This window comes from Jaculus jaculus, chromosome 14, assembly GCF_020740685.1.
Source record: "Jaculus jaculus isolate mJacJac1 chromosome 14, mJacJac1.mat.Y.cur, whole genome shotgun sequence".
NCBI classification, from domain to species: domain Eukaryota; kingdom Metazoa; phylum Chordata; class Mammalia; order Rodentia; family Dipodidae; genus Jaculus; species Jaculus jaculus.
The window spans coordinates 57,064,787-57,208,965 of NC_059115.1; the positions used below are offsets into that span (position 1 = coordinate 57,064,787).

The 144,179-nt window shown below is 40.5% G+C and overlaps 2 protein-coding genes across 4 annotated transcripts; both read right to left on the reverse strand.

Moving 5' to 3' along the window:
• Positions 1–20,831: 20,831 nt before the first annotated feature.
• Tnpo1 (transportin 1) lies at positions 20,832–119,335 on the reverse strand. 3 transcript variants are annotated; one of them, XM_045133232.1, is made up of 25 exons: positions 119,174–119,335; positions 88,170–88,283; positions 85,308–85,383; positions 81,100–81,249; positions 73,542–73,648; positions 69,308–69,441; positions 62,883–62,964; positions 61,330–61,452; positions 57,978–58,096; positions 53,941–54,001; positions 51,422–51,590; positions 47,463–47,615; positions 46,364–46,589; positions 45,861–46,032; positions 43,597–43,683; positions 41,476–41,583; positions 41,205–41,363; positions 41,037–41,124; positions 37,866–37,964; positions 37,581–37,676; positions 34,842–34,917; positions 33,906–34,005; positions 29,490–29,564; positions 28,114–28,256; positions 20,832–26,373 (listed from the first exon to the last, which is right to left on the reverse strand). In XM_045133232.1, the coding sequence occupies exons 1-24, from the start codon at positions 119,186–119,188 to the stop codon at positions 28,149–28,151; spliced, it is 2,697 nt and encodes an 898-aa protein (XP_044989167.1). In that variant the 5' UTR covers positions 119,189–119,335; the 3' UTR covers positions 20,832–26,373; positions 28,114–28,148. The 3 variants fall into 3 exon arrangements, 2 of the variants coding, with proteins under 2 accessions (XP_044989167.1, XP_044989168.1); XM_045133233.1 differs by lacking the exon at positions 119,174–119,335 and adding an exon at positions 88,393–88,517; XR_006633406.1 differs by lacking the exons at positions 20,832–26,373; positions 28,114–28,256; positions 34,842–34,917.
• A 2,644-nt stretch (positions 119,336–121,979) lies between these two features.
• On the reverse strand, positions 121,980–122,333 carry LOC101601592 (60S ribosomal protein L34-like). The gene has a single exon (XM_045134362.1). It carries the CDS (start codon positions 122,331–122,333, stop codon positions 121,980–121,982), a length of 354 nt encoding a protein of 117 aa, XP_044990297.1.
• Between the last annotated feature and the right edge of the window lie 21,846 nt (positions 122,334–144,179).

Here is a 144,179-nt window from a genome sequence, read left to right on the forward strand (position 1 = left end):
GGGGATGGGGTTGGGGGGCTGGAGAGATGGCTGAACAGTTAAGGTGCGTGCCTGCAAAGCCTAAAGATCTGGGTTAAATTTCCCAGATGCACAAAATGGCGTAGGCATATAGAGTTCATTTGCAGTGGATGGAGGCCCTGGTGTGCCCATTCTTTCTCTCTCTCTCTTTCTCTGTTTGAAAATAAATAAATAAAAATTTTAAAAATTGTTTTTGGTTTTTATTTTTATTTATTTATTTGAGAGCGACAGACAGAGAAAGAGGCAGAGCGAGAGAGAGAATGAGCACGCCGGAGCCTCTAGCCACTGCAAATGAACTCCAAATGCATGTGCTCCTTTGTGCATCTGTCTTACGTGGGTACTGGGGAATTGAACCGGGGTCCTTAGGCTAGAACAATACCCTACCTTGATGACCCAAAAGAAAAAGAAAAGAAATTCTTCTTAGAACATTGTTTCATGTGTGTGAATCACTTCCTTTAAATTTTGTATCTCTGTAGCCTGTTTGAGGTTAGCACCAAAAGGATGTCACAATGCAGTTCTCCTCTTCTCTCCTCAACAACAAGCTGCTTCCTGAAAAATATGATTAATCTGTGAAATTCCTGGCTTAAATCTACTTTCTCAGCCTTTTGTGTGTACCAATTTGTCTAGAAAAGTCCATATCACTAGAGCCTCACTATCAGTGCAAAACCAAGATGACTAGTTTTTCATCCTTTTTTTTTTTTTTTTTTTTTTTTGAAGTAGGGTCTCATTCTAGCTCAGGTTGACCTGGAATTCACTATGTAGTCTCAGGGTGAACTTGAACTCACAGCGATCCTCCTCTCTCTGTCTCTTGAGTGCTGGGATTAAAGGCATGCACCACCACACCTGGCTCTGACCATTCATCTTTCTTTTTTTAAAAGATTTTTAAATTTTATTTATCCATTTTGAGAGAGCATGTGACAGATAGAGAGGCAGAGAGAGAGACAGAGAGAGAGAGAGAGAGAGAGAGAGAATGGGCACACCAGAGCCTCCATCCACTGCAAATAAACTCCAGGTGCATGTGCCCCCTTGTGCATCTAGCTTATGTGAGTACTGAAGAATCGATCCTGGGTCCTTAGGCTTTGCAGGCAAGCGCCTTAACCACTAAGCCATCTCTTCAGTCCCGATCATTCATCTTTGTCTCTGTAGTTTACTGTGGACTCTGGTTGCTTCTCCAACCTGAGGCTTTGGTCACTACATCTGTTTGACCTTTGCTGCTATTGGCGGCCCTTTATATTTCAGGCTTCGTCTTCAACTTTCTTTAGTTGGTGTTATGATTCCTCATTCTTGTTACTTTTAGGTAGCTTCTAAAAGGAAAGACAGGGTCTGGAGATATAACTCAATGATTAAGGCACCTGCCTGCAGAGTCTAACAACCTGGGTTCAATTCCCCAGTACCTACATACAGGCAGATGGACAAAGTGGCACATGCATCTAGAGTTTGTTTGCAGCAGTTGAAGGCACTCCTGTGCCCATTCTGTCTGTCTCTCTTCTCTCTATATCTCTGTACATGCAAATAAATAAAAATCTTTTAAAAGAGAGACAGAAAATGCCTTTTTTGTCTTCAGAAAATCATTTCACTCACTTTTTAATGTTTTATTTTTATTTATTTATTTGAGAGAGAGGCAGAGAAAGACAGAGAGAGAGAGAGAGAATATGAATATGGGAGCACCAGGGCCTCCAGCCACTGCAAATAAACTCCAGATGCATGTGCCATCTTGTGCATCTGGCTTACCTGGGTTCTGGGGAGTCGAACCTAGGTCCTTTGGCTTTGCAGGCTAACACCTTAACCACTAAGCAATCTCTCCAGCCCCATTGCACTCATTATTCTTTGCTTTTTTTTTTTTTTTTGTTTGTTTGTTTGGGTTTTTTTTTGTTTTTGTTTTTCGAGGTAGGGTCTCACTCTAACCCTGGCTGACCTGGAATTTCACTATGGAGTCTCAGGGTGGCATTGAACTCACAGCAATCCTCCTACCTCTGCCTCCTGAGTGCTGGGATTAAAGGCGTGTGCCACCATGCCTGGCTTTTCTTTGTTTTTTAAAAAAGGATTTTATTGGGCTGGAGAGATGGCTTAGTGGTTAAGCGCTTGCCTGTGAAGCCTAAGGACCCCAATTCAAGGCTCGATTCCTCTGGACCCACGTCCTGCACAAGGGGGCGCACGCGTCTGGAGTTTGTCTGCAGTGGCTGGAAGCCCTGGCATGCCCATTCTCTCTCTCTATCTCTGCCTCTTTCTCTCTGTCTGTCACTCTAAAATAAATAAAATTACAACAAAAATTAAAAAAAAAATTTTAAGTATTTTATTTATTTATTTTGAGAGATGCAGATAGATAAAGAGAGGGAGAGAGAATGGGCACACCAGGGCCTCTAGCCACTGCAAATTGACTCCAGACACATGCAGCACCTTGTGCATATGGCTTACATGGGTCCTGGGGAATTGAACCTGGGTCCTTTGGCTTTGCAGGCAAGTGCCTTAACCGCTAAGCCACCCCTCCAGCCCTCTTGACTTTTTATAATTACATTTCTAACTTACAGATCAATAGCTTTCCTTATGACATTTTCGCACATGTATCATTATACATTGTTCACATTTGCCCCTCACTATTTTCTCCACATCCCCTCATATGGTTCCCTTTCTGCTTTTATGCCACAGATATATGTATGTATATATGAATATCGTTAAGTATCATTCTTGCATACAAGAAAACACACACTATTTTGTCTTTTTTTCTGCCATTATCCTCTCATTTCCACCTGCCCTTCCTTCTTTAATAGTCCCTCTTCTCCTTTCATGTCTATATAAATGTTCCTCGTATGAGAGAAAACACGCAATACTTCTGAGTCTGGCTTATTTCAGTTAACATGATGATCTCTAGGTCCTTCCATTTTCCCATAAATGACATAATTTCATTCTCCATTGTGTCTATACACACACTTTCTTTATCCATTCTTCTGTTAACGGCCATTTAGTCCTGAGTTCCATATCTTGCTGCTGTGAAGAGGGCCTCAGTACAAGCGGATCTGCAAGTATCTCAGTGGTGTGGGCATTTAGTTCCTTCAGATATTTATCCAAGAGTAGTATAGCTAGAGCATAGAATAGCTCTACATTTAGGTTATTTTTTTTTTTTTCTTTTTCGAGGTTTTTTGAGGTAGGGTCTCACTCTAGCCCAGGGCGACCTGGAATTCACCATGGAGTCTCAGGCTGGCCTCGAACTCACTGTGACCCTCCCACCTCTGCCTCCTGAGTGCTGGGATCAAAGGAGTGTGCCACCACACCCAGCTAGTTTTAGTTTAGTTTTTTTTTTCCTGTTTTTAAAATATATTTCATTTATTTATTTGAGAGAGGGAAAGAGGGAGAGAGCAAAAGAGAGAATGGGCGCGCCAGGGCTTCCAGCCACTGCGAACGAACTCCAGATGCGTGTGCCCCCTTGTGCATCTGGCTAACGTGGGTCCTGGGGAATTGAGCCTCGAACCGGGGTCCTTAGGCTTCACAGGCGAGTGCTTAACCGCTAAGTCGTCTCTCCAGCCCAGTTTTAGTTTTTTTTGAGGAGGCTTCATGTTGATTTCTGTAGTGACTACAGTGTCTACACTTCCACCAGCAGTGTGTAACGGTCCCTCTTCCCCCAACCCTCGTCAGCATTTGTTATCATTGGTTTCTTGGCGATGATCGTTCTGAATAGGATGAGATGGATCTCACTGCAGTGGTTTTATCTCACTCTGGCCAGGCTCACTTGGATTCACTGTGTAGTCTCAGGGTGGCCTCGAAGCCCAGCGCTCCTCTTACCTCTGCCTCCATGCACCACCACACCTGGCAGTTGTTTTAATTTTTAACTCAGCATACAAATTGCCAGTTCTGCTCCTTGACTTTGGTGTGCTTTTGTGTGCTCTCACTTTCCTCAGAATATTGATTTGTGGGTTTCTGCCCCTATTTATAGGTCTATTTGCTCACTTTGCACGAGAACTGTCGTGAAGGCAAGTTTCAGTTACTGGGTTCTGCCTCATGGATTGGGTAGGAACAGGCAGACCATGTAGGTGACTTCTCTTAGCTTGGTTTCCCTTACCCTCCAGGGCATTGTCCTTTTCCTCTAACCTCAGATTACTCTGGAGCTGTGGAATGCAAGTAAATGTTTAACAACCAGCTTTGGAGGGAGCAAGTCCAGGTTTGAGGCACTTCCTAATTTCCGTGCAATGTAAGTTCTCGTTTATGAGCCATACAATATCACTGAACTGGGAACTGCACACAGTCCGCTCCCAAGAGCTTGGTGCCACTCTCCATCCAGCATTCCGGCTCTGCGGCAGTAAATGCTCTGACTCTTACCTCACCCAGACAGTGGAGCTGCTCTCCAGCAGCCCCAAGAGCTGATTCTTAAAGGACTGGCTCCTTTATTTATCACTTTCATTAGCTGACTCTGTACGTATTCCCTTTAATGGTTTTTGGTTCTTCCTGTTTGATTTTGTCATGGTTTGTATTCTTTCCAAAAAGTTTTTGGCCAGGCACGGTGGCTCACACCTTCAACCCCCAGCACTTAAGAGACCCAGGCAGGGCTGGAGAAATGGCTTAGCGGTCAAGTACTTGCCTGTTTAAACCTAATGACCCTGGTTCAAGGCTCGATTCCCCAGGACCCACGTTAGCCAGATGCACAAGGGGGCACACTCCTCTGGAGCTCGTTTGCAGTGGCTGGAGGCCCTGGTGCACCCATTCTCTCTCTCTCTCTCTCTGTGACTCTCAAATGAGTTGGAGATCAGCCTGGGCTAAAATGAGACCCTACCTTGAGAAAACCCCTCCCAGTTTTTTTATATTGTTATTTTTCTGTGTAATTTTGAATGTTTATTTCAATATTTTAAAAGATTTTATTTATTTATTTGAGACAAAGAGAGGAAGAAAGAGAGAGACAGACAGAATGGGTGCATCAGGGCCTCTAGCCACTGCAAATGAACTCCAGATGCATGTGACACCATGTACATCTGGCTAACATGGGACCTGGAGAATTGAACCTGGGTCCTTTGCAGGCATGCACCTTAACCACTAAGCCATCTCTCCAGCCCTGTTTCAATTGTTTTAGGCAAGCCCAACAGACTGGCTTTTTTTTTTTTTTAAATGAGAGAGAGGGAGAGGGAGAATTGGTGCACCAGGGCTTCCGGCCACTGTAATCCAATTCCAGATGTGTGTGCTTCCTTGTGTGCATGTGTGACTTTGCACATGTGTCATCTTATGCCACTTCACATGGTGAGCCATCTCTCTAGCCCCTGAATCTGTTTATTTCTTTGTGATTTCACAGGAGTTTGGAGAAGGAAAGGGAAAGAAAGCGGAAGTCATTCTATTTCATGCCTTAAGTTGTTTTCATCAGAATTCACTTCCTCCTGTCTCAGAGGCAGACTGTCTCCCTGTGACCAGTGGTTTTCCTCTGAGCTCTTTATCCTGAATGATGGTTTGAACAAGTGCCCCTCAAGGGCTATGGAAGGTTTCTGAGAAAACCTTGGTACCCTGATGAAGGCTACTTTTTCACCTGGGCTCCCATGTAGGAGCACATTAGTGTACTCATGAAGGCCATACACACTGGCCAGAAAGGGGCAGACTACAGGGGTCTGAGCTGGGGAACAAATGGGGTTCTGAGGAGCATGTGTTTTCTAGGTGGTCAGCAGCAAAAATATCCAAGTGAACATTTTCCATTCTTACAGATCCCATGAAGGGACTACTGGTCTCATTTAGAAGGTAATTCAAAATGTTCATCATGTGGTGATCTCTACTACATAACAGTGATTGAGCTACAAGCGCTTTATCCACTGAACCATCTTCTCCTTAGCCCTCTTCTCTTTCTTTTTGTTTTTTGGTTTTTGTTTTTCAAGGTAGAGTCTCACTTTAGCCCAGGCTGACCTGGAATTAACTCTGTAGTCTCAGGGTAGCCTTGAACTCATGGTGATCCTCCTACCTCTGCCTCCTGAGTGCTGGGATTAAAGATATGCATCCCACGCCCGGCTTTTCTTTCTTTAAACATATGAGACATATGTTTAAATATATTATGCTGCACTTTCAAATGTCAGTCCTCTGAATGTCTGATTTTAGTATCTTAAGGTGCTGTTTCTTCATGTTTTGTGATTTTGCTTTCAATGATCTCATGTTCCTTAAAATTTTATATTTTGCTTTTTTTTTTTTTTTTTTTTTTTTTTTTGAGGTAGGGTCTCACTCTGGCCCAGGCTGACCTGGAACTCACTACGTAGTCTCAGGGTGGCCTCAAATTTATGGCGATCCTCCTGCCTCTGCCTCCCAACTGCTGGGATTAAAGGCAAGCGCCACTACACCCTACTTTTATTTATTTATTTATTTTTGAGGTAGGGTCTCACTCCAGCTCCCCAGTGCTGCGATTAAAGGCATGCACAACCACACCTGGAAAAAAAAATAATTTAATGCAAGGTTTTGCTACATAGCCTGGGTGCTAGCCTTGAAGCTTTTTTGTTGTTTGTTTGTTTGGTATTGGAAGAGTCTCACACATGCTAGGCAAGCACTCCGCCACTGAGCTATAGCCCCAGTCTGTGCCCTGGACTCTTGATCCTCCTACTTCAACTTCCCAAATGCTAGGTCTATAGGTGCTCACCAATATGTCTAACTTACTTATGAACATACTTGAAGAATTATTGGCGTTTGATTTTGTTACTTATTTCACACCCAAATCATCTAGGATCACTGTATAATACATTCTGTGTTTGAGGTTTTGAGGGACTTTTGTAGTTTATTTTAATTTGAAGTAAGGCTACGTTCATTTTGTGATTATGGATCTTTAGCAGAGATGCCCAGCCCAATCTAATGTGAAAGTGAAAATTGGCAAGTTTCACTGGGCAAGGTGCCACATGCCTTTAATCCCAGTGCTGGGGAGGATCACTGTGAATTTGAGGCTAATCTGAGATTACAGATTGAGTTCCAAGTCAGCCTGGGCTCGAGTGAGACCCTACCTCACAAACAACAACTACAGCTGGATGTGGTGGTGCATGCCGGTAGGATATTGCTGAAGAGGCGGAGCAGGAAGATCAGGAGTTTGAGGCCAGCCTGGGCCACACATTTATGGAGGTGGTAGGAGGGAATTTTCATCAAGGAGGTTGTCAATAAAATGTTTAAAAAAACTACAAAACTTAGCAAGTTTCCTTGCTGTTCCATTCCATGTGGAAGATTTATTTAATACCTTTTTAAAAATATATATTTATTTGCAAGCAGAGAGATAGAGATAATGGGCATGCCTATAGCCGCTGCACATGAATCCCAAATGCATGTGCCACTTTGTGTATCTGGCTTTACGTGGGGACTGGAGAGTTGAATCTGGGTCCTTAGGCTTTTAAATCCAGCACCTTAACCACTGAGCCATCGTTCCAGCCCTCAGAGTCACCTTTCAAATAAAGCAGAGTAAACCTGGCATGGCGACCAAAGCTTTAATCCCAGCGCTCAGGAAGCAGAGGTAGGAGGGTCTCTGTGAGTTCAAGGCCAGTCTGGGACTACAGAGTTCTAGGTCAGAACCTAACTGGAAAGAAAAAAAAATAAACTAAAATAAAATAAAATAAAATAAATAAAATGCCAGGTGTGGTGGTACACACCTTTAATCCCAGCACTTAGGAGACACTTGGGAGAATTGCAGTGAGTTTGAGGCCACCCTGAGACTACAGAGTGAATTCCAGATCAGCCTGGGCTAGAGTGAAACCCTACCTTGAAAAACCAAAAAAATATATAAATAAAATAAAATATAAGACAAAGTGATCAAGAAAGACACCAAATGTCAACCTCTAACCTTTATAGGCATGCACCCACGCATACACACAAAGTTGTTCTTCACCCTGTCAAAGGATAAAGTGTATACACGTAATTGAATACTCCTTAGCAATAAAAAAAGAAAAAGCCATTGGTTTGAATTGTAAATGTATTTTGCTAAGGGAAATTGGCCACTCAAAAAGCTGTTATCTCGCCTGGGGGTAGGGGCGCACGCCTTTCCAGCACTCAGAAGGCAGAGGTTGGAGGATCGCTGTGAATTCAAGCCCAGCCTGAAACTACAGAGTGAGTTCTAGGTCAACCTGGGCTAGACTGACACCCTACCTCAACCCCCCAAAAGTCCCCAAAGCTGTATCTCATATGATTCTAATTACTTTATTGAAAAGGCAAAGCTACAGAGAGAGAGATCCATGGTTGCCAAAGATTGAGGGAAAGAAGAATAGTTGTATGGGGAATATTCTAAGATAAAAGAACTATTTTGTGAAGTTAGGTCAGTCAACATAGAACTTTTTAAAAATATATTTTTATTTATTTATTTGAGAGAGGGAAAGAGGGAGAGAGAGAGAGAATGGGCGCACCAGGGCCTCCAGCCACTGCAAACGAACTCCCTTGTGCATCTGGCAAACATGGGTCCTGGGGAATCGCGCCTCGAACCTGGGTCCTTAGGCTTCATAGGCAAGCGCTTAACATCTCTCCAGCCCCCAACATAGAACTTTTATTGTATACAGATATTAAAAAATCAGTCAGGGATCCAAGTATAAAATGCAAATTGAGACAAGTAAACTTAATTATATTACAAGGACATATCATAATCTGGAGTGCATAGAAAGGAACTAAATAGTGCTCTAGCTAGATGCTGAAAGGCTAGAGACAAGGAGCTATCTATCAATACTCTAATCTAGTTGCAAAGTAGTTTGAGTAAGGCTGAAGTCAGATGTTTTTAGGGTTGAACAAGTAAGTCAACACCTTGAAGATAATTCGAACTAGGCTTATTACATTCAGAGAAACATTGTCAATTGGGGAAAGGATAGTAGAAAGGGGAGATTAGAATAAACTGCCATTAAGACATCAACAATTGCTGGAAGTGGTGGAGCACGCCTTTAATTCCAGCATCTGGAAGCAGAGGTAGGAGGATCATTGTGAGTTCAAGGCCACCCTGAGACTACCTAGTGAATTCCAGGTCAGCCTGGGCTAGAGTGAGACCCTACCTTGAGAAATCACACACATAAGAGCCAGGCATGGTGGTGCACACCTTTAATACCAGCACGTGGGAGGCAGAGGTAGGAGGATCACGTGAGTTCAAGGCTAGTCAAGACTACATAGCAAATTCCAAGTCAGCCTGGGCTAGAGTGAAACTTTACCTTGAAAAACCAAAATAAATAAATAAATAAAAATAAAATAATTTATTTTGAGAGAAAGAGGCAAATAGAGAGTGGGCCAGGACCTCCAGTGACTGTAAATGAACTCCAGATGAGTGTGCCACCTTGTGCATCTGGCTTACATGGGTTCTGGGGAAACAAACCTGGGTTCTTAGGTTTCATAGGCAAGTGCCTTAACTGCTAAGCCATCTCTCCAGTCCAAAGCCATTATTATTATTATTTTTATTTTTCAAGGTAGGGTTTTGCTCTAACCCAGCTGACATTTTCACTATGTAGTTTCAGGGTTGCCTTGAACTCACAGAAATCCTCCTACCTGTGCCTTCAGAGTGCTGGGAATAAAGGTGTGCACCGCCTTATCTGGCTTGTCAATAAACCTTTTAATCTCTTACTTACTCCAGTGCTCTTTAAATTATATATTGACTTCTTTACAAGACTAGTAAAAGTAAGAACAACAAACCACTTAAAAATAACACGACAGGACTGGAGAGATGGCTTAGCAGTTAAGGAATTTGCCTGCAAAGCCAAAGGTCCCTTGTTCGATTCCCCAGGACCCATGTAAGCCAGATATACAAGGGAATGCATGCATCTGGAGTTCGTTTGCAGTGGCTAGAGGCCCTGGCAAGTCCGTTCTCTCTCTCCCTCTCAAATAAATAAATAAAAATTAAAAAACCTAAAAACTAAATAATAGGATAATGTAAGTGGGATGGCAAGTCTCAAAAGGAAGCCAACACAAAAAACCCCTGACACAACAAAGGATGAACAATGACTCCATTTGGCTGGCTGCCAAGGAACATTCCAGCCACTTGTGTCTTTATCCATCAGTCTTCACTAACTTGGGATCATGCCATTCATTCATTTAGCTGATGAAACTATAAGACTTAAATTATACAATGAAAAAGGACTAGCACCTTTTTGGGGGGGGGGGCTTGGGTTTCGTTTTTGAGGTAGGGTCTCACTCTAGCTCAGGGTGAGCTGGAATTCACTATGTAGTCTTGGGGTGGCCTTGAGTTTATGATGGTCCTCCTACCTCTGCCACCCCAATGCTGGGATCAAAGGCGTGTGCCACCATGCCAGGCTACCTTGTTCTTTCTTAAGTGCTGAGATGGTCGTTTTATTTGCCGACAGAGAGATAAAGAGAGAGAGAGGAGAGTGAGAAGGAGGAAGGGAGGCAGAGGAAGTGTATGGCTGGGCCAGGGCCTCCAGCCACTGCAAACGAACTCCAGATGCATGCTCCCCCTTGTGCATCTGGCTTACACGAGTTCCGAAGAGTTGAACCGGGATCCTTTGGCTTTGCAGGCAAACGTCTTAACCTCTAAGTCATCTCTCCAACCCCAAACAGTTTTTTTTTTGGGGGGGGGGGGTTCAAGGTAGGGTCTCACTGTAGCCCAGGCTGACCTGGAATTCACTCTGTAGTCTCAGGGTGGCCTTGAACTCAACAGCGATCCTCCTACCTCTGCCTCCCAAGTGCTATTTGACTGGATCTTTTAAACGTCTTGTTTCTTTCCTGCCCAACCTGTGAGCCAAACCAGAAGTGGAAAAACTGCTCTTTGCTGAGTGTTCAGTACTGTCTGCAATTGCTGTGGAAAATAAGCTCCATGTTCTGACAGCTAAAAGTGCTCAGAAATGGATATATCACCCCAGACCTTTGAACAGTAATTGCTGTTCTCAGTCTGAATTTTGACCTCTGTGGGTGACAAGTCACTTGAAAGCAAGAATCAGTATAATATTTTTGTCAGTGCCCTGGAGCCACACTGCCGAGTTCAAGTAGCTCGATTCAAATCCTGGTCCCACAACGTAAGACTTATTTGCTTTTCTGTGAAACAGGAATAGCAAAGCTTACCAAGGAGGCTGTCCAGACTAAATGACACCCACTTCCGCACTTACTGAAACTCTGCTGTCCCAGGGATTATTCAGGCCATTGCTGATATTGGAACAAACCAAACACACAAAGTCCTTGCTCTTTTGAAGATCTTACATGTTGACTATAGTCTCTCTCTCTCTTTTTCCAAGTAGGGTCTTGCTCTAGCCCAGGCTGGCCTCCTGGAATTAGTCTCAGGCTGGCCTCGAACTCTCAGTGATTCTCCTACCTCAGCATCCTGAGTAAAGGCGTGTGCTACCATGCCAGGCTATAGTCATTTTTGTTATGAGAGACCTTCAAATCCTTGCTAACTCCAAGTAAGGTCCATAAAATCAGTAGCTGGAGAGATTGCTCAGTGCTTAACGTGCTTGCCTGTGAAGCCAAAGGATCCAGGTAGTACCCACATAAAGTCAGATGCACTAGCTGGTACACATATCTGGAGTCTGTTTGCGATGGATAGAGGCCCTGGCATGCCCATTCTCTGTGTCTGCCTCTTTCTCTCTCTCTCAAATGAATTGCATATATATATCAGCAGCAAGGCATCACCTGAGAGAGCCTATTGGGACCCACTGAGTTCACATATCAGGAACTTAAAAAAAATTTTTTTTTGAAGCTGGGTATGGTGGTGCACACCTTTAATCCCAACACGCAGGAGGCAGAAGTAGGAGGATCACCATGAGTTCAAGGCCATCCTAAGACTACATAGTGAATTCTAGGTAAGCCTGGACCAGAGTGAGACCCTACCTCAAAAAAAAAAAAAAAAAAAAAAAAAAAAAAAAAAAAAAAACAATTGAGAGAAAGGCAGACAGAGAATGGGTGTGCCAGATCATCTAGCCACAACAAACCAACTCCAGATGGGTATGCCACCTTATCTGGTTTTATGTGGGTACTGGGGAATTGAATCTAGGTCCTTTGGCTTTGCAGGCAAGAATCTGAACTGCTAAACCACATCTCCAGCTCAGGATATCTATTTTAACAGAGCTTGTGGTGTCTTGTATAGATCATCCTGTATTTGGACTTAAACATCTGCAAAGTTCCTTGCATATTGAGGAAAATGGTATTGAAATTTACAGGTGAGCATGATGGCACATGTCTTTAATCCCAGCACTTGGAGGAAGAGGTAGGAGGATAGCCATGAGTTCAAAGCCAGCCTAGAACTACAGAGTGAGTGCCAGGTCAAGCTTGGGTTAGAGTGAGTCCCTACCTCAAAAAAAATTTTTTTTACCACCACCCTAAAGAAACAGTTTCAAGATTATTTTCTTCTTAAAAAGCCATGTTGAATTATTTTAAGGAGTGGAAATCTGCTCATTACAAGTATAGACCCTATGTTAACAAAATGTTGATGTATTTTACAGCTATTAGAAACATTATTGGCTTAATCTAGCCAAGTGGCACCCTCTAGTGGCAATGCTTTCACTTACATATCATTACATATAGTTCTGGCTGGTTATGCAAGGATCTTGAGAAAATTAAAGAGCCCTTTTTCTAAGGGAGGACTGAACAGGGTCTCATACAGCCTGACTGGCCTCAGACTTGCTCTTTAACCAAAGCCTACCTTGAACTGACTCTCCTACCTCCACGTCCCAAGGCAACTGGCTTTTTTTTTTTTTAAGATTTTATTTATTTATTTATTTGAGAACAACAGACAGAGAAAGAGGCAGATAGAGAGAGAGAGAATGGGCACGCCAGGGCCTCCAGCCACTGCAAACGAACTCCAGACACGTGCGCCCCCTTGTGCATCTGGCTAACGTGGGTCCTGGGGAATCGAGCCTCGAACCGGGATCCTTAGGCTTCACAGGCAAGCGCTTAACTGCTAAGCCATCTCTCCAGCCCGCAACTGGCTTTAAGGTACATTTTGTGACTCATAAAACATGCACATATACTTTGAAAAATAAAATAATGTGTAAAGAAACAAAGGTATGTGAAATACATAAGCATCTATCTCTATATTATGCATTATTACTTATTTTCTAAGTTTTGTGTTTTTGTTTATATAAATGGCTTCCTTGGGTATATTCTAGAGACTGGCTAAAGATTGTTTTCCAGAGATAGAATTATTCATGCAGGTGTTCAACTGCACTGGGTAATAGCAAGTTATTCTCAAAGTAGTTGTATTAAATCAGCTCTCTAGATGCTGGTTCTGCCACCAGGCACCTTTCACTAACAAATTTGTGTTTTCTGAATTTGCAGTTTCTGTTAATTTAGAGAATGTGGCTATTTAACACCATTCCACTTGTTTATTGGCCATCATTCACCTGGAAAAAGGCTGGAGAGATGGCTTAGCAGTTAAGGCACTTGCCTGCAAAGCAAAAGGATCCAGATTCAATTCCCCAGGACCCATGTAAAGCCAGATGCACAAGGTGGCACATGTGTCTGGAGTTCGTTTGCAGTGACTAGAGGCCCTGACGTGCCCATTCTCTATTTGCCTCCGCTAATAAATAGACAAAAAAGTTCCCAGGGAACAGTTCAGTTTTAAAGGATAGTCAGCACTGTGAGCCAGTCTCATTCGGTAATACAGAGCTGAATACGGTGTCTTTCTTGTTTACTTATCAGGTTGATTCTGTACAGTAACAAGTTGTCTAGGCTTATAGCCTAGGAGCAGTTGCCACATTATCTCGGTTTGTGTAAACTCTCTAAGCTCAGTAAATTTCCCACACCTGCGTTCCCAGAACAAATAACTGTAGTTTTGAGGGTTTCAAATTGCCCTCTATGCTGCATTAGTTTACTCCCATTAGCAATGGAGTACCATTCCTGTGGCGCTTAGTAGGGTTACCAAGGCCAGTACTTAAGGCCAGTTTGCTGTGAATTTCACCTATCTTTTCTGTGGGGTTATTTTCCTTACAGGGCTTTATAGTTTGAGGAAATCGACTATTTTTCTGTGAAAGGAGCTCCTCAGCTTCTTCCTTCCTTTCATTTTGTGGCTTATCAGGATAGGACCTTGTGTTCTAGCCCAGGCTGACCTGGAATTCACTATGTAGTCTCGGGATGACCTTGAGTGCTGGGATTAAAAGCATGCACCACTATGCCTAGCTTCTTCCTCTTTTTATGTCTGCCATTGTATCACCTTAACTTTTAGAGAAAACTACTTTTTACTTTTTTTTTAAATTTTTTTTTGTTCATTTTTATTTATTTGAGAGTGACAGAGAGAGAAAGAGGCAGGTAGATATAGAGAATGGACGCGCCAGGGCTTCCAGCCTCTGCAAACGAACTCCAGACGCGTGCATCCCCTTGTGCATCTGGCTAACGTGGGTCCTGGAGAATTGAGCCTCAAACCAGGGTCCTTAGGCTTCACAGGCAAGCACTTAGACACTAAGCCATCTCTCCAGCCCTACTCTTTACTTTTAAGGCTTGTCCTGATCCAGGAAATGTCCACACCATACTAAGATTCAATTATGAAAGAAACAAAAAAAAAAAAAAGCTGGGCATGGTGGTGCACGCCTTTAATCCCAGCACTAGGGAGGCAGATGTAGGAGGATTGCTGTGAGTTCGAGGCCACCCTGAGACTCCATAGTGAATTCCAGGTCAGCTTGAGCTACAGTGAGACCCTACTTTAAGAAACAAACAACTTAAGGTTTAATACTGTACTTTTGAGAGACCCACCTTTTTTTTTTTAATCTATTGTTTTAACCAACAGTTGCCAAAATCATTCATCTTATTCACTGATTTAAAGAAAACTAATTTCATGAGGGTTGAGGTTGTTTCTGGACCTTTTTGAAGATGCCTATTTATATAATTCCTTTGCGATGATTTAAAGAGTATCAGCTTGGGTTGCTCAATCCTGTTAGCTTGGTGTACATGTGTGGGTGCACACCACCTTAGCTGTAGTCATCTTTAGGAACCGTCCACCTCTTGGAGTTACTGACTAGACTGGCTGCAGAGAAGCTCTGATCCTACCACCATGCCTGGCATGGTTACACAAACTCAGGGTTCCAACCTAGGTCCTCATGCTTGTGAGGCAGGAGTTTTTCTCACTGAGCCACCTCCTCAGCCTCTATCCTCGTTACTTTTACAATTTTCTGGTTTCCTTCGTAAATTCTAAAGGAACATTGTCCAGTTACAAAAACTTGAAATCATCTTTTTGGGAATGGTGTTAATTTTAAATTTGGACTACTAGATGGACACCATTGAAAGTAGCAGTCTATCTCAGGCCTTTTGGTCTATTTTTAGACCACAAGCTTCTGAAACATATATATATATATATATATATATATATATATATGTATATATATATGTATATATAGTTATTTTATTTTTTAATAACTTATTTATTTTTGGTTTTTTTGAGGTAGGGTTTCACTGTAGTCCAGGCTGACCTGGAATTTACTCTGTATTTTCAGGGTGGCCTCGAACTCATGGTGATCCTCCTACCTCTGCCTCCCAAGTGCTGGGATTAAAGGCGTGCACCACAAAGCCTGGCTTGAATTATAATTTTTTTTTTTTTTTAGGAAATAAAGCAACTTAATTTGGCAACTTGGTTTTGAGAACAGAAAACTCTTGCAGGTAGGAAGTATCTTTTCTGACTGTTCTAGAGCTATTCAAAACCTGGCCAACGGCTGGAGAGATGGCTTAGCGGTTAAGGCACTTGCCTGCAAAGCCAAAGTACCCAGGTTCTCTTCCCCAGGACCCACATAAAGCTAGATGCACAAGGTGGCACATGCACCTAGTTTGTTTGCAGTGGCTAGAGGCCCTGGCATGCCCAATCTACTTCTTTCTCAAATAAACCAATAAAATATTTAAGAAAGCTGGCCAAAACCAATGACCTCCACGTTGAATGCTGAGTAAGTGCTCAGTCCTTTTAGCCACACACTTCACACCCCACGCTCCTCTGGCTCTCTTGACTCACCTTTGGATGTCAACACTGGAACGCTTCAAAGGTCAGTTAGTCCTTGCCATTGTTTTTTTCATTTCTCCTGCTGCCATCTTCAGGCGTTCTTCAGCTCATGATTTGAGTTGCCATTTATACAAATTTTCAGCCAGGTTCTCTTCTCAAGTCCAACTCCCTACTCCACATCTCATAGATACCTCAGACCCAATGTCCCACTCCAGGTAAGGCTTTCAGCTGCTCACGGCGCTAAAGGTTTCCAGGCCATTTGTGACTTCCCGCACAATTCATATTCAGTGTATTGGAAAATCCCCATTGCCTTTTAATAAACCCATATGTCCAAACATTTTTCACCTTCCCCACCACCAGCTCAATTCATCAAACCCTCTCACCTCATCTCCCACCGTCTCCTCTAGTGTTATGGGACATTCTCAAATTATATTTTCTACCCCAAACCCCCAAAGGGGTCCTTCTATTTTTGCCATTTAGATCTCTTCTCCCTTGCTTTGGTAGTCCATTTCATCTGTGATATCTATCATCTGTCAAGCTATGCCTAACAGTTTCAGAACATTTAACCTGTTCCTTTGCCTGAAATTACTAAGAATTGACAGCAATACTCTTAGAAATTTTTATTTTTGGTTTTTCTAAAGAGGGCCATGCTCTAGCCCAGAATGATCTGGAATTCATTATGTAGTCTCAGGCTGACCTTGAACTCACGGTGATCCTCCTACCTGTGCCTCCTAAATGCTGGGATTAGAGGCGTGTGCAGCCATTTGGCTCCTCTTGGAATTTTTTGTTCAAATGTTACCCTCAGACCCTCTTTGTCCACCCATTAGCACCTTACATCTCTTGCCTTTTGCCTAACAGCACTTGCTACCACATTATTTCACAGCTACAATGAACCGTATTTTTTGGGGGTGGAGGTGGGAGGAGAATATCACTCTAATCCAGGCTGACCTGGGACTATGTGGTCTCAGGGTGGCCTCGAACTCATGGCGATCCTCCTACCTCTGCTGGGATTAAAGGCATGAACCTCCACACTAAACCGCAATCTCAATAACACCAAAGATGCTGCCTGCTGTCTTACATGACCCAGAAAGTACCGGGCGTGGTGGCTCACGCCTTTAATCCCAGCGCTCGGGAAGCAGAGGTAGGAGGATCGCCATGAGTTCGAGGACACCCTGAGACTACGTAGTGAATTCCAGGTCAGCCTGGGCTACAGTGAGACCCTACCTCGTAAAACAAAAACAACCAACCCCCTCCTACAAAAAAAGGAAAAAACACTCAGAAAGTGTCAAATATGTACTATGAAAGCATACAGACTTTATACACAAAACTTCCTAAAGTTAGCAACCCATGCTATGACACCGTAATTTAAAGCATGTATGATAGCATCCACGGCAGCTGGATGAAAATCAATACAGCTTGGATTGAACGGTAATTTGGTTATAGCAACTTCCTTTTGACCTGATAATTCCACCACCACGTCAATGTCCTCGCCTCGCCTCTCCTCCCTGCATCCGTCCCTCCCCGGAGGGCCCCGCGTTCGTTCCATGCAGCGGCCGGGTACCGGAGACACGCCGGAGCTTGGACGGAGAAGACGGCTTCGGAGCCGAGCCACGGCCCCGCGCCCTGGCCTCGGGGCCCGCTCCTGACCCGCGGGGATCCGGGCGCAGGCCCCAACGTCAGAAAATGGATGCGGCGCCCGGAAAGACGGGCCGGGTGTCCGGCTCCCGTGTTTCCTGGAGAACTGGCTAGGCGGAGTGGTGGCCGGGGAGGGAGGGACAGGCGGAGGTAGCAGCCGGGAGGGGAGCGGCTTCTGGGGGCGTCTCGCCGGGAGGAGGGCCCGCTAAGCCGTCCCCGAGCGCCGCCGCGTTCGAGCGTTTTCCTTGTTTCCCGCGCGCCCAGAGCGCACTCTGGGGGAGGGAACGAAAAAATCCTGGCTAGTGTGTAAGAAAAAAAAAATGTAAATGTATGCAAGTGTGCTTATTTATGAGACAAGCTCCAAGGAAACTCTAGACATGTGCGCCACTTTGTGGCTATATGTGGGTTTGGGAAATCAAGCCATGGGCCGTCAGGCTTGGCAAGCGTCTTTAACTGAGCCATCTCTTCAACCCATATGCAAATATTTAAACATAGGGACACTCATCACTACCTACGTGAAAAAGTAGAAACAAGTTCTGAATACAAAACAATACTAAGAATTTTATAAATTGTTCACAGAATTATGATGTAGCCCTTCAATGGGACATCCAATAACTGACAAATCTGGCTATAACATACTCACTGGATACAATGCAAAAACTCCCTGTGTATTCCCATGTGTTCAGAAATGTTGGTAAGTTACATTACTCAGTTTTGCAAAAATTCACTTATAGCCATTATCGGACTAGGAGTGGCGGCGCATGCCTTTAATCCTGACACTCAGGAGGCAGAGGTAGGAGGACCTCTGAATTTAAGGCCACCCTGAGACTATGTAGTGAATAAGCCTGGGCCAGAGTGAGATCCTACCTCGAAAAACCAAACCAAACCAAACCAAAAAATTGTCTGCTTAATGAAGTTCTTCAAAAGCCAATTCATGGGTTGTGGAGATGGCTTAGTAGTTAAAAAGTGCTTGACCCAGGTTTATTTCCTCAGTACCCAGTTGCAAAAAAAGTGCCATATGCACCTGAAGTTCATTTGCAGCAACAAGAGGTCTTGGTGCACCCATTTTCCCCCTCTCTGTTCACAAATATAGTTATAAAAATTAAAAACCAATGTAAAGATTGAAAACACTTAAATTGTCACAGTAAGATTGTTATAGCATACAGAAATGATGTCATTATTAGTAAAAAATGTTCTTAGTATTAGCAATACTTCTGTTACTGCCAAAGGATTTATTTATATTTATTTATTTATTTTGGTTTTTCAAAGTAGGGTCTCACTCTAACTCAGGCTGACCTGGAATTCACTATGTAGTCTTAGGTGGCCATGAACTCATGGTGATCCTCCTACCTCTGCCTCCCAAGTGCTGGGATCAAAGGTATGCGACACCACGTCCGGTGTACCAATTGATTTCTAAATACATAAAATTTTCAAATTGTCTCCTAAAACTGCGATAAGGGAAATTTCTACAAGTTAACACAAGACTCAGATTAAGGACTATAAAATGACAGTTTAATTTTCATATTCAAATGAACAGTACAAAGAATATCCACACGTGGGACTTAAGAGTTCTGTTAGTTTTCTTAGTAATTCAGTCATGTGAAATGTAAATTGTTGGCATCAGATTTTGAACTCATTACAAAGATGACCACCAGTTAAAAATTGGATAAACCAGCTTTACTTATCAATAATGTGGTTGAGGACAATGCATCTGCATCTTTGTAGGCAAGCATGTTAACCACTGAGCCATCTCCTCAGCCCCTAAATACTTCTGAAGTTGTTTCTGGCCTACACTGACACAAACTCAAACATTTTACTAAGTGTCAAATAAAAGACCATATTTAGTTATGTTTTAAGTAGTTGTTGAAATGTATTAATATATTTAATTCTAATAAATAACATCCAACTATACTGAAGGGACAATAACATTTAGAAATACTAAGATTGTAAGCATTTTTTTTTTTTTTGAGGTAGGTAGCGTCTCACTCTAGCCCAGGCTGACCTGAAATTCACTAGTCTCAGGGTGGCCTCAAACTCACTGCCAGATTCCTACCTCTGCCTCCCAAATGCTGAGATTAAAGGCATGTGCCACCACACCTGTCAATTTATTATTATGTATGTGTGTGTGTGCATATATATATATATATATATATATATATATATATATATATATTTAGAGTAGTACAAAATCAAAAGATGGAAAATAAACACACCCACGTGGTCTGAGAGACCATGTAGGCCTAGGAGCATGCAGATTTAGAGAGAAAAGAGAAAAGAACACAGAGCTCCCACCAGTAATGTGGAGGGCAAGAGAGGGTAGAGCCCATGTGGGGATAAGGGGGAGGGAGGTCTTCTCTTGTCTCAGACCAAGGGAAGCTTACCAGAACCTCAAAGTTCAGGAGCCAGCCAAGAGATAAGCCTTAATTTTTGAAGGATAAACAGGAAGACTTAATGTAGCATTCATTCACACCCACAAATGCAGTCTGCTCTAGTAAAGATGTCTTACAGTCAGTCACAGCTTCACCTTTCCTTTAATTCCCTTTTGGCACAGCTGTAACTGTCCACCCCAGTCTTTTTTTTTTTTTTTTTGGTTTTTCGAGGTAGAGCCTCACTCTAGCTCAGGCTGACCTGGAGTTCACTATGGAGTCTCAGGGTGACCTCCAACTCACAGCGATCCTCCTACCTCTGCCTCCCGAGTGCTGGGATTAGAGACGTGCGCCACCACGCCCGGCCTTCCACCCGTCTTTTAACAGCTGAACCTAGAAACCAACTGTTTAGAAATTTAGTAAGAGAATGTAGGGAAGTTTTTTATTATTATTTTAAAAACTACTGGGCTGGAGAGATGGCTCAGCAGTTAAGGCACTTGCCTACAAAGCCTAATGACCAGAGTTCAATTCCCCAGTATCCATGTAAAAGCCAGATGTACAAAATGGTGCATGCATCTGGAGTCCATTTGCAATGGCTGGAGGCCCTGGTGCACCCTTTCTGTCTCTCTTCTCTCTGCTTGAAAATAAATAAAAATATTAAAATATATATACTCAGGTGTGGTGGCACATGCCTTTAATCCCAGCCCTTGGGAGGCAGAGGTAGGAGGGTGGCCATGATTATAATTTTGAGGCCACTCTGAGACTACCTAGTGAACTCAAGGTCAGCCTGGGCTAGAGTGAAACCCTATCTCAACTCCCCACCAAACAAAACAAATATGTATATATACACAAATAAGAAACATTCAAGAAGTAAAAAGAAAAACTCCAAAACACCAGGACCTTAACCTCCCCCTGCAGCACCAATCAGCTCTATTAGTAACCAAAATGGGAAAGGGGACAAAGGCTCATTTCCTTCCATTTAAAAATCAGAGTGCAACATCTATAGTTAAACAACTTTATTAACATAGTCAAGCAGTGATTAACATTCACATCTATTATGTCACATCATACAAATGTAAATACAAAATTACTACAGTACAATATATATTCTCTGCATGATCCAAAATATTTGGTGGCCCCAAAAAACTCTCTTTAAAATTCAGCAGCTTATCAAAAATTAAAACCGTATTCTATTTAAAATGAAGATCTGTTAGCACAGAGTTAGACATCAAGAAATATCAATTTAGTACAGTTTGAAGAAGTTGCAGGAGGATGTTTGAAGGACACATTCTAACAAAGTGTGGCAAGTACAGGAAACACCAGATTTAAAGCTTTTAAGCATTACTCATACAACCTAAGTTGTCAGCGAAAAGATCCAGTTATTTATAACTAAAGCTAAGACTACTAAATTATTGCACCCAATGTTAACATGAATATTAAGTGTAAAACTGTTTCATAACATGAAGTGATTTACCACATTTAAGCATCTCTTAAGATGATAACCTATTAAGTAAAATCACTAATATAGTATTGTCTAATTATCTTCATAAAAAAATCAATGAAACTCAATTTGGTTATAGATCCACAAAGGAAAATGACAACGAAATGATATGAGGAAAGTACAGTGGAATCCCTTTATGAGGCTGACATTAGGAGGGGACCAACACTGCCTTATAGGCTAACCATGTTATAGCAGGCTAAATTTAGCAAGGTGATTAGACCTGTAAAACAGATAGTTCTGTATAATACCAAGCCACAGTATATGGGTGGTCTATGGCAAACAAAAATTGTTGCTAAAACTACTGTTTTTTTGTAATTTAGTGACCTACTGCTTGGCAAATATATTTGGCTTGGTTTAAATGTACAAGAGATGGGAAAAAAAAAACCAGTTTTAACTTTCCCTCAAAATCATGCATACATTCAGTTTTATGCATCTTTTAATTTAAACGCAATACATTCTGGGATACAAACCACAATAAACAGTTGCTATAATTAAATGTATACCTTAATTTATAAGTATAATAATTAGGCATAGAGAATTATCTACATGTATATAATACCAACATGGGAAAGATCTGTATCGACTGAAAAAGCTAGTCACAAAGTCACCCAGAAGCTGCACAGGTGAATGGAACTAACTTTCAGGTGAAAACTTTAAAGAGACATTGGAAGCATCGCCATATTTCATACAGTACAAAATGCACGAAGTTGGTATGCAATGCTATTCCATGGTATTAATACTATTTAATATTAACAACACAGGTCACCACTAATCTGATTTTTCCATCTGAATTATCCCAGGATCTTAACCACAAGACCAGTTTCCTTACAGAGTCCAATGCCTGCATTTTATTAACAGTACTAGTAGCAAGTTAGTGTTTTCCCCCTTGTAGTACTTGCAAAGTAACTCCCTAAGCAAGCTGTGTGCACTCTGAGTACTACTAAAGGGAGGACTTGAACTGCAGTTACGCACAACACACTCTTCCTTGGAAAGAATGTTTTTGCACCGGTATCTGTTAATACATTCAATATGAATCATATAGATTAGCTATAGAAAGCAAAAACAAAACAAAACATGTTTTTTCCTCATGGCAAAGATGAAATTTAGACAAAAGTTTAAGACATAATTTAATTCTGGTATCTCAGATATATAGAATATCTTTATATAGGGATGAAGTTTCTTATTTTCCTATTTTGAGAGTTTTGGAAAGAACCAAACCTGACTCACTTTCAGGCAAATCTGTATGCCAAGGGTTTGTGACGAGGGTTCTATATCACTCCAGTCTGCTAGAATAACTGGAAAAAAAAAATCAGACTAACAGGGAAGATTTTCAATGAAATATACTAAAAAACCCTCCAAAGACTGTTATGTATGATGACCCTTTACAAGCATGTCACTAAAGCAAAAACGATACAAGGATATTCACCTGAGATAAAACTTGTATCTGAATATTTCGTAAGTGAGTAGACAAAGCATTTCAAGAGGAAAGTCAGCTGAAATTATTTTAAAATATACATCTGACTATTTTACAATATATGCAATTTAAGCAATTCAGATCAATGAAAAAGTCTTAACCAAAAAATCACAGTGTTTATCAATATGTTAATTACAAAATGTATGCTACTTGTTTTGTTTTTAAGATGTAATGGCTTAGTTAAGTGTTTTAAAATCTATTCTGAAATCAAACTTGCGTAACAAAACCAAGTAGCAATAATGTAAAGCATCAGAACTGGCTCTTAAAGATATTTACAAGTTGATTATTTTGGAAATAACCAACCAAAATATAAAAGTGATTTTTTTTACACAGTATGAAGTCATTAAAGAGATTAGACAATAAAAAAGCAAAATCATTTCCTGAATATGACTATCTGTGGCACTAAGTTCACTGGCTAATGGGCTGTAACATGGAACTGCCAAAATGCATTTGAATGATATTAAACACACTTCCTGTGTCCAACTTAGGTTGATCAGCAGCTTTTGTCTGTTAGAATCCTTCAAAGAGAAAAGCTCAAACAGGAAAAAGAAGGCATATATATAAAACAGTAAACACTGACCTCCTGAGGTTCCTACAACATAAAAATATTCAAGTAGAAAATCTACATCACTTAGCAGCGGCTGTTTCTGTAGTTGTGCACACTAACAGCATTTTAGTGTGTAAGGAGCAGATGAAATAAGCCGTGCTTTAAGCATGCCTAGAGGCAGAAACACTGGAATGTAACAATGACAAACTCACAATTTCATAGACATTCAGTCAACATTCAAAACTATTAAGACTAACACCACAAGAATTAAGTTGCTTTGTATATATCCCATGATGTATTAGGTTTTTATCAAACAAATGCCAAATCAGAGCTTATCTCAAAAGAAAACTTAAATGGCTTCTGCAAATTCCTGTCCTACACTATGCTATCTGAGACACAGATGAGGAGCAGACAATAGCCTCACTGGGGGAAAGGCAGACAAAACCCTTGCGCTCCTCTCAGGGTGTCAGTCATAGATACGGAATTCTCTATTTAAAATTTTCATTTAGAAACAAGCCTAGTTACAACAAAAAAGGGCATCTACAGACTTGGAAATCAATTTTTGATCATAGGTAACTACTGTTTTTGTCACATACAAACTTGTCAATCATAGGTCCAGATAACTTTATGGACGTTTTTCTATGTATTCATTTTACTGTTTAAGAATGTGGCCATTTATTTTAAAATATTTACTACCTATGTAAAAATATTAAAATATGGCCCATATTAAGCTCTAAAAATTATTGCAAACAGTAACTATTCCACTCATGCAATAAAGATTAACTAAGAAGCAAATTTTGAACTCCCAGTAAAGTAACTGTACTAGAAAGCAAAATGCCACAGACTTTTGAATCTAACTTATAATTAAAAAATTGGGCATAAAAATGATTTCATTACTGGATTAAAGACTGAAATTTGCAAAGCCAAAGTAGAAGAGAAAATAAAAGAATATGTCGAACATACACAGTGACAAAAACCATTTTGCATGCTATCATGCATTTGTAATTTTTTGAAACTACTTACATAAAGTCACACGCACACAGCTAAACTTCAGTGCGATGGCTGTATCATTCAACACTTAGAGAAAAGGACCATGCAAAGAGGAGCAACTGCTTATAAAAATGGTTATTCAGTATTTATTCTGCAATGCAAAGGTGACAAACTAAAATATAAAAAGGTTGTTATGGCTTAACATTTTGTTGCAGATTAAGTATGCAGCATTGAAAAATGGAAAGGTGTGGCTTTATCTCTGACCAGCAGAGTTAAAAAGAAAACTCTCCATTTTCCTTCATCATGGGATACACTGCTCAGGCAATCCAAATTAACAGACTTGCACTTTCATATGGACATAAGATCAAGTGTACCAGTTAGGTTTTCACATTCACAGTATATAAGAAAATACACATGGAAGGAAAAGTAAAGGGTTAACTTAACAAGGATTTATTCACAGGAATACATGTAAGTAGAGAAAAATAACAGAAAAGCTAAACAAATGAAATGAAGAGGATCCAAACCAACTTTCACTCTGTAGCTTGTAACTTGCACCCTGTGTGCATATATTTAGGGCACAAAGGGCCACCAACATGCGCCAATACAGTGTAGGAACCCTGCATTACATCCATTAACTTAAACATATCTTTAAGATCATGCTTTGAACATAAAAAAGGAAAGCGTAGAGGCAATATGTTGAGTGGGAATAAACATTGAAATATAGCAATCATGTTTCAACTTCTACAATTGTCTTTATGTGCCAACTAACATTTATGCAGCCTTTTACAGATCTTTTACCATGTAATTTGAAATTTTGATAAAAATCACTAATAGTATATAACCATGCAGAAAGCACACCACACTGACAGCACAGAGGCAAAGATTTTGCACAGGTATATCAGCTTTCCACATTGTGCAGGTTACACACAATACAATATCAATCTTATTCCTAACAGATCCTAAAAAGATATTTCAAGGCCTAGCTGTAAACTACAGTACTTTATATATCTATATTCTTAATAAAAATAAAATCCACGAATCTTAAAGGAATTTTAAATGCAGGGCTATATTGAATCGGTAAACTGCAACACAAACTGGCGCAACATGGGTAAATGAATACCAACCTCACTCTATGTGATGCAAGCATGCTACTTCCCCACTAATTTAAGTTACTTTCCATTACTATGAGCCAGAATGCATGCCTGAACCTTAAACTGCACTTTAAAATAAGGTGTTGGCCTAGAAATTAAATCTAATGAAGTACAACCATCAAATTATATTCACTAAAGTTTTAATGTAAAATTAAGATGTCACCTTTAGTTCGATATGCCCAACCCCATTTATTCCTCCCTCCCTGCCCAGCCCACAAAGGTAGAAGGAGTGACTCATTTGGCATTTCACAGGGTGCTTCATTGTCAAATTTGTTTTGCTTTTATTTCCAACATTTTCAGGGGGTACCTTTAAGTGTAACTTCCAAGAACCTGTTCTACCAAGGGAGGCAAGCTGATTTTAACTCTATTAGCTTTGGGTAGTTCTTCATCAGCATGCAAACAAAGCCCCTTAACATGGGAAATTTTATAGGAAAACTATTAAGTTAAAAAAAAAAAAAGCTTCTTTACTGCTCATAACTTCCATTCTTAGATTTCCCTTATTGTGCACTAAGCAATTTTTTTCTTTCTTATCCCTATGCATCATTTGTATGGTTCTTGTTTTGGTACAATTCCCCATAATATTCCAGAAAGTACTGTTTGGTGAGTAGACTGAATAGGTTTTTTGTTTGTTTTGTTTTTTTGCTTCTTCACATCCAGTGCAGAGTTGTAATTGGAGACAGATTTCCACCCACAAAGGCTCCAGGTGTTAAAACGTTTCTCAACATCGACTTAATACAGTTGACGGCAACACCTCCCTCCCGCCCCTCCCAGTAGGGTTGGGATTGTACTGTATTCCCTACTGGTTTACCCTTCCCCCCTGTAAAGGGTAACATTTTCCCTGGGTGCAGAGGCTCCCTCATAGTCTCCAAGACTGAAGGACCTACAAAAAGAAAAAGAAAAAGAAAAAAAAAAAAAAAGAAACAATTTTATCTTTAATACTTGATTCTCTTTCAAGGCCACTGGAACATAAAATTAGTCAAATAAAAACTTTATATTAAAAGAAATTGGGCAAACTGCTTAAGATCATGCTAGTCAGTCATGCTATGGCTTTGTACTGTCACCTGTGTCAGGTAAGAAAAAAAAAGCCACATGGGACACATACAGAAGAGGTTTGTAGCACGTTTTAGGTATGAAATTCACTTTGTATAATGCTATCAGTCTAAATCTCTATCCCTTTAAAAAAATGGACTCCAGTGGTAACCTTTCTCCCCCCCCCCCCCTTTTTCGAGGTAGGGTCTCACTCTAACCTAGATTGACCTGGAATTCACTATGTAGTCTCAGGGTGGTCTCGAACTCAAGTGCTGGGATAAAAGGTGGGCGCCACCATGTCTGGCCTTTCTCTCTTTTTAAAAAATACTTTATTCCAGCCACTGAAAATTAACTCCAGACACATGCAGCCCCTTGTGCATCTGGCTAACATGGTCCTGGGGAATTGAACCAGGATCCTTTGGCTTTGTAGGTAAATGCCTAAGCCTTCCCTCCAGCTCCTCTTTCTTTTTACCATTATTATTAACAACATATTTTGTATGGATACATCCTGTGTTGGTACCTTCTTTTCCCTTGTCCCTACCCCCATTCCGCTGTTTTGAGGTAGGGTCTGGCTCTAGCCATGTATACAGTCTCAAGGTGTCCTAAAGCTCACGACAATCCTCAAAACTCATTCTCTTCTCTCAAAACTTTTTTTCAAAAAAATATTTTATTGATTTATTAGAGAGAAGGAATATGGACGCACCAGGGCTCTTGTGCACCTGGCTTTACATGGGTACTGGGGAGTTGAACTTGGGCTCTTTGGCTTCACAGGCAAGTAAGTGACTTAACTGCTAAGCCATCTCTCCTCTCCAGCCTTCAAAACTTTTTATAGCCTTTTTTTTTTTTTTTGAGGTAAGGTTTCACTCTAGTCCAGGATCACCTGAATTCACTAGGTAGTCTCAGGGTGACCTCAAACTCATGATAATCCTCCTACCTTTGCCTCCCAAATGCTGGGAATAAAGGCAGGTGTTACCACATCCAGTTACTTTTATGCATTCTTTAAGGCTGACGACATACAAAGACCTTGCTCTTGCTACCCTATCAGACTATAAAAATTTCACGCTCCAAAACCAAATCATTTAATTTCATCATTGTGAATGCTGAGGATACAAAGAAAGGAGGGAAGGGTTAGGGAGTGTGTGTGTGTGGGGGGGGGAGGGGTGGATAAAGAAAAGGAAAAGCTGAAGAAAAGTTTAGAAATCTAACCAGGGTACCAACCAGGATTTTTTTTTAAATCAAGAATTCAAAGGGGGAGCCTTTTTTTTTTTTTTTAAATTTTTTAAGGGCTGGAGATGACTTAAGATGTTTGCCTGCAAAGCCAAAGGACCCAGGCTTGACTCCTCAGGACCCACATAAGCCAGATGCACAAGGGGGGGCGCAAGCATCTGGGGTTTGTTTGCAGTGGCTGGAGGCCCTGGCATACCCATTCTCTCTCTCTAATTAATAAATAAAAATAAAATATAAAATTAAAAAAATTTATTTAGCCTTCAACTTAAATAATCTTAAAATCTAGATTTTTATTCTATGTAACAGGTTTTGCAGTACTACCTATTGCTTCATCCTGAAAATTTCCAAACTTCTGATAACTTACCCCTAATTTTGGGACTGCAGCTTAAGTGCATTAGATTAAACACCATAAAAAGCTGCAAGACGCTCTTTTAAGGGAAGAGGAAACTGGTCAGAGAAACGCCTCCAATTTTCATCCCCAACTTGATTTTTAAATCCATGAAGGATCTGCAAAGAGTGAAAAACCATTCATTTATCAATAAAGAGAAAAGTCAGATCTGAACAGCTTCAGAAATCAAACATTATTGATCTTACCCTTGAATTTTATCTATTTGTAAGTAGTAATTTTTGAACTTTTTGAGCTGTACACACCATTCTGACTTGGCTAAAACTGTTGTAAGTATGTGCTTTGGGAATTTTAAAATTCAGAAAATGTCCTAGTAACAAATGTTCAGTAACAGATATACACTAAGAAATCTGTGACATAAAACAATGAAAGCCAAGACAAAACAAACATAAATACACAATAACCCTATACAAAACTTACCTAGTTGGTAAATTATGTTAAATGTTTTCAAATTATTTATTTGCACATGTGTGCATTCATGTGTGTGTGTATGGATGTGTAAAGTTTCTTGCTGCTTCAATCAAATGTCTGTCAGGTTTAAATCAGGTGGCTGGGAAATTGAATTTGAGCTGGCAGATTTAGCAAGTGAGCACCTTTAAGTGCTGAACCATCATCTCCCAGTCCCAAGTTTTCTCAAATTAGAAATATACATGCTTTGGTTTCATGACTGCAAATATAGCTCACTAATTTCAGTATTAAACAATTTAAATGTATAACTCTATTTTATTTCTTATTCTGTTATAGCTGATTATAATTAGTCAAAAGGGAGCACTAAAAAAGCAGGAACTATGGGCTCAATCCCCAAGGAGGGCACTTGAATTTACTCTGTTCAATGGTTTCAAGCTTGTATTACAAATCTGGAATCAGACAATATGAGTCAATGTTACTGATTGGGAAAATATTTTTAAAGTTATGGTATACTGATAAGGTCATTTGTATATCCTTTTTAAAAAAATTTTATTTATTTATTTATTTGAGAGCGACAGACACAGAGAGAAAGACAGGTAGAGGGAGAGAGAGAGAATGGGCGCGCCAGGGCTTCCAGCCTCTGCAAACGAACTCCAGATGCGTGCGCCCCCTTGTGCATCTGGCTAACGTGGGACCTGGGGAACTGAGCCTCGAACCGGGGTCCTTAGGCTTCACAGGCAAGCGCTTAACCGCTAAGCCATCTCTCCAGCCCTCATTTGTATATCTTAATGTCAAGACAAGTTTTTACTAAGGTTATATAGTCAATTGCTTTGAAGAGCCCAACTTTAAATTAAATGAGCAATAATTCAAACTTTTCAACTAAGATGTAAAGGCCTTAAGAGGTATCATAAATATTTATTCGTTACCTTACAGAACATGTCTCTGAGATCATCTTTTGGATTAATCCACGATGCAACAGCATCACAAAAAAATATAAAATCCTGTAACAAGTAAAAAATACATCTTAGATTGTTATTACATTTATTAAACTCATCAAAAGTCCATGCAAACCTCAGAAGTTGAGGTAAGACTCCAACCCAAAAAATGAAAAGCATTTAAAATGAATAAGGAATTGTAAGTTATTACCTGGGCTAGGGAAATAACCTCAGTTGGTGAAGTACCTGCCTCAAAAGTAAGAGGACCTGAGTTTGATCCCCAGAACCCATATAAACATACTAGGTGGTACATGCCTGTAATCCCAGGGCTGGAGAAGCAGAGACAGGAAGATCCGTGGGGTGTGTTGGACAGCCAGTCTAGCCTAACAAGTAAGCTCCAGGTGAATAAAGAGATTATCTCAAAAAAAAAAAAGGTAGACAGCATTCCTGAGGAATAATATCCCAGGTTCTCCTCTGCTCTGGCACAAGTGTGTGCACATACACACATGTTTTCAGTCACTCATTTAAAAAAGTGATTATAGTGCTGGAGAAATGGCTTAGCAAGTAAGGCCTGTGAAGCCAAATGACTAAAGTAAGCCAGATGCACAAGGGGCACATGCATCTGGAGTTTGTTTGCAGTGACTGGAGGCCCTGGTATGCCCATTCTCTCTGTCTGCCTCTCTCTGCTTGCAAGGAAGTAAATAAATAAAATTTAAAAAGTGATTACAGCCAGGCATGGTGTGCATGCTTTTAATCCCAGCACTTGGGAGGCTGAGGTAGAAGGATCACTGTGAATTTGAGGCTAGTCAAAGACTACAAAGTAATTTCCAAATCAGTCAGGGGCTAGAGCGAGACCGTACCTTTAAAAAAAAAAAGAAAAGTGGAAACAGGATCCTTAGGGACAGGTGACTAGCCAGCTAGACTAGCTGAAGTAGAAAACTCAAGGTTAAAAGCAAGAGACCTGCCTCAGTGAAATACAAAATGGACAGCAATCAAGGAAGATGTAGGAAAGCAACTCTAGCCTCTAAATGCTCATGCACACCACATACAAACATTTGAAGGTCAAGGAAAGGAGAAAGAAGAAGGAAAGGAGAAGGCGGCCCAGCTAAAAACACTTGATCCAAATAAGAATGAAAAACCCAACTTTCAGACAACTACTCAAATGATAATCATGTTATTTTGATTGTAGAATGAGGTGACAACATGCTTTACATCTTCTCAACCCGGGAGTGGTGGTGCAGAGGTAGGAGGATCACTGTGAATTCCATACCAGCCTGGGCAAGAATGAGACTTGTCTTGTTTCTTTTTTGGTTTTTGAGGTAGGGTTTCACTCTAAGTGCAGGATGACTTGAAATTCACTTGTCTCAGGGTGGCCTTGAACTCACAGTCATCCTCCTACTGCCTCCAGAGTGCTGGGATTAAAGGTATGAGCCACCACACCCAGCTTTTTTTTATTTTTGGTAATAATTTAACATACTGCTAATATTCTGACGTATCAACAACTTCAAATTTTACTGCTGAATAAAAAAATTTAAAAAGTGACTTTGATGGATGTATAATAATAAGTATACCTTTTTTTTTTTTTTAAATGAGAGGTATCAGAGAGAATTTGTATGCCAGGGCCTCTAAACCACTGCAATCGAGCTGCAGATGCATGTGCCTCCTTGTGCACATGTGCAACTGGCTTATGTAGAACATGAGTCCTGAGGCTTCCCAGGCAAGCGCCTTAACCATTAAGCCATCTCTCCAGCCCCTATGTCAATTATTTTTTTTTAAAATTATTTATTTATTTATTTATTTGAGAGCGACAGACACAGATAGAAAGACAGAGAGGGAGAGAGAGAGAATGGGCGCTCCAGGGCTTCCAGCCTCTGCAAACGAACTCCAGACGCGTGCGCCCCCTTGTGCATCTGGCTAACGTGGGACCTGGGGAACCGAGCCTCGAACCGGGGTCCTTAGGCTTCACAGGCAAGCGCTTAACCGCTAAGCCATCTCTCCAGCCCCCTATGTCAATTATTTAAGCAAATAAAATGCTATTTGCTTATGTTCTCTTTTTATTCAAATTAGAAATCATATTTTCCAAATATCTACACCTGATGCTAAAATTTTTCAATAAATAGAACATTTACATTTATGATTAAAATCATTTATGTGTATTATACATGGTGGTGCATACCTATCATCTCAGCTGGGACAGGAAGATCTCTAGAGATTGTGGCTTGCCTGGGCTATACAGTGAGATCTTGACTCTACGTAAATAAAACGTCAACTAAAGTAAAATTTAAAAATTATTTGCAAGCTGAGAGAGATAGAAGAGAGAGAGAAAAACAAAGAATATGGGTGTGCCAGGACCTCCATCTACTGCAAACCAACTCCAAAATGCATGACCCACTTTGTGCATCTGGGTCATTAAGACTTTGCAGGCAAGTGCCTTAACCACTGAGCCTTCTCTCCAGCCCAGCATTTTCTTTTAGCTACATCTAAACAAAAGATATGAATAAAAATTAAAAAAGAAAAAACAGATTTATACCAACTTTTACATTGGTTCTTTCAGTATCCTCAAAGATTAATTCAAAAAGGAATAAAATTTGGGTAAGTTGTCCTTAAAACATGTCATCAGATAACCTCTAAAACACATACAAATTGTGACATACAAGGTTTTTTAAGTATTCAGAAAACAAAAACTTGATAGGTTATTTTGAAAATAGAATCTTCTCAAGGTAGTATATGTTTTGTTTTTTGAGGTAGGGTCTCACTCTAGTCCAGGCTGACCTGGAACTCACGGTGATTCTCCTACTTCTGCCTCCCGAGTGCTGGGTGGGATTAAAGGCGTACACCACCACGCCTGTTCTACTATTATTTTATGAACATGAAATTAGACATAGGACTGCTTTCATTTCTAATTTGTATATTCTCCATGCCTATTCCCCACATTAATTTGAGTTCTATAGCTAATTCATGTTAGTCAACAAAAATTACAATACAATTATGAAAAATTTCAATTAAAAAAATATTCAGGGCTGAAGAGATGGCTTAGTGGTTAAGATCATTGCCTACAAAGCCAAAAGACCCAGGTTAGATTTCATAGGACTCATGTAAGCCAGATGCACAAAGTGAAACAAGCGATTGGAGTTTGTTTGTAGTGGTTGAAGGCCCTGGTATGCCCAATCTCTCCCTCTTCCAGCTTTAGACCATATAGTGAATTACAGGCCAGGTTGGGCTAGAGTGAGACTCTACCTTGAAAACAAAACAAATCAAAACAAAAACTTCAAAGCACCATCTCTGTCTTTCCTTTTTGTGCAACTGACTTCACATACTGGGTAATCGAACCCAGGTTGTTAGGCTTTGCAGGCAAGTACCTTAACCACTGAGCCATCTCTCCAGCCCCAATTTCTTGTCTGGGAAATTGGTAGTTGGATTTTATTACTCATTAAATCTGTTAAAATGTGTAAAGATCACATCAACTAAGCTGGGCATGGTGGTGCACACATTTTAATTCCAGTACTCAGGAGGCGGAGGCAGAAGGATCACTGTGAGTTCAAGGCCAGTCTGAGACAACACAGTGAAATCTAGGTCAGCCTGGACTAGAGTGAAACCTTACCTCAAAAAAAACAAAACAACAACTTAGAGCAATCCTCCTATCTTGGCCTCCAGAGTGCTGGGATACACCATCATGCCCATTAATTAAAGCAATTTTAATGATTAATTCAGAAGTCTATTTTATTTACTATATTCAAGAGAAGGATATAAATTAATTTTACTTTCTTAGTCTGTGATTACTATCTTATTTAATGACCAAAGATGTTTATTAAAAAAAAGATATTCTAGGGCTGGAGAGATGGCTTAGTGGTTAAGCACTTGCCTGTAAAGCCTAAGGACTCTGGTTCGAGGCTCGACTCCCCAGGACCCACGTTAGCCAGATGCACAAGGGGGTGCAAGTGTCTGAAGTTCGTTTGCAGCGGCTGGAGGCCCTGGAGCACCCCTTCTCTCTCCCTCTATCTGCCTCTTTCTGTCGCTCTCTCTCTCTCTCAAATAAATAAACAAAAATAACAACAAAAAAGATATTCGAACTATAATATTAAGAGATGAACATTTCAAGTGTATTTCTTTTCCTTTCTTTTCTTTTCTTTTCTTTTCTTTTCTTTTCTTTTCTTTTCTTTTCTTTTCTTTTCGAGGTAGGGTCTCACTTTAGCTCAGGCTGACCTGGAATTCACTATGTAGTTTCAGGGTGGCCTAGAACTCAAGAGTGATGCTCCCACTTCTGCCTCCCAAGTGCTGGGATTAAAGGTATGTGCCACCACACCCGGCTTGTTTTAGTATTTCTTTAAATAAAACCTTAAAATTCTTCCTTTAAAATTTTATTACTTAGTACATTATTATGTTAACAAATTTTTATGAACATCTTACTTGGATTACGCCACTGGGATTCACACTGATCATGGTACAAATCCCACGGAATGCTGAATCTTTTTCTTCATTGTCTCTTATGTTTCTCAGAGAGGTACACCTATTGAGTTATAGAACAGAACTTAGTATGTAAATAAAACAAAATTCAATTACAATACTAATAGACAGTATTTAATGGAATAGGCTGCATAGTAGAGATAATGGCTACATTAAGATTTAAGAAAACTTTTTTTCTCATACTGCCAACCGTGCAACTCAAATTTTCTTAATAGACTGCATCTATGAAAACAGACAACTGGTCTGACTTTCTCATTTACTCTTAATAAGCCTGAGCCAAGAAGAGTTAATTATCAAATTAATTTTAAAAATTTTATTATGACGTGTATTCCATTAAACACTACTAAAAATGACTTGAGTTGAAAGATTATCAGTTGAAAGAAGCAGAACATAGGATATACTGCCACAATATACACTATTACTTTACAACTTATGGTGTAGATGTTTAACTCTGACATTAACAAGCAAATAAGATTTTATACATAACAAATTTAAACATATATTTAATGCAATCCAAGTTTCCAAATTAATTCTAAAAAAAGAAACGTAATGCAAAAACCTAAAATTTATAGATTTTGCATGCATCTTAATTTTCTGGTGGAAATTTAAATGCTTTTATGTATAATCAAGCTTTTTAAACACAGCAAGCATGTGACAATCTTATCCCATGCATCAATTAGTCGTTAGCCACAACATAAAATAAATATACATGACGATGCTACTGAAAACCCTCACAAACCTGATAGGACAAGATTAGTCACATGGCTGGCAATGATTAAGGATTGTGATTTTTGTAACCAACTGAAAATATATCTAAAAGTGAGATAGAGAAAGAAAGAGTGAAAAATGAATTAAAAAAAAAGATTGAATAATACACACCAGGGTCTTATAAACTGCTGTAGCATGGGGGCCACCTCTTGAGGACAAACGTAACCAAGACGACCAATTGTTATTGCTAAGGTAACGCAATCACGGTTATACACCACCAAACGCCAACCAAGACATGAGCAAATGAGGGGGAAGGAGAAAAAATAAAGAAAAAACAACAAATAACTCAGAAACAGAAACCAACAGAATTTGTGTATGATAATAAACATAAGATTTCACCAGTGCTGTTTATTACCACCCCCTGATATAAGGGGCAGCAACATATATGGCATACTCTTGGAAAAAGAAAAACAAAAGGAATTAAAATAACTCCTAAAGATTGAGAGAACACCAAAAACCATGAATTGCTTTTCTCACTCAACCAAATGTCAAATATTGTTAAAAAGATGAGCAAATACAGTGAATGGATTTAGAGGAACTTCCTTTAAAGCCACACAAAATTTCAGAATTAAACATGAAATGTTTTTCCCTTAGGAATTCTCATTTATAAATACTTCATTTATACACCCGTCTCTGTAGCTGTAAATCTGTTACTCTCTCCATCTTTTAAAATAAATTATTTCATTCTTCACCAAATAATCCAAATTTTATTTTGATATCTTAAATTGAGTTACTTTCTCAAACAAACCAATGGATATTTGTTACCTGATATCAAAATCAATGGTCAGATTTTAAGTGTCATGGTACTCATGGAATGAATAGATTGAAAATTACTACCCAATGTCAGATTCCATTCTGACACATCTCTGATAGTTCAGGTAACAATCCACTAATTCCAAGCCATATGTGAGATAAAACTCTACTGAAGGAAATTTAGAGAGTCCACTACATAATGACATGCTATGTGGACCATAGGAACTAATTTCGTTTTTACTATAAAAGGCTAATACAAGACTGATGCTAGCACTTAATACTGACTGCATGCTATTTCTTTTATTAAAAATTTGAAGTGGGCAAACATTCACTATCCAAATTTAGGAATTCCTGAAATATACAAAGAGCTAAAACAACTGTAACTGAGAACTGCATTCTGCAATTCAAAGATACATACATATAAATACATTTATACACAACGGGTAAAAATACAAACAGAAAACAAACCATGAAGTGCTTTAATGGTGTTCTCTCAAAAACTTACAGGTTAACCTTTCATTAAAAAAAGGGTGGGGGTGGGGAGTAAAGAAAAATGTTTAAGGATTACTTGAAGCAAACTACACAGATAATACTAAAATTTAGCAGATTCATATGGAGCAAGAGAAAGAAAACCTATGTCAAAAGACACAAACTATGCAACATTCTCATTAACAGGCAAGTATGAACAATTCAATGAAACATGCGATAAAGCAGATGATGGACCATTGAAAAAGTTCAGTGTAGGATATACTAGTTGGAAAAAATAATGGTGTTCTAAGGAATTGACTTTACAGTGATTTTTAATAATTAAAAAACTGTTCTCTAAGAGAAAAGATAAAGAAAACAGTATTTTATATAGCCAATTGTGGGAAAAGTAATTTAGTTAATTCTAAATGAGTTTCTCTCAATCTGATTCAGTCCATCAACATGTACGATATTGTCAATTATTTTATTATTTACTTGGACAAAACCATTCTAGGATTATAATTTTATAAATAAAGTCAATTTAAGTGTAGCAAATTCACCAGCTGATATCCCACAAGAAACTTTAGTATACATTACACTCAACATTTATTTGCAGTTATGCATTCACATTTAAAAATAAATAGGAGGTTTTCTTTAGATTCAAAATAATTTTGAATAGCAAGAATTTCCAATCTGAATGTCATGTATAGGTACTGCATTATTCTATAGAGCTAGCAATCTGCCAAAATTTCAAAACTATCATACACACAAGACTTCTGTACTACTTAATTCACTCTGTGAAGTAAACAGTACCCATACTGCCAATCAGCCAGATAACTTTCATAATTAAAAGATTTCCTTCCATACCAATAAACATATTGAAAATAAACTGTTTAATTTTTAAAAAATACCAAATGAAAAGGCCTTGGTAAACAAATGTTCTTATTTGAAAAGCCTCGTTTAATCCCGGTCTAGTTATTTTTGTAAGACCCACCCGGAGTATGAGTACATCATTAGCTGACTGTAGCATATAAAGGGAAGGGTCAGAACCAAGGCAAAGCCCAGATCTTCATGATAAGCAACAACCAGAGAGGGTAGAAAGGACGGAATTGTAACTCACTTTGAGGTGTTCTATAGTATGGAAGGCTCTCTTTAACATAAACATGCTTACTATAAATGCAAGAGAAACAAGCCTACTAAACAAAAATCCCACCAGGAACTCCTTACTTTCCTGATTTAAGGAAATTTATAATGAAATATGCCATCGTTAGCCAATTAGTCACTGAATTACAATCTATTTTTGGCCATGTTTATGTAGATAAAAACATATTCACTTCTCATTTCCCAGTTATGCTCTGAATTTAAAAAGCAAAATTAATATGACTCAACAATTATCACAGGAATGTGTTTTAAGGAGTATTAAGTTTGGTAATAGGAAGTGTTTTACACATATTTTGGTAAAATGGTTACGGAATGTAGCTAAAATAAGACATTTTATTAGTGAAAATTCAAACATTAACAATAGGCAGCTGAGTTTAAAAGCTAGCTTTGCTTTGGTTTCTCTACGCATCTTAATTTAAAATTAAAAAGCAACTAATTTGTTCTTCACTGTAACATTTCATCATTTGGTACCTGTATTCTCTAACAACGTCTTTGGTGTGTTGGGTCTGTTTATGATTTCTACAAGCTGGTGCAACACCATAGGAATATAAGGCTGCATCTCTATACCTAGATCATCCCACAAAAAGAGAAAACAAGAAAAAACTGAATGTTAAAATATCAGCGTAAAGCATTTTGCTTTCTTTATTAACTGTGATATAATATATACACACAGAAATCTTAAAAAATTAAGTAGTAATAAAAATTATCAAAACACTTATTTATAAGTGTGTACATTTCTAAGGAAAATAATCTTACCCATTTGAATGGAGATTTCCCCAATTGCCCATGTGGCATTGTTGCAAACTGAAATGAACTCTGGATTTAGATTGGTTCCCAATATTGGCATGAAGTCAGCTAGAAAAAGAGAAAAAGATTATATACTCATCTTGTCAATGGTAGTCTATTCTATTCTATTTATTTATTTTTTTGGTTTATAAAGGTAGGGTATCACTCTAGTCCAGGCTGCCTGGAATTCACTATGTAATCTCACAGTGGCCTTGAACTCAGTAATCTTACTATCTCTGCCTCCCAGTGCTGGTACTAAAGATGTATGCTACCATGCCCAGATCTATTCCACCTCCACCCCATCCAGATTTCTGAGGTAGGATCTCACTGTATGTAGCCCAGGCTAACCTGAAATTCACTATGTAGTCTCAGGGTGGCCTTGAACTCTTGGCCATCCTCCTATCTCTGCCTCCCAGAGTGCTGGGATTAAAGGCATGTACCACCACGCCCAGCTCTATTCCACTTTTAAAGGAAATCTACTGGACATAAATTGAAATTTCAACTTGTTTTGGTATACTTTAGGTATCATTAAGAAAGAACTAGAGGGAGGGAATTATCATGGGATATATTTTATAATCATGGAAAATGTTAATAAAAATTAAAAAAAAAAAAAAAAAGAAAGAACTAGAGAGTTTCTATCACTAGACTAAAATATGCAAGCACATCAGCAATTCTGGATTCTGGCTTAAAAAAATACTTTTTAGGGGGAGGTGGTGGGAAAAGAATGGGTGCTTGCACCAGGGGTCTTTTAGCCTCTGTGAACAAACTGCAGGCACATGCGCCTCCCTGTGTGCATGTGTGACATTACACACTCAGTCACTGTGGGACCTGGAAATTCAAACATGCATTCTTAGGCTTCATAGGAAAGTGCCTTAACTGTTAAGCCACCTTTCCAGCACAGTAATTCTGTTTTTAAAGCAACATTCAACTGCATGCTCAGATTGTAGTCTCTAAATGACATTTTTCACTATAAGGAATGAGGGATTTCAGAGAAAAGGCCTTTTATAGGCCACACCTGGAAATGTGTAAAACAAGCCTGATCGTAACAGAGCCCAGGGGCCAACACCATCAACCTGCCAGTGCTAGAAGAATGAAGGCTCGACATGACTCAGCAACACTCAAAAACCAAAAAATAGAACCCCGAAGCACAAAATATAGCTTTGGAGGATGCTGTGAATTGTGTTATTTTGAAATTTGGTAAGTCAAGTAATTATCTGTATTTGTTTTTGTTATTGTTTTGTTTTTGGGGGCAGGGTTTCACTCTAGTCCAAGCTGACCTGAACTAACTCTGCAGTGATCCTTCTACCTCCCTGCCTTCCAAGTGCTAGGATTAAAAACGTGACACCATGCCTGGCTTACCTGTATTTCTTCCATGATTTTTTATTTTTAAATATTTTTATTTATTTATTTGAGAGAAAGAAGAGAAAGGGGGGGAGGGGCAGATAGAGAAAAGAAGCCCTAAGGCCTCCAGCTGCTGCAAATGAACTCCAGACATATGTGGCACCTTGTGCATCTGGCTTATGTGGGTCCTGGGGAATCAAACCAAGGTCCTCTGGCTTTGCAGGCAAGTGCCTTAAACACTAAGCCAGCTCTCCAGCCCAGATTTTTTATTTTCAATGCAAACCAAGTTTATTTGCTTTTAAAGTTGTATGCTTAAAGCACTATAGCTTAGTAACCAACATGTATTAGTAGAAGTCAAAAAAGGGCCAGTTTGGGGGCTGGAGAGATGGTTTAGCACTTAAGGTACTTGCTGACAAATCCAAAGGACCCAGGTTTGATTCCCTAGTACCCTTATAAAGGCAGATGCACAAGGTGGCACATGTGCCTGGAGTTTGTTTGCAGTGGCTAAAGGCCTTGCCATGCCCATTCCCCTTGCTACCTTCCTTCCATCTGCCTCTTTCTCTCTCAAATACATATTTATTTATTTTAGTCTTTCGAGGTAGGGTCTCACTTTAGCTCAGGTTGACCTGGAATTCACTGTGGAGTCTCAGGGTGGCCTCAAACTCATGGCAATCCTCCTACCTCTGCCTCCTGAGTGCTGGGATTAAAGGCGTGCACCACACGCCTGGCTCAAATACTTATTTTTTAAAAGGCCATTCATTTTGTTGCTTATAAGTTGTTATAAAGATGCAGCCTATTGATCATATCTGTGCTGAAGTGAGTACTTCTTATATGACCTGAACTTCAGAGTAACAACTTAATAAAATGGGAAATGTAAAAGGATGCAGTAGTTTGTGCCCACATTCCTAGCACTTGGGAGGCTAAGGTAGGAGGATTACCATGAGTTCAAGACAAACCTGGGATACAGCCTGAATTCCAGACCGCCAGTGTAAGCAACAAAAATAACAAAAGCCAGGTGTGGTGGTGTAAACCTTTTGGCACAGCACTTGGGAGGCTGAAGAAGGAGGACTGCCATCGGTGTCAGGCTACCTAAGACTAGAGTGAATTCCAGGTCAAAATTAAATAATGGATTTAACTGCACCACCCCTTCCCCTTGTAGGGTTTCACTTTAGCCCAGGCTGACCTGGAATTCAATATGTAGTCTGAGTGGCCTTGAATTCACAGCAATCCTCCTACCTCTGCCTCCCAAGTTGCTAGGTCTAAAGGCATGTGCTATCATGCCCAGCTAAGGATTTTATTGTTTAAAACATATTTTTTATTTTTATTTATTTATTTGAAAGAAAGAGGGAGAGAGAGAAGGGGGGCACCAGGGCCTCCAGCCACTGCAAACGAACTCCAGATGCATGCACCACCTTGTGCATCTGGCTAATGTGGGTCTTGGGGAGTCAAACCTGGGTCCTTTGGCTTTGCAGGCAAACACCTTAACCGCTAAGCCATCCCAATAGCCCCTGATATTTTTAAAATAAAGATTTATTTATTTATTTATTTACTAGAGACCCGGGGGAGGGGGGTAGTGAGAGTGGGCATGCCAGGGCCTCTAGCCACTGGAAATGAACTCTAAATGCATGTGCCAACATGTGCATCTGGCTTATGTGGGACCTGGAGAATCAAAACTGGGCCCTTAGGCTTCACAGGCATGTGCCTTAACTGCTAAGTCATCTCTCCAGCCCAAGAATTTAATTTTTAATAAAACTTAAGACCAATCTGATAACTCACACTCATAGCAGAAAATATTCATACCTATACAAGGTTTAACATGCTGAAAGCAAGCTTTAGTCAGGTCACCTAACAGGGCAAAGGAACTCTGCCGAACTTCTGGCATTTTATCCTACAAGAAATAAGAAGAAATTAACTTCAATGTGACACAAAGAAGCAGGTTTCAGTTCTTTTTCCTCTTAGAAGTCTCACCTGCATGCATTGATACATTAGTGTTAAGATGTTACTTCGGGCTACTAGTTGTTCAATGTTTCCTCCAAGTCCTTCAGCTAGACCACTGAGTAAATCAAGAGCCACAATCATGAAGTCTTTATCTGGAGCCTCATACTGATCTGGCTGGGCATTGTTCAGCTGAAATTAAACAAAACTTTTGCTATCAATTACTCAAAAAATATGTTCACGTTAGTCTATTTTCAGAAAGTTGTTTCTATTAGGATGAAAAAGAGTTTAAAAAAAAAAATACCATGGCTTGTGCAAGAGTCTTCTGTACTAGGTTTACACAACGCTGATAAACAGGTTCACAGTATGGAAGGAAGCCAGACTGCAGGGCTGTGGCAACTGAAGATAGGCACTGTAAAGAATAAAATGTACACACTAAGTTTTCTGAGTACAATGAAGATTATGATGGGTTGAAACTGAGCAAAAAAGGTCCTGGTCATTTATGAGATGCAGCAGGTTAATCTTTCCAAACATCGTTCTTTAGTAAAGCTTTCCAGCCAATCAGGAAAGGTTTACACAGAAGAATGTCACAATGTTTCTACAGTGAACTTCATCTTCTAAGGATAGCTTATTATACAACATTCATGTTTTTCTATAAAATTTAAGGTCAACTGTGGGTGCCTTCTTTAATGGCTCTCTACCTTATCTTTTTTTTGCTACCTTATCTTTTCATACAGGGTCTCTCAACACAGAGCTCACAGCTAGATACTCTAGACAGCAAGCCCCTAGGATCCTCCCGTGTGCTGAGATTGACTACAGGCACATGTCACATTTGGCTTTTATGTGGGTGCTTGGAATCTGAACTCAGGTTCTAATACTTGTGTGGAAAGCACTTTAACAACTGAACTCTCTCTCTAGCCCATGTTGTCTACTTAAAAAAAAAAAAAAAAAAAAAAAGACGGGGGTGGTGGCTCACACCTTTAATCCCAGCACCTGGGAGACAGAGGTAGGAGGATCAACATGAGTTTGAGGTCACCCTTACAACATAGTGAATTCTAGGTCAGCTTGGGCTAGAGATAGACCCTACCTCAAGAAAATAAAAAGCATAATGTTCAATATGCTTTTTCTATTTAACAGTACTTCTTAGTATAGATATACCACAATTAAAGCATGAAATCATGTATTTAGCATTTCAACAGAAATGGCTCTGAATATCATTTTCTTTCTTTCTTTCTTTCTTTTTTTTTTTTTTTTCCGAGGTAGGGTCTCACTCTAGCCCAGGCTGACCTGGAATTCACTCTGTAGTCTCAGGGTGGCCTTGAACTCACGGTGATCCTCCTACTTCTGCCTCCGGAGTGCTGGGATTAAATGTGTGCGCCACCATGCCTGGCATCATTTTCTTTTTGAAGCAGACCCAACAGAGAGCAAGCCATCTCTCCAACCCCTGAATATCAATTTATTAACACTATTATTATAATCATTTATTTTGGACCAGAATGTTTTTGATGAAACACATTCCTCTCTTAAATATAAACATATATGTTACATATATGTATGTATATGTGTGTGTGTGTGTGTTACACACACACACAAACATACATATTTATATTTATTTGATTTTTCAAGGTAGGGTTTCACTCTAGTCCAGGCTGACCTTGAACTAAGGGTGATCCTCCTACCTCTGCCTCCTCAGTGCTGGGACTAAAGGTGTGTGCCACCATGCCTGGCATTATAATAAATATTTTTTAATTAGTTATTAACAACTCCCATGACTGTATACAGTATCCCACGGTAATTCCCTTCCCCCAATTTCCCCATTGAAACTCCACTTTCTACCATATCCCCTCCCTCCCCATCAGTCTCTCTTATTTTGATGTCATGATCTTTTCCTCCTATTATGATGGTCTTGTGTAGATAGTGTCAGGCACTGTGAAGTCATGGATATCCAGGCCATTTTGTGTCTGGAGGAGCACACTGTAAGAAGTCCTACCCTTCCTTTGGCTCTTACATTCTTTCTGCCACCTCTTCTGCAATGGACCCTAACTGGCTAATAAATATTTTTTAAACACATTTAAAATATCCATAAAAAAGTTATCTATCTATCTAGACAAAAAGAAGCAGACAGAGGAGTAAGGGCATACCAGGGCTTCCTGCCACTATGAACAAACTCAAGATATATGTGCCACCCTGAACCACTGAGCCACCTCTCCAGCCCAAAAGTTTCACTCTTTTTTTATTCCCCTTCAAGGTAGGTATCACTGTAGCCCAGGCTGATCTGAAAACTCTGTAGTATAAGGGAGTCCTTTGTGCTCACAGGTATTCTTCTACCTTAGCTTCCCAAATGCTGAGATTAAAGGCGTGCGCCACCACACCCAGCTAATATTAAAAAAAATAAAAGTAAATAAACATCACCAGCCCAGCATACCTCAAGTAAAGGAAAGAGATCTTTATCTTCATCCTTTAACATGTTCCATTTCTGGATCAGTGGAGGCATTAGCATTTGAATATATTCCTATTTACAATGACAAAAACCATATACAAAGTTTCACTCATCTGTAAACAAGCTTATTTTGAGTCCAGAAAAAGTAAAAGCCATTTAGAGTAATAAAGTAATCTTTAAAAAAAGTAATTCAAGAACCATTCTTCACTCTACACAGTTCCTTTTAAAGGTTTCTATTTATTAAATTTAAACATTGTTATTTACTTATTTACTTGAGAGAGAAAGAGAGGCAGCTAGAGAGAGAATGTGCACGCCAGGGTTTCCAGCCACTGCAAACGAACTCCAGGTGTATGTAGCACCCTGTGCATCTGGCTTATGTGGGTCCTGGGGAATCAAACCTGGGTCCTTTGGCTTTGCAGGTAAGTGCCTTAACTGCTAAGCTATCTCTCCAGCCCTATTAATTTTCATGATCTTGTTCTCAAGTCACTGTTATATCCTTTCCGAAATAAACTGTACCAGTAAACACATTACACCATCAAAATTCAGTTTTTGTTAAATCACTATCAAGGAGTTTTCTTTTTTCAAAATAATTTTTTTGGGTATTTTTATTGATTTATTTGAAAGCGATAGACAGCAAGAGAAAGAGGCAGAGAGCGAGAGAATGGGCACGCTAGGGCCTCCAGCCACTGCAAATGAACTCCAGATGTGTGTGCCCCCTTGTGCATCTGGCTAACATGGGTCCTGGGCAATTAAGACTCAAACTGGGGTCCTTAGGCTTCACAGGCAAGCGCTTAACTGCTAAGCCATCTCTCCAGCCCTTTTCTTTCCTTTTTTTTTGAGGAAGTCTCACTCTAGCCCAGGCTGGCCTGGAATTCACTATGTAGTCTCAGGGTGGCCTCGAACTCACGGTGAACCTCCTAATTCTGCCTCCCAAGTGCTGGGATTAAAGGTGTGTGCTACCACACCCAGCTATTTTTTTTAAAGTGATGAAATTTTGTTTTAGTCCCGGGGTCTTATATGTAAAATGGTGGTTGCCTTACAGCACAAACTTATGTAAGAAAGGAGACTTTGAATTCACCTAGTACGTTTCAACTAAAAATAAATAAGCTGCAAAACCCAGTAGTCATAACATTTATGTAAACAGGGGTCTAGATTATAAAAGCATCAGAAAACACAACACAACCTCCAGCCAAACCAAACCAATCAACACCAAAGCAAACCTACACTCCAAATGTCTTGTTCTCAATTTAACAAAAACGACTTAAGGCTTTTTACACAGTAAGCTTTTAATTTTTTTTCATTTATTTATAAGCAGAGAGAGAAGAGAGAATGGGTATGCCAGGGCCTCTACCCACTGCAAACAGACTGCAGATGTATGTGCCACCTTGTGCATCTGGCTTCATGTAGGTACTGGGTAATCAAACTTGGGTTTCAGCCTTTACAGTCTTAATTGCTGAGCCATCTCTTCAGTCCCACACATAGTAATCTTGTATTTTTCTCTTTTTTCAGTAAAGAATCTTGAGCTATGTGAAAATTCTAGTAGCACTTAATTCTCCTTCAAATAACCACATCTGACTTGTACTTCACATATCTACTTTCACAAAACTAATTGCTTTATACAATGTACTCTCCATACATGATACATTCTGAAGAGAGAACAAATCTAGATATTTCTTCCTTGAAACTAAGTAATAGTAGAAATCCAGAGTATAAAATCTTTTCTAGCCAGGCATGGTGGTGCATGCCTTTAATCCCAGCACTTGGGAGTAAGAGGCAGGAGGAGTGCCATGATTTGAGGCCACCCGAGAGTACACAGTGAATTCCAGGTAAGCCTGGGCTATAGCAAGACCCTACCTGGAAAAGCCAAAAAATCTTTTCTAGAGCTGGAGAGATGGCTCAGCAGTTAAGTGCTTGCTTGTAAAGCCTGATGGCCTAGGTTCAACTTTCCAGAGCCTTATGTACAAAGTAGCACATGCACTGGAGTTCATCTGCGGTGGCAGAAGGCCCTAGTGTGCTCATTCTCTTTCTCACTCAAATAAATAAACAGAGAGAGAATAGGTGCACCAGGGCTTTTCAGCCACTGAGAACAAACTATGACTCGTGCACCCTGTTGTGGGGCATGTTATGATTTCCAAACTATCCTGCTATTTGTAAATGGGATCAACCGGCTACCGCTGTAAATGCTAATCCATTGACTGTAGCTTATTCTATATGTACTTTCCCCGTAACAGTTATTCATAGATACTTACTGGTTTGTTTAAATGATGTCCTACTGAATCTGCTAATGTTCCTATGGCATCATAAAGAATGAGCAGGTTCTTATGCTGGTATTTACTAAATGCGAAGACCAGGGTATCAAGTATATAAGCAAGGTATGGAACAAGTTCTGTACAAGCCTCCTCTTCTAGTGTAGCAAAGGCACTAAAGGTTTTTTGAAAAGAAGAAATATTTATTGTTGTATACTTTACCACCATTCCCGCCTATCACACCAAGTACTTGCTTTCATTCTGTTTTGTTCTATTTTAAAGTATTTTTTTTCTTCATTTCTTATTACATATTCCTTTCTATCAGCATCTGCTTAACTACAATGGTAAAATCTAGAAGGTTTTTTTTTTTTTTTTTGAGGTAGGGTCTCAATCTAGCTCTGGCCACCATATCTGGCCCATTAATGGTTTAATGTCAAACATCTACCACAGCCTGAAATTTAGTCTCTCATTTTCATAATGAGTATTTTGCTATGAATGTATCCCACCTGCAGGCAGCTTCTTGTACTCTCTTGTTGCTGTCCAGAATACGTTTCAGCAGTTCTGTCATTAATGGCTTCAGGTATGTATCTGGTGGCTGGCTAACTACCCAGTGTGCATAGCGGCTAAGAGTCCAGCATGTGATGGAACGTACAAGAGCCTTTTTATCAGAGAGGCACTGAATAAGGTGAGGAATGAGCTCAGGCAGGTATGGAATCATACCCTGCATGCAACCTAGAAGAAATAGAACAGAAATCTTTCAAAGAGGTTAAAACACAAATTATCCAATTAAAGACAAAAGTAATCTAATTGTTCATGGAAAACACTCAGTGTATTTCCAATATTACAAATACAAAAATGTGTATCAAAATTATTTTAAAATATAAAATAGTGGGTGGGAAAATTGCTTAGTGGTTAAGGCACTTGCCTGCAAAGCCAAAGGACCTAGGTTCCATTCCTCAGGACCCACATAAAGACAGATACACAAGGTGGCACATGTCTGGATGCCCTGGAGCTCCTTCTCTTTCTTGTTACCTCTTTCTCACGCTCATAAATAAATAAATAGTGGCAAACTACATTAAAAAAAACTTGGGTTTCAAAAACTCTTAAATTTCTTTTAGATAGATGTTTATAGCTAAAACATGACAAATAATAACCCTATTTAAGTACAAAGTTCATTTCCTACAAAAACAAAAATCCTGCATAGAGGGTGAAGACACTCTTACTCTATCATGTTTCCTAACCTTACCTAGGGAATAAAGCTATTTTACCAGCATCAGGAACATCAGAAGGAACTATTTTTGCAGCTTGAGACAGAATTCTCTCATTCTGCTCCTTTATACTAAAGGCATTTACAAACTACCTGGCTCAGATTAGAAATCTGTGACTGTATAACAATAATATGGCTCGCAATGGACATTTATCTCAAGGTAGCTTTTAGATTCAATCATCTCTTTTGAGGTTAAAATGGATCACAGTCTTGTCTATTTCATACTGGCATTAATAGAATAGGTGAATTCAGAGTCTTTGCTTACAGAGTAACAATTGCTTAATGGAGCTTAACTTTATTATCTCTACTACAGACTTTACAATTCAAATTGGACTTACCCTCAGCAATTGCTCCTAAAACCAAGATGCCTGATTCTTTAACAACCCACTCATGATGGAAAAGCAACTCTTTCAAAAGGGGCAAAATATGTGGCAGTAGCTCATCACGGTAAACATTTGCAAGAACATCCAGGGCAGCAGCAGAACATTTTCCTAAGGAAAGATTTAATTAAATATCATTTTGTTAAGCATGAAAACGTACATTAAAAAAATCTAGGCTGGAGAGATGGTTTAGCGGTTAAACGCTTGCCTGTGAAGTCCAAGGACCCCAGTTCGAGGCTTGATTCCCCAGGACCCACGTTAGCCAGATGCACAAGGGGGCACATGTGTCTGGAATTCGTTTGCAGTGGCTGGAAGCCTGGAGCGCCCATTCTCTCTTTCCCTCTCAAATTAACAAATAAAAAAAATCCTAGGCTGGGTGTCGTGGCTCATACCTAAATCCCAGCATTCAGGAGGCAGAGGTTATGGGATCACCATGAGTTCAAGGCCACCCTGAGACTACACAGTGAATTTCAGGTCAGCCTGGGCGAGAGTGAGACCCTACCTCGAAAAACAAAAAAAACAAAAAAAAAACAAAAAAAAAAAAAAAAAAAAAAGAGAGAGAGAGAGAGGGGGAGGGAGGGAGAGGGGGAGAGAACAAATTTTGGGGGTAGAGGGATGGCTTTGTGGTTAAGATGTTTGTCTACAAAGCTAAAGGACCCATGTAAGCCAGAGGCACAAGGTGGGGCATGCATCTGGAGTTTATATACAGTGGCTAGAAGCCCTGGTATGTCTATCTCTCCCTGCCTCTTAAATAAATAAATAAATAAAACAATTTTTTTTCATGACAAAATTGGCAAACTATGCTGGGCATGATGGTATACACTTTTAATTCCAGCACTCCAGAGGCAGAAGTAGAATTGCTTTGAATTTAAGGCCAGCCTGAGTCAACATAGTGAATTTCAAGTCAGGCTACAGCAAGACCCTGCCTCTCAAACCAAAGAATTGGCAAACTATGAAGATATTCTATTCTGTGCACAAGTACAGAAATTCAGTGCTTCCAGAATGCCATGCCTACAGCATATGCTGCAGCAAAATGTACATATTCATTTATTCTACTTAACATGTCATGGTAATTATTTAGAATCAAGTATTCTTATTCTAGAAGTTAAACACATGAATTGGAACAGCAGTCACTAGCACATAAAACATGCTTGAAAATATTCTTTGAGAAGGGATTAATTTTGGAACTATAAATCAACTTAGGTTTCATTATCACGACAAAGTAAAACTAACAAAAATATAAGGTACCAAAAAAAGTAGGCACAATAAATGGCTAATCACAAACTGTTAGCCAACAGCAACATTCTGAACAAAAAAAACAGCTGTTTTTGGCTACAAGTAATAACTTATCTATGAACAAAGATTATTTATACACATGGTAGATTCATAGAATTGAATGGTAAACTGGCGGGCAAGAGATCTATGCTGAAGATACATGATACACAGGAAGGTATCAACAAGTATACATAATCTGGCATCAGTTTTGGAACTTTGATTTTACTCCTAAAAAAGGGACATCTCTTAGATGTAAAGTGGGATATGAAGAGCATGCCTTGTTGACTTTAACTTGACATGTTATCCATACCATCTACAACAATCTCCAGCACATTTCTTTCCGCCATTTCCTTATCTTTTGAAAAAAACTAAATGTGGTATGTCTACAAAATTGTTGACTACATCATATATAAATAATGGACACACTGAATAAAATGTTAGCTGGAAAAATCTAAATAGGCAGATAAGAATTAGTATCATCTACCTAAATGAGTTATATATTCCATGTTGACAATACATGTAAGACAACAATAAAAGCATTTATTAAAAATCTCAGTACTTTGGGGCTGGGGAGATGGTTCAGTGGTTAAAGGTGCTTGCTTGCAAAGCTTGCTGTCCTGGGGTTCAATTTCCCAGCACCCATGTAAATCCTATAATAATATAAAGGATAGTCCCCAAAAGAATAAATTACGTGGACCAAAATAAATGTTAGTAACGGGGAAAGTGAGAATCCCCCAGCCAGAGCAGTATTATTTTTAAAAAATCCAACAAGAAAGCAAAATAAACAAAACCTCGCCAAAAAACAATGGGGAGCCAGATGCATGGGGTACATGCCATGCAGGAAGTCTACAGTGGGGCTGAAGATGTCTGAGGACTTTTTTTTACCCCAAAACAGGTGATATGCCAATATTGTGAAGTCAGAATGGTAGCATACAGATTTAATGGGATTCAGAATCAGTATGAAAAGAAATTTCGGGGAAGTTTCTAGATCAAAGTGGAAAGATCTACCCTAAATGTGGGTGACACCATTCTGTGTGTCCTCAGACTGGACCCACGAATGGGAGCAGCTGCTTGATGCCCAATGTACTCTCATTCCACAAGGGACCATCATAAGTCCTCGAACTGTACGCCCTCCTGCCTTCTGTTGCTTCTTGCAGTTTTCTTATCCCAGCAATAAGGAAAGTAACTAAGACACGTGACAAGCATACCTGCCATCTCTCCAGCCCCTTCCCTTTGGTTTTTTGAGTTAGGGTCTCGCTCTAGCCAAGACTGACCTGGAATTCACTATGTAGTCTCGGGTTGCCTCAAACTCAGTCATCTTTCTACCCCAGCCTCCAGAGTGCTAAGATTAAAGGCGTGTACCACCATGACCAGTAAGCATAAGTTACGTAAGTTTGAAATCACTTTTCAAAAGACATGACTGGTCTAGAATACACCTGGGAGAGGATTATTAAAATATACATGTGGTCTAACTCAAGGACCAACACGCAAACTGCTACTCCCTAGCTAAGAGTACAGGTCAGAATGCCAGCTCCACAGGTGATGAGAATTTCCAGGTGAACCTGAAAATTAACAGTTTGAAAAATGCATATTTTCTAGGTCTGAATAAGACAAATCTATGGAATCCCCCAATCTCATGTAAAACACAATCAAAAACATATGCTAGGAGATGCCTATAGCAGTGTTCCTAATATACTGATCCAAAATACAGTCTTGGCCAAACAGACTATCTTAACTCAAAAAACCAACCAAACAAAAAATTATACAATGGTTAACAAACCACAAAGATACCTCTTCACATTCATTAAAATGAAGTGAGAGAGACATAAGTATGAAAGAAAATAAAATGGTATAGCCATTCTGGAAAACATTCTGATAGGCAGGTAGAGAATGCCATATGACTTAGCAATCTTCCTGCTAGGTACATATCCAACAGAACTGAAAATATGTACATGAATGTTCACAGCATCATTATGATTGTCAAGAAGGGAAAGAAAACACCATCAACTAATGAATGGAAAAATATGCACTATGTTAATACAAATGAGTTCTCTTTAACATTAAAAGAATTGAATTAGTAGTAAATGCTGTAACATTACCAGAAAGGATCATTATATCTTTATGAAATGTAGTAAGAGACAAAACCATAGACAGAGGGCTGGAGAGATGGCTCAGCATTTAAGGCGCTTGCCTGCAAAGCTTAAGGATCCAGGTTTGACTCCCCCATACTCATGTAAAGCCAGATGCAAGGGGTGCATGTATCTCTGGAGTATGTTTGCATGGCTAGAGACCCTGGCACCCTCATTCTCTCTCTGTTTGCAAATATATTTAAAAAACAAAAACAAACCACAGACAGAATAGATAGGTAGTTGCTTAGGGTTGTGGGAAAATAGAGATTGACTAGGTCACATAAAATGTCCTAAAACTGTTATGCTGGTGGCTTGACAGCTCTCTACCTATACTAACGCCCACTGTACTGTACTGTACTCCCCATGCCTACAAATAGGTCTGACTATGTGGTTCAGGCTGGCACCAAACTTGTAATTATCTTTCCTCAGCTTCCTGAGAACTGGGATCATTGTCATGTATCAAACACCCTGCCAATAAAACTGATCAGCAGTGCTTTACCCACTCCTACTCACTTAAATTCCAGTCAGAAATTGTATCATCATCATCCATTTCATCATCATCATCATCTTCCTCTTCAATTCCATCTTCTTCATGCTGTTGGGCCACTGTCCTTGATCGATGAAAACGTGGCCTTATGTCCTGCTCGCTATCAGGTATTGTTTCATCTTCTTCTACATCACCCTGTTGGTTTTTAAAAATGAAATTTTCATTGACTTTCACTACCAGTAATATGTACATGAGTAAAACAATAAAATACATGGGATCATAGTAATCCTAATTAAGAATTGCCCTCTCCTTTGCAGTATACAATTTCCTTATGAAAGGCTGGAGAGATGGCTCAACTGTTAAGGTACTTGCCTGCAAAGCCTAATGACTCAGGTTCAGTTTCCCAGTACCCACAATAAAGCCAGATGTATAAAATGACACATGCACCTGGAATTCATTTGTAGTGGCAAAAGGCCCTGCTTGCCTATCCCGCCCCCCGCGCCTCTGTACCTCTCTCTCCGTAAGTAAAATATACATATATATATTTTTTAAAGTGTGTCTGAGTGTGTGTGGTGGGGAAGGGGGAAGGATCCAGGCATGGTGGTGCATGCTGTTAATCCCATCACTCAGGAAGCAGAGGGAAGAGGAAGGCTGTGAGTTCAAGGGCAGCCTGAGAGTACATAGTGATTGCAGGTCAGCCTAGGCTAGTGTAAGACCCTACCTCAGAGGGGAAAAAACAGGGGGTAATGGGAATAAGAAATATTTAATGCCTGTTAGGTTATCAGGCCCTTTCAATTGCTCTTACCACTTGGTAATCTAAGTGTACTCTAATTAAAGTCAACTTTGGTCAAAGGTAAATTAACAACAGTTCTAGTAACATCACTATTAATTCAGATAATCATATCTTGTGCCAACAGATGCAATAGTGGCATATCTGTTATGGATAAAACCAACCATTCATTCTGACTGGACCGGAGGCCCATTCCAGGGGAGGGAATACATGCATGGTGCGGAAAACCTAGTCAAAAGCCTACGAAAGAGGAGGTCCTGAGCCAAGGGGAGAATCAACTGCTGTTGTCTGGCCAAATGCATATATTATGCCTACCAAACTGCCCTCTAAGCACTTTTTTTTTTTTAAGTGCTATACCTTTTATTGCACACAAAACCTTCTCCAAAAAATGTACCCATACACAGATAGACAGAAAAGAAGAGAACAATTAAAAAAAAGAAAAGAAAAAGAGGAAATACGTTTATGAGAGAATACATTTGTGAGGTAATGTGGGTAGGTGTCTCTTGAAATGTATCTCTGAATGTTGGCAAATGTGCAAATATGTACGTGCCAATGCCATTTCATGGATATACTACATTTTGAAAAACTGTGTATATATAATATATATATAATTTTATAAGTGAGAATATTTTTGCTACCCTGAATATCAATTATGTTAGAATGCTCATAATCCTGATAGAATTACATAAATTATATAAGCTTTGAGTGTGAATGATATAAGTATAATTATATTAACCAAAATGTAACTATGAGGAACTTTTTCCATTACTGGTGGATCTTAAAAATTGCAATACCTTGCTATCTAATCTAAGCACTTTTTAAAATGCTTAAACACATATGTTAATACTACTCCCACTTGGTTACAGGAGCTTCTCTTTCATGCTGGTGACTAGGGTGACCAAAAGACACCATAATGCTGACATGGAGTGACAGTGAGTGTTCAACAGAGATACCTCTATCACACCCACCAAAGCTCAAGTTCCACTGTGGAAGAGGTGGGGTAGGATCACTTACAATGCAATCTTTTTACAATGCCATCTTCCACATACTACAAGGCCTTAATATCCATGACCTCACAGTGACTAGTACTATCTACACAAGACCTTCATAATAAAAGGAAAAAATGATGACATCAAAATAGGAAAGAGACTAAGGATTCATTGGAGGGTAAATTTGAGAGGATAATGGGGCTGGGCAGTGGGAATTATGGTTTATTGTCTATATTTATGAAAGCTGTCAATACAAAGTTTAAAAAGGGGACTGGAGAGATGGCTTAGCAGTTAACCGCCTGCCTGTGAAGCCTAAGGACCCTGGTTCAAGGCTCGATTCCCCAGGGCCCATGTTAGCCAGATGAACAAGGGGGTGCATGTGTCCGAAGTTTGTTTGCAGTGGCAAGAGAGGCCCTGGCGTGCCCATTCTCTTTCTATCTGCCTCTTTGTCTCCCTGTGGGTTGCTCTCAAATAAATAAATAAAAACAAACCAAAAAAAAAATTAAAAAAAAAAAACACTTTAAAATGAAAAGATAACCCTATCCTTATTACTCATCTAATTCACTGTTTGCCATATCTTTGAACTTCTGTAGACTAACTACTGTGGAGACTGGAGAGATGACTCAGCAGTTAAAGGCACATGCTTGCTTATAGAGTATTGTAAGAAAAAAATTTATTTTAGACAGGGATTATTCAAAATAAATGCCCTATTGGCCAAATTCTAATATTTATTTCCAATGTACCTATTGTATTATTATTTCCTTACCTTAAGCAGGATAATATCTATATCTGAGTACTTCATCCCATTCACTAACACAGGAATCAACCTACAAAAAATTCACAAGATGAAGATCTAAGTATCTCATTAGAATGAGCAGTATTGAGCCCTGTATCTCCCCCCAAAAAAGTTCACACAGAAGTTGTGATCTCAGAAACAGCCTTGGCTACATTAGGATTCAAATTTAGTGACTGAATTGGATGAAGGTCAGCATTGAGGTCAGGGACATGAACCCATAAAAATTTGGTACAAGGCCAAAGCTATTCTGCAGCCCTCTGTGTGCAAACTTATAAGCTGACAATGCCCCTCCTCTTCCTCAGTTACCCATCCCAAACTGAAATGTTACAAGGTAATAAAAGAACAGAAATAGCTGGGCGTGGTGACGCACACCTTTAATCCCAGCACTTAGGAAACAGGTAGGAGGATTGTTTGAATTCAAGTCCACCCTGAGACTACATAGTGAATTCCAGGTCAGCCTGGACTACATAAAAAAAAAAAAAAAAAAAAAAAAGCAAGAGAAACTTAAAGGACCAACCAAACTTTCATCCTCAAAGTCCTTCCAGGTTCTAAGGTAAAGGCTGATAGTAATTAAACAGTAGAACTTGGTGAGATTTATCTTACACAGACTATACATCATAGTCTATAGGTATTTTGCAACAGTCTGTATCACCAACAGTTAAATCACTCATGATTTTTGTCAACAATTTCAGCAAAATAGTGAATCAGACTACAAAATATTGAAGCATTAGCAAGCTGTGCTCAAGAAGTGAAGATAGGGCTGGGGAGAAGTCTCAGTGAATAAAGGCACTTGCTTTCAAATCTCAAGTTCTATTCACCTGTACCCACATAAAAGTCAGATACATAAAGTGGTACATGCATCTGGAGTTCTTCTGCAGTGGCAAAAGGCACTGTTGTGCCCATATTCATATTCTCATTCTCTCCTCACAAAATATTTTTTAAAAAGAAGTGAAGATAGTCTTAATTCAGTCTTTTGTGGTTGCTTATTTTTTAAATTAGTTTTATTTTTATTTATTTATTTGAAAGTCAGAGAGAGAATGGGTGTGCCAGGGCCTCCAGCCACTGCAAACAAACTGCAGATGCATGTGCCACCTTGCACATGTGGCTTACCTGGGTCCTGGGGAATCAAACCTGGGTACTTTGGCTTTGCAGCCAAGTTGCCTTAGCACTAAGTCGTCTCTCCAGCCCCTCCCCCCTTTTTTGAGGTAGGGTCTCGCCCTTGCTCAGGCTGACCTGGAATTCACCAAATACCATGTAGTCTCAAGGATGGCTATGAATTCACTGCAGTTCTCCTACGCCTGGGATTAATGGCATGCAGCACCAGCCCAGCTAGTCTTTAATTTTTATTTATAAAGAAACAGCAAATTATAGAAAACAAAGCAACAAGAACATGAGAGATTATCTGATAGAATGTTGTGGTGGTTTGATACAGGTGGCCCCATAAACTTAGGTGTTCTGAATGCTAAGTCCCCAGCTAAGGGCAATTTGGGAATTAAAGCCTCCTAGTGACAGTGTATTCTTGGGGGTGGGCTTATGGGTGTTATAGCCAGCTTCCCCTTGCCAGTGTTTGGTACTCTCCTGTTGATGCTGTCCAACAGGTGATGTCCACCCTCTCTGTTCATGCTACTATTTTCCCCTGCCATTATGGTGCTTCCCTTGGAGTCTGTAAGCTACAATAAACGCTTTTTCCCCACAAACTGCTCTTAGTTGGTTTTTTTCTGCCAGCAATGCAAACCTGACTGCAACAAATATGGTATACCTGAGGATAATAAAAAAAAAAAAAATCATGCTATCCAAAACTACTTAGGAGCTTTCTTTCTTTCTTTTTTAAAGGTAAGGTCTTGCTCTAGCCCAGGCTGACCTAGAATTCACTATGCATTCTCAGGGTGGCCTCGAACTCACGATAATCCTACCTCTCTGCCTCCCGAGTGATGGAATTAAAGCATGCACCACCACACTGGGCTTCACCCACTTTCTTTATTAAGCAGTAGTGCTCAAAGTGAGTGAACATCTCTTCAGATGTTTGATAAAGAAAAGCCACAGTTGCAATGGTCAACGGAATTTAACACCTGACTTAGAGTGAGAATCAGGCCACTTGCAAGTGAAGACCCCAGGGTTAAACAATGGTGTAACTTTTTTTTTTTAATGGAATTCAACAGACTGGCCAAAGAAGCAGAGGAGGATACAAACCTAATAATCTGAAACAGGGAGACAGATGGAGGGTAGCTGAAGTTCATGGCTGTGACGGTTTATTCCAGAAAGAGGAGGAACATGATATTGGAAGAACATTATATAAGCAAGGTGTGTTGGTATGGTGGCAGATAGGAGCTAATAAGGAGGCTTGATAAAGCTGAGCAGGTGACAAGAGATTGGAAAAGGAGATGTGGGGGTTAAATGTGACTGTGTGCTAACCCAAAATTTATTTGACCAGGGCACAAGGTAGAACAATATTTCTTTTCTTGATTTATGAGGTAGGGTCTTGCTTTAGCTCGGGGTGACCTGGAATTCACTATATACTCTCAGGCTGGCCTCGAAGCTATGGCGATCCTCCTCCTACCTCTGCCTCCCAAGTGCTGGGACTAAAGGGTGCACCACAACACCAGACCTAGAATTTCTGAACAGGTCTAGCTGTCAAGCAGCCTGCAGCCTGAAGCCTAAACCCTCACGCAGCCATTAGAAAAGAGTGTCTAGGAGAACACTCAGTGTTTAAGGCGCTTGCCAGTAAAACCTAATGACCCAAGTTCAATTCCCCCATGTAAAGCCAGACGCACAAAGTGGTGCATGTAGCTGGAGTCCATTTACAGCAGCTAGTGGCCCTAGTGCATCCATTCTCCATCTCTCGGTTTCTCTCTGCTTGCAAATAAATAATAAAAATATTTGTTTTTTAAAATAGTGTCTCATGTTACACAAAAAGTACCTAATGTTACACAGTAATTTTTACATGGGTAATCCATACAATAGCCCTACTATGAGACATTAATATATAACAGTAAATATGAAAACAAAAGAAGGAAGGAAAAGCCAAAGAATTTCTCTATTACATAAGCAAAATTAAATATTCAATAATAAAAATAACAGTACTTGTTGGAAAAATAGCTATATACCTTAGAAATAGGTGAAGTAATTACACCTTGTTGCATTGTTTCTAAGAAAACTGAGAGATAGAACATACATGCCATTTTAATTGGTAAGCAAGTATTATTTTGTTTATCTTAAGCGACAGTTTGTTCAGACGTAGGAGAACAAGTTCTATCATGTTTCTTCTGTTAGCATTACACTGATGGCAATACTTTCCAATTCTGTCAGTCCACTATCTAAACAATAATCTTTCACATGCCATTAAAAAAAACACGTAGAAATGGCTCCCAAACAGTGGTAGGAAAGAATTAAGTCAAATCTAGTTATGACTGGCTTGAGTTATGCTTACACTAACAGAGCAAAATGAAAAGGTATTAATCTTTTACCCAGTTAATAAATTCCTGCTTATTTTAAGAATGTTTGGAATGCATTAAGGAGAGTTAAGAGTATGTAGTTGTAGACTCTATAGGTTACATAAGAATATCTACTTAAGACTTTTTTTTTTGGCTTTTCAGGTAGGGTCTCTCTCTAGCTTAGGCTGCCCTGAAATTCACTATGTAGTCTCAGAGTGGCCTTGACCTCACAGCAATCCTACCTCTGCCTTCCAAATGCTGGGATTAAAGGTGTGTGCCCCCATGCCCGGCTACTTTTAAGAAATAACCCTATAGCAAGAGCAAATATATGATAGAAATAGATTCAAATTAGAGATGAGAAAAATATATGAATTTCCTAAGTAGAAAAAAAAATCCATTCTACACTCAACTTAAACTTTACTTCAAATAGGTACTGGACTGATTATAACTGAAGCTAGAACCACTGTTTTCTTGATGAAGAAGTTATTACAAAAGAAAAATGAAATCCTAAGAACAAGTTTTATAAAAATATAACATGAAAAATTGTCATTAAATTTAAGAACAAGACATACTTACTTAGGAAGATGCCTTACAAGTACATCTTTGCATATTGGCTGCTCAGCCAAAGTGAGCCAAAATTCACACGCTTCTAAAGCCACATTTTCATCTTGGTCTTGGGTCCTCTGAAGCATGTACTGTAAACAGAATTCATGTTATTCATCAGTTTAAACTAGACAATCAATTGTAGCTCCCTAAGTGATTTTAATGTGGCTAAAATTTAAAATCACTGATTTACAATACTGCCCTAAGTATTCACTGCATGTTACCTGCTTCTAAATGGTATATTTTATGAAGCTACTGAGGTTTTTGACATATAGATGCCAATAATCAAATATTAAGCCTGGTGTGGTGATTCACTCCTTTAATCCCAGCACTGGGATAACCTTGAGTTTGAGGCCAGCTTGATATTATGAAGTAAATTCCAGGTCAGCCTGGGCTAGAGTAAGACCGTACCTCAGAACAAACAAAAAATACACATATTAAAATCATACAAAGTTTTTCGTGTGCGTGTGTGTGTGTGTGGGGGGGGGGGGTGTGCATGCCTGCGGTGGCGGGAGGAGAATGTTGGGAATGCTGAGTGTCCTATCTTACTGATCCCAGAACTTCCCCTATGGTCTCTCACATCTCCTTTGGCCCCATGGAAGTGCTATTAAATGCTGAGCCTTTTTATTTTTTAACTTGGAAAGAAGTAGTCACATTATTAAGTTTTTTATTATAAGTTAATTATGTGAAAGAGGGCAGGGAGAAAGGCAGGTAAGAGTGAAAGAAAGGATATGCCAGGGCCTCTAGCCATTGTAAATAAACGCCAGACTCCTGTGCCATCTTGTGCATCTGGCTTACATGGGTATTGCAGAATTGAACCCATGTCCTTAGGCTTCACAGGCAAGTAAGTGCCTTAACCTAGTCTAAGCCATTTATCTTTCCAGACCCCCCTCCCTTTATTTTATTTTATTTTATTTTTCGAGGTAAGGTCTTGCTCTAGCTTCAGCTGACCTGGAATTCACTCTGTAGTCTCAGGGTGGCCTCCAACTCTTTGCAATCCTCCTACCTGTGCCTCCCAAGTGCTGGGATTAAAGGCGTGCGCCACCATGCCCGGCAATTTTTTTTTAAAGATCAAGTTTCAACATGTACTTCAGATTGGCCAAAACTCACCATTGTAGCACACAGCCTGGTCTCAAAATCACAATCCTACTGCTCAAGTGTTATGATGACAGGTTTAGACTATACTATCCCCAGTTCAAACATTTCTGAACATGACTGCAATTTGTAGTTTTCAACAAATTGTCTCTAAACAGAACAACAACAACAAAAACACCGAGTCACACTGTAGCCTTAGCTGACCCAGCACTCACTCTGTAGTCCCAGACTGGCCTTGAACTCCTGGCGATCATACTACCTCAGCTTCCTGAGCAGTGACTTAAACAGTTTTATCTTGTCATGTAAACATATCAAGCTAAATTCATTCATGTAATTACCAATATTCAGAGGTGGAATCAGTCAACTGATTAATCTTTATCTATATTCTCTTCTGGAAGAAAATATGTTGCATGGCAAAATACGGCAATTGTAACAAGCCTACTCTAACACATGCCAAATCATGCCCCATTCTTATGGTACTAAGTTGGGTAAAGAACTATAATGTGGGCTGGAGAGATGGCTTAGCAGTTAAGGCACTTGCCTACAAAGTCAAAGGACCCAGGTTTGATTCCCCAAGACCCATGTGAGCCAGATGCACAGGGTGGAGCAAGAGTTTGCCATTTTGTTTCCAGAGCTGGAGGCCCTGGGTGTGCTCATACTCCATTGCTCTCCCTGCCTCTTTCAAATAAGTAAATCAATAGAAAGAACTATGCTGTAAATAAAACTCCCAGCTGTGATAAAAAATTTCAAACTTTCTGATTATCTCCAAACTCTACCCATTTCCAAACTCTACCCTTTCAACCAGTCCCAGCTGACTGTTCAGAGAGAGTGAACAGGCTCATCAGAGAAAACATTTCTAGAACATCCTTTCCTAAAGTTTGAGAAGTTGTTGAACATCATGAATATGAGTACTTTTTCTAACACAGCTTAACTCTATTTTTTAAAGATCATCTCTCGGAGGCCGGGCATGGTGGCACACGCCTTTAATCCCAGCACTTGGGAGGCAGAGGTAGGAGGATCGCCGAGAGTTTGAGGCCACCCTGAGACTACATAGTGAATTCCAGGTCAGCCTGAACTAGAATGAGACCCTATCTCAAAAAACAAAAACAAAACAAAACAAAAAAAAAAGATCATCTCTTGGGCTGGAGAGGGCTTAGTGGTTAAGGCATTTGCCTGCCAAGCCAAAAGGACTCAGGTTTGATTCCCCAGGACCCATGTAAGCCAGATGCACAAGGTGGCACACATGCCTGAAGTTCATTTGCAATAGATGGAGGACCTGGTGCATCCATTCTCTCCCTTTTTCTCTGTCAAATGAAAACAGATGGTAAAGTCTGACTCTAACACCACTACATAAATAATAGTTTTGTTTTAATTTATCACATATATTCCCTTCATTTAAATATGCATTGTGATGAGTTATACTAAGAATTTCCTAGAAAATTTATTTTAATAACACAGGGATTAAAAGAGAACCTTTAAAAGGTAGGTATGGTGCCCTATGTCTTTAATCCTAGCACTTGGGAGGCAGAGGCCAGCCTGAGACTACATAGTGAGTTCCAGGTCAGCCTGGGCTACAGCAAGATCCTACCTCAAAATACAATAAATAAATAAATAATAATAAAGCTAATCTTTAAAAAAAATCTAAAATAGTTTGCTCAAACTATAATGGTCAATGCCCTTTCTACTCAGAAAATTCTTTTTTTATAAAGTGAACACATTTTTTTGTTTTATTTATTTGAGAGTGACAGAGAGAGAATGAGGCAGAGAGAGAGAGAGAGAGAGAGAGGAGAGAATGGGTGCGCCAGGGGTTACAGCCACTGCAAACGAACTCCATACGTGTGCGCCCCCTTGTGCATCTGGCTAACATGGGTCCTGGGGAACTGAGCCTTGAACTGGGGTCCTTATGCTTCACAGTCAAGTGCTTAACCACTAAGCCATCTCGCCAGCCCAGAAAATTCTTTAAGTCATAAATTAATCACATGAGTCTTATCAAAGGGAAAAACATAGACTCAACCTTCAATTCTAAACCCCAACAAGGTATGTTGGTCATTTGGTCCCATATGTTTAATAACTACAATATAAATATTGCTTAGTTATGCCAATATATAATTTTAAAGCAATCTCAATTATTTTTAACAGCCTGACAGCCCCCCAAAAGGTAAATATTAGAACAGTATTTCCGCATCACACATTTTATGCCCACTATTTTCCCTTAAACTGCTTGTATTACCTCAACGATATTATGCATGTGTGGAAGTAGACGATCCATTCGAACCTCAAGCAACATCACAAGTGCCCGACATACATTTTTCCGTACCTCTGGTTCTTCATCACCAGCCAGTGCAAAGAGATTCTGTTGCATGAGAAACATTTTCTTTTAAAAAACTGAATTAAAAAGGTTTGTACACAATAACAAATAATGGAACTAAAAGCCAAGTGTGGTAAATGTGGTTGTGCACAAGCATAATTCTAGCATCTGAGAGGTGGAGATACAGGGGAAAAAAAGGGGGAGGAAACATAGAGAGCAGCTGATCAGCACAGTGGAACATGCCTTTAATCTCGGCACTTGGGATACTAGAGTGGAGAGAGGCAGAGGTAGGAGGATCCCTTTGAGTTTGAGAGCAATCGCTTCTCGGCCTTTTGGCTAAGATCAAGTGTGGAGTTTGAGAGCAGCCTGAGAGTACATAGTAAATTCCAGGTCAGCCTGGGTTAGAACGAGACCCCACTTAAAAAATAAACAAAAAACCCCATCCCCTCATATATGCAGATATATAAGGTATATGCAGTACTATTAGCAATCTGTTCCCTAAAGTATTTCAATGAACTATTAAATTTTATTTGATAAAACTGTGCTCAAAGAATTTCAACAATCCCTGTAGTTGCTATTAATCAGGCAGCAGGTTCTAAAAAAGAAATGAATTGGTTATGGATCATGATGAAAAATTATCTTTTTATTATCTTTCTTTAATTATTGGGAAGATATAAAATGTCACATTTTTAATCTCAGCACACTGAATGCAGAGGAAGGAAGATCTCTGTGAGTTCAAGGCCAGCCTGGGGCTTACACAGTGTGTTCCAGGTCAAGTTGGGTACAGTGAAACCCTACCTTAAAAAAAAAAAAAACCTAAACAAACAAACAAAAACAAATTCCACTAAAAGACGGTTGCTATAATTTAAGAGTCAATTTTTTTTGACACCCTCAATTTGATAATGGAAGACAATGGAAAAAGTTATTCCTTGCTTAACAAAAGGGATACCTCCAGAGAAATGCTTCCTTACAAACTTAAATGGTCTAGCCTATTGGTCTATTGTATCAAGTCCATTTAGGATCATGTGAAAGGTCAACAACTATACTGTCCCTTTATTTTTAGTCTGTACCTTCAGATTTGTTAGTAAGTCAATTTTATCCAGCCTTACACTGGTTTTTTATGTTTCAAATTCTACACACAAACTAGAAGAATTTCCATAGGCAATCTGAAAAGCGTATTTGAGGGAGTAAGCTTAAAGATAATCAACATAATAGAATTACATATATATCCCGTCATCTATGTTTTATCAAGATTCAAATAGAAAAGTTCATAACAAGCCAGGTGTGGTGGAGCATTCTTTTAACCTCAGCACTTGGAAGGCAGAGGTAGGAGTATCATAGTAAGTTCCAGGCCACCCTAAGACTCTACTTTGAAAAACAAACAAGAAAAAGAGTAAGTTCACAACAGAAAAAGTACTTTTATTTCCATCAGTAACTATTTTTATATTTATAATTAGTTATAAATCAAATCTTACCTCAATAAAAGAATCAATGTGCAACATCAGAGCTTGAGTCCGACTGATGATAAACTGGTTGACACATGCAACAGCATGAGATCTGAAAATAAAGTTAAAAAATTGAATATGTTTATCAGTTATTTTCTGTCTACAATAGTTTAGCAAGAACTTAAATATTTTTACATAAAGATGTTCCAGATTATCCATCCCCTAAAAAGAGTAAGTTAAATTTGTCTACCAACAGAGCAAACTTGTGATTGGCATATTAAGTGAGAAATACCAGTTGAAGAGTAATGCCAATGATTTTAAGCAAGTGCAAGCAACGTTTTATTAGTGGCTAGGTCTAAGATGTACGTAAGGCAATGGGCACAATTTCTTTTACATAGCAATCAATGTTTAAGTATCAGGTATGCATTCCTTTTGAAACAAAAAATGGTGAATAGGCTCAGTGGTAGAGTGCTCACCTAACACTCCCAAGGTCCTAGCAGTGCGAAACACAAAAATAAAAACCCCAACACACACCACCCCACAACCACCAAAATCCAACTTCAACATGTCGGATCTGGTGGCGCACACCTTTAATCCTAGCATTCTGGAGGCAGACTACATAGTGAATTCCAGGTCAGCCTGAGCTAGAGTGAGACCCTACCTAGAAAAACAAAAAAACAAAACAGTAAATATTCTAAATGTAAAAGGTTACTTAACATCTTCATTTTAGCTTCCTAAATACATTATTTTATATATAAAAATCACTCTTAGTTTGCAAGACACATGAATTTGACTCAATGGGTCAGTTTGCCCAGGCATTTATTTCTTTACAATGGTCTTCCCTCTCCAATCCTTTAATTTCTATTTTTGTGGTGCTATAATAATTATTATTTTTTGTAAAGCGTGCACCACCATGCCCAACTAGACTCTTTTTTTTCTGATTTGTTTTTATTTAGTTATGAGAGACAGAGAGTGGGAGAATGAGCATGCCAGGGCCTCTATCCACTGCAAATGAACTCCAGACACCTATCACCGTGTACACTTCGTGGGACCTGGAGAATGGAACCTGGTTCCTTAGGTTTCACAGGCAAGTGCCTTAACCACTAAGCCATTTCTCACAATTATTTTTTCTACTCTACACAGCTCATTCCTAATTTTGAAGCCTTTCATATTTGATGTTTCACCTTTCTAAGACTTGCTGCTTTTTATTCTTCAGAACCTCTTCACCAATGTTTACCTTTAAGGAGCTCCCAAAATGAAATAATTCTATAAATCAGTTTGTCTCAGTCTCATGTTATTATATTCATCAGTATCTGAATGTGTGTCTATTGCCTATTTTGTTTACCTCCACTTCTGAAATATAAACACTCTATGACAACCTTTGCCTTCGTACTGTGCCAAAACCAGTTTCTGTCTGAGGAGCAATGGCAAAGCATGTAAGCATTTACTGACTGGATATCTAGAGTAGCATTAGAAAAAAAATACCCATGCTTAATCATGTTAAGCATGCAGAACAGGTAAGCTGTGTATGACTTATTTTCACCTGTAAGCAAGTACAAGGCTGGAGAGATGACTCAGCAGTCAAGGCACTTGCCTACAAACAGTAATGACACAGGTTCAACTTCCCAGTTTCCACATAAAGCCAGATGCACAAAATGGCATCTGGAGTTGTTTGCAGTGGCAAGAGGCTCTGGTATTTCCTATTCTCATTCTCCCTCTCCCAATTTTTCCTTGCATAACTTGTAGGAATTAAATAAGCTAATATGTGTTAAGTACTTGCCACTGAAAAACAGGATGTAAAAAGTATAATAGAAAGCTTATTTTTAAAATGTTTATTTAGAGAAAGAGACAGTAAATATGGGTGTGTCAGGGCCTACTGCCAATACAAACAAACTTCAAATGCATGTGCCACTTTGTGCATCTGGCTTTACAAACTAGGTACTGGGGAGTCAAACCTGAGCCATCACTCCAGCCCCCAAATTTATATATATGTTTTTCAAGGTAGGGTCTCCCTCTAGCCCAGGCTGACCTGGAATTCACTGTGTAGTCAGAGTGGCCTCGAACTCACAGCGATCCTCCTACTTCTGCCTTCTAAGTTAAAGGCATATGCCACTGGGCCTGGCTCCAAAATCTTTTTTTTTTTTTTTTAAAAGGAGAACTCTTTTTTTTTAAAAATATTTTTATTTATTTATTTATTTGAGAGCGACAGACAGAGAGAGAAAGACAGGTAGAGGGAGAGAGAGAGAATGGGCGCGCCAGGGCTTCCAGCCACTGCAAATGAAATCCAGACACGTGCGCCCCCTTGTGCATCTGGCTAATGTGGGACCTGGGGAACCGAGCCTCAAACCAGGGTCCTTAGGCTTCACAGGCAAGCGCTTAACCGCTAAGCCATCTCTCCAGCCCTCCAAAATCTTTTAACTTGTATTTACTAGTATACATATGGCACAAAAATGTTCCCGTTCTTCAGAGGCCCTAACACATTACTAGAACTTCCAAGTGATTTTTAGAGACTTATGAATAGTTGGAATTAATTTTTAAATAAAAGCTTGACAATTGAGCTCCTTTTACTTCCTATTCTTTTTGCTGAAAGTTTGCTTAATACACAGCAAGTGAACCTATACATATCAGCAATGAAGGGGGGAAAAAACCCTACAAAATACAACTTAAAAAGAAATCGTTTATGATAGTATTAAAGGCCAAGTGCCCATGAAACATTTAACCGAATGTTCTTAAGTGCTAAAAGTAAATGTATAAAACTTTTAGGATGTAGGAACTGTGAAAATACGGGCTTCCCAAAAACCAGTGTATATATTAGATTCAAGTCAATTTCAATATAAATTTCAACAAAATAGTTTATAAAACTTAACCTTTGAGTTTATGTGTAAAAGAAAGGTACATGTTGGCCTGGTGAGATTGCTTAGTGGTTAAAGAGCTTGCAAAGGCTAACAACTGGGGTTTGATTCCCCAGTACCCACATAAAGCCAGACGCAAAGAGGCACATGCAACTGGAATTCATTTGCTCTGGCTGGAGGTCCTAGTGTGCCCATTCTGTGTCTCTTCCCTTTACTTGCACACATACACACAACAGAAAGAAAAAGGCACATCTGCCGCCCAAAGAAAAACCTCTAAATACCATCTCCAAATTTAAAAAGAATAAAATTTAGGCCAGAGATGTAGATGACAAACTTGTTGAAGCCTATGGATAGCTGTGCATGAAAAATCAAAGGCTTGTTTGGGCTGGAGAGATGGCTTAGTGTTTAAGGCACTTGCCTGAGAAGCCTAAGAACCCAAGCTTAATTTCTCAGTACCCATATAGTACCACATGCACAAAGTGGCTGGAGTTCATTTGCAGTGACTGGAGATCCTGGTATGCCTATTCTCTCTCTCACACACTTTCTCTTAAATAAATAAATTTAGACTCAAAGGCTTCTATCAAGTTGATGTTCTAGTAGTAACAAATGCAGAATAACCCAGGTACATAGTCACATATTTTGACTTAATTTCTTTTAATATTTTTATTTTTTATGTATTTAAGAGCAACAGACAGAGAGAGGAAGGGGCGGGGGGGGGGGGGGGACACACACAGAGAGAGAGAGAATGGGTGTGCCAGCCACTGCAAATGAACTCCGGACTCATGTGCCCCCTTGTGCATCTGGCTAACATGGGTCCTGGGGAATTGAGCATTGAACTGGAGTCCTTAGGCTTCACAGGCAAGCGCTTAACCGCTAAGCCATCTCTCCAGCTCTGACTTAATTTCTTAAAAGACCTCCCTGATAACATGTGAATGGTATTTTTCCTTGAAGAGTAATCTGTTTATAATGCAGTCTCTTCCCTGTAGACCATAATGCTTTGAAATTTAAAAGCACTGCAAGTAAGCTCAGAGCCAATTCTGCATTGCAGAGAATATTTCAATTTCAATTTTTCATTTTGAAATGCTTGTATCTATTTTAGGCCAAATATTATTTAGCCTTTCTCCAACCCATATTCCCCCTCCCCCACCCCCACCGAGGTAAGGTCTCACTCTAGCTCAGGCTGACCTGGAATTCACTATGTAGTCTCCGGTGGTCTTGAAGAATTCATGGCCATACTCCTACTTCTGCCTCCCAAGTGCTGGGATTAAAGATGTGCACCACCACGTCCAGCTCCAACTCATACTTTTATTAGACAAACCTCTTCAAATTATTTATTATTAACTGCCAAATTCATATGCTATTAATCTGTAGACTTTATCATTCCATTCTGAGGCAGAATATAAATTTACCATAACGATAGTAGCACCACTATCAAAATTTTCTTCCAAGATGAAATATACTGAATCATAATTTTTAAAAAATTATTTCATTTAGGCTGGGCATGGTGGTGCATGCCTTTAATCCCAGCACTTGGGAGGCAGAGGTAGGAAGATCACCTTGAGTTCAAGGCTACCATGAAACTACATAGTGAATTCCAGGTTATCCTGGGTTAGAGTAAGACCCTACTTCGAAAAAAAACCCCAAACAAACAAACAAACAAAAACCCATTATTTTATTGATTTGCTAGCAGAGAGTGAGAGAAGACAGATAGACAGATTGGTTGTGCCAGGGCCTCTACCCAATGGAAATAAAGTCCAGATGCATGTGCCACTTTGCACATGTGGCTTTACTTGGGTACTAGGGAATTGAACCCAGGTTCTTAGGCTTTGCAGGCAAGCGACTTAACCACCGAGCCACCTCTCCATACCCTGCAGCATAGATTTTTTAAAGTGAACCTGAATTTTCCTAGTTCTGAGATGTATTATTTGATCCCTGGCTCCTTTTCTGAAGATGGAGAGCTGCTATTAACCAAGTATCAGGTTATTGTTGGCCTACATGTTCAATGTTGCAGGAATGCTTCCTTTTGCCTTGTTCCTTGAAGACCAGGCTAAGGAAAAGAGAAAGCAAGCAAAGCAACTTGCAAGGTATCTAAGAAAACATGAGGGTATGACCTGCCTTCCTGTTATACAATGCCCAACATGGATGATTTAGGAAGTCTCCTGAAAGCCCTGATACTTGCTTTGCAGATATGAACTATGTTAATAAAGATCCTGCAAAGCCAGGCGTGGTGGCACATGCCTTTAATCCCAGCACTGGGGAGGAAGAGGTAGGAGGATCACGGTGAGTTCGAGGCCACCCTGAGACTCCATAGTGAATTCTAGGTCAGCCTGGGCTAGAATGAGACCCTACCTTGAAAAACCAAAAAACAAACAAACAAAAAAGAAAAAAAGATCCTGCAAGACCTAATGGATTTAGCTTCAGCAGTCAATGAAATTAATCTCCCAACTCTTGGGGTACCATTTCTCATTGTTAGTAGATATCAGAACAACAGGAGCAGAAACAGCCAGAAAACCTGACTAGAACCTTTAAAGTAAAATATTTATTAACTTAATGAAAACATATTTGCCTTAAAATTCAATCAGTTTACTTATCACAGGATAAGAAAAATCAAGAGAATGGGACAGTACTGAAATTGAAAATGGGAATAGGAGGGAACCAGGATACCATTTAAAAGCTGGAAGACCATCAGAACATCTTGTTCTACTCTAATGGACAAGGATATGTGGTAACTACATTGGAGAAGTTTCACCACAGTCACAAATGCAGGCACTTGAACTTGGCAAGTGTGGGAGTTTGAATAGATGGCCCCCAATATATTCAGTGTTCTACTAGCTTGTAGTTTGTATCTGCAGCCACCTGATTGGAGGTGGTGTCACTGGGCAGATCTTAAGGTGTGGTGGTGGGTTTGAGATTTCAATCTAAAGAAATGCAAAGTGGGTCTAGCTGGTGTTCCTGAAGTGTGCTGTGCTGTGGCTTTTGACTTTTGGGCTGTGCTTCTCCCTCTGTGTTTGGTCTTGTAAAGGCAGGCCAGCTTCTTCTGCCATTATGGAACTTCCCCTGGATCTGTAAGCTTCAATAAATCCCTTCCCTCCATAACTGTGCCCGGTCTGGAAGTTCATTTCAGCCAACCCGAAACTGTCTGCTACAGCAGGCCAGATAACTTTTAAAAAATCTTAACTAATCTTGGTCTAATACACAAGAATTTAAGTGAATAGCCACTACTATGAATGTAATTAACCATGAAGAAGAAAATATATATTAAATGAAAATACCATTAGTAGCCGGGCGTGGTGGCGCACGCCTTTAATCCCAGCACTTGCGAGGCAGAGGTAGGAGGATCGCCGTGAGTTCAAGGCCACCCTGAGACTACAGAGTTAATTCCAGGTCAGCCTGGACCAGAGTGAGACCCTACCTCAAAAAACCAAAAAAAAAAAAAAAAAAGAAAGAAAATACCATTAGTAAGAATCAATACTTGCCAAAGCAGTAAATTTCAATTATATAAAAGTTTGCTATTATAGAATATGTCTTTAGCTAATCATAATACCAGATAATACAAAATGAGGCAGTGACTATGCTTATAATCTTATATTGATATTTAAATACCTTATTTTGGGGCTACTGTGCTTGAAGAACTGTAAAAATTTGGGAATCATGATGTTGAGAGGACGATCTAAAACATCACTATCTAAAATCTCAGCAGAATCTTCACATATCTTCTGAAGAGCGCCAAAAGCTCCCTGTAAAACACATATAAATTATTGGGATTGTTCAAAAGTATTAATGCATACAACTGAGTGCGGTAGCACATTTCTGTAACCCTAGCACATAGGAGGCTAAATCAGAAGGGTCACAATTTGAGGCTTCTGGGACTACAAACACAAGACCCTCAGGCTATATAGCAACAACCTATTTCACAATAAACACACACCATAAAGCTCGGGGTCCTGGTGCAAGCCTTTAATCCCAGCACTGAGGAAGGCAGAGGTAGTAGGATCACTTTGAGTTTGAGGCTAGAGTGGGACTACATGGGGCGTTCCAGATCAGACCCTACCTCAAAGAAACAACAAAACAAAACAACCCCCTACCAAATATAAGCAAAACAAAATCACCAAAGGCATATATAAAAGCAAAATAAGCTGGGCTTTTAATTCTAGACTCAAGAGGAGAGGTAGAGTTGCTGTGAGTCTGAAGTCAGCCTGGGCTAAAGTGACGTCCTAACCTGGGGAAGACGGGGAAGCAAACTGAGCAAAACTGACTAATTTATAGGCATTAATGCTCTCAGTTCACATAATGTTGCTATCTAAAAATCCATTAATTAAATAATTTAAAAACAAATGCCATTAAGCAAAATCTCAGCTGAAATGTATAATTAGAGTATTAGGTAACCCAGAACTGGAAAATATATTTTGTTTAGCAGGAATGTAATAAATATCATCTAACCCTAACCATTGTAATTCCACTGAAATATTCTTTTATTTTTATTTGTTTATTTATTTATTTTTGGTTTTTCAAGGTAGGGTTTCACTCTGGTCCAGGCTGACCTGGAATTAAGTATGTAGTCTCAGGGTGGCCTTGAACTCATGGCGATCCTCCTACCTCTGCCTCCCGAGTGCTGGGATTAAAGGCATGTGCCACCACGCCCAGCTCACTGAAATATTCTTGAATCAACATTTAATCACTATACATTTGTTTTTGATACACAAAATCATTAAAGCCTTTAAATTTAATAATATATGGCTAGAGAGATGGCTTAGCGGTTAAAGTGATAACCTGCAAGGTCTAAGAACCCAGATTTGCAAATAGTGGCACTGCGTTTGGAGTTTGTCTGCAGCGTCTAGAGGTACTGGTGTGCCCATTCTAACCTCCTTCTCTTTCATAAACATATAAGTTAAAAAAAGTCAATAACATATAATCCATTTATAGGCTAACTGGTAACAAAACCCTGTTAACAGGAAAGGCAACTCTGACAACTATTACCCTATAACCACTTTGACTGTAAAGGACAGAACTCTTGCACACAATATAATCTACTATTTACCTCAATCACTTCTTTACTCTTCATATTTTCATCACTTAGTGCTTATTAGTTAATTTTAAAATAATTTTTTTTTAGAAAAACCCAAAAAAGTATTCAACAGAAGGCACAGTCATTTAAGGCCAATTACTCATTTCTTTAGTACTTACCTCAAAAGGATTAAATTTGGGGCTAGAGAGATGGCTCAGTGGATAGATAAGGCCCTTGACTGCAAAGCCCAAGGACCAGCATTCGATTCCTTAGTACCTATATAAAGCCAGATGCACAAGGAAGCACATGCATCTGGAGTTTGTATACAGTGGCTAGAAGCCCTAGTATGGCCATTCTTTCTCTATCAGGCCCCCTCTCTCTTTCAAATAAATAAATAATTTAAAAAAGGATTCTATTTGGTAGTTTAAAAAGTTTAATTAAAAATAAGAAATTTCAGGGACTGGAAAGATGGCATAGTGGTTAAGTGCTTGCCTGTGAAGCCTAAGGACCTCAGTTCAAGGTTTGATTCCCCAGGACTGACGTAAGCCAGATGTGCAAGTTGGCGCACTCATCTGGAGTTCGTTTCCAGTGGCTGGCGGCCCTGGCGTGCCCATTCTCTATCTACCTGCCTCTTTCTCTGTCGCTTTCCAAATAAATAAAAATAAGCAAAATAAATAAATAAAAAGATTTCAATCTTAATCCTCTGGATAAAAATAAGAAATTTCAGTTTAGATTTAACATGTATTGCCTAGTACTGATTTTAATTATTATGTCAAAATAGCTATAGATGAGTATTAAGCTCCCCTCCATATCGGTTCTAAGATCAATGATTAAATTAAATGGGAACTTGCTTAGGAATCTTCCATACCAACATCTGGAAAGCTTCCATCTTTAGTTCAGGCAGATTAGAATACTGTTTATTTGAAGTACAATTTCTATATAGAACCTTCACAATTTCACTTTCACAATTAGAACAAGCATCTTATTTTTGGAAAGTGCTTACACACACACACACACACACACACACACACACACACGCTTTCTTTTTTTGGTTTTTCGAGGTAGGGTCTCACTCTAGCTCAGGCTGACCTGAAATTCGCTCTGTAGTCTCAGGGTAGTCTTGAACTCTCAGCGATCCTCCTACCTCTGCTGGGACTAAAGGCGTGCACTACCACACCCAGCTGTGCTTATGTTTTTATCTTATGTTTACCATCATACCAAATACCAGTTGAGGGTAAGCTTGATTTTTCTACAGTTTTGTTAGTATATTCCCAAGTAATAATATAGCATGTGAGAATAATTTTAAAACACGACTCTGCTAACTCTCCTTCCCCCTACCTATCTCTTTCTATCTCCTCTTCCCTAATATAGGTCAATTTGGTCATAAATTCTGTTGTTTATGCCTGTGCCTGCCTTGTCTCAAATTCTGCTACTTTCTGAAAGGGAGAAAAGTCACAGCTTTAGAGTCAAAACATTTAAAATAGGTTTTGGTCCAAATGAAAGCCTAAAAGTAGGAATACTTAAAATATTCATCAACAGGGGCTGGAGAGATGGCTTACTGGTTAAGATGCTTGCCTGCAAAGCCTAACCACCAGGGTTCCATCCCCAGTACCCATGTAAAGCCAGATACACAAAGTGGCACATGCGCATGGAGTTCCTTTGCAGTGACTAGAGCACACATTTCTATTTCTTTCTGGTGTCTCTCTAGTTGCAAATAAAAGTTTAAAAAAAAAATGTTAACAGGGAAAAACTTAAAAGAAAAAAATCAGGCAGGGTTGGGTCTCATGGTGGTGCATGTCTTTAATCCTAGTACTTGGGAGGCTGAAAGAGGAGGATCACTGTGAGTTCAAGGGCAGCCTGATACTACATAGTGAATTCTAGCAAGACCCTCCCTCAAAAACAAAATAAGGGCTGGAGAGATGGCTTAGCGGTTAAGCGCTTGCCTGCGAAGCCTAAGGACCCCGGTTCGAGGCTCGGTTCCCCAGGTCCCACATTAGCCAGATGCACAAGGGGGCGCACGCGTCTGGAGTTCATTTGCAGAGGCTGGAAGCCCTGGCGCGCCCATTCTCTCTCTCTCCCTCTATCTGTCTTTCTCTCTGTGTCTGTCGCTCTCAAATAAATAAATAAAAATTTTAAAAAAATAAAAAATAAAATAAAATAAAATAAAATAAATCCAGGCAGGCATGGAGGTTCATGCCTGTCTGTAGTTCCAGGAGGTGGGAACAGGAGCTCAAGGTCACTATGAGACCCAGTCTCAAACAATCCAGACTGTCTCATCTCGCAAACAGAATGCTTCCTACTAATTTCAGTGGCAAAAAAAACAAAAAACAAACAACAAAAAAACTCAAACAAACAACAACAAAAAAACCCAATGAAAACAAACAAAACAACACACCAACCAGCACACCAAGATCAGAGTTCATGTAACAAAGCTTGTATGTCATGTAATAGATAAGAACTAAAAATATACTCTGAAACACCTTAAGAGATGACTACTAACACAATGTCTACCAATAACTTCAGAAAGGACATAAGAAACACAGTTCCTCCCAAAAAAGGAGGTGGGGGGGGGAAGCTGGGTGTGGTGATGCATGCCTTTAATCCCAGCACTCCAAGGCAGAGGAGGACTGTAGTGAATTCAAGGCCACCCTGAGACTACATGGTCAACTACATGGTCAGCCTGGGCTACAGTGAGACCCTACCTTGAAAAAACCAAAAATAAATAAACAAAAATAAAATAGATGAATAAAATTTTTTAAAAAGTCAAAAAATTCCAGTACATATTTTTTCATGTCAATATACAGAATGAAAAAAAAAAATCAAAATACTTACCTCACAGGTGTTGTAATCTTCAGAGTCCAACAGGCTACAGAGTTTTGGTAAGAGATCAGGCCAATTTTGCAATTCTCCCTTGGAGGCTATGGTTGTAATTAAAATACCTTGAAAGACAACACACATTTGGATCTGACTGCACTGTGTTAGACTGCCAGGTGAGTAATATACACTTCCAAATAAAATGCTTTGGTCCAAGAATCAAATGTGTAAATGATACTATTCATCAACCCCAAACTATATAGCATATATATGGAAGAATCACAGCATAAATCAAGTTTCTCATCTTGATTCCTAATATTATACTCTACAATACCAAGATACCTCTACTAATTAACTCATATAAAAACTATCCACTCAGGAGGCAGAGGTAGGAAGATCACCATGAGTTCGAGGCCACCCAGAGACTACATAGTGAATTCCAGGTCAGCCTGGGCTACAGTGAGACACTACCTCAAAAACAAACAAACAAAAAACCAAACCAAAACAAAAAAATAATAAACCAACTTAAATTGGAGTTGCAGCTAAGGCTGGTGGCAGGGACAGCAAAGTCGATGTGGTCACTTGAGCACAACCCTACATGTTCACATACTGTGCAACCTTGCCCTGATGTAGACAGGTTGTGAACTCCTGTATAGTTACTGGTTATCAGGGATGAACAGTCAGTCAGAAAAGCAACTTTGGATCTTGGAGGTTAGGTGGCACATGCTGACTGACATGTCATCTGGTCTGAATGGATTATTTCAACTGTGTTGTACATCAGTGCCGTGACAGCAGGTTATGCAAACAAACAAAATGTAACAGTTTTTTGTTAACATTTTTCTGAGTTACAAAATAGAATATTAGCTCTATAATGCTCAGTTATTAAGGATCCTTTAGTAATATTAAGAATAAATACTCGGGCTGGAGAGATGGCTTAGCGGTTAAGCGCTTGCCTGTGAAGCCTAAGGACCCCGGTTCAAGGCTCGATTCCCCAGGTCCCACGTTAGCCAGATGCACAAGGGTGCGCACGCGTCTGGAGTTCATTTGCAGTGGCTGGAGGCCCTGGCATGCCCATTCTCTCTCTCTGTCTTTCTCTACCTCTCTCTCTGTCACTCTCAAATAAATAAATAAAAATGAACAAAAAAAATTTTTTTTTTTGTTTTGTTTTGTTTTTTGAGGTAGGGTCTCATTCTGGGCCAGGCTGACCTGGAATTAACTCTGTCATCTCAGGGTGGCCTTGAACTCATGGCAATCCTCCTACCTCTGCCTCCCGAGTGCGGGGATTAAAGGTGTACGCCACCACGCCCTGCTACAAAAAAAATTTTTTTTAAAAATAAATAAATACTCTTGAGGCCAGGCGTGGTGGCACACACCTTTAATCCCAGCACTTGGGAGGCAGAGATAGGAGGATCATCTTGAATTCCAGGCCACCCTGAGACTACATAGATAATTCCAGGTGAGCCTGAGGCTAGAGTAAGACCATACCTGGGGGGCAGGGGGAAGAAGAAGAAATGCTCTGGGCAGGCATGGTGGCACAAGCCTTTTATCTCAGCACTCCAGAGGCAGAGGTAGGAGGATCGCTGTGAGTTTGAGTGCAAACTCTGATAGCAGGCAAACTATACATAGCCTAAGCTGAAAAAATGAAAACAGGAAAATTATTCTCCTCATAGGTTTATTTCAAAAATCCAGTGAAATACAGGCAAAATGCCTGTTACTTAACACATACCCATAATTACTACTGACCACACAATATGGTGTAAACAAACTTTCTCTGAATTTTCCACATTTATTTTGAGAAGGTCACTTTCAACAGTGTAAGAATAAAAAACTATATATAAAAGAATGGAGTGCTGCTTCAATGGTGGATACCTAAAATCACTGCATTTGGGTAGAGACAGGGGAACGAAGAGCTCAAGCTCAGCTTTCAATAACACAGTGAGTGAGAGACCATCCAAGGCTGTATTTGACTGTCAATAAAAACAAAACAAGGGCTGGAGAGATGGCTTAGTGGTTAAGCGCTTGCCTGGGAAGCCTAAGGACCCCGATTCACGGCTCGATTCTCCAGGACCCACGTTAGCCAGATGCACAAGGGGCCGCACGTGTCTGGAGTTCGTTTGCAGTGGCTGGAAGCCCTGGCGCGCCCATTCTCTCTCTGTCTATCTATCTGCCTCTTTCTGTTTTTGTCACTCTCAAATAAATAAAAATGAACAAAAAAATTTTTTTAAACAAACAAAACAAAACAAAAAACAAACCCCAAAACAGAGTAACTCTTGGGCTGAAGTTAAGGAGCTTGCCTGCAAAGACTAAGGATTTAGGTTCGATTTCCCCAGTTCCCATCTAAGCTAGATGCACAAGGTGGTATACTCGTTTGGCTGAAGGCCCTGGCACACCAATTTTCTATCTGCCTCTCTCTCTCAAATAAATAAATAAATAAAAATATTTAAAATTAAACAAAACAGGGCTGGAGAGATGGCTTAGTGGTTCCGTGCTTGCCTGCAAAGCCTAAGGACTCAGGTCTGATTCCGCAGTACCCACAAAAGCCAGATGAACAAGGGGACACATGCATCTGGATTTTGTCTGCAGTGTGAGAGACGTTGGTATACCTGTTCTCTATCTGTCTCTCTCTCAAAGAAAAAAAAATTAAAGCAAACAAAAAAGAACCTGAGCAGAAGAGAAGAGCCATGAGAAAAAAATTAAATAAAACAAGTAGAGGGACTCCACCTCCAAAGAAACCAAACATGTTTTATTTACATAAGACTACACAAACAATAATTAATATGAACCATACAAAATCTACAACTTGACATTAACAGTTGACTGACATAACTTCTGCTCATGAAATATTCAACAAAGTGTCCAGACAGGCCACATGATCTTAAATACTCTTGAAAAATGTCTCCTAATCCTTAGAATAGTTACAAAAATAAAAACTGACAGAAATTCTTTGCATTTTGAACTATGAGACCTGGGCATGGTGGATTACCCCTGTACCGCACTAGGGAAGCAGAAAGAGTTCAAGGTAATCCTGAGCTACATGACAACTTGTCTTGTAACATGATTGGTATGCTTGACAATACCTACTAAAATTCTTAAGTGTTTACAGAACAATTCTGCCCAATAATGCCACCTGTATGATTAATTAATCCTACACAAACATACCTGGAAGTGTATAAGCATACATAAAAGAACAGTCTCTAAAATAGTAAAATACTAAACAGGCTACACATTCTTTAATGAGATGAAACTATCTTCCATATGTATTTCTTTGACAAGAGTCTCAATGCCATGAAGAAAAAAATGACACGGACATGTTAGCTCAACCTTTTAATCCCAGCACTCTGGAGGTTGAAGTAGGAGACTTATCATGAATTCCTGGTCAACCTGGGCTAGACTGAGACTTTGCCTCAAAAATAAATGAATAACAGTGCCAGGGTTGAGATGTCGTCCAGTGAGTTGTTGGCAGGGAGGTCCCTGATGCCCCTAAAACATTATAGGCCATTGCCACCAGGATAGATGGTAAGACCCTATTGCAGCAGACTCCATATACTTGGGCTGCAAGGCCACTGAGATATCCTGCTGGAGCTGAGCTGATAACCTCCTCCATGTAGACCAGCTGACAGAAAGATGGAGGAAGCCATTCTGCATGAAGTTCAATGGGAGAGAGAGAAATCACCAGTGAAGATACTCAACAGCCAGCCAAGCCAAATGAGCCAACGGGTACAATAGTGGCATGTCTGTCATGGTGTAAACCAACTGCCCTCTAATTGGACTGGAGGCGCACTCCATGGGAGAGAATACATCTCTGATACTGAAAACTTAAGCAGAGGTAGTCATGAGCCCTAGGGATGTAACCTTTGCCACTGTCTGGCTAAATTTATATACTATGCTTATCAAACTGTCCAGTAAGCACTTCTCTTAATGTTCATACCCTTATATTAATGCTACTCTCACTTTTGGTAGAGAATCTTCTCTTTTCAGATGGTGGTGACCTTGGGATGACTCAGAAGGTATCAGGGTGCTGGAAAGAAGCGACAGGAGTGCTCAGCCCTACAATATCTCTATCACACCTTCCAAGGCTCAGGGTCCATTGCAGAAGAGGTGGCAGAAAGAATGTAAGAGCCAAAGGAAGGGTAGGACTCCTTACAATGTGCTCCTCCAGACACAAAATGGCCTGGATATCCATGACCTCACAGTGCCTGACACTACCTACACATTAAGACCATCATAATAGGAGGAAAAGATCATGACATCAAAATAAAAGAGACTGATTGAGAGGGGAAGGTATATGATGGAGAATAGAATTTCAAAGGGGAAAGTGGGGGGAGGGAGGGCATTACCATGGGATATTTTTATAATCATGGAAGTTGTTAATACTTGAAAAGGAAAAAAAATGAATAAAAATTGTAAAAATTAAACTTGGCCTTCATGATGTCCTCATAATAACAAGATGATGACATCAAAATAAAAAGAGACACTAAAGGAGGGAGGGGATATTATGAAGAGCAGAGTTGTGAAGGGCAAAGTGGGGGGGGGGAGGAAATTATCATCATTGTTTAGAGTATAGAAGTTGTAAATAGAAAAAAATTAATGGGTGAAATAAGCACATGCCTGTAGCTCTAGCTACTCAGCAGAATGAGGTAAGAGAATAGCAAAATCTCATATCAAAATTAATAAAAAAAATCCCAAAGTTGCAAATTTAGTTTTCTTTTTTTGTTTTTCAAGGTAGGGTTTCACTCTAGTCCAGGCTGAGCTGGAATTTATTATGTAGTCTCAGGGTGGCCTAAACTCATGGTGATCCTCCTACTTCTGCCTCCCAAGTGCTGGGATTGAAGGCGTGCACCACTAATCCCATCCAAATTTAGTTTTATGTCAGAAATATTAATTATAATATTCATTAAGTCCTTAATTAAAAGTATTCTACTAGGTGCTTAGGAAATTATACTTGACCCTCCATCTTTGGCAATGTCAGGAGACACTTTTGATTGGCACAATAGGGAGTGTGGCTGCTACTGGCATCCAGGAAACAGAAGCCAGGAATGCTGGTTAACAGCCTACAGTGCACATAATAGGACAGCCACAAAGAATTATTTACCCTACAATGTCAAGTGTTGAGGATGTAAAACCCTGGTCTAGACAAAAAGAATCTTGCAAAGTAGCAGTATAATATACACAGCATACATACACAAACATTATACATAAAAATTTTCCTTCATGGTTGATAAAAGTAAAAATATGGTCAGAAACCTATAAGTCATTTTAATTTATCTGCATGTGTGCACACATGTGTATAGGTGTATCAGAATCTCCTTTGGTAAGAAATGAACTCCAGATACATGTGCCACTTTGCATCTGGCTTCATGTGTATGCTAGAGAATTGAAGCTGGGCAGACATTCTTGTAAACAAGTGCCTTTAACCACTAAGCCACCTCTCCAGCACCTACTCAAAGTATTTTACTTACAAAAAATGTTTTCCTAACAGTGCTTTAAATTTTTTCTCATGTGAACTAAGATTAATTGATTAAAGAAACTTAAAAAACTAAACAAATACCAATCTTTGACAATAGTGTCAATTTTCCTGAAGCAAAAAAACCAGTAACTTGAGTAAAAAAAACCCAGTTCTGAAGTATTGTTTTGGATGAGCTCCTCCCAAATCAAGTACTTTAAAATAGTAAAACTGTGCTCTATGTGGATTTCTGTTTGATTTGAAATAGAAAAGGGTAGCACACATGTCCCCATTTTTTCTAGCAGCGTAGCGTTGGGAGAGTCTTACAAGGGTACACCAGGGTATATTAGACAAACCACGCATTTCCTTTGGTCAAGCTACAAATATTTCTATACAACAAAAGATTTCAATACTAATAATGGCACTCTTTAATATAAGAATGCCTGAAGTGGGCTGGAGAAATGGTTTAGCGGTTAAGCGCTTGCTTGTGTAGCCTAAGGATCCTGGTTCAAGGCTTGATTCCTCAGGACCCATGTTAGCCAGACACACAAGGGGGCAAACGTGTCTGGAGTTTGTTTGCAGTGGCCAGAGGCCCTGGTGCACCCATTCTCTCTCTATCTGCCTCTTTGTCTGTTGCTCTCAAATAAATAAATAAATAAATAAAAAACAAAAAGAATGCCTGAGGAGGAAATCAGAGAGCTTCTGTTTGATAAGACAGAAACAGTATGTCTCAAACTTAAGACACAATGTATCCTTTTTATTTTTTTTTTATTTTTTGGCTTTTCGAGGTAAGGTTTCACTCTAGCCCAGGCTGACCTGGAATTCACTATGGAGTCTCAGGGTGGCCCCGAACTCACGGGGATCGATCCTCCTACCTCTGGCTCCCAAGTGCTGGGATTAAAGGCGTGCACCACCATGCCCGGCTCACAATGTATCCTTTTTTTATGGGGGGGGGGTGGGTTTGAAAGAGACAGAGAGGGAGACAGAATGGGCGCACCTTTCAGCCACCATAAACTCCAGACATGTGTGTCCCTTGTGCGGAAATGCCAACACTGCACTCCTGCATCACATTGGCTTCTGGCTATTCATGGAATCGAGAGATTTGAACAAGCGTTGTCAGGCTTCATAGGCAAGTGCCTTAACCATTAAACTAAGCCATCTTTCCAGCCCACAATGTATTGGATTTTTTTTATTTTTTTGAGACATAGTCTCACTTTAGCCCAGGCTGACCTGGAATTTACTATGTTGTCTCAGGGTGGCTTCAAACTTATGGTGAATCCACCTAAACCTCTGCCTCTGAGTGCCTGGCTCAACAAAATAGCTTAATAAAAGAGTTTGGTTCATCTCATTGACTTCCATCCATTTAAACAACCTCATAGATTAATAGCAGCTTTCCAGGTCTTTGCAAAATACAGTTCCTTAAAGCTATGTTGACAGCCGGGTGTGGTAGCATACACCTTTAATCCCAGCACTTGAGAGGCAAAGGTAAGAAGATCGCTGTGAGTTCAAGGTCACTCTGAGACTACATACTGAATTCCAGGTCAGCCTGAGCTAGACTGAGACCCTATCTAAAAAAAAAAAAAGCTGTGCTGAATGGTAGCGAGTGGCTTCTCTGAAAGCCACCTATTTTCACAGCTCCCTTATTTCTGCTACCACCTGTGACATATGTGCTACCAATAGCCAGTTATATGCGCCCAGACTAATGTCTGCCTATTATAATGGTTTCAACATTACATAACCTAACAAAATGTTTTCTTTCCCTAAAAATAAGCTAAATGCTCTGAAGATAGAAGAAGAACTGTGGAAACAGAAAGGCTAATATTAGAAACAGAAGAAAAACCAATAAAAATTTAGTCCTATACTTTGATTGATGCTATAAAACAAAAAAATTTTCTTTAAGCCAGGAGTGGTGGCACGTGCCTTTAATCCCAGCACACAGGATGTAGAGGGAGGAGGATCGTTCAGAGTTGGAGGCCAGCCTGGGAGTACAGAGGGAGTTCCAGGTCAGTCTGGGCTACAGTGGGACACTGTCTCAAACAAGCAAGCAAACAAAAATTCCTGTGAAAATGATATCCCATCTCTAAAACTAATCACTTTACAAGTGGGATACGTAAAGATTTTGTAGCAACTTACCAACAGTGGCTCTGATTAGAGGAGACGAATCACCAATGTTATTTAAACATTCACTTTTAATAAAGTCTGTTACGCCATTTGGGAAGTTCTGGAAATGTGCTTTCACATTATTCTTCAAGATGAGACCACTCAGTGATCTTGTGGGTTCATCTACAATAAAACAATAATTGTATTTAAAGTAGCTTTCATTTAAAATGTACCAATAACAGGAACTTAAATGTATCTATATTCAAGGGTTGATTCCAACATTCAAATTTATTTTACCATATAAGTGGTTTTCAAACATTACAAATGATAAAAAAAAATCAGCTCTGTAATTTATAGATCAGGGTTTCTAAACTTTGGCATGACTGATATTTTATGGGTAATTCTCTGTGAGGTACTTCTTGATACATTTTAAAATGTTTAATGACATCTATGGCCATAGATGCCAGTGGCACCCTTCCAAGTCATGCCAACCCAAACTACTTTCAGACAATGCTCAATGTCTCTCCTCGAGGGAAAACTGCTTCTTGTTGGGAATCCCTAATTTAAAGAGTTAATTTGCCTTATATACGGCCACTATACTAAAGCCTTATTGTTAGCATCATAAATTTTGAAACATTAGTCACAAAAAATAATCAGTTGAAATGACTAAGCAAAAACATGGGACCAATTTCCAATTACTTAATGGCACATTTTTCACTTGTCAGTGCTGAAAAACGATTTAAAGCTAGAACTAACTTTAAAAGATACTTATAAACATTGTTAGTGCTACCAAACTGGTAACCCCCAAAACAAAATTAGCAACAGTTAATATCTGCTAAATGCTTGGAAGACTATGTGCTTTCCAAATGTTGTTGCATTTAATCCTTACCATTTTGTGAGACAGGTATTAAGCCTGCTGCACAAGAAAACTAAATAAATGACTTCAAGAAAGCACAGACACGCTGGAGAGATAGCTTAGCGGTTAAGCGCTTGCCTGTGAAGCCTAAAGAACCCAGATCAAGGCTTGATTCCCCAGGACCCACATTAGCCACATGCACAAGGGAGGCAGAGGTAGGAGGATCACCATGAGTTCAAAACCATCCTGAGACTACATAGTGAATTCTAGATCAGATTGGGCTAGAGTGAAACCCTACCTCGGAAAGCCTTAAAAAAAAAAAGCTCTTATGCTAAAATGCTACTACTGTAACACAACTGTTTGAACCACTTTATTAATAAGTAAATAAGATGGCTTGTTCTAGCTAGTATTAGTCTCCCATATTCTGACCAGCATTAAAATATTCAGAAAGAAAGCACACAAAGAAACAAGAGATTTTTCTGAACATACAACCTATACAGGTCACTATAGCAATATAATCTAAGAATTCTTATGTCACTATCTAAAAACTTCTTTCCACTTCCAATTATCGCTCATGTCAATGAATAACAGAGTCAAACAGGACATACTTCTAAAATTCTATGTTTATAAACTTCCATGAAGGCCAGCCTGGGTTACAGAGGAATATCCCATGAAAGAAAAGAAGGATGGATGGAAGGAAGGCTGCCATAAAAGAAATGAACAGTGAGATATTTAACTTTCTTAAGCAATAAGCTTGTTACATTAGCTCAATAATTTTAGTCTTATAATTATTTTACAAGGCATGCCTATTTACTACATTGTTTTATCATAAATATTATATGATGATGAGTTTTAATAAGCTGTAAAGCAAGATGAAACAATTTAAAAGTGTATTTTCTTAGTTTTATTTATTTTTTTCAAGGTAGGGTCTCATCTAGCTCAGGCTGACCTGGAATTCACTATGTAGTCTCAGGGTGGCCTCCAACTCTTAGTGATCCTCTTACCTCTGCCTCCCGAGTGCTGGGACTAAAGGCGTGTACCACCAAGCTTGGTTCAAAATCAATCTTAAAAAGCCACCAACTGGGCTGGAGAGATGGCTCAGTGGTTAAAGATGTTTGCTTACAAAGCCTGACAGCAGGGTGGGGGAAGGAGGTTCAATTCCCCAGTATCCAAATAAAGCCAGATACACAAAGAAGTACATGCATCTGGAGTCAGTCAGCAGCAGCAGGAAGACCTGGCATGTCCATTCTCTGCCCCCCCCCCCCCCAAAGCTACTATTTGACCACTCTCTAGCCTTTTTAATGATTAAAACTTAACCTCACTGGGTCAATTTGCTCATCTTTTACAGATGAAGCAACAGACCAGCTCTCCTCTGAAGCGTCTTGTGCACCTAGGACTTTATTCAGTGATCCAGAAATAAGATCAGCAAATAAGCATTTCACTTAAATATGAGACTTGTATTCTTTCTCTAATGGGGACAATCATAAAGGCAACATTAGGTTTTTTTTTTTTTGTTGTTGTTTTAAGGCAAAATTCCTGGGGTTAGATTGAGGAAATAAACATGTCAGCAGTATAAGGAGGAAAAAGGTGTTACACAAATATTAAACTCCTACTACAATCTTTAAAGAATTGTGCTTAAGGAACAGAAGAAATACATTTTAGGGTCAAGAAAATAAGAATAAATTCCTTTATAATATCTTCTGTGCTTATAGTTAATAGGTCCATGTGGGGGAACCTATTCCCTAATGCCATTATATGTATGTAATACATACATACATACATATTAAAGTACCTCATGTGGCAAGAAAACATTAATAAAGGCATATTAATACTTAACAATTTAATATTTGGAATTTAGAAAAAGAACAGAAGAATAGACAGGTTAGTAAATGTAATTAAATTTTTCAAGTAAAACAAACACAAAACAGAATCTTTTAAAAACAAAACAAAAATAAGTGCTTGTTTATTTTTGTGGTACTAGTGCTTCACGCATGCTATGAGCTACACTCCAGCTGCAGTGTGGATTACCAATTACGAACTACTGTGTGAGAAAAAACTGTATAATAAGAAACAGTATATTGTTAAGTATTTACTAAACCAGAATATTAATTATTGATTTTAAATATGCACTGAAAGAATTCATTTAAAACCTAGATTTTTTTTTTACTATATCCCTCAATCACAAATTTAAACCCACAGGATTAACTAGAAAATCATCTGAAAACAATTCAGAAGAATCAGTATAATATGTATGAATTATCAAAATCTAAACACAAGATTTGTAAGACTTTACTACCATTAACCTGCTAGAGGTTGGAGCTGAAATCTTATAGATGGTCTGGTTGTCTAACAGGCATTTTATAGCTGAAAGAAGCAAGAGAGGTTAATGACTTAGTGCCAATATAAACAAAACTTACTTCAAGTGCTGTGCTTTTACTATGACTTCTAAAACAATTACTGAATAAGGGATAGCATTTTGTTAATCTGAGTAGCCTCTATGTGTATGACTATGCCAGAAAGGGAATCCTCAACTTTGAAACAAGTTCCTGTGAACTTGTAAATTGTCTGACAGAGGTGGTACTCACTAAATACTTAGGAAGTTAAGTCTAGCAGAACGTGACATGTAAGAAACAACAGAGACCACATCTGAATATAGAACTTGGACTAGTTAGCTATAAAATATCACATAAGTAATTTACAATTAAAATTATACTAGCAGGCTAGAGGGATGGCTTAGTGATTAAGCTACTTGCCTGCAAAGCCAACGGACCCAGATTCAATTCCCCAGGGCCCATGTAAGCCAGATACGCAAGGTGGCGCATGTGTCTGGAGTCTGTTTGCGGTGGCTGAAGGCCATGGCATGCCAATTCTCTCTATCTGCCTTTCTGGCCCCCCATAAATAAAATAAATATTTAAATAAATTATAGTAGGTAATGATTTCAGTTGTTAAATAACTTTATAACAGTATATAAATAATAACACAGTTCAAGAGATTAACAAAAATCACCTTTGGGTGATATGTGATTTTTCATTTTGGCTATATGACTTTTCAGTTTTTCTACAATAAATGTATTCAGATTATTAAACACTGCATCTAGTCTGTATATTACAATAAATCAATCTTTGCTATATTCACGTACAAACAAGGAAACAAAACACTAAAGTGACTTTGTAATGCACTTTTCATTTGCAAAGAATAAAAGAACTTATATCCACATCCCATTAACAAGCAAATACTTATATTTGCAAATACTCTAGGACTGCACATCTGACATGCATTAGCCAGATGGCACTACAAAATGAAATCCTCTAAAAATAACAATTTCCAGTATCTCTGTAGTCTTAAACACACTTTTAATTAGTGATCAATCCAAACCCTACTTACCTTCAGATTTTAATTTTGTAAGAACAAAAATCAGGTAGTTGTTAAAATCTGGATACTGATTGAGTTGTTCCAGTTTCTAGAACAAACAGTAGTTAAGGAAAGGTTTCTGTGCAATTTAAGGAATCAAGCATTTTAAAATCTAAATCTAGAATTCTTTCTTTGATACTTTAAGGTTTCCATTTGTTACTAAGAATAAGGTGTGTTTATCAAATTGAACTAATGACAATTTCATTCAAAAATTGTCTTCTCTTTATGGATAAAATACTCTATCAATTACACTATGCTCAGTAAAGCAGATTTAAAAACAGAACCCTGAAGATTACAAGATTCTAAAACATTCTACTTAACCAAAAAAGCATTAAAGTACAAAACAAAATCTAAGAGCATCCTAAGGAAATGAAAAATCTTTTAGGGCTGAACTTTACAAAAATGTTGATGTACACACAAATCTATATTATCAAGTCAGAAATATATATTATAATGGTTCTATTCTACAATCACTCTTCCCCTAAAATCTAATGCGTGCAATAACACATGACTGGTAGGCAATAGTGATATAATGCTAATCTTTCAACCCCCGACTCTCAAGCTCCAATATGCTAGCCAACTTACATTATTATAGATAAAAATTTTTACCTTTATGAAGCAGACCTACATTTTAAAATCCATGACACACACATTATGTACACTAAATGAGTGATATTATATACCTGAATATCCTCAGAATGTCTAAGATCATAATGCAAATTCTAGTTAACTATACTCTTCAGTAAAACTCCAAAGTGCTCACAACTTTCAACAAGAAAAGCCCAGAGCAGGATGACTTGCTTCAGTGTGCTGATAATGCTACAAATTTTTGTTATTTTCTGACTAAGGCCCATTTTCATACAACCAGAGCTGTATCCATTTGTACTATTACATGTGTCTTTCAGAGTGCTCAAGCCTACATAGAATACTATCATAAAGATGCAAAAAACACCAAGGTTATCGCTACTTTGTAAGTAAAAACAAACAAACAAAAACCCTGCATGGGCTCAGAGGTTAAATGTGCCTGTGGATCTGGGTTCAATTTCCCAGTACCCCCCAAAAGCCAGACAAAGCAGTGCATGCATCTGGAGTTAGTTTGCAGTGGCAAGAGGCCCTGGCATGCCTAAATCTATTTCTGTATTTAAAATAAACAAATAAAGAATATATACATATATAACTGTGTATTTTTAGTTGAAATAGTTTTCTTCGCTCAGTAACAGCATTTTTTTGTTGTTGTTTTGTTTTTTAAGACAGGACCTTCCTTATGCAGCCCAAACTGACCACAAACTCATGGCATACTTGTCTCAGCCTCCCAAGTGCTGGGATTACAGTAATGGCACCATTACACATGGTACACTGTAAGCTGGGTGTGGTGGTGCACACCTTTCATCACAGCACTCGGAAGGCGGAGGTAGGAGGATCACCATGAGTTCCAGGCCACCCTGAGACTACATAGTGAATTCCAGGTCAGCCCGGACTACAGTGAAACCCCACCTCGGGAAGAAAAAAGAAAAAAAAAAAAAAAAGAATTAGATACATTGTGCTCCAGGTCCTACTGGACTGGCCCACATAAAATATTTGGCATATAAAACGTACTTAATAATACACAGTAAAACAAGAAATGAGGGTATACAGTGCTACGGATATTACAATCCAACTCTGTACTTGGTTAATTTAAGAAACTAATAATTGTGTCATTCAATGCCTACAACCATCAACCATCGAGCTATGAGAATACAAATTAAGACTAATAAAAGCTCCGAACTACTGTTCTTTCCTTAGTACCGGCAGTATTTAAACAAAATAGCTTTAGAGAAAGAAAAAAAATCAAAGCACATCTAAATTCCTATCTCCTCCATTTGCAAAGGCAGAAGCATATTAACCCAGTAGCTGGGTACGTTAAATCATCTATTGAGGGGCTTAGGTTACAGGAATGGGTACTTCTTTTTTATTTACTTGTATTATTAAATAACTACACCTCTATAGTGTTTGAAATTTTAATAAGTTCAAACACCATGAGTTTACCTACCAAATTCCATTAGGTAATTTTGGTGCTTACTGAGAACAAAAACCAAGAGACTTTTCTGCAAAAATAGCAAAAGTTTTTGAAAAATTAACTTCTTTAGGCTCAAAAGACAGGTGAGGGTGTCCTTTGCGGACCCCAGGGGTGCTCTGAATCGGTGTTCAGAGCCCCACAGTAGGCACCCGCCGCAAATTTATTTTCTGACCAAGGCCTTACAGCTCAGCTTCTCTACCTTTCCCGACACCCGGTGGCAGGCCAGAGGACCGCTACGCCGGCGGCTCGGGCACTTAGTAACTCACAGCGGCGTCAAGCACGGGCACAGCTGTACGGAGAGCCGCTCACCAGCGCGCCCCGAGCTCGCAACAGGTGTGCACGCGGCCCCCGGCCCACCTGTGGGGCCGCGGGCCTTTTAGGGAGCGGGCCTGGAGGAAGCGCCAAGCCCGGCCCCGCCGCGCCAGTTCAAACCCCGCGCCAGCTCCACCCCCGCCGGGCCGCGGAGCCCGGCGCTGGCCCACAGGGCGCCCCCCGCCCGCCCGCGGGTACATGGCGGGGCCTCGGCCGCTCCCCAGCCCTGGCAGGTCGGCCGCGGGCAGGCGGGCGGGCGAGGACGTGGCGGCCGCGCCGCGCACACGCCGCGATTTCGGGCGGCGGCCCGGAAGCCCACGCGGCGGCGCCCCGACCGGGCCGGGCCGGGAGGAGGCCTGGCGGCTGGCCGCGTGCGCGAGGCCGGGCCGGAGCCGGAGCCGGGGCTGCGGGGGAGGGGCGCGGACCCCGGCGCGGGCGCGCGGGCGGGCGGGAGGCCTCAAGGATACTTGTTGCACGGTCCTCTGGATGGTGGTGTCCGGGGACTGCGACTCCTTCAGCAGCTGCAGGATTTGCTGAAGCCCTTGCTCGTCAGGTTTCCACTCATACTCCATCTTGGTTTGCTGCAAAGAAAGCCAGACACAGGAAGAGACGACAAATGTTATCCCCGTGCACAGGCCCGCGGCGCCCGCCCGCGGCCCCGCCATCCCTCCCAGCTCCCCGCAGCCAGACCTGCCCGGGGCCCGAGGGAAGGACGGAGGGCGCGGAAGCAAGCCCGGCGGAACCTCTAGCTGCAGCTCGGCCGCCAACGTCTGCAGCTGCTGCCGCCGCGGCCGCCGAGCGCAAGGAGCCGACCCGACTGAGTCACCGCGAATTTGCAATCTGGCCCCAAGATCCGCTCGCGGGAGCCCCCTGGGTCCTAGTGCCACGGAGCTTCCTCCGCCCCATGGCTATCACAGACTCAGAGTAATCAACAGAAGTCAACGTCCTGACAAAACCCCCACCAAACACCTCAAGAAATCTACTTGTGCTAATTATTTGAAGTAAACTTGGTGGAATAACGAAGACCGGCATGGGAAAAAGCTGATAACCCTGACCGCTCAACAACAGGGAGAATAAAAATGCTTACAGTTTAATACACACTGCAGCATTATAGTATTTCAGCTAAAATGATGCACTGCTATTACAACTTACACCTCGAAAAACATATAACCTTTACGAAACTTGGATGAGGAAACACTTTTTTTTTCCGTAAACTTCAACCTTTTGATTTGGTAAGTGAAATAACTCCCACACAAGGCTGAAGGGAAAATGTCCTTTTACAACTAGATAGTGTTTAATTGTTAAAGTATTTCCACACTTTCCCTCTAGTTGATCTCCTAAAACCCAGGGAGGAGGAATATTCTTTTCCCTCATGGGACAATTAGGTAGGAAAATCAGGCTGAGAAAATTGCTTGGAAGACTGGCCAGTGGAAACTGTGATTAGGCAGGTTTCTTAAGCAACTACAAACTGCACCTGCTACAGCCAACTAAAGCTACTACTTCAAGGATAGTTTTATTAAAACAAAATTCTTGAACAAAATAAAACTTAAGTATTAAGTATGGATTATTTTATAAGCCAAACCTACAAAGAAAACAGAAAGGACTTTTTTGTTTGTTTTCGAGGTAGGGTTTCACTCTAGCCCAGGATGACTTGGAATTCACTATGTAGTCTCAGGGTGGTCTACAACTCATGGCGATCCTCCTACCTCTGCCTCAGAGTGCTGGGATTAAAGGCGTGAGCCACCACGCCTGGCTCAGAAAGGAATTTTAAATCAACTTCAACAGGACGGTTTGACAGCTGGAATTAGTAAAAATCCCTTCCTATCAGTTTTAAAAATATTTCCTGACCATACACTTGTCTAATTAGCTTTGGGTTTGTTCATTTTTATGCATTTCTCCACCTTTATTTCATTTTATTTTTGAGTCTTCTTCAGCACTAAAAGCATGCATCTATTTATTTCCTTCAGTAGCAGAACTGGACATGGCTTTCATCACAATAATTCTCACCATTTTTCTGCTTCATATCCATAATCTGACACTTTTTATCACCTATTGACTCCTTAATGCATCTACAAAGAATTGTTCACATATACCCAACAACAAAACACAACCCTCTAAATATTATCTGGAACAGCTATTGATAACTAGTATTTTTTCCACTTCTTTTCGAGGTATGGTTTCACACTAGCCCAGGCTGACCTGGAATTCACTTAGTCTGGCCTTGAACTCACAAAGATCCTCCTACCTCTGCCTCCTGAATATTGGTATTAAAAGCGTGTACCACCATGCCCAGCTAGCTAGTATTTTTATTCCAGCCTTCATACATTTTATAAGAATGGGATTATCATTGACATCTCCTTCCCTGGCTTTATGTTTTAAGATTTTTTTTTTCCCCCAAGGTAGGATCTCACTCTAGTCCAGGCTGACCTGGAATTCACTATGTAGTCTCAGGCCGGCCATAAACTCATAGCAATCCTCCTACCTCAGCCTCCCAAGTGCAGAGATTAAAGTGGTGCCCCACCATGACAGGTTGACTTTTTTTTGAGGCAAGGTCTCACTCTAGCCCAAGCTGATCTAGGGCTCAGTTTCCCAGTCTGGCCTTGAACTCATGGTGATCCTCCTACCTACCTCAGCCTCCTCTGCTGGTATTACAGGTGTGTGCCACCACACCAGGCTAATAGAAGATATTTTAATATAGTATTTTGTTATGTTGTGCTGTAATTTGAATTTTTTATTTATTTGTGGGGGGGGGCACATGCCATAAATGTATCACTTTGCATCTGGCTTTATGTGGGTGCTGAGGAATTGAACCTGGGCCATCAGGCTTTACAAGGAAATACCTTTAACTACTGAGCCAATCTCCCCAGAGCTTTGTTATGATTTTTGTGAACTTTAATTGACTACAACATAAAATTGTACTAATTCTAAGTATTTAACTAGATGTATTTTTACAAAGTCTACATGTCTATATGATCTATGTCTGTATGTCTATATGAGGCTCAAGACGATTATAATTAATGAGGCCAAGGGGCCTCCCTTGCTCATTCCCACAATACACCCTAGTAAGGTTTCTCTCATTAAATACTTTTCTCCTTCCCTCTCTTTTCCTAACTTCAAAAACTTTTTTTTTTCAAGGTAGGGTCTCACTCTAGTTCAGGATGATCTGGAATTCACTATGTAGTTTCAGGGTGACCTTGAACTCAGTTATATTCCTACCTCTGCCTCTCCAGTGCTGAGATTAAAGGCGTGCACCACTACTCCCAGCTGGCAATACCTTTTTAAAAATTACAAGAACTACCTAATAACCAAACAACACGGCTGTACAGGAAAACCAATTCAATTCTAACACTGAGCTTATTAGTTCTCAGATAGTATTAACAATTTCATCCGAATTCGCTCCACCTTTCTTTGTTCTTAATTATTTAAGTGTGATAGTTTGAATGTGCAATGTTCCCCATAGACTCATGTTTGAACTCTTGATTCCCAGTTGGTGGCATTGTTACCTAAGGCTGTTACACCTATAGGTGTAGCCTCCTGAAGGAAGTAGGTCACCGAGGGCAGGCCCTGAGGCTGCTATTTTTTGGGGACGGGGTGAAGTAAGGTCTCACTCTAGCCCAGAGTGATCTGGAATTCACTAAGTAGTCTCAGGGTGGCCTTGAACTCACAGTGATCCTCCTACCTCACCTTCCTGAGTGCTGGAATTAAAGGCATATGCCACCATGCCCAGTAGTGAGGTTACTATTCTTTTAAGGATATTATTTCTCTGCTGTGATTCTGCTCCAACCCCCCACACACACCAGGATCTCTCCACAAGACTCAAGAGTGTTCATTATATATCTATAGTTTATAGTTATTTCAATTTTATTCTATAAAGCTATATTGTAATTGTTTCCAAGTCTGTCATAGATCATATCTTTCTTGAGTTCCTTTCTGCGTGCTCTCTGCTTCTTGACATGTGAGGCTACATACTCTTGCTCCCATGGAGCTACTTGTTGCCATGCCTCCCGGTATGATGAACTGTATCCCTTAAAACACAGAATTAAATCCCTCCTTAATATGTTTCCTTCAGGTATTTTATCACAGCAACAAAAAAGTAAATAGTACATACTATATATATATATATATATATACATATATATATATATATATATATATATATATATGTATATATATATATATATATATGACTTATTTTTAGATCATGCTCCATACTATACTAATATAAACACTAAAACTTTTTAAATACATGCTCTAGCAAGACCATAATGACTGACCTTCCATAGCCTATTTACTCTTCAGCGCTCTTCTGAATGAGAAACTTAAATGCTGGGATTGGGGCTGGAGAGATGACTCGGTGGTAAACTCAGTGGTGTTTATACTTGAAATGCTTAACAATCTGGATTTAATTTGCCAGTACCCATGTAAAGCCAAAAGCACAGTGGCACTTGAATCTGGAGTTTGTTTGCAGTGGCAGAAGACTTTGACATGTCCATTGTCATTCATTCATTCTCTTTCTCCCTGTCAAGTAAGTGGCACATGCATCCGGAGTTCTTCTGCAGTGGCTGGAGGCCCTTGTGTGCCCATTCTCTCTCTCTCTCCTCTCTGCTTGCAAATAAAGTAAAATACAATAAAATACAGCCGGTGTGGTGGCACATGCCTTGAACCCCAGCACTCAGGAAGCAAAGGTAAGAAGATTGTTGTGAGTTTGAGACCAGCCTGGAACTACTGAGTGAATTCCAAGTCAGCCTGGGGTGAAGTGAGAACCTATTTGGGGTGGGAGGTGGGGGGGGGCAGAGAAGAAGAAGAAACTGAAGCTGGGGGACAGTAGTGGTCCAGTCAGAGAGGTGTCATCACTCTCATTCCAAAGCTGGCTGCACCACAGTATCAAGTCATAGCCAGGCTCCCTTCTTTAGTCCTACACTCAAACAAATCCGAGCTTTTCTTTCCAAGTAGTTTAAAGAATATCTTATTTTGGGCAGAGCATGGTGATGCACACCTTGAATCCCAGCACTCAGGAAGCAGAGGGAGGAGAATCACTGTGAGTTGGAGGATAGCCTGAGACTAAATAGTGAATTCCAGATTCCAGGTCAGCCTGGGCTAGAGCTAGACTCTACCTAACAAAACAAACAAACAAACAAACAAAAAAAAATGTAATCTCTTATTTGGGCTGGGAAATCTCCTAGTGGTTAAGGCTTGCTTGTAAAATCTGACAGCCCAGGTTCAAATCCCCAGTACCCACATAAAGCCAGATGCATGAAGTGGCGCATGCATTTGGAGTTTGTAGTGTTGAGGCCCTGATGCACCCATATCTTTCTCTCTGCTTGAAAATAATAATAAAAAAGAATAACATATTTGACTAGATCATGCTGATAGATCAGTATTCCCCAACATCTTCAAACTGTTAACAAACCACACTGAAAAAATTTTAACTGATATTTGCTTAACAACAGGCCTCAGGTCACTCTGAACTTCTGTATCACATCTTTTAAAAAATTGAGGTAGAGGCTGGAGGGATGGCTTAGTAAATAAAGAACTTGCCTGCAAAGTCAAAGTACCCAGGTTCAGTTCCCCAGAACTCATGTAGGCCAGATGGTGGCACATGTGCCTGGAGTTTGTTTGCAGTGGCTGGAGGCCCTGGCACACCTATTCTCTTCCTCTGTCTTTCCCCTCCCCCCATCTCAATTTCTCTTTCAAAATAAATAAATAAAAGTAAGTGGAGATAGGGCTGGAGTGATGGCTTAGCAATTAAGGCACTTGCCTGTGAAGCCCAAGGATCTAGTAGCCAGGTGTGGTGGCATATGCCTTTAATTCCAGCACTTGTGAGAGTCAGAGGTAGGAGAACTACTGCGAGTTTGAGGTCACCCTGGAACTAATAGTGAGTTCTAGGTCAACCTGGACTAGAATGAGACCTTATCTGGGGGTAAAAAAAATAGAGGTAAAACAGGACATGGTGGCATGTACTTGCAATCTCAGCACCCAGTAACTGAGGTAAAAATGTATACACATGTAGAACTGACCATGTTAACCATTTTAATGCCTACTTCAGTGGCAGTAGTACATTCTCACTGTTGGGTACCCATTACTACGATCATCTCCAGAGCTTACTACATGCAACAACCATACAAATTAGGAAAAAAATCTACCTCAGAATAGCCAGAGCCACTGCACAGTCAATTAGATATCATCTGTACTACTTCAAGATAACTAAACATGCCAGCAATATTATCTGAGATAGAAACCATGTATTTAAATAACACTTATGTTAATTAGAATATTGAAGTTAATATTTTCTCATAATATTTAAATTTACTAGTTGAGGTATTCTTTTTAAGTTTTTAAAATTTCTTTTTATTTGAGACAGGGAGAGAAAGAAAGAACGGGCACACCATGGCCTCTAGCCACCCCCAAAAAAGCACCAGATGCATGCGCCACTTTGTGCACCTGGCTTACGTGGGACCTGGAGAGTAGAACCTGGGTCCTTAGGCTTCACAGGCAAGTGCCTTAACTGGTAAGCCATCTCTCCAGCCCTAGCTAAGGTATTTTTGTTGTATGAAGACACATACCTAAATGTCTCAAAAACAGAATACTTCAAGTTGTTTTCCTTTAGAATATACAAATCATGTTGATTGTTCTGTGATGTTCAGTGGTGGAAAAGGGCATTTTATTAAGCCAACAGGCATTTTATTAAAGAGCTATCTAGATAGAAAATGGCATCAGAATAAAAAGCAACTTGTAAGAGTTAATTTATTGTGATATTCCTTTCCAAAGACAAAATCATAGTAAGTCCCAAATTGTTAAATTTACATAAAAAAATTTGAATGATGCATGGCAAAGGCAGACTAGATGAAAATAGTAAAAATATCAAGCTTATTCCCTGTAGAAAGGACTATAAACTAGTTAAAAAAGCAGATAGGTAGTATGGACTCAACTGATAAAATCTCAATCCTAGTTTTCCCCAGTTGTGAAAGCCTGGGCAAGTTAATCAATCCCACTCAGCCTCATTTTCTTAACTACAAAATGGAAGCATATCAACTATGTATTAGGATTACAGGTACTTGGCACAGAGCATGACTTAAAAAAATGGTAGTTGTAATAGTTAAACAATGGTTTTCTACCATCTGCAAGATAAACATCTATCTTTTCATGGAAGAAAGGCTCTTCATGAAATGCCCCCTTACCATCAGGGATAGTTTTATCTCCTAACACTCGATTTCCAAATTCATTCATTTTGTTCAGACAGGGTCTCAGTATATATTTGGAACTCATTTTGTAACTGAGACTGGCTTCAAACTTACATCTTCCTGCTTCAGCCTCCCTCCCAAGTGCTGAGATTACAATCTTGTGTGACCCCACTCCAGCTGTATGCGCCAGCAATTTTGTACTTCTTACACCTCTGAGCCTTAGTCTGGATGTCCTATCTGGAATGCCATGCAGTCTCTTAATTCCACAGCTTTGCATACATTCTCATTTTTTAGGGCTACTCTCCTACACTGCACTTCCAAACATTTCAGTCTGTCTTGGCACTACCAATTTGTATCAATTAGTTATCATTTTACTTCACTGATTCTCCCCACTGCCAGGCTCTCTCCATGAGACTATTTGTTCACTACAGATCTATAGTTTATGGCTATTTCCACTCTACAGCCTATCAAAACTATACTGTAATTATGTCCCAGTCTGTCTTAGAAATAGGCTATCCCTTATCTGAGAGCAGGAATAGTATTTTTTTTTTTTTGTCTTCTTTGCCTAGAAGAGTTTGACTCAATAAGTATTTGTTGAATAAACACTATTGTTCTGATATTAGTTCAACTGAATAAATACTAAGTTGAGCAACTGCCATGTGCTTGCTGAGCATGGGAGATTCATTCAAAAGTCAGTAAAGACAGTTTTCCTTTAATAAAAGATAGATGCCCCATGATAAAAGTGCAATAAGAAAAGCACAATGAGAGACAAAAGGAGAGAAGCGTTTCTCTATCTGCCCCAGGAATACCCCACATAGCCTTCCTAATTTCTACTAAACGCAACCAAGTATTTGCCAAACAAGTTTTCATCTACTCATGCTCATCACTTTATGAATGTGATAAATGTGACTGTCAATGACACAATTTTCAAAAGGATAAACAACTTGTAGTGGTGGAGTTCCAGACAAAACAAGGCCTAATCATCTTTCAAACAAAAGCTTTTAGTTGTTTTTTTTTTTTCTTTTTCTTTTTCTTTTCTTTTTTTTTTTTGGTTTTTCAAGGTAGGGTCACACTCTAGCCCAGGCTGACCTGGAATTCACTAAGCTTTTAGTTTTGAAAATTCAACATGTATTGATTATAACCTTTCCAAAAATTCCATGTGGGGTTGGAGAGATAGCTTAGTGCTTATGGCATTTACCTAGAAAGCCTAAGAACCCAGGTTTGATTCTTCAGGTCCCACATAAGCACAAGGTGACAGATGCATCTGGAGTTCATTTGCAGTGGCTAGAGGCCTTGGTGTGTCCATCCTCTCTCTCTCTCTTTCTTTCCCTCTCTCTGTTTCTAGTAAATAAATAATTTTTTTTAATTCCATGTGTAAATATTGAGTTAAAGTCTTAGTTCGGAAAACTATCAACATTTTTTTTTTCATCTACGTGACCTATAGGACATTCACAAGTCATAGAGAGCTCAGTAAAATTCTTTCCGATGAATAGTTAATACTGTCTTCCCTCATGCATGAAAAAGGTCCTAAGTGCTTCCAAACCACGATGATGTCTCCTTTGGAGAATGGCTATGAAAAGGACAGTGCAGGAGACAAGAATATCATTCTAATCCACTTGGTGTTAGGAAAGGACTTCCTTGAGGAAATAACTTTCCATCTGACAGCTAACAGAAATGACAAAAATATCCCCCTCCCCACGACTATGGCGGGGACTGTCTCTCTCTGCTTGAAAATAAAAATATTTTTAGAAAGGGATGGAAAGATGTGTCAGTGGTTATGGCACTTGCGTGCAAAGCCTAACGACCTGGGCTTGATTCTCCAATACCCACGTAAAACCAGAAGCATAAAGTGGTGCATGCATCTGGAGTTCGATCACAGCAGCTGGAGGCCTGGGTGTGCCCACTGTCAGTCTGTACTTGAAAATAAACAAAAATACTGTTTTTTAAAAATAAATAATGACCCCCACCCCCCCCAAAAAAAAGTACATCTGAGAGGAGGGCAAAAGCTAGAACATATACCATGTCACAAAGTGTGGATATTTTTAAAGGTCCTTAAGGCTAATAGAAAGCTTGTGAAGGGGATTTTAAGTATGATCAAATAAATACCTGGGACAGAGATTAATCTTCCTAGAAAGTAGAATTGGGGATGAAGAGGCTCATCTTTTCTGTTCTATACTTCAATGTTATGTTCATTTTTACTAAGTTATATTTTCATACTGTAGCCATTATTTATTTAGAGTTAGGGTCTCACTCTAGCCCAGGCTGACCTGGAATTCACTATGTAGTCTGGCTGGCCTCAAACTCAGAGTGATCTTCCTATCTCTGGGATTAAAGGTGTATGCCACCACGCCTGGCCATCTCATTCATTCACAACAGTACTACGAGATAGATAATAACTTTATATTAGCAAAGGTTTGGTGAGGTTAAGTAGCATGTTCCACTTGCATTTGGCAGAACAGGTATTAAACACCAATACTCCTTCTTCAGTATGACTGAAGTCTGGATTGTGCCAAGTAATAACGGTCTCCCTGCTGTCCTTCCCTAAGTGCTTCTCTATGCCAGTTATTATGCTGTTCCTTAAATACATGAGCTCATCAAATTCTATATGCATGTACTATTATGATCTATTTATATGTTATCCAGAAGAGGAACAGGTTTAAAAGAACTTAAGTAATGTGTCCAATGTGACACAGGCAGTAAGAATAAACCTAGGAGTCCAGGAATGCCTGATTTTAAAGCCAATACACTTAACCATTCACCTTATTCATGCCAGTTTGCCACCTCCACACTCAACTCCAAGAACTTAACACAGAATGCTCCTAGGCACACTTCTTCTCTAGTCCAAATGTCACCAAGAACTCAAAAGCTCTCCTGAGTTCACTTTCTCCTGTTCACTCACTTCAGGTTTGTTACCTGTATCATACCAGAGTTCAATCTTTTCATCCTTAATCAAAATATAAGGCTGATAGAAAACCTCTATATACTTAACTTTTGGTGATATCATCACTCTCAACACATTTTGTTGAATTCTATGCCTGTGTGTGTGTGTGTGTGTGTGTGTGTGTGTGTGTGTAGATAGGAGACACATGCCGCAGTACATGTGAGGAAGGTCAGGAACAACTTTCAGGTGTTGGTCTTTACCTTCCAACTCATTTGAGGCAGGGTCTCTTGCTCTTTTTGCTCACTGCTGTGTTCACCAGGTTAGTGAATCTGTGAGCTTCTGGGAAATTCTCCTGTCTCCACTTCCCATCTTGCCATAGGTGCACTGGGATTATCAGAGCCTGCCATGGCTTCTGGCTTTAACATGGGGTCTAGGGATCTGAACTCAGGTACTCAAGCTTGTATAGCAATTGCTTTATTCACTGAGCTGTCTTCCTACCCCTCTATATCAAATTTAACCTTCACAGTGAGTTGGGTTTTGCTCTCCATGTATGTTTAAGCAACTTGGGGACTTGTAAGTCAAATGGGAACCACTACATTAACTCAAAACATCTGCTCCTGGAAATTATCATTATTTCTTACTCTAATGGGAAATTTCTGAACCAGAAATGAAAGAAAACAGAAGAGGAACAGAATGTAGACTGGACCAGTTAATATGGAATCTTAACTGATTACAACAAAAGTTTTCGATGAAAACCAAACATAGGAACATGCTGTCTAAAAGTTATTAATTTGTACTACAATGTAAGGACATGTCAGAAGCCTGAAAGTACACTGCTAATTTACTTATGAACCAGTGACAGAAACTGTATAAGGACCACATCTAAATGATGGAAAAGGAAACTTGTGAAAAGTTGAGTTTTGATGGAAGAACAAAAGTACTTATTTCCAATAAACTGTAACTAAAAGATACCAGAATCTTCAGTCATTTGGTTGACACAAAATGGCCTGGATATTCATGACCTTGCAGTGCCTAGCACTACCTTAACAGTCTTGTATATCTATAATAAATTTGTATAATATAAATATGTATGTTTATAATAAATCCATATAAATCTGTATATCTAACCAATTTATACTGCAAATAACAACCATATTATTCTTTGAATGGCAATATTAAGCCATCCAAAATACCGAAAGTAAAACAGTGAATTAGGGGTCCTGTTCTTTTAGCAGTGTAATATATTCATCAATGATCTTTGCTAGGGAATATTCCACTACTTCATTCAACTGAGGTTATTTCTTTAAACAGTTCAAATGAACTATTGCCAATTGTCAACCCTATTTTAATCTGGGACAGATTTACGAGAAAAGCTCTTTTAGTCTTCTCTAAGTATTGTAACAGACTGTAAATTCCATTTCAGAGAACTGGCTGGTAATCATGAAAATGTTAAGTAAATACAGTTTAATAACTTTCAAAATGCTTTCATATTTTATCTAGTTTTCAAAAGTACCCCATGAGCTGAGTATGGTAGCACACATCTTTAATCCTAGTACTCGGGAGACAGTAGGAAGTAGGAGGATCCCCATACATTTAAGGCTAGCTTGAGACTACATAGCGAATTCCAGGTCAGCTTGGGCTAGAGTGAGGCCCTATCTTGAGCAACCTCCCACCCACCAAAAAAAAAGCATTAAGTTGGAATGAGGGCTGAAGAGATGGCTCAGAAGTTAAAGGCACTTGCTTGCAAAGTCTGAAGGCCTGGGATCAATTCCCCAGTACATATATGTGGTATTTGATTCAGGTGTCCTCCATAAACTTAAGTGTTCTGAAGGGTAGGTTCCCAGCTGGTGGAAATTTGGGAACTGTATTCTCATGGAGGCGATGCATTGTTGGGGGCAGGTTTATATATATATAGCCAGCTTCCCCTTGTCAGTGTTTGGCACACTCTCCTGTTGTTGTTGTTGACCTGATGTTGGCCAGAAGGTGATATCCACTTCTACCCTCTGCTTAGGCCATCACTATTCCCTGCCATCATGGGGCTTCCCCTTGAGTCTGTAAGCTAAAACAAACCCTTTCCTCCCACAAGCTGTTCTTGGGTCAGGTGTTTTCTGACAGCAATGTGAAGCCAGATGAACAAAGTGGCACAGGCATCTGGAGATCATTTGCACTGGCAGGAAGCCCTGGTATGTCCATATTCTTTCTCTTTCCCTCCCTCCTTGAAAATAAAATTAAAAATAATGAAGCTGGAATGAATGTCTTCCATTTTGGAGTTCAATATTTTTACTACTCTAAAATGCCTCTTTAGTGCTCAGTACTGAATGATTAAAAACACACTAGTACTAGGCAAGTATTAATTATAGTTATTCTTGTTTTTTTTCAATTATATGTATGAGAGAAAGAGAATGGGCATGCCAGGGCCTTGCCACTGCAAACAAACTCCAGAAGCATACACCACTTTGTGCATCTGGCTTTATGTGGGTGTTGGGAAATTGAACCTAAGCTAGCAGGCTCTGCAAGCAAGTGCCTTTAACCACGGAGCCATCGCTCCAGCCTGACTACAGCTGTTCTTACTAAGTATAAAGAGCTGGTTAAAAAAAAAAAAAAAAAAACTCCACATGATTTGGCTACAAAGTCAATGAGAAACCAAGCTGGGGCTAAGCTGAAAACAGCTGCACTGCAAGCAGCCTTACAGGAAAGATAAGTCATCAGCGGTGAAAACAGTGAACACTGCAAGCCTTAAGTTTGCCCAGTCAGGCCAAATGACAGAATGCAATAGCAGCATGTCTGTTATGGGGGAAACTAACTGCTCTCTAATTGGACTGGCAGACTGTTCCATGGAAGGGAATACATGCCTGGTACTGAAAACCTAATCAAAAGCCTATGGCGGGGAGGCTATGAGCCTTAGCAGTGTAACACCTACTCTTGTCTGGCTAAATGTATATATTATGCACACCAAACTGTCCTGTAAACACTTTTCTTAACATTCATACCCATATATTAATGCTACTCTCACTTTTGGTAAGAGAAGCTTCTCTTTTCAGATGGTGGCTACCACAGTGCTGAGAAGAAGTGACAGAGGATTGTTCAGCACTGAAACATCTTTATCACACCTTCCATGGCTCAGGGTCCATTGCAGAAGAGGCGGCAGAAAGAATAAACCAAAGGATGGGTAGAATTGCTTACAATGCAATCTTCCAGACACAAAATGGCCTGGATATTCATGACCTTGCAGTGCCTAACACTACCTTAACAAGCCTCCTAAGAGGAGGAAAAGATGATGACATCAAAATAAAATGACTATTTGAGAGGGGGAGGGGATATGAGGGAGAGTGGATCTGTGAAGGGGAAAGTAGGAGAGGGATTACCATGGTTTATTGTCTATAATTATGGAAGTTGTCAAAAAAAAAAGTGTGTACCACCATGCCTGGCTCAGAAATATTTTTATTTATTTATTTGACAGAGAAAGGGGGAGGGATGAGGGAGAGAGTGAGTATGGGCGTGCCAGGGCCTCCAGCCACTGCAGACCAATTCCAGACATGTGTGCCCCACTGTGAATCTGGCTAATGTGGGTCCTGGGGAACTGAACCTGGGTCCTTTGGCTTTGCAGGCAAACAAATACCTTAACCGCTAAGCCATTCCTCCAGCCCAGAAATATGTTTTTTTTATATTATTTATTTATTTATTTGAGATCGACAGACACAGAGAGAAAGACAGATAGAGGGGGAGAGACAGAATGGGCGCGCCAGGGCTTCCAGCCTCTGCAAACGAACTCCAGACGCGTGCGCCCCCTTGTGCATCTGGCTAACGTGGGACCTGGGGAACCGAGCCTCGAACTGGGGTCCTTAGGCTTCACAGGCAAGTGCTTAACCGCTAAGCCATCTCTCCAGCCCCAGAAATATGTTTTGTTTTGTTTTTTGTTTTTTTTTTTTTTTTTTTGGTTTTCTTAGGTAGGGTCTCACTCTAGCCCTGGCTGACCTGGAATTCATTATAGAGTCTCAGGGTGGCCTCGAACTCATGGCAATCCTCCTACCTCTGCCTCCCGAGTGCTGGGATTAAAGGCGTGCGCCACCACGCCCAGCTTAGAAATATGTTTTTAATAACATTATCATAGTAAGAAATTAATGTTAAGATTAAATTTTGTAAAATACTAAGATACACAGAAGAAATAACATTGCTACAAAATTTAAAACAAGAACAAATGTTAAATTTTTATTGAATTTCAAAAGAACATTGCAAGCATCTTTCATTTATGTCCTAACTTTTCAAACTGATGTGCAACTGTGGCAATGCCATGTTAAAAAAAAAAATCAACAAATAAGTCAATATTGGACTGGAGAGATGGCTTAGCAGTAAAGGCAGTTGCCTGCAAAGTCAAAGGACCCAGGTTCAATTCCCCAAGACCTAATAAGCCAAATGTACAAGGTGGCACATATGTTCGGAGTTTGTTTGCAGTGGCTAGAGGTCCTGGTATGCCCATTCTCTCTCTGCCTCTTTCTCAAATAAATAAAAATAAAATTGTTTTTAAAATATTTAAAAAATAATTCAAACATGACAAGCCAGAAGAATAAGGAAAGAAAACCAAAGGAAAATGAATTTAGGCACAAAAATGAGATCCTCTAACTCTTCTATGATGGTTCTTCAGACTTCTGTAGTACTAAATTCAACAGATTTTCAATAACTGTTACTATATTTTTTATATTTTATTTATTTATTTATGAGAGAGAGTGAGATAGAGAAAACTGGCACACCAGGGCCTGTAGCCACTGCAAATGAATTCCAGATGCATGTGCCACCTTGTGCATCCAGCTTTACATGGATACTGAGGAACTTTGCTTTGCAGGCAACTGCCTTAACTGATAAGACATCTCTCTAGCTCCCAAACAATGTTATCAGATGTCACAATTTTGCCCTGGCTGTTCAGCAGTTTAACCTCAACTAGAATGGAGTTGGAATGTGTATATTCTGTCTTACAGATAAAAACAGCAAGGACTGGCTTCAAACCCAAAGCCTCCAACTCTGTATGAAATAAAATTCAAGGTGTAAGTTTTATTAGAGCCTTTCCTTTAAAAAGTTATTTTATTTATTCACTTGAGAGAGAGAGAGAGAATGAGTGCATTAGGGCCTCTAACCACTGCAAACCAACTCTATAGACTCATATGCCTTCTTCTGCATCTGGCTTTGGGTACTGGGAAATCAAACCTAGATCCTTTGGTTCTGCCAGCAAGTGCCTTAACTGCTGAGCCATCTCTCCAGCCCATCCTACTTAAAATAAATAAATAAACATGCAAGTAGAGGGAGATGGGGCAATGGGGAAGATGGGAGTGTCAGGGCCTCTAGCCGATAAAATGAACTCTGAGATGCCTGGGACTACAGAGAGTGTTTCAAGTCAGCCTTGGCTAGTGTGAGATCCTGCCTCAAAAATAGCATACAGAAGGGGAATGGGGGCTGGAGAGATGGCTCAGCCATTAAGACACTTGCCTGCAAAGCCTAAGGACCTGGGTTCAACTCCCCTGTATCCACATACAGCCAGATGCACAAAGTGGCACATGCATCTGGAGTTTATTTGCAGTGGCTGGAGGCCCTGGAGCACCCATTCTCTGTCTCTCTTCTCTCTCTACTTGCAAACAAATAAATAAAATATTTAGGGGAAAAAAAAAAAAGGAATGGGCATTAGGCCTCTGGGGCTCTACTCTCAGAACTGCACACTAATATCCAGCTGGACAACCCTATAGAAATCACTTCAACTCTTTTGCTTATTTCTCGACTGATGAAGCAACTGAAGACAAGTAAGACATTTAGCTGACAAATCTAGCCTTTTTCCCCCTTTATACTTGCTATTGCAATTCTCCATCCTTCCTATCCTTCAGGAAAACTTGTATTCAATTGTTCAAATGTAATTCTGGGACTACTAAATTACTTGAGTGAGAGTTACATGTCACTTAGATTCTTTTGGCAATTACACGGGCACCTGTGGAAGGGCACAGAGCTGTGCTTAACTTTGGTCATATCGCGTGTGCTCTCTCCTCTCTCTCTCTCTCTCTCTCTCTCTCTCTATATATATATATATATATATATATAAATTTTATATATACTCTCTCTATATAAAATTTTTAAAAGTACATTTATTTGCAAGGGGGGAAGAGAGAGAGAAGGAGAACAGGGGTTCTCCAGGGTCTCCAGCCACTACAAATGAACTCCAGATGCAGGCACCACTGTGCAGCTGGCTTTCTATGTGGGTCCTGGGGAACTGATCCCAGGTCATTAGGCTCTGTAGAAAAGCACCTTAACCGCTGAGCCATCTCTCCAGCCCTGAGTTATTTCTTATATAAGCCACATTCACTGATAATACTGGGTTGAAAATGTTTAGATTTTTTTCATTGTAACCTGGGTTTCTATTCAATGTAAATAAACCTGTCCTCATTATCCCCTCAAATCTGTGTGACAGTAACATCAGAAACATTGAACAAAAACCCTCACTGAACATTCTAATTCCTGTTCCACAGTGCCTGAAGCTTCAATAGCTCACTTTTTTATGTCATTTCCCAAATTCTCTTAACTAATAAAGGTTCAACAGGCAACATTTCATGAGCTAAAACAAACTGCAACAGATCAGTTCCTTTAACTATGTGCTTATGCTACTAACTCAACCCTGCCACAATAGGATTAACCCACTTAATTTATTTTACCAAAATTTCTTAACAACCAATACTAATAACCGAAAAATACAATTTATGTCAATGCCTGAAATATTACACAAGAAGTATAAGTATCGTCATTTTTCCTGCTCTTCCTTCCAATGTATGTCAGGGTAAAACATTAAAGTGACCTATTATATTCTATACTACAGCTCGATTTAAAAGTATCCTTCTAATACAAGGATCATTGTCTCTGATCAATATACTGACTAATTTGTCTACTTCCAATAAGGAATTCCATCTTTTCCTACACATTGTGTCAAAGGTCTCTAGGATGGGTCTTAAGAATGCAAAGCCTGGTTTTTCTGCCTGGCTCTGAGTTTCAAATCTATCACTTACTAGTCATGGAAAGAATATATGGTATAAAAATGAAATAATTAATAGTATCATATATAGAAATATATATATGTACGTTTCTGAGGCAGAGTCTCACTCTAGCCCAGGATAATGTAGAACTCATTCTGTAGTCCCAGGCTGACCTTGAACTGACAGTGATCCTCCTACCTCTGCCTCTCAAGTGCTGGGATTAAAGATGTGGGCCACCATGTCTGGCTTATTTTTAAAATATTTTTATGTATTTATTTGAGGGGGGTGATATGCATGCACCAATGCCTCCTGCACTGCAAACAAACTCCTGAAACATTCACCACCACTTTGTGCGCCTGGCTTTCCATGAGTACTAGGGAACTAAGCCTGGGTGGTCAAGCTTTACAAGCAAATGCCTTTAACCATTTAGCCATCTCTCCAGCCCAATAACAACTATTTCTCATGAGGATGTTATGAGGATAAAAATGTGCTATCTTATAAAAACAAAAAAGACTTTTCTATTGAAAACAACAACTGGATGCAACATAAAACCCTGGGATGGGTCACATACAGGGGTAGAAAAAAAAACTGGCATACAGAATGTTACTGGAACAACTGCCAAAACTGTAACATGGGCTATATGAATCTACATTTCCTGATTTTGCTAACTATATGTTGTTCCACAAACAAAAATCTTGTTTCAAACACATACATGCTAAATTGTTAAGGGCTAACAGGGTGCAGAGATGCACTCAAGTAAGAGACTTTGGGGCTGGAAAGATGGTTTAGCGGTTAAGGTGCTTGTCTATGAAGTCTTAGGACCCAGGTTCAATTCCCCAGTATCCATGTAAGCCAGATGCACAAGAGGGCACGTGTCTGGTGTTTGTTTGCAGTGGCTAGAGGCCCTGGGGTGCCTCTCTCTCTTTTTTAATTTAAATTTTTGTTGCTGTTGTTTATTTTTTTTTTATTTCAGAGCGACAGAGAAAGAGGCAGAGAGAGAGAGAGAGAGAGAAAATGGGTCCTGGGGAAATCAAGCCTCAAACCAGGGTCCTCAGGTTTCACAGGCAAGCGCTTAAACGCTAAACCATCTCTCCAGCCCTCTCTCTCTCTCTTTAAATATTTTATTTTTATTTATTTGACAGAGAGAGTGAGAGAAAATGGGCACATCAGGGCCTCCAGCTACTGCAAATGAACTCCAGACACATACACCACCTTGTCCCTCTAGCTAACATGGATCCTGGGGAATTGAACCTGGGCCCTTTGGCTTAACCACTAAGACATTCCTCCAGTACACTCTCTTAATATACATACATACATTCACACACACACATATATGCACACATATATATATATTATAGAAATATATACAAATATTTTTTTTGTTGTTTTAGTTTTTCAAGGTAGGGTCTCACTCTAGCTCAGGGTGACCTGGAATTCACTATGTAGCCTCAGGGTGGCCTCCTACCTCTGCCTCCCAAGTGCTGGGATTAAAGGCGTGCACCACCACGCCCAGCACTTTGTTCTTTTTTTTTTTTTTTTTTTTGGTTTTTCGAGGTAGGGTCTCACTGTGGTCCAGGCTGACCTGGAATAAACTCTGTAGTCTCAGGGTGGCCTTGAACTCACAGCGATCCTCCTACCTCTGCCTCCCGAGTGCTGGGATTAAAGGCGTGCGCCACCACGCCCGGCTTTTTGTTTTGTTTTTTTGAGGTAGGGTTTCATCTAGCTCAGGCTGACCTGGAATTCACTATGTAGTCTCAGGGTGGCCTTGAACTTACAGTAATTAAATATTTTTTAAAAAGAGGTAGGAGGATCGCTGTGAGTTCAATGGCAGCCTGGGACTACATGGTGAATTCCAGATCAGTCTGGGCTAGAACAAGAGCCTACCGCATGAAAAAAAAAAAAAAAAAGACAAGAAACAGAAGAAAACATAAAAACAACAACTGCAGCAAAAAGAAAACAAAAGATTCCAGGCCACATACATGCCTTAGGAATTCTTTGTCATATAACCCTTGAGAAAGTCAGACCTGAGCAAAGGTTTGCAGTGAGGTCATGGAGCCAAGCAGCTATCTGAGCAATTAATTCCAGAGGGTGCAGATATAGCAAGGTGTCCTGTGAGCAAGGGGGAAAGTGGTAGTAGCAAAGGAGAGCATGGAGTCAAGGAGAAAGAAAGGGTACAAGGATGAGCAGATCATTTCGAGTTTTATAGGCTGCTGTTAGGATTAGCTTTTCTATGTGACAGAGGAAGGTCTGAGTCCCTTCAGGTTACTATAACAAAATATAAACTAGACAACACACAAAAGAAACTTCCCACCATTCTGAGGGCTGGCAAGTCTGTGATCAAGGTATTGTTGACATCTGGTCAGGCTATTTTGGGGGAGGAGGGAGCTCAAAGGCAGCTCCTTCTTGCTATGTCCTCAAGGGATGAGAGGTACATCTCTTTTATAAAGGGCACCATGGCGTTTTGAATGTATGTCCCATGTCCACAGGTGCTTTTTGAAAAATATTGTTTTATTTATTTATTTGATAGAGAGTGAGAGAAGGAGGCGGGTAGGGAGACAGAGAATGGCCTCTAGCCACTGCAAAAAACAGGCAGGCAATCAAACAAACAAAACCAGGCACACGCACCACTTTGTGCATCTGGCTTTACATGGTTACTGGAAAATGGAACTCAGGTCCTTTGGCCTTACAGTCAAGTGCCTTAACTACTGAGCCATACCTCCAGCCCTCAGGTATTTTTAAGACTAAGCTTCATGTTATGTCTTTAGCACCCTGCTGGAGGTGTCACAGGGGCAGATCCGATTCCCACCCAAAGGTGTGGAGAGCAGCTTGAGCTCTGTGGTTGGCTAGGGCTTGCTGGCATCCGCTTGCTGCTGCTGTTTCTCTCTGCTTGGTGTGTGGAGGCAGCAGCTTCTCCCATAACGGAGGGAGCCTCCCCTGGAGCAATACACTGCATAAACCCCTTCCTCCCATAAACTGTCTGGTTCTAGTTGGATGTTCATCCAGCAATGGGGAGCTGACACAGCCACTAATCCCATTAATGAGGATTTGATCTCATCACCTCCTCAACATCCCCATTTCCTAGTACTATAACCTAGGGAGTTAGGATCTCAGCATGAGTTTTGGGAGGGAGCCTACTTCCAGACTGTAGCAGAATACCACACATGGAGTGGAAAAGTAACAGGCTACATGATTTTGTAATGGGCTTACTTTGGCTACTGTATTAAGAAAATATTGTTAAGAGGCTGGAGGGATGGCTTAGTGGTTAAGGTGCTTGCCTACAAAGCCAAAGGACCCAGGTTTGATTCCCCAGGACCCGCATAAGCCAGATGCACAAAGTGGCACATGTGTCTGAAATTTGTTTGCAGTGGTTGGAGGCCCTGGGATGCCCATTCTTTCTCAAATAAATACAAATTTTTTGTTGTTGTTGTTGTTTGGTTTTTTGAGGTAGGGTCTCACTCTGGTCCAGGCTGACCTGGAAAGAACTCTGTCATCTCAGGGTGGCCTTGAAACAAATTAAAAAAAAAAGGAAAATACTGTTAGGATAGGCTAGGGTAGAATGGTCAGATCAGGCAGTAAATGCTATAATAATTTAGCAGGTTATGATGGCAGGGGTTTGGACCAGTGATGGTAGTTGGGGTAATGTATGGTAGACTCTTGGATGTGTTTTAATGACAGAGAAGACAGATATTGTCCTAAAAAAATGGATTGGAAGGGTAAAGAAAAAAGTGAAGTTGAGAGTAACTCCAAGATTTGTTCTAAGCTACAACTTAGCAACTGCTATTTGTGAAACAACAAATGAGGAATTCTGTGCTTAGAGCAAGCACTGGGATGGAAGCTTAGAGGTGTTTTAGTACATGTACCATTAGACATTTCAATAGACAGGGGCTTGCCTGCAAAGCCTGATGGTCTGGGTTCGATTCCCCAGTATCCATGTAAAGCCAGACACACAAAGTGGCACTTGCATCTGGAGTTTGTTTGCAGCAGCAAGAGGTCCTGGCACACCCAAACTCACACACGAATCTTTCGGTCTGTCTCTTTCTCAAATAAATTAAAAAAAAATTTTTTTTTAAAGAAGATTGAGGGGCTGGAGAAATGGCTCATCAAATAAAGTACTTGTCTCCAAAGTCCAACAATCTAGGTTCGATTCCCCAGTACTCACATAAAGCCAGATGCACAAAATAGCACATATACCTGGAGTTCCTTTACAGAGGTTCGAGGCCCCAGGGAACCCATTCACATTCATTCAGACCCAAAACGCTATAACACTAAGAGGTCAGGAGAAGAGGTGGCTTGGAAGGCAAAGAAGAAAGTGTTTCAAGGTTGAGACGAGTGAGAGCTGAGTCCAGTGCTGCGGATCAATCAAGTCTGCCGGAAAGCATCAGCGACACCCGGGGCATTTCACAACGCAGAAGCTACTGAAGACACAGAGGAACCACTTTGGCAAAAGTGGTGCAGGCAAAGGCCTGACTGGGGAGACCTGACAATACCAAATGCAAGCAGCTCCCTTGAAGGATGCTTCTATAAAAGGAGATAAGAATTTGGGGGGAAAGTGGTGAAGAACAGAGGCAAGTTCTTCTCAAGGGGAGAGATGTACAGTTGACCTTCTCTACCTGTGAATTCTGCATTCATGAATCAACTAGGCAGCAACTGAAAACATGAGGAAATAAAACCTGTACTTTACTAAACCCAGGCCACACTTTTCATCTTATACTCAGCAGCTAAGCAACACCGTGTAACGGTCATTTATACAGCATTTCACTGGGTATTCTAAGTATCTAAAGATGTTCAAAAGTATGTTTAGATTCTCTGCAAATACTCTGCCTTTTTATAAAAGGGACTTGTACATTCAGGGATTTTGATATGGGGAGGCGGATCCTGAAACCAATCCCTCACAGACATTAAGAAATGACTGTTGCCAGGCGCGGTGGTGCAAGCCTTTAGGCTGAGTGAGGTAGAGCCTCCCCTGAGACTCTGAGGTGGGAGGACTGCTAAGTTCCAGGCCAGCCTGAGAACACAGTGAATTCCACGTCAGCTTGGGCTAGAGTAAAACCCTCCCTCAAAACACAAAACAAACAAACAAAAATATAAAAAACAAGGGAGTGGAAAAGTGTCAAGTATGGTCGCATGTGTAATCCCAGCACTTGGGAAGCTGAGATAGACCGTGAGTTTGTGGCCAGCCTAGGATATATAGGGAAAATCTAAGAAATGAGAAGAAATATGAAAAGGAGGATATGAGGGACAAGGGATAAAAACAAATGGTGAGGAGGTTGATTGGTTTCTGAAGATGATGGACAATAAACTTCAGGGGACATAAAGGAAGGGTATGAAGAATTAGAAAAGTGTGTGTTTGTGTAGGGAGAGGAGAGATAGGACGACAGACAGGCTCAATTTGATGAATGGAGGACAGGAGATGAAAGGTGACCTGGAAGTCTGGAGGCTCTGAGGTTACTGACAAAAACACCCTAGCATAATGTAACTCCTGACATAACCCACACTGCTTCTACGAGAAATGGAGACTGCTAGGCTAAAAACAAAAATGTTCTACTTTAAAATACCTGCACATGTTGGGCGTGGTGGTGCAGGCCTATAATCCCAGCACTTAGGAGGCAGAGGTAGGAGGACTGCTGAGTCTGAGGCCACCCTGGGACTACAGAATAAGTTCCAGGTCAGCCTGGCCTAGAGTGGAACACTACCTCGAAATAAATAAAATAAAAATACCTGCACGTATATATTCAATGTATGAGCATCCCTACAATCTTGTCAATATATACAAGTATTTTTAATTTTTGCTTGTATAAATGGGAAAACTTCACTGTTTTATTTTGTGTTTTCCTACTGGCAAGGGAGAGCATGTTTACTGGCTAGCTATGCTTCCTGTTTTGTCAATTTGATCATTTCAAAACCTGAATTGGGAGGCTACAGAGATGGCTTGATGGTTAAGGTGTTTGCCTGCAAGGCCAAAGGATCCCAGTTCAACTCTCCAGGACCCATGTAAGCCAGATGTACAAGGGGGCTCATGCATCTGGAGTTTGTTTGCAGTGACTGGAGGCCCTGGTGCACCCTTTCTCTCTCTGATTATTTCTTGTTCTCAAATAATAAAATGTATTTTAAAAAATAAAAATAAATAAAAATGTGAATTGGGCCTAGACAGATGGCTTAGCAAAGGTCCTTGCTGGTAAAGCTAAAGGATGCAGGTTTGATTCCCCAAGACACATGCATCTGGAGTTCATCTGCAGTGGCTAGAGGCCTTGGTGTGCTTAGTCTCTGACTCTTTCTCTCTCTCTTAAATAAATATATTTTTTAAATCTAGTCTGGGGCTGGAGAGATAGCTTAGTGGTTAAGGCATTTGCCTGCAAAACCAAAGGACCCAGGTTCAATTCCCCAGGGCCCATGTAAACCAGCTGCACAAGGTGGCACATGTGTCTGGAGTTCGTTTGCAGCAGGTGAAGGCCCTGCACATCCATTCTCTCTTTATCTGCCCCCCCCTCTCTCTCAAATAAACAAAATAAATTAATTTAAAAAATTCATTCTGGGGCTGGGAAGATGACTAGTGGTTAAAAGCAAATGCTTGTAAAGCCTGTGGGCCCAATTTCTGTTGTCCAGTTTCCATGCAAAGCCAGATGCACAAAGTGGTGCATGCATCTTGAGTTTATATGCAGTGGCAAGAGACCTGATGCACCCATTTTCTTTCTCTCTGTTTACAAATAAAAAAATTTTCAAAAAACCATTCTGAGTAGGGCATGGTGGTGCATGGCTTTAATCCTAGCCTTTGGAGCCCGAGGTGGGAGGATCACTGTGAGTTTGAGGACAGCATGAACCTACATAGTGAATTGTAGGTCAGCCTGGGCTAGAGCGAGACCCTACCTTGAAAAACATAAAACAATCCATTCTGCTTTTAATGACTGGCACAAATAATGAAGGTTGCCCATTTCACATTTCAGCAGCTCACTCTAGGGCCATCCAAGGCAGAAGACGGCCTCTCCCCAAGTCCTTCATACTTAGTTTGGAGGCTGCCTCAGACTCTCTACACCAATCTGGTCACATCCTCACTCTCTGGAGCTGCTCTGCACTACAACAGCAGAGCTGGTATGGCCCAAAAGTACAGAATATTTATATCTATTCCTTTATAGAAAAAGTGTGGACCCTGTTTATGTCTTTTAGGTTACTGGACTGCTTCAGAGTTCTGAGAACATACCAATCCTTAACTTTCTGGATGTACTGGAAATGCAACTTCTATTTCCCCAAATGCTCTAGCTATTTCTCCACTCTCAAGGAGTCTGTTAGTTGCCCACCTAACGGCCTGTATAGGTTTACATAATAAAACTTGTAACGGGACTGGAGAAATGGCTCACAAGTTAAGGCACTTGCCTGTAAAGCCTAAGAACCTGGGTTTGATTCCCAAGTACCCATGATGTAAAGCCAAATGCATGGGCTGCATCCTGAGTTCATTTGCAGTGGCTATAGACCCTGGTGCACCCATTCTCTCTATGTATCTGCCTCCCCCCAAGTAATTTAAAAAAAAAAAAAAACAAAACCTGTAACTAGGGCTGGAGGGATTGCTTAGTGGTTAAGGTGCTTGCCTGCAAAGCCTAAGGATCCAAGTTCAACTCTCCAGAACCCACGTAAGTCAGATGCACATGATGGCGCATGCATCTGGAGTTCGTTTGCAGTGGCTAGAGGCCCTAGTGTGCCCATTCTCTCTCTCTCTAATAAATAATAAATACTTATTGCACTATCTTACATCCCTCTCTCCACTACAACATACAAGAGACAGTCTTAGAACTAATCAGTGGTACCCTTCTCATATTTTTCCTGCTCTCCTTAGTTCCAACCAAAATAATCTATTTACTAAATATTTTTCAAAAACAAGTTCTTTTTTAAAAAATATTTTATTTATTTGCAGAGAGAGTACGGGAGCACCAGGGCCTCTAGTTACTGCAAATGAACTCGATGCATGTACCACCTTGTGCATCTGGCTCATGTGGGTGCTGGGGAACTGAACCCAGGTCAGTAGGCTTTGTAGGCAACAGCCTTAACCACTAAGCCATCTCGCCACACCTCAAAAACAATTTACAAGGGCTAGAGAAATAGCTTAGTGGCTAAGGCACTTGCCTGCAGAGCCAAAGGACCCAGGTGTGATTCCCCAGGACCCACATAAGCCAGATGCACAAGACAGAGCAAGCATCTGGAGTTCATTACCAGCAGTGAGAGGCCCGCTCTATCTGCCTCTCTCCGTCTCTTAAATTAAAAAAAAAAAAATTCTAATGGAAATGTAATTATCAATGATCTTTAATTTTATGTTCCTTACTTTAAAATTTATTGATACCAGTCCGGGGAGATGACTCAGTGGCTAAAGGTGCTTGCTTGCAAAGCCTATAAGCCCTGGTGCAAATTCCCAGTACCCACGTAAAGCCAGATGTACAAATGGGAGCATGCATCTGGAGTTCATTTGCAGTGGCAAGAAACCCTGGTGTACCCACACATTCTTTCTCTCAAATAAATATTGATTGATAACAACTATTCATAATCATTTAGCATATTCACGAATTATTTTATCTTCCTTGAACTGTTCCTGAGTAAAGACAAAGCTCAATGGAAAGGTTTCTCTTTTGTGACAAGCACTTTCAAGTGGCAGTGGTGATGGTACAACTACAACAATGGCTGCAATGGTAATTTAATGGCTTCGGAGTCAACTGTGAAATGCAATTCAAATATGTGTATGTGAGGATTTTTGCCTTAGTTCTACTTATGTTAAACACGTCTCTCTTTTTTTGCTTATTTTTCCATTAAAACTTTCATTTACTTTACCAGTAATGTATTTTACCAAGTACATTTTTTCAGTTTAATTACTTAATGAGCCTTTAAAGTTCTTAGTCACTAAATTTAATCAAATCTGTGGATTTTTTTTTTTTTTTTGGTTTTTCCCTTCCCTATTTATGTTGAGATTAGTACTAAGGATGTTGCACCCACATGTACTTGCTGTATTCATTTTATTTTATTTTTTCCAGGTGCGGTCTCTAGCCCCGGCTGACCTGGAATTCACTATGTAATCTCAGGGTGATTTTGAACTCACCACAATCCTCCTACCTCTGCCTCCCAACTGCTGGGACTAAAAGCGTGCATGAACATTTTAGAATCTAGCTTTATATGTACATTACCAATTATATCTCATCTAAGGAATTTTTTCCTTTTCTAACGTATGTAAAAAGCTAACCTGTTTGGTTTAACTTTGTAACTTATCCACTCATTTTCAGCTCATTCAACTGTTTTAATAATGATCTGTAATTAGTTACACATGCACAATGCTGAATATATATAGTACACAGAAATGTACCAACAAGAATATATTTTATTGAGGTAAGTCAAGATTCTGGCTTGCATATATGCAGCCTTTACAAAGTTAAGTATTTACGCTTTATTCTCCTACCAACAAAAGGAAAGTAGTTTCCATGTATAACATAGGACTATGATGTTGAGAATAATATATATAAAAGTAATAATACATACTAAATGCCTACAATGCCTGACACATTACAAGAAAAAAAATCATTCACTCAGTCTTCCCTTGTATCCTACACCAGTGGGAGCCATAAATATGTTGTTCCAGTTTATTTCAGGAGCATGATTAAATTCCCTTAAGCAAGCCTGGCATGACAGTACACGCTGATCATACCAGTACCGAGACTGTAGCAGCAGGACCAAGAATTTGAGGCCAGCCTGGGCTATACAAGATTATCTTAAAAACACAACAAAACAGAGCCAGGTGTGGTGGCGCACACCTTTAATCCCAGCACTCGGGAGGCAGAGGTAGGAGGATCACCAAGAGTTCGAGGCCACCCTGAGACTACATAGTGAATTCCAGGTCAGCCTGAGCCAGAGTGATACCCTACCTCGAAAAACCAAACAAAACAAAAAAAAACACAACAAAACAAAAGCACCAGGCCTGAAAGCCTACAAGAATGGGAACCCTAAGGAACTCGCAAAGCTCCAATTTACTCACTGCCCACTTCTCCCTCACTCCTCCTGCTTTTATTCTTTCCCCTCCACCTTTACCCAGGAACCAACCAAATGCTTTCTTGTATTATACAAATAAAACCACCAGTGCACTTTTGGAGTCTATTAGACAGGCCCACTAGAGGTACCCCAACTGCCACACCCAATGACTCCACTCTGCTCAAAACCAGATAGGTTGTTGCCCCAATTCCCTAACCTCTTCAGAGCAAGAGTGAGGAAGAGCAGGAGACAGAAACTGGATAGACAGCTGGAAGTAACAGGGTCCCCAAAGCACATGGCTCAAAAATGGGAATGTCGCCGGGCATGGTGGTACACACCTTTAATCCCAGCACTCCAGAGGCAGAGGTAGGAGGATCGCAGTGAGTTGGAGGCCATCCTGGGACTACATAGTAAATTCCAGGTGAGCCTGAGCCAGAGTGAGACCCTATCTGGGGGGGGGGGGGGGTGGAGTGGGAATGTTCATGAACCTGTAAAGGGGAATGTAGGTTTTCCTCATCTTGCTTTCCCTGAAGGAGTACCCTTTCCTAGAAACCAGACATAAGATTAATCCCTCCCTAGAATCCTAATTGAGCTGGCTTTTCCTTATCTCATCCTCCCTAAAAAGAGGTTTCCCTCCTTATAACTCAGCCCCCTCAAAGTCACTAGGGGGTTATTCACATTTTTGGGGACCCCTTGCTGTTTTACAGGAGCTCTGCCTCCCCCCAGCCCCCAACCCCTGCTTCTCTTCAGTTCTGTAATAAAATCTTCTTAAATTAAAAAAAAGGGGGGGGGGCTGGAGAGATAGCTTAGTGGTTAAGTGCTTGCCTGTGAAGCCTAAGGACCCTGGTTCGTGGTTCGATTCTCCAGGACCCATGTTAGCCACATGCACAAGGGGGCGCACGCATCTGGAGTTCATTTGCAGTGGCTGGAAGCCCTGGCACGCCCATTCTCTCTCTCTCTCTCTCTCTCTCTCTGCCTCTGTCACTCTCAAATAAATAAAAATGAACAAAAAAAATTAAAAAAAAAAAAATCCAGGCCCACTGGCAGAGGCCTGCAATCTCAGCTACTCATTATGGTGAGGCAGGAGGATCATGAAATTATGGCCACCCTGGGTATGACCTTGTCTCAAAATTAAAAAAACAAAAACAAACAAACAAAAAACCCTGAAAGCTCCATGGTAGTGGTAGAGAACTTGTGTAGCATGAATGAGGCCCTGGGTTCAGCCCTAGCACCACACACAGTAACAACAAAGCCAAAACACCACCACCAGAAAACTTCTCTTAAGCAAAAAGAATTTGGCAACATAGACAGGAGCTTTGGATGATCACATATTCTGTCACAGTATTTTCACCTTGGAGAATCTATCTCAATGAAAAATCTAACACAAAGAAATTGTTCTGTACAAATAAGTTCATTGCAGGGTTTCTTGTAATTATAAAAAAGAAAAGTACAAAAGCTTTCATTAGGAGAAATTCATACATTCACCCAAACATCACAGAGCAACTGACAAGCCTGGCATGGCACACACACCTTTAATCTCAGCACTCAGAAGGCTGAGGTATGAGGATCACTGTGAGTTCAAGGCCAGCCTGGGACTACATAGTAAGTTCCAGGTCAGCCTGGGCTTAAGTGAGACCCCTACCTCAAAAAAAAAAAAAAACAAAAAACCAAACAACAACAAAAAAGCAACTGACAAAATTGACTGTGGCCACCATTCCTTCCTGTAAAGATTTTATCTATTCAAGAAAATTTAAAAACAAATCCCCGTGTTTCAGTATTTCACTTGACCATTGAAACTCCTGAGGCTATCATTTTACTTATCATACCGTCTAAGGTACTTCAAAGAACACTACCTACTATGAAAGTCTAAACGGAACCCTATCAAACTTGGCTTTTAGAACCTCTCCTCCCTAAATCCCCACTGACTAATCACAACTCATAATTCAGTCTCCACTGTGGAGTTCATCCCTGTCCTCTGCCAGCACTTAGCAGAGATCTACCATAGCACACTACCTGAGTAGAGGAAGGATCCTCACCATCTCGGGAATTTCAATTTCTTTAACCCTTCTGTTTTGAATGGGGCAGTACTCTCCAGGAGTTTAAATCAGGCCCTTTTGGTCTCTCAGCTTTCCCACCTCTTTGCAGGTAGCCAAGCCATTTGTAGAGGGATCTCTGTGGCCACCAATATGTATTCAAATATCAGTGACAGGAAGAAATACTGATCCCTTATCCCTGGCTCAATCAATAATTTTCACCTATTGCTACACTCACCTCCTCAGTTTATATTCAGTGTGTCAAGTTTATTTCCTTTTTATTTTTTTAATATTTTTATTTATTTCTTTGATTATTTGAGAGTGACAGAGAGAGAAAGAGGCAGATAGAGAGTGAGAGAGAGAATGGGCGCGCCAGGGCTTCCAGCCACTGCAAACGAACTCCAGACGTGAGCGCCCCCTTGTGCATCTGGCTAACGTGGGACCTGGGGAACCAAGCCTCGAACCGGGGTCCATAGGCTTCACAGGCAAGCGCTTAACCACTATGCCATCTCTCCAGCCCTCAAGTTTATTTCCTTACTTACGTAATTTGTTTAGGCTTCCTTTGTAACTAGATTTCTTGTTCTTAAAACAGGTTGCAAGAATCCAGCATGTTTAGCAAATATAAGATATTCCAGCAAATACAGATGTTCACATTTCAATGCAGTTCATTTATAGTTTTAAGAAAAACTGATTTCACATCATGGATTTAACATTATATAAGTAGCAAAAACTATAGTTAGAAAACAACAAAAAACAGTGACTACAGTAACAAGTGTTGATACTGGAAAAATTCACCACTAGAATGTGCGTGTGTGTGTGCATATATATGTATAATACATATATTTTTTCTTACCAAAATCCTATCCTGTTCATATTATATAATGGCAAAGGGTTTTGGGGGGTGGAGGAGGAAAACCCAAAAAGATTTGTATAGACACTGCAGTGAGAGGAACTGAATTCTAGACCAGGATGAATACTGCAAGCCCATCAAGGCTAATGGAAGTCCCCTTTTAGGAAAAAGGAAATGGACCACTAACACTGTAATAGGTTTACATTAAATTGCAGAGATACAAAAAAAATTTTTTTAAAGTACTGTCAAACTACCATGTATTGTATACATTACATATGCCAAGGATGAAAGAGAATTCTACACCTTCAAACTAATATTTTTTCCTTTGCAGTTTTAAGTTGGGGCAGCTAATCTCCAGGAACAACTGGGCTCACAGGGTACGAGAAAGTGGAAAACATAATCCTTTTCCAATATTCTGAATCTTCCTCTTCTATTTCAAAATCTTACCACGCTAATAAGAAAGTTTTTGATGGAAAAACTTCAAATCCTGCGAGGACTTTGGTTTTCTTGATAAATGAGCATATCTGGACTGGACTAATCTGATTACTTCAAAATACTGATTACACCAAACATCTTGCATTTTAAAAGCATCTTCCCTTTAAAGGGGGGGAAGTATCGCTTACGTTCTCATTATTTTAGTCATCCCGGTTTGAAAGTAGGATTATTAAGCTTAATACAACTGTCCCAATCAATTTGTGGATAGCCTCCAAACTTCAAGTTTCTACATTTATATCTGCAGACTTTGTAAATAAGATAACGCTGGAGAGCAATCCTTGCAAAACCCACTTGATTTTTTTTTTTTTCTCTTTAAATCGTTAAAAGACAGAAGTTCATGTTTAAAGGTAAGAAAGCCCTTTCCAAAAGCCAGTTTCATTAGTGGCGGCGGGTCTGTTCCTCTGAGGCTCTGTTCTCCAGAGGACGGGGAGTGGAGGCAGAAGTGAAAAAAAAAAAAAAAAAGCCCATAGTTAACAAAATTCAAAATATTAATAAATAAACAGACCGTGAGGTCAACACACCGTAAGGAGAAAAGAGCCACCCGGACAGAAAGGGATCCGCTAGCTGCGGGGTGCGCGGCATCGGACCACCCGGGGAAAGACAAAGACTGGCCCGGGTCCCCGCGGCGCCCAACCCGGGGCCTGGAGCGGCGGCAGACGGCAGACGGCCGTCCCGGAGCCGCCACGGCCGCACCCAAGGGCTCGCAAACGCGGCGGCCGGACAGCCGTGGACGGCGGGGGAGGGAAGCTCGCTCGAGCAGCCGCTCACCCGCTGCCAAGGCCGGGCCTCGGCCCTTCCGGAGGAGCCGCCGCCGGCCCCGGCCCCGGGTCCCGCAGCAGCAGCTGTTGGGTTTAGAACCGCGCCGCCGCCGTCTCCGCCAGGCTCCAAACGGCTGGGCCTCGGCACCGTGAGGGCGGCCCGAGCGTTCGGCAGTTTTGGGGGGGAACCGCTTGCCTCGGTGTGCGCCCACCTTCCCTCCCTCCGACGCCCCTCACCCCTAATCCACTCCCGGGCTGTGCGACCCTCACGCCACCTACCCGGTCCCACACCATCCCAGAGGCCTCTGGCGTTTCGGGCCCTTTCTGCCAGTAGCGGCGCAGCCTACACAGTCCCCGGGCCCTGAAATGGCTGCGGAACAAAGAGAATCTGGGATCGGGTTGAGCGTCGGTCCGATTGGCCGAGGGGCGGAGCCCCCGCCGCGGGGGGAAACCTTCGCCGGGCGGTTACCCTGGCAACGGGCGGCGGGGGCTCGGGGAAACACACCCGCGCGGCCCGAGCGCCGCTGGGGCCTGCGTGCGGCGGCGTGCGTGCGGCGGCGTGCGTGCGGCGTGCGTGCTGCGTGCTGCGTGCGGCGCGCTTTTCCAACCCGCCCTTGCAGCGTCGCGGCTGCGGCCTGCGCGGCGGCCCAGCCTGAGGCTCCGAGCGCAGCCCCGGCAACTACCGCCGAGGGGGACGGGACCCCAGACAAACTTCGGCACCTCACACGGCCCTCCCCTCCAAGTGACAGGCGAGCCCTGGGAAGCTGCTCAACACCCACAATAATGATGCCAACTTCTCTGATGAAAGAAGGGGCGAAGGAGAAATGGCATCAGGAGACAGGCGTGGGCGGACGGTTGGCCTACTCGCTGCAGCATAGGCTTTCAGCGTGGGCCGTATCTAGCACAAAACTACCATGTAATTCAGATGAGAGGTTTTTTTTTTCCCCACTCTATTTTGTTTGTTTGTTTTTGTTTTTTCGGGGAAAGGACTCACTCTAGCCCAGGCTGTCCTGGAATTCACTCTGTAGTCTCAGGGTGGCCTTGAATTTGCGATGATCCTCCTACCTCTGACTCCCGAGTGCTGGGATTAAAGGCGTGCACCACCACGCCCGGATCTTTTTTTCCTCTTTTAAAAAATATTTTATTTTTATTTATTTATTTATTTGTGAGCAAGTAAGCGAGAGAGGGAGAGAAAGGGCGTGCCAGGGCCTCCAGCCACTGCAAAGGAACCCCAGACACCTGCGCCACCTTGTGCATCTGGCTAACGTAGGTCCTGGGGAATCGAATCTGTGTCCTTTGGCTTTGCAGGCAAGTGCCTTGTAGCAAATCGCTAAGCCATCTCTCCAGCCCCAGATGAAAGTTATTTTAAAAATTAAGTTTATATCCCTGGGTATTATTGGAAACTAGTTTCTAAGTAGCTCTTGTTTTTCTAAAAAAATATTTTGTTTTACTTTATTTATTTATTTGACAGAGAAAGAGGGGAGAGAGAGAATGAATGGGCATGCCAGGTCCTCCAGCCACAACTCCAGACGCGTGTGCCCTCTTGTGCATCTGTCTAACGTAGGTCCTGGGGAATCGAACCTGAGTCCTTTGGGTTTGCAGGCAAACGCCTTAGCCGCTAAACCATCCCTCCAGCCCTTGCTCTTATTTTTTTTTACATATTTTTATTTATCTATTAGAGAGAATGAGCATGCCAGGGCTTTCTATCCACTGCAAACGAACTCCAGTTGCATGTGCCACCATTTGATGTACATCAGGCTTATGTGGAATCTGGAGACTTGAACCCTGGTCCTTAGGCTTTGCTGCCAAACGCCTTAACCACTAAACCAGTTCTCCAGCCCCTAAATTGCTCTTCTTATTCGGCCATCATGAGGAAGTACATTCCAATTTCTAACAGAAAATGATTCAAAATGGGAGAGGTAGACAGATTTATACCCAAGTGTAATGATGGTAATGAATAGCTACACAGCAGCTCCCCTCCACCGATCATTCTTACACAATTTTACTATATATGAGTATTTCAAATGTGCATAGCAAGGTGAGCCTTATTTCCTAAGGCGATGTTGCCATTCCTCGTGTGATCAGTGTGTGTGAATGCCAGCAGCTTCAATTACCTTACTGGATTGAAACTGTTGTGTAGATTTTGACAGTTGCTACCTTCCAGCACTTCGGGTAAAATTACAATACTTAATTCTAGAAACTGTTCTTAATTTTTACTCAAATAGCTTATTTGTTAAGAACCCTGTTAATACTTTCATTTGTAATAGCAATGAACAACTAGTTTAACACAAAATTTGAGACTAAAGGACCAGTTTTTTTTTTTATCTTTTCATTTCTTCTTTTTTTTTTTTTTTTTTTTTTTTGGTGTTTTGGTTTTTCCAGGTAGGGTCTTACTCTGGTCCAGGCTAAGCTGGAATTAACTATGTAGTCTCAGGTGGCCTTGAACTCATAGTGATCCTCCTACCTCTGCCTCCCAAGTGCTGGGATTAAAGGTGTGGCTTGAGGCTAAAGGACCATTTTTATTATGAGGAAGTTGAACACAACAAAGAAAACTTTGTTTTGTTGTTTGTTTTTTGTTTTTTCAAGGTAAGGTTTCACTCTAGCTCAGGCTGACCTGGAATTCACTATGTAGTCTTAGGGTGGCCTCCTGGCGATCCTTCTACTTCTGCCTGCCTTTGTGTGCTGGGAATAAAGGCCACACCCAGCTGTTATGTTTTGTTGTTTTTCAGGTAGACTCACACTAGTCCAGGCTGACCTGGAATTTGCTATGGAGTCACACAGGCTGTCTTTTTAAATCTTATTTTATTTTTTAAATTTATTTTTATATACAATTTCCATAATGGTAGATAATAATCCATGATAATTCCCTTCCTTCCTCCCACTTGCCCCTTTGAAACTCCACTCTCCATCGTATCCCCTCCCCCTCTCAATCAGTCTTTTATTTTGATGTCATGATCTTTTCGTCCTATTATGATGGTCTTGTGTAGGTAGTTTCAGGCAATGTGAGGTCATGGACATTCAGGCCATTTTTTTTTTAAAGCCATAGAACAAGACTTGGTTTCTATTATTTAAAAAAGCTTCATATTTATTTAGCTTTCTGACTCTGTGCTTGTGCCTTCAACACCTTCACGACGATTTTCTGCTCCTTAATAAGGAAAGCTCGCTTGATCCTGTCACGGACACATTTAGCACACATGGAACCACCATAGGCCCGGCTGACATGTTTTTTTGTTTTGGACAATCTCATAAGGACTTTAGGTCTCACAGCATGAACCCCTCGAAGTCGGCCTGGGCACACGCGGCAAGCTGACTTTGGTGCTTTCCCGACCTTCTTGGTGTACAGGTAAACAATTCTATTACCAGGGGTTCGGGATAGCCTAGTTTTGTTAGAGGCTGTGTTGTAGGAAAGCCTACGACGGTATGTCAAACACTGGACCATTTTGAATGCCTCTAAACACCGGCCCCGGAAGAGCCATTTTTTAAAATATATATTTTGTTTATTTATTTGAGAGAGAAAGAGAGACTGAGAGCGAATGGGCGCACTAGGGCCTCCAACCACTGCAAACGAACTCCAGGTGCATGTGCCCTCTTGAGCATCTGGCTTATGTGGGTCCTGGGGAAATCAAACCGAGGTCCTTTGGCTTTTCAGGCAAATACCTTAATCACTAAGTCATCTCTCCAGCCCCTCCAGACCATTTTGTGTCTGGAGGAGCATGTTGTAAGGAGTCCTACCCCTCTTTTGGCTCTTACATTCTTTCTGCTACCTCTTTCACAGTGGACCCTGAGCCTTGAAAGATGTGATAGAGATATTTCAGTGCTGAACACTCCTCTGTTACTTCTTCTCAGCATCTTGGTACCTTCTGAGTCATCCCAAGGTCAACACCATCTGAAAAGATGAAGCCTGTCTAACCAAAAGTGAGAGTAGCATTAATATATATGGGTATGAACATTAAGAGAAGTGCTTACTGGGCCGTTTGATGAGCATAGTATATGCATTTAGCCAGGCAGTAGCAGATGTTATACCCCTAGGGCTCATGACCACCCCTGATGCAGGTTTTCAGTATCAGGCATGTATTCCCTCCCATGGAGCGGGCCTCCAGACCAATTAGAGAGCTGTTAGTTTTCCCTATAACAGACATGACACTATTGTACCTGTTGGCTCAGTTGGCCTGGCTGGCCAAATTTAAGGCTTGCAGTGTCCACTGTTGAGTATCTCCACTGGTGATTTCTCTTTCTTCCATTGAACTACATGCAGCATAGCTTTTTTCCAGCTTTCTGTCAGCTGGTCTACATAGAAGAGGTTTTCAGCTCAGCTCCAGCAGGATTTCTCAGTGGCCTTGCAGCCCAAGTATGTGGAGTCTTCAGCAATAGGGTCTTACCATCTATTCCTGGTGGGAAACTAAGGGCTTCAGCAGAAGCCTATAATGTTTTGGGGGTATCAGTGTCCTCCCTGGCCAACAACTCACAGGAAGGTATCCCATCCCTGGCACTGAAAATTTTCTAGTAACAATTTATAGCTCCTGAGTGTTCCATTGTCCAAAACGTAGGTTTCCATATGACTTACTTATATCCTCTTAGATTTTGATTAGCTCTCCCTCTACCTTTCCTGTCCTCAATCTCTTCCCCTGACCTCACTTAGGCCTTTTCACCCCCATTAATCTGTTGTTCCACTTACATTAATACAATACCATCCAATTAAGCCCCCTCCTTCCCTTTCTATTCCCTTTATATCCCCATTCTAGCTTACTAGCCTCTGCTACTGAGTACTATCTACTCACATAGAAGTCCAATCATTTGGCTGGAGAGATGGCTTAGCAGTTAAGCACTTGCCTGTGAAGCCAGAGGACTCCCCGTTCAAGGCTTGATTCCCCAGATCCCGTGTAAGCCAGATGCACAAGGGGCCAATGCATCTGGAGTTCATTTGCAGCAGTTGGAAGCCCTGACACACCCATTCTCTATCTATCTGCCTCTTTCTCTGTTGCTCTCAAATAAATAAATAAAAATAAAACAAATTTTTTTTAAAAAGTCCAATCATTTGGAGCTAGGATCCACATATGAGAGAGAACATGTGGCATTTTGTTTTCTGGGCCTGGGTTACCTTCGTAAGTATAATCTTTTCCAGATCCACCCATTTTTCTGAAAATTTATAATTTCATTTTTCTCTACCACCGAGTAGAACTACATTGTGTAAATGTGCCACATCTTCGTTATTCACTCATCAGCTGAGGGTCATCTAGGCTGGTTGCATTTCCTAGTTATTGTGAATAGAGTGGCAATAAACATGGTTGAGCAAGTATCTCTAAGATAGTGAGACAAGTCCTTAGGATATATGCCTAGGAGTGGTATAGCTAGATCATATGGTAAATATATTTTTAGCTATCTCAGGAACCTCCACACTGATTTCCATAATGGCTGGGCCAGACTGCATTCCCACCAACATTACAGAAGGGTTCCTCTTTTTCTGCATCCTTGCCAGCATTTATGGGCATTTGTTTTCATGATGGTGGCCAATCTGACAGGAGTGAGATGGAATCTCAATGTAGTTTTAATCTGCATTTCCCTGATGGCTAGGGATGTAGAACTTTTTTTTAGATGTTTATATGCCATCTATATTTCTTCTTTTGAGAACTCTCTATTTAGCTCCATACCCATTTTTTAATTGGGTTGTTTGATTTCTTATTATTTAGTTTTTTGAGTTCTTTGTATATCCTAGATATTAATCCTCTGTCAGATGTATAGCTGGCAAAGATTTTCTTCTACTTTGTAGTTTGCCTCTTTGCTCTATTCACAGTGTCCTTTGCTGTATAAAAGCTTTGTAATTTCATGAGGTCCCAGCAGTTGATCTGTGTTTTTATTTCCTGAGCAATTGGGGTTATATTCAGAAAGTCTTTGCCAAAACCAATATGTTGAAGGGTCTTCCCTACTTTTTCCTCTAGCAGTTTCAGAGTTTCAAGTCTGATATTAAGGTCTTTGATCCACTGGGACTTAATTCTTGTGCATGGAGAGAGATAAGGATCTATTTCCATCTTTTTACACATACATATCCAGTTTTCCCAGCACCATTTGCTGAAGAGGTGGTCTTTTCTCCAGTGAGTATTTTTGGCGTTTTTATCGAATATCAGGTGGCTATAGCTACTTGGGCTTACATCTGGGTCCTCTATTCTGTTTCATTGATCTACATGTCCGTTTTTGTGCCAGTACCATGCCGTTTTTCTTACTATGGCTTTGTAGTATAGGTTAAAATCAGGTGTGGTGATACCACCAGCCTTATTTTTGTTGCCCAGTGTTGTTTTAGATATTTGAGATTTTTTTTGTGATTCCAAATGAATTTTTGGATTGTTTTTTCTATTTCCGTGAAGAATGGCATTGGAATTTTGATGGGGATTGCATTAAATGTTTTAGATTGCTTTTGGTAAGATTGATATTTTCACAATATTATTTCTTCCAATCCAAGAACAAGGGATGTCTTTCCACTTCCACTTCTTGCTTGAGTGTTTTAAAGTTTTCATTGTAGAGATCCTTCACACCCTTGATTAGGTTTATTTCAGGGCACCACCTTGTACATCTGGCTTACCTGGGTCCTGGGAAATTGAACCTGGGTCCTTTGGTTTGCAGGCAAATGCCTTAACTGCTAAGCTGTCTCTCCATCCCTTATATGTATATTTTATATTTTGAATTCCTATATTAATTTTTTCTTATGAAAAATTTGACCAAGATGTAAATCAAAACATGTTAGCAATTCTCCTCTGTAGTACAGACAGGACCTGTCTCTTGCAAATTGGATTATGTCATACTTCTGATCAAAACCTCCCCAAAGCCAGGTATAATAATGCATACCTAAAATTCCAGTACTTGGGAGGCTGAGCAGAAGGATCATGAGCCACACAATAAAATTGAGGCCAGCCTAGGCTACCTAGCAAGAACCCTATCTCAAAATACAAAGTGGGCTGGAGAGATGGCTTAGTGGTTAAGGTGCTTGCCTGAAAAGCCAAAGGACTCACGTTCGACTTCCCAGGGCCTACATAAGCCAGATGCACAAGGGGGCACATGCATCTGGAGTTCGCTTGCAGTGGCTGGAGGCCCTGATGTGCCCATTCTCTCTCTTTCTCTTTCTCTCTACCTGCCTGTTTCTGTATCTCTCTCTCTCAAATAAATAAAAATAAAATATTCTTTAAAAATACAAGCAAAGTAAACCAACACAAATAAATGCAACTTACAATAACTCTTGGAGTAAAATCCCTACCACAGCTATGAAACTACATGTTTTGGCCCTTGTCCACTTTCTGACTGCTTCTCCACCCGTTCCTGGCTTACTGGCTGGGCTCAGTCCAGCCATAGTCAATGTTGCTTGCTACTGTATTGTTCTACTCCAGGGCTTAACTGAAGTTGCTGTCTTGTCTTTTCAGATCTCAAAGATTTGAATGTATGACCTCTTCAAATCTCAGTCATCCTGTCAGATATTCTTTGTTCCTTTATCAACCTTTCTGTCTCCTTCCCTTGCTTAATTTTATTCACACTTGTATCTAAAACCATATTCTCTGATGTTTCTTTCACTAACATGTTGACTTCATTAGGAGGGGAACCTTCTTACAACTTTTTCTCCTATAACTGTATTTTCAGTAGTGAGAAGCATGCCTGGCATGAAGTAGGCACTCAATACGTAGTGACTGGGTAAAAGAATCAATGGCTGCAGACCCCTAGCTCAGTGAAACGATTCCTACTGTCATAACTCCTCAGGCTTTCTTCCTGTGCTCACAAAACTGCTGTCTAGTCAGAAGTTAGCTTCTAACATAATTTAAACGTTGTTTTTAGTTTTTTGTAGGTAGGGTCTCACTCTAGCCCAGGCTGATCTGAACTCACTCTGTAGTCCCAGGCTGGCCTCAAACTCACAGTGATCCTCTTACCTCTGCCTCCCACATGCTGGGATTAAAGGCATGAGCTATCACAGCCAGCCTAATATAAATTTGATTATTGGGGGAAATGTCTTTCCAGTCTTGTTTGGTCACTGACAATCTAGTATTGATGCATATTGCCCCACATTTTCCTTCAGTACTGGGAATTGAACCCAACAGCCTTCGCCATGCCAGGCAAGCACTCTACCACTGAGCTACATTCTCAGCTGCCCACATTTGTTTAAGGCAATTTGCTTTTGAGATATAAATCTGCTTCTGGATTTATGGTCTTTCTGAATGATCTTGATCTTGATGAAAATTATTCTTTTTAAAAAAAGAAATACTATTTATTTACTTATTTATTTATTTATTTTGAGAGTGAGAAAGAGAGAGAGAGAAAGGCAGATAGGATGGGCATGCCAGGGCTTCTAGCCACTGTAAACAAACTCCAGATGCATGCACCACCTTGTGCATCTGGCTTATGTGGGGACTGGGGGATCGAACCTGTGTCCTTAGGTTTTGCAGGCAAGTGCCTTAACCACTAACCCATCTCTTCAGCCCAGCTTTAAAAAAAAAATATTTACTTATTTGTTAGAGAGAGAGAGAGAGAATGGGCATACTACTGCAAACTAACTCCAGACACATGTGCCACCTTGTGCATCTGACTTTACATGGGTACTGGGGAATTGAACCTGGGTCCTTAGGCTTAGCAGGCAAGTGCCTTAACCAATAAGCCATCTCTCCAGCCTGTAAATGATCTTGAAGATCATTTAAGTAAGAACCTCCAACCTTGGACTGTGGTTCCCCTATCAAAGGGTAAAGTCCTATGTAGAACAACTCCCTATGTAAAATGTCTAGGTTTAATTCTAATTTCAACTCATAAAACTTTAGAAGAACACATCTGTCAAGGGCCACATTGCCAATTTACCACTTAATCCTCTTCAATCTGCACCCTCACAGTAAAACTTTGACTTCCCTTTCCCTTCCTTAAAAAAACAGTGTGCAGGAGGTTAAAGGGAAAGCTTGAGTGCCAGACATATGTAGGTCAAGTTCAGGCTTTGCCCTACTGGGTATGTCCATTAGTCTTTGGACAAACCTTGATTCCCTCATCTATATGATGAGAATGGTAGTAAAATACACCTATGGGTGGTGAAAGTATTAGATGATACTATTCTTGTAAAGTGATCACTCACTAAATGCCAGCAATTATTTTTGCTTGGAATGAGTAATGAATGACTGACTCATGCTTAGGATAGTTAGAGATGATTTCACTTCTAACATTACTATTAGCACAATCAAAGAGGAGGCATGTAGTTTTTCTTAGCAATCTTGGTTTTAATTTAAAAAATCTGCTTTTTATTGCTGAAGACTCCACATACTTGGGCTGCAAGGCCACTGAGATATCCTGCTGGAACTGAGCTGATAATCTTCTCCATGTAGACCAGCTGACAGAAAGCTGGAAAAAGCCATTCTGCATGCAGTTCAATGGGAGAAAGAGAAATCACCCGTGAAGATACTCAACAGTGGACACTGCAAGCCTTAAATTTGGCCAGCCAGGCCAACTGAGCCAACAGGTGCAATAGTGGCATGTCTGTCATGGTGGAAACCAACCACCCTCTACTTGGACTGGAGGCCCACTCCATGGGAGGGAATACATCCCTGATACTGAAAACTTAAAACAGGGGTGGTCATGAGCCATAGGGGTGTAACATCTGCTGCTGTCTGGCTAAATGTATATACTATGCTTATCAAACTGCTCAGTAAGCACTTCTCTTAATGTTCATACCCTTATGTTAATGTTACTCTCACTTTTGGTAGAGAATCTTCTCTTTTCAGATGGCAGTGACCTTGGGATGACTCAGAAGTCACCATGGTGCTGGAAAGAAGTGACAGGAGTGCTCAGCACTGAAATATCTCTATCACACCTTCCAAGGCTCAGGGTCCATTGCAGAAGAGGTGACAGAAAGAATTAAGAGCCAAAAGAGGGGTAGGACTTTTTACAACGTGCTCCAGACACAAAATGTCCTGGATATCCATGACCTCGCAGTGCCTGACACTACCTACACAAGACCATCATAATAGGAGGCAAAGATCATGACAGCAAAATAAAAGAGAGACTGATTGAGAGGGAGAGGGGCTATGATGGAGAATGGAATTTCAAAGGGGAAAATGGGGGGATGGAAGGCTTTTCCATGGGATATTTTTTATAATCATGGAAGTTGTCAATAAAACAATTTTTGAAAAGAAAATAAAAATTAGAGGTTTAAAAAATTTTTTTAAATCTCTTTTTTTTCCAGGCATGGTAGCACATACCTTTCATCCCAGCACTGGGGAAGCAGAGATAGGAGGGTCACCGTGAGCTCGAGGCCAGCCTGGGATTACAGAGTGAATTCCAGGTCAACCTGGACAAGAGCAAGACCCTACCTCAAACAAAGCAAAAAAAAAAAAAAAAAAAATCTGTTTTTATTAAACTCTTGAAAGTAAAGATGAGAAAGGCATATTGTCTAATCACAACAATGCAGAACTACTGGAAAATATTGACAAATTTTGTAAGAATAAGGAAAGAGTCCTCACATCCATATCTTATGTGGAACCCTAGAGAAAAAGAACAGGGCAGGCTTCTGTCTCTTAGAACATATCAGTGAGGTAAAGGACAAAGGTTTTCTCTCCCTCCTTTCTCCTTTCACAGTCTCCTTGGTTTTGTCTCTATTCTTCATTTCTCCTAGGTGTCGGGCAAGGCTTCCTTCTCTATTGAGACATACTCAAAAGTAAGACTCTGGTTAGCAGACCAGAAGTCCATTCTGATGGAGAAACCCGAGGGCAGGTGGGGCTCTTTGTAGATCGGTGGAGCACCACCGTAGCTTTTGAGTCGGTGACTCCTCTGAGTCTTCCTAGAAAGCTCCTCTGTTGTCTAACAGGAATAAGCATGGCTCTTGGTATTTGGGGACCCAGAACGTGATAAAACAGGCATAGAATGTGAAGGACTCAGGAACCAGATGGACGCCATGACAGGCTTCAGAGTCCTCAGTAGGGCTAAGTTTCTGTTTCCCGGCAAGATCTAAGTTTTTATTTTCTGGTAAGGGTGGGTTTAACAGTTACTGGAAACTGACTACGCCAACTTTGCCTGCCAAAATCCTAAGCCAATCAGAAGAGTACAGTGCAGTTACTGTTTAAGTCAACCAATCATGTACCATCCCTTTCTTCTATGTTCAAATCCCTATAAAATCCCTACCCTCCCACTACTTAGGGCTCTTGTATAGATCCACTGCTTTGGTGAAGTCAAGAGACCGAGCTTAAGCCCGAAATAAAACTCCTTGCCTTTGCATATGTGTTTGGTTCTCCTTGGTGGTCATTAGGGGTGCCAAGAACTAGGCACAACAGAATGCAGAGTTTCTTTTTCTTTTTTTTTTTTTCGAGGTAGGGTAGCACTCTAGCTCAGGCTGTCCTGGAATTCACTATGTAGTCTCAGGATGGCCTGGAACTCGTGGTGGTCCTCCTACCTCTGCCTCCCAAGTGCTGGGCTTAAAGGCATGTGCCACCACGCCCGGCTTCCAAGTTTCTTATTTTCTGAGCTGCCCTCTGGGTGTCTGGAGTCTAGAGTCTTCAAATCTGGGGCATGTCTGGTTCAGTTACCACAGAGAACAAGCTTCCTCTCTCTCTCTAAGGGTAAGACAGAAGTAGCTAGCAGGCTCCACAGGGAAGGACTCCATTGTTCTTATAACAGGTTCTCCTGGTGTCAGTCCCTTGCTGCTGCTATTTTACCCAGTTCCCTAATTCCTTCTCCCTTCCTGGTTTCAGAAAGACAATACCAGGCACTGTGACTTAAGGTTTCTCTTCTTCAAAGCCAGTTTCCACCTCTCCATCCCCACCTTTGCCAATTTACCATTTCTTGTCTGCAATAGTGTCTCTCCAGTTCCCTTTGTGCTTGTAGAGTTAAACCTCTTAAAATTTTTCTTGACTGTCATTTTCAGAAGAGGGAAAGATGTGCCTAACAGGTTAAAGATTTTTTTTTTTTTGACACTGTATATAGAAACTGTAAATTGTGTTCTGGACATGGTTTCATATAAAATACCAAAAGTACTTGGGGCCGGGCATGGTGGTGCATACCTTTAATCCCAGTACTCAGGAGACAGAGGTAGGAGGATCACTGTGAGTTTGAGGCCACCCTGAGACTGCATAGTGAATTCCAGGTCAGCCTGAGCTAGAGTGAGACCCTACCTTGAAAAACCAAAACCAAAACCAACCAACCATACAACAACAACAAAAACATATTTGGGGATCTGGGGAGATGGTTTAGCAGTTAAAGGTCTTTGCTTGCAAAGCCTGCTGATAGGGGTTTAATTTCCCAGCACCCAGATGCACAAAGTGGCACATATGTCTGAAGTTTGTTTGCAATAGCAATAAACTATGGCACACCCATACTCTCTCTCAAATAAATAAATAAATAATATTTTTTTAGCCAGGCATTGTGGCACATGCCTTTAATCCCAGCACTCCGGAGGCAGAGGTAGGAGGATCACAGTGAGTTCAAGGCCACCCTGAGACTACTTAGTAAATTCCAGGTCAGCCTGGGCTCGAGTAAGACCATACCTCAAAAACCAAAAAACAAACAAAATTTTTTAAAGTGTAGGACAGGACAGGCATGGTGGGTCCTGCCTTTAATCCTTGCACTTGGGAGGCAGAGGTAGGAGGATAGCTTTGAGTTTTAGGCCAGCCTGGAACTACAGAGAGACTTCCAGGACAGCCTGGGCTAGAGTGGGACTATCTCCAAAACAAAAAAGAAAAAAAGAAAAGAAAGCATTGGACAGTTCTGTTGTCGACAGAGTATAGAGAGACATAAGGCTCTGTTGATCTCACTTTTAGAAAGACTTGAAGGAGAGAATAGGGTGGAGTAAAGATTAAATGACCAGAACGAGCCCAATTATATTTTTTTCTTCAATTTTGGAGCAACTGGATATATTAACTTTTCTGAACAGATCAAACCAGTTAACAAGAGGCAACAAGTGGGGCTGGAGAGATGACTCAGTGGTTAAGGTGCTTGCCTATGAAGCCTAGTGGCCCAGGTTCAGTTCCCCAGTAGCCATGTAAACCCAAATGCACAAAGTGGCGCATGCATCTGGAGTTCCTTTGCAGCAGTTGGAGGCACTGGCATGCCTGTTCTCTCTGCCCCTCTTCTAGCTATCTCTGCTTGCAAATTAAGTAATTAATTAACATATTTTTAAAAAGAGGCAACAGTGTATAAGCAAACGGAACTGAAGGGGAGTTCCCGACTGAGGGTCACCCCGCTTCAATCTCATCATCTGCCAAATAAGTGGATGGATCATCCACCAGCATGGCTTGAAATAAGGAGGCAGATATACACACCCAGAACTGAGAACCCAGAACGAGTTCACTAGGTTCCACCCCTGTCAGCGGCAGCACCTGCTTGCGTAGCTCCAACAGAAGGAAACAGATGGGGGAGAGCATTTAGAGTCAGGCATGGTGGTACGCGCCTTTCATCCCATGAGTTCAAGGCCGGCCTGAGACTACATAGTAAATTTCAGGTTAGCTTGGACTACAGTGAGACTATACCTCAAAAACAAAAACAAAAACAAAACAAACAACAACAAAAAAGTATTTAGATATACAGAGTTTTGAGTTATCAGGCTAACAAGTGGAATAAAATATTTAAAATTAAATTTAGGCTTAATTTCACTGATAATTTAAAAGTCCCCATTATGATATTATAACGCATATCAAATTACATGTAATCAACCCAAATAAACTATCAAATAATTTTTTCATGTTAATGAGAATTCTGCATGCAACTAAAAATTTACAAATGAAACAACATTCATAAAACAGAGATGAGCCAGGAGTGGTGCACACACTTTCAATCCCAGCGCTGGGGAGGCAGAGGTAGGAGGATTGTTGTGAATTCAAGGCCACCCTGAGACTCTAGAGTGAATTCCAGGTCAGCGTGGCCTAGAGAGAGACCCTACCTTGAAAAACAAAAAGAAAAACCCAAAACACCATAAAACAGAGACATTCTATCCAGAAATGTTTATGTTTTGTGTGAGTGAGTTCTCATGGGTGGTCACGTGCCACAGCGCATGTGTGAAAGTCAGGGGACAATTTTAGGTGTTGGTCTTGCCTTCCACCTTGTTTGAAGCAAGGTCTCTCACTGTTGTTCACTGCAGCGTTTGCCAGGCCAGTTTGCCCTTGAGTTTGTCCTTGGGTCTTCACTCTCTTCCTCCCTTCTTGCCACAGATGTTTCTGATTATAGTTGCATGCCGCAGCGTCCATCTTTTACCTCGTTCTGGGGATCCAAACCCAGGTCTTCATGCTTCAGTGACAAGTGCTTTATCCACTGAGTCAACCCCTGTCCCCCCACAATAAAAGATTTCCTTGGAAAGTTCTGCTTTGGAGTGTTTTTGTTTGTTTGCTTTTTTTTTTTTTTTTTCAAGGTAGATTTTCACTCCAGCCCAGGCTGAATTCACTATGTAGTTTTAGGGTGGCCTCAAACTCACAGCAATCCATCTACCTCTGCTTCCCAAGTGCTGGGATTAAAGGGGTGCGCCACCATGCCTGGATTTCCTTTGGGGTTCTAAAGTTACATGTAAGCAAGACAAGGTCTCCACACATACCCACATTATTTTCTTTCTTTTGCATTTTTAGCTCAACTACATTTCGGCTGTTGCTATTATTTTGTTCTTAGTATTTACTGATTTTCCTCCTTTAGGACTCAAAAGATTGGCAGTTTGTCAAAAGACCAGTTTGTGATTCTGTATGTAGTGCTTTTCCTGGCACTTCTGTCAGGGAAGATTTAGAGAATTCTATGAGAACTGTCTTTCCTCTAGTTGGCCTTAAGTGGAAGTGGTAATTTGGATTGGCTCTTGTAAGAATGGTGATGACCATGAAGTGAGAGAAATGACATGTAAGGCCTTAAAACCCTGCCTCCCTCTCACAGGATTTGAGTTGTCTGTTGGAGGGGTGGGTGAGTGGGGGACATATCACAGTCCTTTAGGACTAAACAGAAGGAAAACTTTCTAATCTTGGAATCTATTTTTTCCTTTTTTTAAAAAAAATATTTTATTTATTTAGTTGGAGAGGGAGAGAGAGAAAGAGACAGAGAAAGGATGGGTGTGCCAGGGCCTCTAACCACAGCAAATAAACTCTAGACTCATGTGCCACCTTGTGCATCTGGTTCATGTGAGTAACTGGGGAATTGAACCTGGGTCCTTAGGCTTTGCCAGCAAACACATTAACTGCTAAGCCATCTCTCTAGCCCAGAATCTAATTTTTTCTAAGGGCACACATATTCATATAAATTAGAGAGAAAAACATATTAGGAGGTTTTATTCTGACGAACATATATACTGATATCGGAAAAAGTCAAAACAAAGGAAAAGAAACTATCAATAGTTGTGGATAAACTATTGATTTCTATCCTTCCTCTTTCTCTCTCTACCTCCCTTCTTCCTTCCTTCTTTCCTTTCTTTCTTCTTCTTCTTTATTTATTTATTTCTCTGAGGTAGTGTCAATCTCTAGCCCAAGCTGACGGGAACTCACTCTGTAGTTCCAGGCTGGCCTTAAAGTGACAGCAATCTTCCTACTTCTGCCTCCCAAGTGCTGGGATCAAAGGCGTGCGCCACCACACCTGGTTTTATCCTTGTTTTTTTTTGAAAAAAATAAATAATTTTTATTTATTTAGAGAGAGAGAGAAATGGATGTGTGTTAGGGCCTCCTGCCACTGCACAAACTCCAGATGCATGTTCTGCTTTGTGCATCTGGCTTTATGTGGGCACTGAAGAATTGAACTCAAGCCATCAGGCTTTGCAAGCAAGTGCCTTTAGCCACTGAGCAAACGCTCTCGCCCCCTTTCTATCTTTTAATATCTTTGCTATTTCCTTATTAACCCTTTTCTCCATGCTGGCTAGCCATGCATATGCTTAGTGTGTGCGTGCGTGTGTGTGTGTGTGTTTGTGCGGGGCAGGGGTGGGTGTTCCTAAAGCAGTAAAGCAAGGTCTCACTGTAGCCTAGGCTGACCTGGAACTCGCACTATGTAGCCCAGGCCAGCCTTGATCTCATAATGATCTTCCTACCTCAGCCTCCTGAGTGCTGAAATTATAGGCATGAGCCACTATGCCTGGTGTATGCTCATTTTTGCTTAAATAATTTGTTTCTGTCTCAGAAGTATATTCTAATATATGGAGTGAATTGGTGCATGTGGTTCTAAAACTGGAATTTGAGCTGCTGAGAAGGCAGAACACCATCATATTACTATTTCAGGATTTACCACCATTCCTGTGTCTTTTAAGTTGTTTTGTTTCAAAACTATTTTTCCACCTGACCTTAGTAGAAAGATGAAGTAAGCTGGGTGTGGTGGCGCTTGCCTTTAATTCCAGGCTCAGAAAAACTAAAGGTCACATGTTCTCTTTCATATGTGGATCCTAGCTACAAATGATTGGACTTCTATGTGAGTAGGAATAGAACTCAGTAGCAGAGGCCTGTAAGCTAGAAAGGGGATTTAAAGGAAATATAAAGGGAGGGAGGAGGGTATGTAATAGGATGGTATTGTATATATGTAAGTAGAAGAACAGATTAATGGGGTAAAAAGGCCCAAGTGAGGTCAGGGGAAGAGATTGAGTAAGGAAAGGTGAAGGGAGGACTAATAAAAATGTAAGAGGATATGAATAAGTCATATAAATCTATTTTGGACAATGGCACACCCAGAAGCCATAGATTATTATTAGAAAATTTTCAGTGCCAGGGATGGGATACCTTCCAGTGAGTTGTTGGCCATGGAGGTCACTGATGCCCCCAAAACATTACTGACCATTGCTGAAGCTCTTGGTTTCCCACCAGGAATAGATGGTAAGACCCTATTGCTGAAGACTCCACATACTTGGGCTGCAAGCTCACTGAGAAATCCTGCTGGAGCTGAGCTGAAACCTCTTCTGTGTAGACCAGCTGACAGAAAGATGGAAAAAGCTACACTGCATGCAGTTCAATGGGAGAGAGAGAAATCACCAGTGGAGATACTCAACAGTGAACTCTGCAAGCCTTAAATTTGGCCAGCCATGCCAAATGAGCCAACATGTCTGGTATAGTGTCATGTTTGGTATGTGGAAAACCATATCTCTCTAATTGGATTGGAGGCCTGCTCCATGGGTGGGAATATATCCCTAATACTGAAAACCTACGACAGGGGTAGTCATGAGCCCTAGGGGCATAATGTCTACTGATGTCTGGCTAAATATATATACTATACTCACCAAACTGCATGGTAAGCACTTCTCTTAATGTTCATACCCACATATTAATGCTACTCTCCCTTTTGGTTAGAGAACTTTCTCTTTTCAGATGGTGATGACTTTGGGGTGACTCAGAAAGCACCATGGTGCTGGAAAGAAATGACAGGAATGCTCAGCACTGAAATATCTCTATCACACCTTCCAAGGCTCAGGGTCCATTGCGAAAGAGGTGGCAGAAAGAATGTAAGAGCCAAAGGAAGGGTAGGACTCCTTACAATGTGCTCCTCCAGACACAAAATGGCCTGGATATCCATGACCTCACAGTGCCTGACACTACCTACCTACACAAGACCATTGTATTAGGAGGAAAAGATCATGACATCAAAATAAAAGAGAGACTGATTGAGAGAGGAAAGGAGTATGATGGAGAGTGGAATTTCAAAGGGGAAAGTGGGAGGAGAAGGGAATTACCATAGGTAATTTTCTACAATTATGGAAATAGTCAATTAAAAAATTAAAAATAAAATAAAATAAATAATCTTAATTTTTTTTAAAGGTGTGGTGGCACATTCCTTAATCCCAGCACTTGGGAGGCAGAGGTAAGAGGATCACCATGAGTTTGAGACGCCCCTGAAACTATATAGTGAATTCCAGGTCAGCCTGGACCTGAGTAAGAACCCCCACCCTCAAAGAAACAACAGCCGGGCGTGGTTGAGCACTCCTTTAATCCCAGCACTCGGGAGGCAGAGGTAGGAGGATCGCTGTAACTTCTAGGCCACCCTGAGACTCCATAGTGAATTCCAGGACAGCCTGAGCTAGAATGAGACCCTACCTCGAAAAAGCAAACCAAACAAACAAACAGAAAAAGGACTTCTTATTGCATTCATGAGACTTTTGTAGTGTTTTGTTTTATTTCGAGACAGGGTTTCATGTCCTCCTGGCTCAGCCTCTCAAGCACTAGGATATAAGGAAATGTTACCACACCACACTTGGCATGAGATTTAATTGGAAGAGATGATTTGATGTGGGGGAAAATCCCACTTATTTAACCTCATAGTTTAGCAAAATAGTAGTACTTGAGGGTTACCAGAGTTTGCCTTGCAATGTATGTCTAAAAGATAAAATTATTAATTTTGTGAATTTCTCTCATAAATGATTCTTTTTGAGTTGCAGCTAGAAAACATCAGTAAATCTAGTACAGACCCTCTTTGCTATGTTGGCAAATCAGTTGATCAAAGTCCACTGAGATTGGAATCCAAGTGTTTTTTCCTATCTAGAGTTGCTATCTTTTTTTTTTAATTTTTATTAACATTTTCCATGATTATAAAATATATTCCATGGTAATTCCCTCCCTCCCCACCCCCACACTTTCCCGTTTGAAATTCCATTCTCCATCATATTACCTCCCCATTACAATCATTGTAATTACATATATACAATATCAACCTATTAAGTAGCCTCCTCCCTTCCTTTCTCCACCCTTTATGTCTCCTTTTCAACTTACTGGCCTCTGCTACTAAGTATTTTCATTCTCACGCAGAAGCCCAGTCATCTGTAGCTAGGATCCACATATGAGAGAGAACATGTGGCACTTGGCTTTCTGGGCCTGGGTTACCTCACTTAGTATAATCCTTTCCAGGTCCATCCATTTTTCTGCAAATTTCATAACTTCATTTTTCTTTACCGCTGAGTAGAACTCCATTGTATAAATGTACCACATCTTCATTATCCACTCATCTGTTGAGGGACATCTAGGCTGGTTCCATTTCCCAGTTATTATAAATTGAGCAGCAATAAACATGGTTGAGCATGTACTTCTAAGGAAATGAGATGAGTCCTTTGGATATATGCCTAGGAGCGCTATAGCTGGGTCATATGGTAGATCAATCTCTAGCTGCTTTAGGAACCTCCACACTGTTTTCCACAATGGCTGGACCAGATTGCATTCCCACCAGCAGTGCAGAAGGGTTCCTTTATTTCCACATCCCCGCCAACATTTATGATCATTTGTTTTCATGATGGTTAGAGTTGCTATCTTCATCATGTTATTTGTTTGGAAATATTTGTCTTTTGGAAATAATTTATTTTTAATAGATTCTCTTTCTTTCTTCCTCCCTTCCTTCCTCCCTCCCTCCCTCCCTCCCTCCCTCCCTCCCTCCCTCCCTCCCTCCCTCCCTCCCTCCCTCCTTTCTTTCTTTCTTTCTTTCTTTCTTTCTTTCTTTCTTTCTTTCTTTCTTTCTTTCTTTCTTTCTTTCTTTCTTTCCTGGCAGAAATCACCCAACCAAGAGCAGCTTGGCTGGAATTAAAAGCATGTGCCACCACGCCCAGCTCTTTTTTCTTTCTGTCTTTCTTTTTTAAGAGTTTAATTATTTATTTATTTGCTAGAGACAGACAGAGGGAGAGGGAGAGGGAGAGAGACAGAGAGAGAGAGAGAGAGAGACAGAGAGAGAGAGAATGGGCACACTAGGGCCTCTGGCCACTGCAAACAACTCCAGATGCATGTGCCACCATGTGCATCTGGCTTATGTGGGACCTGGAGAATCAAACCTGGGTCCTTAGGTTTCACAGGCATGCACCTTAACTGCTAAGCCATCTCTCCAGCCCTCTTTTTTTTTTTTTTTTTTTGAATGGGTTTTACTTGTACAGTTTTGGCTCAAAGTATACATTAAGTTCAGCTCTCATTGTGTCCTGTAACCACAAGATTCAGAGGAAGTCAGAATAATCATTCAGATATAGCACCGCAGTTTGATACAATATTCTTTCCTGAGCAAAAAGTCACTCCAGTGCAGACAGAACTTGCAATAAATCTGCAGGAAAAGCTTGGGATTAGGAAGCAGCTTTGGACTCTGTTTGCTCTATGATAGTAAGTATGTAATGCTGGCTCAGGGTATTTATGGAATAATATTGCAGTGAACATCTGAACAATAAAGATGTCAAAGTATCTAATATCAGCAAAGGCCACCTGCACCACAGATAGGCAATAAACTTGTAGGCAAATAAGCTAATTCAAAATAACAGTGATAACCACCAAGGAAAGAATAAAATGTGGGGTATGATAAACAGTGATGGGAAACTATGAAAGGCTGGGGAATCAAAAGAATTGTTTCCAAATCAATGAATTACTCAGTGAAGAGAAAATTGCCAAAATAAAACCTACATATCAACAACTTCAATCAAAAAGCATATAATTACCTCAACAATAACATTTGATTAAATTTAACATCTAGTCTTGAAACACCTTTTTAAAAATATATTTTATTTATTTATTTCAGAGAGCAAAAGAGGCAGAGAGAAAAAGAGAGAGAGAGAGAGAATGGGCGTGCCAAATGAACTCCAGATGCATGCTCCCCCTTGTGCATCTGGCTTATGTGGGTCCTGGAGAATTGAACGGGGATCCTTTGGCTTTGCAGGCAAGCACCTAAACCACTGAGCCATCTCTAAAGCCCAAAACACCTTTTAAGTTGGGTTTTAGAGTTGGTTTCCTTGAAATAAAATAAAAAGGTGGCAGAAGGCCAGAAATATTATTTCAGTGGTAAGGTGACTTGCCCAGCATGCTGCAGTCCTTGGTGCCACCCATACCAGTGCAAAGAGAAATAAAATGAAGGTTGCAAAAAGGAAAAACTGGGCTGGAGAGATGGCTTAATGGTTAAGGCACTTGCTGCAAAGCCAAAGGACTGAGGTTTGATTCCCCAGGACCCATGTAAGCCAGCTGTACAAGGTGGCACAAGCATGTGGAGGCCCTGATGTGCCCATTCTCTCTATCTCTCTCTCTCTCTGCTTCTTTCTTTATCTCTCTCTCAAATAAATAAATAGAAATATTAAAAAGGAAAATCTGGGTGTGGTGGCTCATGCCTTTAATCCCAGCACTTGAGAGGCTGAGGTAAGAGGAGTGCCATGAGTTCAAGGGCACTCTGAAACTACATAGTGGGTTCCAGGTTAGCCTACCTTGAAAAACTAAAAATTAAAAAAAAATTAAAAAAGGAAAACCTAAGAATTTAAAATTAAGACTTGACTATAAATAATGGAGAAAATCTAGCAAACATTTTACTTTGGGCTGCAGAGATGGTTCAGTGGTTAAGGCACTTGCCTGCAAAGCCTAATGATCTAGGTTCGATTCCCCAGGACCCACATAAAGCCAGATGCATAAGGTGGAACATGCACCTGGAGTTCATTTGCAACAGCTGGAGGCTGGCATGCCCATTCTCTCTGTCTCTCTTCTCTCTGCTTACAAATAAATACATAAAATTATTGTTTTAAATTTCCTTTCAAAAACTGAAAAGTGTGCTCTCACCCCTGGTCAGAGAAGCATCATTTTTCTGTTGGTGGTAACTCCTGGGGAGACTCACAGCTCCTCAAAGTACTAAGAATAAGTGACTGTTGGGTTGGAGAGATGGCTTAGGGTTAAGTTGCTTGTCTGCAAAGCCTAAAGACCCAGGTTCAATTACTCAGTATCCACGCAAGTGAGATGGACATGGTGGCCCATGCATCTAGAGTTCATTTGCAGTGGCTGGAGGCCCTGGTGAGCCCTTTTATTTTTAATTTTTAAATTTTTATTAACATTTTCCATGATTATAAAAAAAAATTCCATGGTAATTCCCTCCCTCCCCACCCCCACACTTTCCCCTTTGAAATTCCATTCTCCATCATATTACCTCCCCATTACAATCATTGTAATTACATATATACAATATCAACCTATTAAGTAGCCTCCTCCCTTCCTTTCTCTTCCCTTTATGTCTCCTTTTTAACTTACTGGCCTCTGCTACTAAGTATTTTCCTTCTCACGCAGAAGCCTAATCATCTGTAGCTAGGATCCACATATGAGAGAGAACATGTGGCGCTTGGCTTTCTGGGCCTGGGTTACCTCACTTAGTATAATCCTTTCCAGGTCCATCCATTTTTCTGCAAATTTCATAACTTCATTTTTCTTTACCGCTGAGTAGAACTCCCTTGTATAAATGTGTCACATCTTCATTATCCACCCTGGTGAGCCCATTTTATCTGCCTCTTCCCCTCTCTCTTTCCCTCCCCCCTCCTTCTCTCAAATAAATAAATAAATAAATAAATATATAAAAAAATATTTTTTAAAAAGAACTAGTGACTGTTGAGTGCTCAGCTAAATGAGATATCCACTATCGTTCTCTCCAAGGCTCAAGGAACATTGCAAAGAAGGGGCCGAAAGAATGTAGGAGTCAGAGAAGACGAGTTAGTGCTTTCACGACCTTTACCCGAACAAGACCTGCATAACACTGGGCCCATAACATTCCTCCACTGATGACAAAGAACGGCAAAAACAAAACAAACTAAAACAACAACAACAACAACAAAACAAAACATAGACGTAGAAGAGGGACCATTTGCAAAACGAAGGGGTTCAGTGGAAGGAGTGGAGGAAGGGGACAAGAAATGGTAACAAAAGGGGTTAATGAGCAACACACATTAGGTACAAGTATGGGAATCATCAGTAAAAAGTTTGAAAGAGGGCTGGGGAGATGGCTTAGCAGTTAAGGCATTTGCCTGCGCAGTCTAAGGACCCTGGTTCGATTCCCCAGGACCCATGTAAGCCAGATGCACAAGAGGGCATATGTGTCTGGAGTTTGTTTGCAGTGGCTGGAGGCCCTGGTGCGCTCATTCTCTCTTTCTCTCTGCCTCTTTCTCTCTCTCTCTCAAATAAATAAAGAAATAAAATATGTTTAAAAAAACAGTTTGAGCTGGGCGTGGTGGCGCACGCCTTTAATCCCAGCACTCGGGAGGCAGAAGTAGGAGGATCGCCGTGAGGTCGAGGCCAGCCTGAGACTCCACAGTGAATTCCAGGTCAGCCTGGGCTAGAGTGAGACCCTACCTCGAAAAACCAAACAAGAAAAGAAAAAGTTTGAAAGAACCCGAAAAAAGCAAATGTACTCATTATTGCCAAACATAATGCCAAAGCTGGGGGCTGGAGAGATGGCTCAGCAGTGATGCATGCGCCACTTTATGCATCTGGCTTTATGTGGGTACGGAGAATTGAACCTGGGTCTTCAGTCTCTGCAGGCAAACACTTTAACTTCTGGGGTATCTCTCCCACCCCCAGTTTATTTATTTAATTAGGTTTTTTGTCAAGGTAGGGTCTCACTCTAGCCCAGGCTGAGACTTGAAATTCACTCTGCATTCTCAGGGTGCCCTTGAACTCCCAGTGATCCTCCTGCCTCTGTCTCCCTAGTGCTGGGATTAAAGGCATGCGCCACCACGCCTGGCCCAGTTTTTTCCCACAAAAAGAGAGTTGACCCTAAAAATAATTGAATTTTACTGAATGCAAATTCTGACTCAATAAAATTATTTATAATTTGTAAAAAGAGACTACCAATCAGGACTTTATTTGTTTAGAAGTTTCCATATGCTTTCTTTTTATAGAGGTGAAGTCAGTATGTCATCTCCAGAGGAGACCCTCTTTGTTTTGGAAAAATCAGAATGGATCTTTTAAATTACTTAGGTATAGAGCAAATATTTGCTTGTTGCTTTTGTAAGAAATTATCTCCAGGGCTGGAGAGATTGCTTAGCGGTTAAGCGCTTGCCTGTGAAGCCAAGGACCCCTGTTCGAGGCTTGATTCCCCAGGACCCATGTTAGCCAGGTGCACAAGGGGGCACATGCGTCTGGTGTTCGTTTGCAGTGGCTGGAGGCCCTGGCATGCCCATTCTCTCCATATATATCTGCCTCTTTCTCTCTCTGTCTGTCACTCTCAAATAAATAAATAAAAATTAAAGAGAAATTATCTCCAGTATGCTGACAAGTTTGGTTTAGAAGTGTCAATTAGTTTTATTGGATGGTGGTTTTTATTTTATTTATTTATTTTTTTTCTCCCTCTAGAATCAGAGTAGAAAAACATGTGTCCCTGGTATATAGATTTAGGCTGACCTGTCCTTCCTCCAAAATATATAGTATTTACCTATCTACTCTCTCCCAAGAGGACACCTTATGTGATTTGCTGCTGTGGCCTGTGGCTTCATATATGATGTCACTGCAAGAACTGAGGGCTGCTGTAGTAAAATGTCGTTATAAACGTTAGCTTCTTCCTTGATTTCTTAGACACACTTAGTGATTTCATATTTCCATCCTTGCTACCTTATCCACATAAAGCTGCTTCATGCCATAAATACATTAACAATATTATCAACATATGTCTTATAAAGGGCTATGACGATTTGAGTAGACTTTTTGTTTTTGTTTTTTATTTATTTTTTGGTTTTTCAAGGTAGGGTCTCACTCTGGTCCAGGCTGACCTGGAATTAGCTCTGTAGTCTCAGGGTGGCCTTGAACTCACAGCGATCCTCCTGCCTCTGCCTCCCGAGTGCTAGGATTAAAGGCATGCGCCACCACACCTGGCTTGTTTTGTTTTTTTGAGGTAGGGTCTCACTCTAGCCCAGGCTGACCTGGAATTCACTATGTAGTCTCAGGGTGGCCTTGAACTCACAATGATCCTCCTACCTCTGTCTCAGGAGTGCTGGGATTAAAGGCATGCGCCACCACGCCCGGCTTGAGTAGACTTTTTGTTATTAGTATATCTAAGAAGACTTTGTGTTGCAAATGTTAGGAATAGTTTCAAAGCATTAAAAGCAATTTTTATGCAAAATATCGATTGAAATAAGGAAAGAAAAAGACAAGAATTTTATAGTCTAGCATAGTCTTCTTTTTCATATAAGTTACAAACACGACACTTCCCACTTACTAGATATCTACCATGTGCTGGGAACTATGCCAAAATTGCTAGATAATTTATTGCTTTTAATCCTCTATAAAGCCTTGTAAATGGGGATGTATTTATTATCACCATTCTGCAGGTGACTACACAGAAGCTTCAAGGAGATGAGCGTTTGTTTGCCTTAGGTCACACAGCTTGCATAGATGAGCTAGGACTGACACCCAGATCTGTCTGAATCTAGAGATCAAGCTTTCAATTGTGCCAATACTATCCTTTTCTTCCTCTTCTTTTCCTCAAATAAATCTTGAGTTACTTTCTGAAATGTTCAGCTTTATGAAGCAGTTCTATCTTTGTGGCTACAAATAACATTAGAACCAATTGCCTTAGAAAATGAAGAGATGTGGGTTACGGTATAGAATATAGAAACTTTGAAACGAAACTTGCATGTCAATGAAATAAAGAATTGAAAACAAGTAAGAAC

Excerpts from the sequence above, each read along its gene's own strand:
- Tnpo1 (XM_045133232.1), bottom strand. Across the intron at positions 58,097-61,329 it reads ACATGCATAATATCGTTGAG|TACATGCTTCAGAGGACCCA; the intron begins GTAATACAAGCA and ends TTCTGTTTACAG. Across the intron at positions 46,590-47,462 it reads TTTAGGAGCAATTGCTGAGG|GTTGCATGCAGGGTATGATT; the intron begins GTAAGTCCAATT and ends TATTTCTTCTAG.
- LOC101601592 (XM_045134362.1), bottom strand. The coding sequence starts at position 122,333 with ATGGTCCAGTGTTTGACATACCGTCGTAGGCTTTCCTACAACACAGCC.